This window comes from Trachypithecus francoisi, unplaced genomic scaffold, assembly GCF_009764315.1.
Source record: "Trachypithecus francoisi isolate TF-2019V2 unplaced genomic scaffold, Tfra_2.0 Contig01440, whole genome shotgun sequence".
In the NCBI taxonomy this organism is placed as follows: Eukaryota; Metazoa; Chordata; class Mammalia; order Primates; family Cercopithecidae; genus Trachypithecus; species Trachypithecus francoisi.
Genome location: NW_022681431.1, coordinates 18,275,172 through 18,392,071, shown reverse-complemented (window position 1 = coordinate 18,392,071; position 116,900 = coordinate 18,275,172). Strand labels below are relative to the sequence as shown.

The 116,900-nt window shown below is 41.3% G+C and overlaps 2 protein-coding genes and 1 non-coding gene across 7 annotated transcripts; 1 reads left to right on the top strand and 2 right to left on the bottom strand.

Moving 5' to 3' along the window:
• Positions 1–23,501: 23,501 nt before the first annotated feature.
• On the top strand, positions 23,502–111,978 carry GTF2E2 (general transcription factor IIE subunit 2). 3 transcript variants are annotated; one of them, XM_033230138.1, is made up of 8 exons: positions 23,502–23,759; positions 28,497–28,660; positions 50,464–50,555; positions 67,722–67,829; positions 69,926–70,108; positions 83,824–83,917; positions 109,796–109,911; positions 111,458–111,978. In XM_033230138.1, exons 2-8 carry the CDS (start codon positions 28,501–28,503, stop codon positions 111,572–111,574), a joined length of 870 nt encoding a protein of 289 aa, XP_033086029.1. In that variant the 5' UTR covers positions 23,502–23,759; positions 28,497–28,500; the 3' UTR covers positions 111,575–111,978. The 3 variants fall into 3 exon arrangements, with proteins under 3 accessions (XP_033086029.1, XP_033086050.1, XP_033086040.1); XM_033230149.1 differs by lacking the exon at positions 23,502–23,759 and adding an exon at positions 23,774–24,154; XM_033230159.1 differs by lacking the exons at positions 109,796–109,911; positions 111,458–111,978 and adding an exon at positions 89,334–89,447.
• Positions 36,848–47,101, bottom strand: SMIM18 (small integral membrane protein 18). 3 transcript variants are annotated; one of them, XM_033230173.1, is made up of 3 exons: positions 46,942–47,101; positions 38,248–38,337; positions 36,848–37,528 (listed from the first exon to the last, which is right to left on the bottom strand). In XM_033230173.1, the coding sequence occupies exon 3, from the start codon at positions 37,489–37,491 to the stop codon at positions 37,204–37,206; it is 288 nt and encodes a 95-aa protein (XP_033086064.1). In that variant the 5' UTR covers positions 37,492–37,528; positions 38,248–38,337; positions 46,942–47,101; the 3' UTR covers positions 36,848–37,203. The 3 variants fall into 3 exon arrangements, with proteins under 3 accessions (XP_033086064.1, XP_033086074.1, XP_033086084.1); XM_033230183.1 differs by having other exon boundaries at positions 38,248–38,318; positions 46,942–46,979; XM_033230193.1 differs by lacking the exon at positions 38,248–38,337 and having other exon boundaries at positions 46,942–46,987.
• On the bottom strand, positions 39,029–39,143 carry LOC117095971. The gene has a single exon (XR_004442270.1). It is a non-coding gene; the product is annotated as a U5 spliceosomal RNA (small nuclear RNA).
• Positions 111,979–116,900: the final 4,922 nt, after the last annotated feature.

Sequence of the window (116,900 nt, the reverse complement as noted above, 5' to 3'; positions counted from 1 at the left end):
CAGTGAGCCAAGATCGTGCCACTGCACTCCATCCTGGGCAACAGGGTGAGACTCCATCAAAATAAAAGAAAAAAAAAAGAAGAAGAATTTGCCCATCTTTAATCTTTAATTGTACCTGGCAATCTCCTACTCATTTTATCAGACTGGACTAAAACATCACCTTTGTGAAGATGTAAGTAGTTTTGTGTGTTCTATTATGTGTTGCCATAATATCTTGTCACATTGTAGGTCTGCACTACATATTCACTTTGTGTATGACATTTTTCACTTAGATTACTCTATCTTCCCGATGCTGTGTTTCACAGTGTCATTCCTGGGCTGTCAGGCAGCGGCTTTGGATACAAGGCAGCAGAGTGTGTTACTATGATTTTTTGACACTGAGATCAAAAGTATTGGAAAAGTCAACATTTTAATTCTTTACCTTTTTGAAAAATGAGTAAGCAGGCATATTTGGATTCTTCAGAATAATAGGATATGTGAGCATGCAGAAACAGAGTTGTTATAAGAAATTCACTCATGCTATTACGGAGTTTGGGAAGTCCAAAATGTGCTGTGGAGGCCGGCAGGCTGGAGACCAGGAGAGCCAGTGGTTCAGACACAGTCTGAAGGTTGAGAGAGAGGCCCCCTTGCTTAGAGACGCTTTTTGTTCTGTTCAGGCATTCAACTTACCGGTTAAGCACCCCCCCCCACACACACACACACATAACGGAGGACAATCTGCTTTACACAAAGTTCACCAATGTATTGTGAGATTAATATCCAAAAACACCCACCAAGTTGATACCATTGCAACCAACCATTCCAAGTTCACCCCAGTCACCTTGGCACCTATATACATTGTATATATAATATAAATATATAATATATGATATCTGTATATATAATTATATAATATAAATATATATAAATATATATATATAAATATATAAAATATAACATATAATATATATTATATATAACAATATACATTATATAAAAATATATATGTAATATATGCATTCCTATGCCTGTAATAATGGCATAGGAATACTAAGAGACATCCGTGTGTGTGTGTGTATAATTTTCTTTCTTTTTTTGAGACAGCGTCTTGCTCTGTGACCCAGGTTGGAGTGCAGTGGTGTGATCACGGCTCATTAAATCCTTGGCTTCCTAGGCTCAAGCAATTCTCCCACCTCAGCTACCCAAGCAGCTGGGACTACAGGTGTACGCCACCAGGCCTGCCTAGCTACATTTTTTTTTTTTTTGGTAGAGATGGGGTCTTGCTGTGTTGCCCAGAGTGGTCTCGACTCCTGAGCTCAAGTAGTCCTCCTGACTTGGCCTCCCAAAGTGCTGGGATTACAGGCACAGGTAAGCCACTGAGCCCAGTCCCTATATACATTTTAAACCATACTTAGTATCTGAGTAAGACATAACAAGGTCATACTTTCACCTAACAGAATACAACTATCTTGGGTACAACCACAACACAAACCCTTTCCCCAGAAGAGGATACAAAGTCTTTGTTTGATGTTTGCTCTTCTTTTTGATATCCCATAATTCAAATTCTGTAATGTAAAGTTAACACTTAAATACTATAACATAAAATTAATACATCTTATGTCACATAGATGGATAAGGGAAAAAACATCTGATACATATGTGTGTGTGTGTGTGTGCACGCGTGCCTGTGCACAAACATTCATAATAAAATGAGGAAATATGACAGTTATAGTCCTTGTTTCTGTAACGGGACACATGGTCATGGCTGGTATCTGTAACACCTTTCTTCACTACCAATTCCATTTTCCCTTTGCCTTCAGCAAGTGCCTTAGCTGCTTTACTGGTTGTGGTTCTTTGTTTTTTTTTGTTGTTGTTTGTTTGTTTGTTTGTTTTGAGATGGAGTTTCGCTCTTGCTGTCCAGGCTGGACTGCAATGGCATGACTTTGGCTCACCATAACCTCCACCTCCTGAGTTCAAGCGATTCTCCTGCCTCAGCCTCCCAAGTAGCTGAGATTATAGGCATACACCACTATGCCTGGCTAATTTTGTATTTTTTGTAGAGATGGGGTTTCTCCATGTTGGTCAGGCTGGTCTCGAACTTCCAGCCTCAGGTGATCCGCCCACCTTGGCCTCCTGAAGTGCTGGGATTACAGGTGTGAGCCACCGCGCCCAGTCAGTTGTGGTGCTTTACCTGTTGGGGTGACCCAAATCTTTGCTCTGGAGAGTCTGTGCGTTAGTGGTGCTGCCTGAATTGGGCTGTTGCAGTTTTCCATGGACTTTAGTAATGGCATAGGAATGCTAAGCAACAATCTAGCGGATCTCCTACAGGATCTCTAGGTTGTCTACTTTAGCTCCTTGGTGGACTAGCAGTCCAATTTCACCTTGGTGGTCATTATCAGTTACCCTCGCCAGCCACACGTGGTGGCACATGCCTGCAGTCCCAGCTACTCAAGAGGCTGAGGCGGGAGGATCACTTGAATCCAGGAGTTCCAGGCTGCGGAGAGCCAAGATCATGCTACCGAACTCCAGCCTTGGCAGCAGAGCAAGACCGTCTTTGGAAAAAAAAAAAAAAAAAAAGATCACCCCAGCTGATACAGTTTGGCTGTGTTCCCACCCAAATCTCATCTTGAATTGTAATTCCCATGTATAGAGGAAGGGACCTATAATCTCCACCTGTGGAGGGAGGGAAGTGATTGGATTCTGGAGGCGGTTCCCCCATGTGGTTCTTGTGATAGTGAGTTCATTCTCACAAGATCTGATGATTTTGTAAATGATAGCTTTTCCTGCACTCTCACGTCCTCTGTGTCTCTCCTGCCGCCTGGTGATAAGGTGTCCACTTCCCCTTCTGCCATTATTGTAATGATAAGGTGTCCACTTCCCCTTCTGCCATTATTGTAAGTTTCCTGAGGCCCCCCAGCTGTGTGGAACTGTGAGTCAATTAAACCTCTTTTCCTTTTTTTTTGAAATGGAGTCTTACTCTGTGGCCTAGGCTGGAGTGCAGTGGCGCAATCTCGGCTCACTGCAACCTCCATCTCCTGGGTTCAAGCGATTCTCCTGTCTCAGCCTCCTGAGTAGCTGGGATTATAGGCACTCACCACCATGCCCAGATAATTTTTGTATTTTTAGTAGAGACGGGGTTTCACCATGTTGGTCAGGTTGGTCTCCAACTCCTGACTTTGTGATCCGCCTGCCTCAGCCTCTCAAAGTGCTAGGATTACAGACGTGAGCCACCGTGCCCAGCCTAGACCTCTTTTCTTTATAAAATTACCCAGTCTCAGGTAGTATCTTTATAGCAGCAGATGGCCTGAGGCCAGGAGTTTGAGAACAGCCCGGCCAACATGGTGAAACACCGTCTCTACTAAAAATACAAAAATTAGCTGGGTGTGGTGGCACACACCTGTAATCCCAGCTACTTGGGAGGCTGAGACAGGAGAATCGCTTGAACTCAGGAGCAGAGGTTGCAGTGAGCCAAGATTGCACCACTTCACTCCAGCCTGGATGGCAGCAAGACCCTGCCTCCAAAAAATAAATAAATAAAGACCAGGCATGGTGACTCAAGCCTGTAATTCCAGTGCTTTGGGAGGCCAATGTGGGTGGATCACCAGAGGTCAGGAGTTCAAGAGACCAGCCGGGCCAACATGGTGCAACCCTGTCTCTATTAAAAATACAAAAATTAGCTGGGCCTGGTGGCACATACCTGTAATCTCAGCCACTTGGGAGACCGAGGCAGGAGAATAGCTTGAGCCTGAGAGGCGGAGGTTGCAGTGAGCTGAGATTGTGCCGCCACACTCCAGCCTGGGTGACAGAGTAAGACTCCCTCTCAAAAAATAATAATAAATTAATAAAATGTATATATATAGTGGAAAGGCTAAATCAAGCTAATTAACATAGGCATTATCTTGCATAGTTGTCATTCTTTTGTGGTGAGAAAATGCCTTTTTTTTTTTTTTCTTTTTTGAGACAGGGTCTGACTTTGTCTTCCAGGCTGGTGTGCAGTAGTGCAGTCTTGGCTCACTGCAACCTCTGCTTCTTGTGCTTAAGTGGATCCTCCAGCCTCAGCCTCCCCAGTAGCTGGGACCACAGGCAACCTGCCACTATACCTGGCTAATTTTAATATTTTTTGTAGAGATAGGGTCTCTCTATCTTGCCAGACTGGTCTCAAATTCCTGGGCCCTAGGGACACACCCGCCTCATCCTCCCAAAGTGCTGGGATTACAGGCTTGAGCCACCATGTAGGGCCATTTTAAACAGTGAAATCGGCCGGGTGCGGTGACTCACACCTGTAATCCCAGCACTTTGAGAGGCCGAGGCTGGCAGATCATGAGGTCAGGAGTTAGAGACCAGCCTGGCCAATATGGTGAAACCCTATCTCTACTACAAATACAAAAATTAGCCAGGCGTGCTGGTGTGCGCCTGTAGTCCCAGCTCCTTGGGAGGTTGAGGCAGAGGAATTGCTTGAACCTGGGAGGCAGAGGTTGCAGTGAGCCAAGATCGTGCCACTGCATTCCAACCTGGGCCACAAAGGGAGACTCTGTCTCAAAAAAAGCAAAAATAAATAAAAATAAAAATAAAAAACTACAAAAAACAAGTGAAATCAACAAAAGGCACAAAAATGGGAAAAATGCAGTGCTAAATAAACTTGGAAAAGGACTTTTGTTTACAGTGTGTCAAAATAGAAAGGCAGAGAGCTGCCTTATTCTACGTGCATGTTGGGCAACTCCAATTTTTTCCCACTCTGCACATGTCTGCAAGTGACTATGAAGGTGCTGCAAGTATTTATTTCAGGCTTACAAATACATTTTAATGGGTAGGCAAATTGGCAAATATGGAATCCACAAATAATAAAGATTAAGTCTATTTAAATATACTGAAACTAAGTTTTTGGTTATGTTTAGTTTATCTTGATATGGCCCAAAATGTAATTCTTTTGTTTTGATTACTCTTAATTTTATTTATCTTGTTTTTTTCTTTTTTTTCCTTTTTTTTTTTTTTGAGACAGAGTCTCACTCTGTCACCCAGGCTGGAGTGCAGTAGCGTGATCTCGGCTCACTGCAAGCTCCGCCTCCCAGGTTCACGCCATTCTCCTGCCCCAGCCTCCCGAGTAGCTGGGACTATAGGCGTCTGCCACCAAGCCCGGCTAATTTTTTGTATTTTTAGTAGAGACGGGGTTTCACCGTGTTCACCAGGATGGTCTGGATCTCCTGACCTCGTGATCTGCCTGCCTTGGCCTCCCAAAGTGCTGGGATTACAGGCATGAGCCGCCGCACCCGGTCTATTTATCTTGATTAAATAACACTGGTATCTAGCAGTACACTAGGCACTGTGGAGATACAAACAGGAATCTCCAAAGAGTTTGCCTTTCAATTAATTGCAATAGTTTACAATTGTTAGCTCAGGCTTTAGAGACAGGCAGAAGTGGGTTTGGATCTTGACTCCTCCACTTAGAGTTGTATGTCCTTGGAAAAGTTATATAACACTTCTATGCCTCAGCTTCTCCATCTGTAAAGTCAGAGCATTTTTATCTATCTCATACCATTTTGGGAGGATTCAATGAGAAACCCTTCAAAAAGCTGTTAGTATTAATATTAAATATTAGTATATTATTATTTTCTTTTAGAGACAGGGCCTTGCTCTGTTGCACAGGCTGTAGTGCAATGGTGTGATCATGGCTCACTGCAGCCTCGACCTCCTGGGCTCAAGCAATCCTCCCATTGAAGCCTCCTGAATAACTGGGACTATAGGTGTGCAACATCATGCTCAGCTAATTTTTATATTTTTTGTAGAGACAGGATCTTACTTTGTTGCCAGGGCTGGTCTCCAATTCCTGGGCTCAAGAAATCCTCCCCCCTCAGCCTCCCAACATGCTGGGATTACAGGCATGAACCACTGTATCTGGCCCCAAGCTTCCTTTATCTTTCCATTTCACTATCCTTACAAGGTAGCTTTCATGCTTGAGTTTGTCACTTCATGATTGTAAAATAGGTCCTTTATCTCTAGTCTCATGTCTGTGTTCCAAAAAGGGTGAAAAAGGAAAAAGAAGTGGTATCTGAATCAGGAAACAAAAATTTACCCCAAAATTGCCAGGAGATTTCTCCTTATGTGGAAGCCATGTGTGTGTCACACAGACAAGCTAGCTGCAAGGAACTGGCAAGGTAAGCATTTAAGCTGAATCCACTGCTATCTTGAACAAAGCCTTTAGCAAGAAAGTAGGAGAATGGTTGAGAAGGTAACCAGCAAAGTCTGACACTTGTTTTAAAAATATAGGTTTTATTATTATTTAGTATGGCAGGGTCATTAGATGAGGAGCCAAGTGCCATTGAAAATATAGTTGTGGCTGGGCATGGGGGCTCACACCTGTAATCCCAGCACTTTGGGAGGCCAAGGTTGCAGGATCACTTGAGTCCAGGAGTTCAAGACCAGCCTGGGCAACATGGTGAGCTCGCGTCTCTCCTCAAAAAATACATAACTTAGCCGGCTGTAGTGGCAAGTGCCTGTAGTCCCAGCTACTCCTAAGGCTGCGGTGGGAGGATCCCTTGAGGCCAGGAGGCGGAGGCTGCAGTAAGCTGGATCGTGCCACTACACCCTAGCCTAGGTGAAGAGCCAGACCCTATCTCAAAAAAGAAAGAATAGAAAATATAGTTGTTATGCTCACAGATCCTATGAAGGGGTATATCACCCCAAGGAGGATGAGGAAAGACACCTAGGAAGCACAGGGGTTGGTCAGGAGGCAAAGAGAGTGGAAGGAAAATGTGGGCAAGATAATTTACTGTGGTTTCCATAGAAAGAAAGAGGCAAGGCTGGGTAAGCAAGTTTAGCATTGGCTTATTTGAATAATTTCTGTGGGCTCTGGGGGATAAGGGCTGGCCCTGGAGTGATTAGGGCAGGCAGATGGATAGTATGGACCCAATAAAGAAGGTGGTTGAGGTTGTAGGCCCTGGATTGGTTGGCATATAAAGGGCATAGTCCCCTAATCATTTACTGTCTCTAGAAATTTGCTAGCACTGGGACTGGGACAGGCAGCCCTCCAGGATTAGCAAGGCTCTCAAATGTCAAAGTATCGGAATACAGAAAACAAAAGGCATAGCTAATACAACATGATAGGTCTTATTCCCTAGAGCAGGAGCACAAAATCATGAGCCTCAATTTAAAGCAGGGATCTTTCACACTAAAACAATATTTGGCGTTGATTCTGAATTGTCCCTCGATAACAAGAGAGGAGACTCCTTGTTTGAGTGCACATTTTATTGGTTTTTTATTCTTTATTTTCTTTTTTTGAGACAGTCTTGCTGTGTCACTCAGGCTGGAGTGCAATGGTGCGATCTTGCTTCACTGCAACCTCTGCCTCCCAGGTTCAAGCAACTCTCCTGACGCAGCCTCCTGACTAGCTGGGATTACAGGCATGCGCCACTGTGCCTGGCAAATTTTTTGTATTTTTAGTAGAGACAGGGTTTCACCATGTTGGCCAGGCTGGTCTCAAACTCCTGGCCTCAGATGATCTGCCTGCCTCGGCCTCCCAAACTGCTGGGATTACAGGCGTGAGCCACTGTGCTCACATTTTAGCCACTACGCTCACACTGAGTGCACATTTTAATCAAGCACTTTTTTTAATGTGCCAAATTTCTTTTAAAAATATATCAGGCTTTAAAATGTATTAACTTTAAGATATTACATTGAAAGGTATTCCTTTTTGTATATATGGCAATTACTTAACCTTTATGCTTAATTTTGGGCTTTAATGGTTGGTAAGCAGATCCTTGTAGTCACCTAGCGCCCTCTTGTGGTCACCCGTTGGAAATAAAACTGTATCACCATCGTGTATATGTATCCCTCTTCAAGAAAGTCCACAATATACGGCTAAAATCACATCGGTTGATCAGAATAGAGTCCAGAAATATATAATTATAATATATGATATGCTTAAGGCAGCATTTAAAATCTTTGTAGCTTCAGAGCTGAGATTGCTGGAAAGGACACCCAGAGTCTTATCCAGCAAGTGGCTGAATTACTATGCAAATCAAATTCCCAACCTCTCAGGGCATCTGCTGTCAAAGTGAGGGCATTGATTGGGAAGGAAAAGAATGAGATCCTGAAAATTGGAATGGGGATATATGGGAAGATCCTGATGAGGGTGTGGACACTGAACCCCTAAATTCTGCTGAGTCTTCTGCCAGTAGAAGCAGCTATTCCATCTCTGCTTTGCCTGAAGATATTATAATGTCCTCTACTGAGGTAATTAACTTGCAAGGCTCTGCTGATTCTATTCAGGACACACCCTCATCACCTGTCTTTGCTTCTAAACCTATGACTAGACTCAAGTTCCAGCCAGCCACAAAAGGTGAAGTACAAAGCATGACCTGTGAAGGGGTAAGCTGTACTCCAAAAGGAGTACATCATTTTTCCAATTTACACATACAGAAATCCAGGGCGAAATGTGTGGGAATGGATATTAAGACTATGGGATAATGGTGAAAGAAAAATAAAGTTGGATCAAGTCAAATTTACTGACACAGGCCCACTAAACAGAGACTGTCGATTTAATGGTTTGTTTTTTGTTTGAGATAGAGTCTTGCTCTGTTGCCCAGGTTAGAGTGCAGTGGTGCAGTCTTGGCTCACTGCAACCTACACCTCCCAGGTTCAAGGAATTCTCCTGCCTCAGCCTCCCATGTAGCTGGGATTATAGGTGCCTGCCACCATGCCCAGCTAATTTTTGTATTTTTAGTAGAGAAGGGGTTTCACTATGTTGCCTACTCTGGTCTCAAACTCCTGACCTCAAGTGATCCGCCAATTTAATGTTACAGCTTAGGAGGTTAGAAAGGGCTCTAAAAGTTAGTTTGTTTGGCTGAAACATGGAACAAGGCCAGGGATGGTGGCTCATGCCTGTAATCCTAGCACTTTGGGAGGCTGAGGTTGGGGGTGGGGGGAATCACCTGAGGTCAGGAGTTCGAGACCAGCCTGGCCAACATGGCAAAACCCTGTCTCTACTAAAAATACAAAAATTAGCTGGGCATGGTGGCATACACCTATAATCCCTGCTATTGGGAGGCCAAGGAGGGTGGATCATGAGGTCAGAAGATCGAGACCATCCTGGCCAACATGGTGAAACCATGTCTCTACTAAAATAGAAAAAATTAGCTGGGCATGGTGGCGTGAACCTGTAGGCCCAGCTACTCAGGAGGCTGAGGCAGGAGAATTGCTTGAACCCAGTAGGTGGAGGTTGCGGTGAACCGAGATCACACCACTACACTCTAGCCTGGCAACAGAGCAAGATTCTGTCTTGGAAAAAAAAAAGAAATGCCAGTATTGCCTTGGTATACTCTAGAGAAAAAGATCTAAAGCCTTAAAGAGTATTATACTCAACAGTAAAAAGATGGACTCTATCTGATTGTCCTTCAACAGATGAATGGATAAAGAAAATGTGACATATACACACAATGGAATACTATGCAGCCATAAAAAAGAATGAAATTCTGTCATTTGCAGTAACATAGATATAACTGGTGTTCATGATTATAAGTGAAATAAACCAGGGACAAAAAGACAAGTACCATATATTCCCACTTATATAAGAGAGCCATGTGACCAGTTATAGAAATGAGGACTGTAATTGCCATGATTACGTGTGTGTATGTGTGTGTATAAATTATCTTTGTTTTCTTCCATCTCTTTTTCCTGCATCATATAACCTAAGATGTATTGACTCGATATCGTAGTATTTAAGAATTGTTTAAAAAGTTATGAGATTTCCCAAAAGAAAAAGAAAGCATTACATCGAAAAGATATTTACACTCGTTATGTTTATCACAGCACTATCCACAAAAACAAGGATATGGAATCAACCTAAGTATCTATCAGTGGATGACTGGATAAAGAAAATGTGGTAGGCCAGGTGCAGTGGCTCATGCCTATAATCCCAGCACTTTGGGAGGCCAAGGCAGGCAGATCACGAGGTCAGGAGATCCAGGCCATCTTGGCCAATATGGTGAAACCCTATCTCTACTAAAATACAAAACATTAGCTGGGCATGGTGGTGCACACTTGTAGTCCCAGCTATTGGGGAGGCTGAGGCAGGGGAACCACTTGAACCTGAGAGGCGGAGATTGCAGTGAGCTGAGATCGGGCCACTGCACTCCAGCCTGGTGATGGAGCAAGACTCCGTATCAAAAAAAAAAAAAGAAAAGAAAGAAAATGTGGTGTGTGTGTGTGTGTGTGTGTGTGTGTGTGCGTGTGTATAAATAAAATAGAATACTATTCAGCTATAAAAAAGAATAAAATAATGTCTTTTGCAGCAACATGGATGGAACTGAAGGCTATTATCTTAAGTGAAACAACCCAGAAAGTCAAATGCCATGTGTTCTTATCTATAAATGGGATCTAAATAATGTGTTCACATGGACATAGAGTGTGTAGAGTATGAAAGAATAGGCATTGAAACTTGAAAGAGTGGGAGGGTGGGAGGGCAATGAGGGATGAGAGATTACCTAATAGGTGCAATATACACTGTTTGGGTGATGCTTACCCAAAAGCCCAGACTTCCCCACTATGCAAAATACCCATGTGACAAAACTGTACTTGTACCCTTTACATTTATACAAGTAAAAAAAAGTTATGGGATATCAAAGAGAAAACATGACCCAAGGACTTTACCTTCTCTTCTAGGAAAGGGGTTAAATGTGTTTTTGTTTGTATGCAGGATAGTGGTATCATGGTAGGTGGAATTATGACCTTGTTATTGTCTTTATTTGGTTATTCAGTATGGTTTAAGGAGATGTGTCTGGGTGCCAAGTTGCCATGGTTACGTTTACTTGTCAACTTGACTGAGCCACAGGGTTCCCAGACATTTGGTCAAGCAGTATTCCTGGTGTGTCTGTGAGACTGTTTCTGGGTGAGATGAACATTGATTTATTTAATTTATTTTTTGAGACTCAGTTTCACACTGTCACCCAGGCTGGAGTGCAGTGGCATAATCTCGGTTCACTGCAACCTCTGCCTCCTGGGTTCAGGTGATTCTCCTGCCTCAGTCACCCAAGTAGCTGGTAGTATAGGTACCTGCCACCACAGCCAGCTAATTTTTGCATTATTAGTAGAGACGGGGGATTTCACCATGTTGACCAGGCTGGTCTTGAACTCCTGACCTCAGGTGATCCACCCGCCTCAGCCTCCCAAAGTGCTGGGATTACAGGTGTGAGCCACTGCACCTGACCAAAATGAACATTTAAACTGGCAGAGGTATCAAGCAGATTCCCCTCCCTAATGTGGCAAGGCCCCATCCAATCAATTGAATGCCTGAATGGGACAGAAAAACTGACTCTCCCGTGAGTAAGAGGAATGCTCCTCCTGCCTGACTGTCTAGAGTTAGGATAGCAGTTTATTTTCTGCCTTTGAACTAGCACTGAAACATTGGCTCTTCCTGTTTTGAGCCTGCATGACTTTAAACTGGAAGGACATCCTCAGTCACCTGTGCCTCCAGATTGGCTGCACATTTTGGGACTTGTTAGCCTCTATAATTATGTGAAAAATTCCTTATAATAAATCCCTCTCTGCCTGGGCGCATTGGCTCACACCTGTAATTGCAGCACTTTGGGAGACCAAGGCGGACAGATCACTTGAGTTCAGGAGTTTAAGACCAGCCTGACCAACATGGTGAAACCCGATCTCTACTAAAAATGCAAAAATTAGCCAGGTGTGGTGGTGCGCACCTGTAATGCCAGCTACTTAGGAGGCTGAGGCAGGAGAATTGCTTGAACCTGTGAGGTGGAGGTTGCAGAGAGCTGAGAACATGCTACAGCACTCCAATCTGGGTGACAGAGAGACTGTGTCTTAAATAATAAATAAATACATCTTTCTCTAACTCTGTCTCTATTTCTTTTCTTCCCCCTCTCTCGGTCTCTCTCTCCTCCTGTCTACACACAAACACACGCACACACACATATCCTATTTGCTATTTCTCTGGAGAACTCTAATACACTGATGTAGCAAAAATCATGAATTATGTAAATGTTATGGGATATTTTCTTTATTATGGTAATTATTATCGAAGTTGATCATAAACACTTAGTATTGCATGTGAAGATATGATGGTTAGCAAAGAGAAAACTTGAAAGAAAGTTTGAATTATGGAACGACTTTTAATTGTTTTTGCAAGGTAAGAAGCTAGTTTGGTCCTGACTTTTTGAAGATGTGAGTTCAGTCTTTGCTCCCTCATGTGTTCAAGGAAGGCTACTCCCTCCCCATCTCCAGAAAGGTGAACCAAAATTTCTTTCAGATTGTCACGGTAGTTTCTTTCCCTTTCATGGGGATGATTAATTTAGACAAGGTATGTGACTCCATCCTGGTCAATAACTACCTGGGGAAAGTCTACGTGTGTGTGGGTATGTGTGTGTGTGTGAGAGGAGTGTGTGTGTGTGTGTGTGTGTGTGTGCGCGTGCGCAGCAATGGGGTTTGGCTCTCTGGTAGAGGTTTTTTGCTTTTTTTTTGAGACAGAGTCTCGCTGTGTAACCCAGGCTGCAGTGTAGTGGCACGATCTCGGCTCACTACAACCTCTGCCTCCCGAGTTGAAGCAATTCTCCTGCCTCAGCCTCCCAAGTAGCTGGGATTACAAGTGCCCGCCACCATGCCTGGTTAATTTTTTTTTGTATTTTTAGGAGAGACAGGGTTTCACCATCTTGGCAGGCTGGTCTTGAACTCTGGACCCCATGATCCATCCATCTCGGCCTCCCAAAGTGCTGGGATTACAGGCGTGAGGCACCCCACCCGGCCTAGCCTCAAAGCTTCTATCTCATGCCAGTATGTGTCATTGTGGATGGGCCACAGCAACACTCCAGGTTATCTTTGCTCCAGGATCAAGTGCCCCAGCCTGGAATACTGCAGAGTCTTATGGGAGAGGGACAGGCAAGACAGTGAATCTCAAACGAGTTCTTTATTTTCTTTATTTTATTTCATTTTATTTTTGACATATAAAGTCTCACTCTGTTGCCCAGGCTGGAGTGCAGTGGTGTAATCTCAGCTCACTGCAACCTCCACTTCCTGGGTTCAAGTGATTCTCCTGCCTCAGTCTCCAGAGTAGGTGGGAGTACAGGCGCATGCCACCACACCCAGCTAATTTTTATATTTTTAGTAGAAACAGCGTTTCATCATGTTGGCCAGGCTGGTCTTGAACTCCTGACCTCAGGTGATCCGCCCACCTCAGCCTCCTGAAGAGCTGGGAATACAGGTGTGAGCCAGTGTGCCTGGCCTGGCTAGTTCTTACATCAAAGCTTCTCCTTGGATGCCATATGTGTCCTGTTCATATTTTGTTAGCCAAAGCAAGTCACATGCCACTCTTGTGTTCCACAGGGTGGGAGGCATACTCCTGCTTCAGGAAGAGGAAATGAATAATTATGAGCAATTACACAACCTGCCACAGAGGCCACTGGATTTGGCAATTGGGAAATCACTGGTGACCCTTGAAAAAGAGTTTAACCTGGGCTGGGTGAGGTGGCTTATGCCTGTAATCTCAGCACTTTGGGAGGCCAAGGTAAGAGGAACACTTCAGGCTAGAGTTTGAGACCAGCCTGGGTAACCTAGTGAGACCCCTGTCTCTACAGAAATTGAAAAAAATTAGCCAGTTGTGGTGGCAGGTGCCTATAGTCCCAGCTACTTGAGAGGCTGCGGTGGGAGGATAGCTTGAGCCCAGGAGTTTGGGGTTATAGTGAGCTATGAGTGCACCCTGTCTCTAAAAAAAGAAAAACAAAAGTTTAACTGGAGAGTTGGGTTCTAATAATAATAACACAGGTTCTGCATGCCTAATCTGAGAATTCAAAATTTGAAATTCTCCAAAATCCGAAACATTTTGAGCACCAACATGATATCACAAGAAAAAAAAAAAATTCTACACATAGGCCAGGTGCGATGGCTTACCCCTGTAATTCCAGCACTTTGGGAGGCCGAGGCGGGCGGATCACCTGAGGTCGGGAGTTCGAGACCAGCCTGACCAACAAAGAGAAACCCCGTCTCTACTTTAAAAAATACAAAATTATCCTAGCATGGTGGCGCATGTCTATAATCCCAGTTACTCTGGAGGCTGAGGCTGGAGAACTGCTTGAACCCGGGAGGCGGAGGTTGCAATGAGCCGAGATTGTGCCATTGCACTCCAGTCCGGGCAACAAGAATGAAACTCCATCTCTAAAAAATAAAAATAAAAATAAATTGGCTGGGCACAGTGGCTCACGCCTATAATTCCAGCACTTTGGGAGGCCGAGGCGGGCGAATCACCTGAGGTCAGGAGATTGAGACCATCCTGGCTAACACAGTGAAACCCCGTCTCTACTAAAAATACAAAAATTTAGCCAGGCATGCTGGTGGGCGCCTGTGGTTCCAGCTACTGGGGAGGCTGAGGCAGGAGAATAGTGTGAACCCAGGAGGCGGAGGTTGCAGTGAGCCGAGATTGTGCCACTGCACTCCAGCCTGGGTGACAGAGCGAGACTCCGTCTCAGAAAAAAAAATAATAATAAAGAAAAAGAAAATGGCTGGGCATGGTGGCTTATGCCTATAATCCCAACACTTTGGGAGCCTGAGGCAGGTGGATTATGACCAGCCTGGCCAACACGGTGAAACCCCGTCTCTACCAAAATATACAAAAATTAGCTGGGTGTGGTGGAATGCACCTGTAATCTCAGCTACTCAGGAGGCTGAGGCACAAGAATCACCTGAACCTGGGAGGTAGAGGTTGCAGTGAGCTGAGATTGCGCCACTGCACTACAGCCCAGGTGACTGAGTCAGACCCTGTCTCCAAAAAAGAAAAGAAAAAAGAAAATTATTTCTAAACAGAAGCATATAAATTCAGAGTCAGGAATGTTGATGATGCCAAACAACCAACCACAGATTGTCCACATGGGTAGCTGAGTAACACCTTTGCTTTCTGATGGTTCAATGTACACGAACTTTGTTCCATGCACAGAATTATGAAAAATACTGTATAGGTCTGGCACAGTGGCTCGTGCCTATAATCTCAGCACTCTGGGAGGCCAAGGCGGGTAGATCACTTGAGCTCAGGAGTTCAAGACCAGCCTGGCCAACATGGTTAAACCTCGACTCCACTAAAAACACAAAAAGTAGCTGGGTATGGTAACGCGCATCTGGAATCTCAGCTACTCAGGATGCTGAGGCAGGAGAATTGCTTGAACCAGGGAGGTGGAGGTTGCAGTGAGCTGAGATTGCACCACTGCACTCCAGCCTGGGAGACAGAGTGAGACTTTGTCTCAAAAAAAAAAAAAAAGAAAGAAAAGAAAATTGTATAAAGTTACCTTTAGGCTATGTGTATATAGGGCATATGAAACAACCTTCTGGCTGTGTATATAAGGCGTATATGAAACATAATGAACTCATGTTTAGACCTGGGTCCTATCCCCAAGGCATCTCATTATGTAAATATTCCTAAATCCAAAAATTTCTGAAATCTGAAACACTTCTGGTCCCAGACATTTCGGTTAAAGGATATTCAACCTGTAATTATAATTTACTGACTACTTTAGTCCACACTGTGTTGAGTACTTTCCATTTTTTATCTCATTTTTAAGCCTAAGGTAGAGGTTGTGGTGAGCCAAGATCGTGCCATTGCACTCCAGCCTGGGCAACAAGAGCGAAACTCCGTCTAAACAAAAAAAGAAAAAAAGACAAAAGAAAATGTTGGACCTTTAGAGAAAGTTTGATAGAGGATGAATGCTTGAGAAGGAATCAGGGTCTTGGGAAGATATTTTCAGGATCGGGCAAGTTGAATTAGAAGGTGGGGAAAAGGTTCTGAGGGGACAAAAACTGTTTTTTTTGTGTGTTCTTTTGTGTTTTCTTGAGATGAGGTCTTGCTATGTTGCCCAGGCTGGCTAGAACGCCTGGGCTCAAGTAATCTGCCTGCCTCGGCCTGTAGGGGGTGCACAGCAACATACTCAAGCTTAGGTACATGGCATTTGAGATCGGGGCATGGAAAAATGCTGAGGCACTGTGTGTATGTTATTTGTGCATAAGGATGTAACTCCTTGACCCTGAAAACAGGACAAGCAGTGGAGTGTGTGATAAAGAACACTGAAAACAGCCTCCTGAGAATGCGGTTTGAGGACTTTTACGAGGTCATACGTGCCTGACCTCAAATGGCCATCTGGTGGATGTGTGCAGTTTAACAAACCCTTCAATAAATACTTGGTGGACGGATTCCGGGGCGACACTCTTTCAGAAGAGTTGCTTCCTGCCCCGCTCAGCTGGAATTGTCTTAGAACTAATTCTTGGCATTCACTGCAAGCTATAAGCTTTGCACGGCCTCCCAAGGTGCTAGGATTATAGGCATGAGCCACTGGGCCTGGCAGACAGACTGTTAATGCTAGAGAAACCCAGAACAGGTGAAGGGTAATATATGCACACACTTTAACTCTTGGTTCGTGTGGGTGTGGACTAATTTGCTTTGTTGGGTATTTTGAGAATTTAGGTATCTATTTAGTTGGTTGAGATGATTAACAGGTGAGGGGAGTCAAAGGCAGTTATCACTTGATGACAGAATGAAGTAAATTTGTTACTGGTGGTGAAGTCTTACAGGTCTGCAGTAATCTCAATTCTTGCCTCCTCAGAAGAAATAATTCGACTGAGGTGCATAAGGCAGAAAGAGACTTAGGCAACACTTAGAGCAGCAGTGAAAGTTTATTTAAATGTTTAGAGCAGGGATGAAAGGAAGGGAAGTACACTGGCAAGAGGGTCAAGCGGGTGACTTGAGAGATCAAGCGTGCCATTTGACCTTTGACTTAGGGTGTAATATGTTGACATACTTCTGGGGTCTTGTGCCCCTTCTCCCCTGATTCCTCCCTCTGGGCGGTCTGTCTGCATGCACAGCGGCCTACCAGCACTTGGGAGGTGAGCATGTTCAGTGTGTTTACTGAACTGTACCCCTGCTCCCTTGAGGCATCCTTCCCTTACCAGTTGGATGTTCCTGGAAGGTCACATACCAGTTAAACTCGGCCCGTGTGCCTCTTAATGCGCATGCTGGAGCCCTCTTACCCAACTCCTGAGATCTTATCGAGAAGCTGCTGATCACCAGTTTCAGGTGTTTCTATTGGGAGACTGCCTTTCCCTGGCACCGGCTGTGACCAGTTATTATTTTAGAGATAGTCTGACAACCGATGGCCACCTGACATTCCTGGTGGGGTGAGAGGAGCCCTCTCCTGCTCTGCTCATGCCTAACTAGCTACCCGCTGTAACAACAGCTTTCCCTAAGTTTTCTTCTTCCAAACAATAATATAAAGTAAAAATTTAAAATAGGCCACGCACAGTGGCTTATGCCTGTAATCCCAGCACTTTGAGAGGGCAAGGTGGAAGGATGGCTTGGGGCCAAGAGTTTGAGACCAGCCTGGGCAACACAGCAAGATCCCATCTATATTAGTCTATTCTCACACTGTTATAAAGAGCTACCTGAAACTGGGTAATTTATAAAGAAAAGAGGTTTAATTGGCTCATGGTTCCATAGGCTGTACAGGAAGCATGGGTGGGGAGGCCTCAGGAAACTTACAATCATGGTGGAAGGCAAAGGGAAAGCAGGCATATCTTACAAGGCCAGAGCAGGAGGAAGAGAAAAGGGAGAGGTGCTACACACTTTTATTTTATTTTTATTTTTTGAAACAGAGTTTTGCTCTGTCTCTCAGGCTGGAGTGCAGTGGCACGATTTCAACTCACTGCAACCTTTGCCTCTCAGGCTCAAGCGATTCTCGTGTCTCAGCCACCCAAGTATCTGGGATTATATAGGTGCTACACACTTTTAAACAACCAGTGAGAACTCACTATCATGAGAACAGCAAGCGAGAAATATGCCCCGTGATCCGATCACGTCTCACCAGTACCCTCCTCCAACATTGGAGATTACAACTCAACATGAGGTTTGGGTGGGGACACAAATCCAAACCATAGCACCACCTCTTCTAAAATTAAAAATAGGAAAACTAGCGAGGCATGGTGATGTACACTTGTAGTCCTGGCTACTCAGGAGGGTGAGGTGGAAGGATTGCTTGAGCCTACTTTTAGGCTGCAGTGAACTATGATCGCATTACTGTATTCCAGCCTGGGCAACACAGCAAGGCCCTGTCTCTAAAAAAAGAAAAAAAAATTAAAATGTAAAATTAAGCCACTAAATGAAAAGGAGTGAAGTTCTGATGCATGCTGCAACATGGATGAACCTTGAAAACATTATGCCAAGTGAAACGAACCAGACACCAAAGGTCAAATATTGTATTATTCCACTTATGTATGACATCTAGCAAATTTGTCTAGATGGAAAGTAGATTAGAGGTTACCAGGGTTTGGGAGGAGGAGAGAATAGGGGGTTATTGCTCAATGGGTACAGAGTTTCTGATCAGGGTGATGAAAAGTTGTGGAAATAGTGGTAATGATTGCACAATATTGTGAATGTATTAATGCCTTCAAATTGTACACTTTAAAATGGTAAACTATTTTATGATGGCAAATTTTTTATTATATATATATGTGTATATATATGTGTGTGTGTGTGTATATATATATATATATTTTTTTTTTTACCACAAGCAAATACAACAGTAAATTAATCTACCAAATTGGAATTAAACTTATGGTTATATTGAGTTACTTTTTGAAGGTGAGGGTGAGAAGGGTTAGACAGGTCTGAACAGAATAATGTTTTGTAAGATATACAAATTGTATTTCCCTAAAGGAGCCACCACGCTTTCTACCAAAGAGTATGCAGGATATTACAAGCATTCGTGAGGTAAGACATAAATTACTATTGCATTAGTTGCTTAGTTCTTCATATAATTTTGGACAGCCACACCCTTGTGGCCTGGAAATACTTAGACTGCCAACATTTAGGTGGTTATAATTATGATGGAGGTTTATTTAAACATCAGTGGTGGAGACTGTTTGCATTATAGAACATATAAACAGCTGTATTTCTCACCTCAGAGTGGGCTATTTTCCTCTCCTTAAACCTTGACTAGAGGGTGCCTTGGAAGGAACCCAGGTAATATCTAGGTTATATAATAAGAAAGAGAAGGCAGGATGCACACTTTACGTTTAACTCCTAATATTGAACTCTCTGAAATCAAGCCAATTTGGGATGCTGTTTGGACAATATTAAGTTGGTCATTACAGTCTACACTACCAGCAGACAGAAAGAATTATGTTTTAGTTCATTTGTAGTGTAGTGTCCATGTACAAGTACCCCTGACATAATTACAAGCCATACAGTCATCCCATTTTTGTCTTCACTTGAGGAGTACCTTCAGGTTACAGGATATTACCCCAAAGTGTTTAGAATTGTTATCAGTGGAGGGTGTCCAGGTTCTTGTCATCTTGAACAAAGAATTGGACAAAATGCACAAACAAAGCAAGGAAAGAATGAAGCAACAAGAGGAGAGATTTATTGAAAATGAAAGTACACTACACAAGGCGGGAGCGGGCTAAGCATAGCGGCTCAAGATCCCAGTTACAGAATTTTCTGGGGTTTAAATACCCTCTAGAAGTTTCCCATTGGTTACTTGGTGTACACCCTATGTAAACAAAGCCGTGGCCCATGATGAGTCTTATTGGTTGCAGGAGGGGACCAATCAGAGGCTGAAGTGAAGTCACAATGTTACATCCTATGCAAATATCTGATTGGTTGCAGAAAGTGACCAATCAGAGGCTAAAGTGAAGTTACAAAACTATACTCCTATGCAAATGAAGACTTGGTCTGCAACCAGAAAGGGGTCCAATCAGAGGTACTTTATTTTTTAATTTTTTGAGACAGAATTTCACTCTGTCACCCAGGCTGCAGTGCGGTGGCATGGTCTTAGTTCACTGCAACCTCTGACTCCCCAGTTCAAGCTACTCTCCTGCCTCAGCCTCCTGAGTAGCTGGCATTACAGGCACCTGCTACCACACACTAATTTTTGTATTTTTTAGTAGAGACAGACTTTCACCGTGTTGGCCAGTCTGGTCTTGAACTCCTGACCTCAAGTGATCTGCCTGCCTTGGCCTCCCAAAGTGCTGGGATTACAGGCATGAGCCACTGCGCCCGGCCAGAGGTACCTTCAATTTTTCATCTGCCAGGCAGAAAAATGGGGATGAGGGGTTGCAAAGAGAGTAGCCTCTGGTCCTTTTGTTACTTGGGTGTGGAAAGTTAGGGTTTTCCTTTTGATTTAGTTCTTTCTAGGGAGTCAGCATGAATTGGCCTTAGGTTCCCTGCCTCCAGACCCTATTCTCCTGCCTCAGAAGGTATGAAGCCATTGCTTTCATTGTTAAGACCTAGACGCATGCAACAGGCAGTATAAGCAGGAGTTTGTATTGTAATAGGGTGTGCTGGGGTTTGTATGAGAGGGTTTCAATGATATTAATAACAAGAGCTAACTTCTGGGTAAAGGGGATGCAATTGAGATTTGAGAGTCTGGATTACAGATAGTACATTCTGATATTATCAGTAGCTTAGCTGTTTCAGCTGGCTGAAATGAGTCACGATATTGACATGAAATTAATCACTGTAAGCATTTACTGAGCACCTTCTATGTGGGAGATTTAATTCTGTAAAGGGTCTCTAATTGTTAGATTTCTAAGTCTCAAGGGAAGAGATAGTGAATATGTGTTAAAGTTTTATTTAACGCAAGAAATGTAGACCTCCCAAGTGAGAACAGAGACTATTCAGAGCTTGCTATAGCAATGGAGGCAGCGACCACACTTGAGTTTGGCAGAGACTCAAAAGCAATCGGGAAGAGAGGAGGCTTTATAGTGGAGGAAAAAAGGGATGCTTCTGATGTGTTCTGATTTAGGGTTGTTGGCAGAGAAGCTGGAGGTAATCTAACTTGAAGCAGGAAACTTAACAGGATTGGTTTGGGGGAGAATATTTGGTTTGCTCTGGCTGGTACTGGTGTCTGGGGACAGAAAGATTAAAATAGAAAAGTTGGCAGCCTTCTTGAGAAAATCCTGACCATTTTGAGCTGATTGCTGTAGAGGTTGTGGTTTGGCTTATGTGAGTTAGAGTGTTATTATCATATGCAGCTTAGCCATTGTCCATATGTTTAAGTCTCTCACTTATTAATAAGGGAGCCAGCAGAATCATAAAATGGATTTCTACCAGTTCTGAAAAATGAAATTTATGCAATCGTTGGGGAAAGGAATGCTGAAATAAAACCGCTCAGTTGATACAAAACTGGTTAATTTTTCTCAGAACAATGCAACCTTAACCTTTGGAATTATATATTATATATATTTATATACATATATTTATATATTATTTTGTATCTTACACATAATATATTTATATATAATATTAATATTATATAAAAATATATATTTATATATTATATATATTTATATATATATATATTTATATATATTATATATTATATATAATATTAATATTATATAAAAATATATTTATATATTATATATAATATTAATATATTATATAAAAATATATTTATATATTATATATAATATTAATATATTATATAAAAATATATATTATATATATAATATTAATATATTATATAAAAATATATTTATATATTATATATAATATTAATATTATATAAAAATATATTTATATATTATATATAATATTAATATATTATATAAAAATATATATTTATATATTATATATATATTAATATATTATATAAAATATATTTATATATTATATATACTATTAATATATTATATAAAAATATATTATATATATATTATATATACTATTAATATATTATATAAAAATATATATATTATATATAATATTTATATATTATATAAAAATATATTTATATATTATATATAATATTTATATATTATATAAAAATATATTTATATATATATATAATATTTATATATTATATAAAAATATATAATTATAATTCAGCTTGGCACTGAATTCCCTGCCTCTTTCTCTCCTTACACCTCATCAGTTTCCTACCAATTAATCTTTGATTTCATCCTTTTGTAAATCTTCTGGGCCCTAATCAATTGTTATTCAACGTTACATTTCCTATGGGTGTCAGATGATCAAGTAGGCTTATTACAAAATTCTCTAGAATGAAACGAATCAAAAAGGTCACAAAATATTATCTTTTGACTTTTTTCAAAGTTTTTTTTTTTTTTTGAGACGGAGTCTTGCTCTGCCACCCAGGCTGGAGTGCAGTGGCCTGATCTCAGCTCACTGCAAGCTCCGCCTCCCGGGTTTACGCCATTCTCCTGCCTCAGCCTCCCGAGTAGCTGGGACTACAGGCGCCCGCCTCGTCGCCCGGCTAGTTTTTTGTATTTTTAAGTAGAGACAGGGTTTCACCGTATTAGCCAGGATGGTCTCGATCTCCTGACCTCGTGATCCGCCCGTCTCGGCCTCCCAAAGTGCTGGGATTACAGGCTTGAGCCACCGCGCCCGGCCTTTTCCAAGTTTTGAATAAAATTTTAGGTATTTCTCATTTTCACCACAGTCCAATGCAAGTAACTCATTGTAGTAGTACAATGATTATCCCGATTTTCCAGATGAGAAAACTGAGCCACAGTTTTAGTAACTTGAAGAGTAACCAGTAGTTAAGTAATCCAACGACAGCCACAGAATGGCTGAGCACTGGCTGTACTGGCGCTTTAGGTTATAAGAGTGAGGGAAGGCCTGCCACGCTGCACGGTTCGAGCAACGACAATTATTTTTTCCATTGCTTTATTTCCACCCATTTTTCTGGCTTCTAAATCCAAAATCCTTTTCTAAGACAGTTCACAGGGGTGGAGGGAAGAGCCTGGGCTGAGCTCCACATCAGGCTGCCTTTGCTAGCTGTGCTGTCTTGAGCAAGTCATTTATTAATTAGCTTCCTGGCCCTCTGTTCTTCGCTTGTAAAATAGCTGGAACCGCGTTCTCGGAGTGCAGGTGCCGGTGGGTGGCACTGGGGTATACTCACAAAATAACCGTTGAGGCCGGACGCGGTGGCTCACGCCTGTAATCCCAGCACTCTGGGAGACGAGGCAGGCGGATCGCTTGAACTCAGGAGTTCAAGACCAGTCTGGGCAACACTGTGAGACCCTATTAATACGAACAATAACAATAATAACAAAAATCAGCCCGTCGTGGTGGCACTCGCCTGTGATCCCAGCTACTCCGGAGGCTGAGGTGGGAGAATGGCTTGAGCCCAGGAGGCGGAGGTTGCAGTGAGCCGAGATCGCGCCACTGCAGTCCAGCCTGGGCGACCGAGTGAGATCCCGTCTCTAATAAGAAAAAGACAAAAAACACAAAGTAACCATTGAAAGATAGCGTCGCCGGTTGGGTTCACCACATCTCAGCGCAGGCGGGAGCAGGCTGTAGCAGCTTTAATTAAGTGTGCGTAAAGAAAGCTGTTTTCCATCTTCCTTGGCACCGCCTCCCACTTCAGTCCCCTCCTCGGCCCCGCCCCGGCCCTTCCCTCGTTGTCATGGAGGCTCCAGGACGCCACAGCGGGATAGTTCTGCTCCCGCGGCACCAGAGGCGGGGCACGCTATGACGCATGCGCTCGCTTCGCTGCCCTGGCGCCGCGGTGGCTGCCGGGACTGAGTTCCTAGCACCAGATCGGGAAGTGGCGGGCGGAGTCCCGGGTCGAGTCGTTGCCTCAGCCGCCGCTGCCGCCGCCGCCGCCGCCGCCAGTGGCGAGACCCCGACCTGGCGGGTCATCGCTGGGCGTGCGTGCGGGCAGGCGGGGGCGCTGACGAGGAGCAGGAAGAGGCTGCAGTGCCGGCGTGGGCGGCTGGCCGAGGCGGAGGCGCAGGAACTGGGCGGCGAGTGGTGAGAGGCTGCAGTCCTCACTCAGGTAGGGGCTGCGGCCGCCGGGTGAGGGGCGCGAAGCCCCGGCCTGTTCCCCAGGACCCAGGCGCGCCGCCGCCTCCCGGGAGGCTGAGCGTGACCTCCACCCCACGGGAAGCTGGGGCCGCCGTTCTGGAAGCGAAACACCGAGCACGCGAACCGTTCCCCGGAGCATTGTCTTTAGGCCGGAGGTTCATTGAGCAAACTTTTGGGTTGGAAAGAGGGAAAATTCGCTGTTTGCTGCCTGATTGTGCCTCTTCCAAGCCTCCAAGTTCACGGGCGCGGTAGCCGAGCGAACCACGTGTGGAGTTTGAGGAGCCACGGGGTCCAGCCAGCTCAAGGCTGTGATTTAAAATGATGCTCGTATGCGGACTGCTTTCTGGGCTACCTTTTGGAGACTTGGTTTGTGATGATCCCTAAACTTTAACGATAGTAGTTGATTTCTGCAGTCTAAACACGTTTTCCATAACAATGCTGCGGCCCGCTTTCCGCCCACCTCCTCACTTCCGTCATTTAAGGGCGAAGCAGCCCGCTTTTCATGGCCGGATCCTGAGGTGCCAGGGACACTAACGAGGCTGGAAAAAAAAAAAAGTAAAACAGAGGGGAGGTAGGAAGGTTGAAAGAGGTCGAATGATGGCAAGAATCGTGGGCTTGGAGGCAGATTTCAGTTTAGTTTTTGGGTTTTCCATATCTGCCCGCGGAGGAAGCAGCCAACTCCTTGAGTTGTGGTAGTTTTGTTTAATTGTAAAATGAACATGGTGATGTAAGCTGTTTACTACATAGGTGGGTCCAGAGATCTAAAACGTAGTACACATATTGAGTAGTCTTTGAAAAAGGAGGAAAAGTTAGGCGGAGCACGTGATGGTGGAAGACATTGCGAAGCCTTCTGCTCTAGATGCCTTTGAACGTTCCCGAACCTCATAGGTGGCCTTTGTTTTAAAGGCCTTTACCAGCATTCCAGGTCTGTTGTAAGGAGCACTTGAGTTAGGAGTCAGGAGGTTTGGGTCCTGGCCCTGGCTCTTCCATCTGTGCGACCTTAACCAGACAGCTTCACTTCAGATTTCACGTATTAAAATAGGAATGACACTAATATCTGTTTGTTCCTAGAGTTGCGAGGGTCAAATATTGTAAGCATTTAGTTTGTTGTAAACTGTACAGCTTTATTTACATCTTTTTTGTTTGTTTGTTTTTTTGGAGACGAAGTCTCGCACTGTCGTCCGGGCTGGAGTGCAGTGGCTGGATCTTGGCTCACTGCAACCTCCAACTACCTGGTTCAAGCGATTCTCCTGCCTCAGCCTCCCGAGTAGCTGGGATTACAGGCCCCCGCCACCACGCCCTGCAATTTTAAAAAATTTTTTAGCGGAAACGGAGTTTCACCATGTTGGTCAGACTGGTCTAGAACTCCTGACCTCCTGATCCGCCCGTCTCGGCCTCCCAAAGTGCTGGAATTACAGGCGTGAACCACTGCGGCCGGCCTATTTAAATCTTTTAGAGTCGTTTTTTAAAAGTCCAGATTAAGGTCCTGCCTTTGCAACGTGAAATAATAAGACACAAATGTTTCTTGTTCTAGGAATTCACAATCTGCTTGTTGCCCCCACCTTCTCACTTAACAATTCTCCTTTCTTGTTCTTGGCCCCACGCTTTCCCTCCTCCCAAGGCTGTCTCCTACCTCCCTCAGCCCAGTAAATCATTCTCTTCTTTCAGATCCAACTCGAAATAGTAATACTTAAATGACATATGTTTTTATGACTCTACTATTTAAAAAATAACATACGTTTTCTCATTCTTACAATTGGGCTGGATGTGGATAGCTTTCGCAGCGTCCTCATTTTATTTATGAAATTGAATGTAGAGGCCTTGTGGGTTGCCTAGCCAGGTGGCTCTTAGGAATTGAAACTGAGGCCGGGTGTGGTGGCTCACGCCTGTTATCTCAGCACTTTGGGATGCTGAGGTGGGTGAATCACTTGAGGTCAGGAGTTCAAGACCAGCTTGGCCAACATGGTGAATGAACCCCGTCTCTACTAAAAGTACAAAAATTAGCGGCGCGTGGTGCTTCCCGCCTGTAGTCCCAGCTGCTCGGGAGGCTGAGGCAGGAGAGTCGCTTGAACCCAGGAGGCGGAGGTTGCATTGAGCCGATTTTGCACCACTGCACTCCAGCGTGGGCGGCAGAGCGAGACTCTGTCTCAAAAAAAAAAAAAAAAAAAATTGCCGGGCGCGGTGGTTCAAGCCTGTAATCCCAGCACTTTGGGAGGCCGAGACGGGCGGATCACGAGGTCAGGAGATCCAGACCATCCTGGCTAACACGGTGAAACCCCGTCTCTACTAAAAAAATACAAAAATCTAGCCGGGCGAGGTGGCGGGCGCCTGTAGTCCCAGCTACTCCGGAGGCTGAGGCAGGAGAATGGCGTAAACCCGGGAGGCGGAGCTTGCAGTGAGCTGAGATCCGGCCACTGCACTCCAGCCCAGGCTACAGAGTGAGACTCCGTCTCAAAAAAAAAAAAAATTGAAACCCAGAGAAGGCAGGTTTTTGATTCACCGTACAGTGATTGTTCACGCCTTAATTGGAATTCACTCTGATTATTTCTTATTAATGCTTATATTTAAAATTTTTAGCTGAATGCTTCCATTTCCTCAAATCTAAGCAGCACGCAGACAAGGATTTATCCTCCATAGCCTTTCAAAGCTTAGAGCACAGTGCCTCACAAACAGAAGACATTTAATAAAGGCTTGTGAAACCAGTAATAATGGGACCAGAGCATTTTAAGGATGTTGTTCCTTATGTTGTTCGTTTAACATTTATTGAGCTATCTGTGCTTAGAAGCTTTCAAAGTATGAGTCTTTTTCCTCCCAGCTGACACTAGTCTTAACGGTGTCAAATTCATTTATATAGTCAGCTTGAGGTCTTCATAGACCCTCTGCAGGGTTCTAGCAGATTTCAGAAGAGAGGAGTGTTTAGAATTCTTGGTTGACCTGTAGCTTCCCTGGTTGTACTGAAGTTGCTTAGAGTTGTAATTTTAGAACTGGACAAACAACCACCACAACATAGAAGTTGCCTCAAACCACCTCCCTCCAAATTGGAAATTTTCTGTGGACATTTTTTTTTCAATTTTTTAATTTTTGAGACAGTCTTGCTGTGTCACCCAGGCTGGAGTGCAGTGGCGAGATCTCAGCTTACTGCAACCTCCGCTGGACTCACATGATTCTCGTGCCTGAACCTTCTGCGTAGCCAGGAGTACATGTGTGTGTCACCACGACTGGCTAATTTTTGTATTTTTTGTAGAGGCAATTTTTTGTTGCCCTGGCTGGTCTCAAACTCTTGACCTCAAGTGATCAACCCACCTCAGCCTCCCAAAGTGCTGGGATTACATATGTAAGCCACTGTGCCTGGCTCCCTGTAGACATTTCTAACAAATAGTATAATAATTCAGCCTCTTCATCACTTAATTATTAAGAGTTCACCAGTTTAAAAAATATGCTGTTTTATTTATAAGCAGTTCTGATGGTTCTCTTTTTTTGCAGTGAGCCTACATCCACCTCCTTCGAATTTCTCCCCTGTAGTCCTCATGTTGTTTCTACAGCAGTGTTGTCCAATAGAAATATAATGGGAGTGGGAAGTATGAGCCACACATGTAATTGAAAATATTCTAGGTTGGGTGCGGTGGCTCATGTTTGTAATCCTAGTGCTTTGGGAGACTGAGAAGGATTGCTTGAAGCAGGGAGTTCAGGACTAGCCTGGGCAACATAGCAAGACCTTATCTCTAAAAAGTTTTTAAAAATTAACTGTGTGTGGTGGCATGTACTTGTAGTCCTAGCTAGTCAGGAGGCTGAGGTGGGAGGATTGCTTGAGCCCAGGAGTTCAAGGCTACATTGAGCTATGATCACACCGCTGTACTCCGGCCTGGGCAACACAGTGAGACACTGTCCCTTAGTTTTTTTTTTAATGGCCATATTTTAAAAGAAAAATTGGTGAAATTAATGTTAACATTTTGTTTAACCCAGTATATTCAAAATAGTATCACTTCAACATGTAATTAATGTAAAATATCTCATTAGTAATTAAAGTTTTTTTCTTTATACTAAATCTTTGAAATCTTGTGTGTTTTTACACTTGAAAGTCCATCTTAATTCTAACTAGCCACATTTCATGTGTTTAATAGGCACATGTGGCTAGTGGCTACCATATTGGACAGCACAGTTCTGGAGCTTTAGAGAATAATTCTGTTTCTTTTCCTCCTTCTTCTTCTTTTTTTTTTTTTTGAGAAGGGTCTTGGTCTGTCACCCAGGCTAGAGTGCAGTGGTGTCATCACGACTCACTGCAGCCTTGACCTCCTAGGCTCAAGCGATCCTCCCGCTTATGCCTCCCAAGTAGCTGGGACTGTAGGCACACATCACCATGCCTGCCTAATTTTTTGTATTTTTTGTAGACATTAGGTATTACCATGTTGTCCAGGCTAGTCTCCAACTCCTGGGCTCAGGCAGTCTACCCACCTCGGCCTCCCAAAGTGCTTGAGCCACTATGCCTGGCCTCTTTTTTTCCTATAATGGCTAGTACAGTGCTTGGCATGTAATAAGCACTATTGAAATATTTATTTGAGTGTATGAATAAGTGAATAAATACAAGTGCTAGAGAACTAATAATAAAAGGTAATTTTGTTTGGGAAGTAACTTGTTGAGATCTATGGATTTAGAGTGCGGGTTTGAGTGACTTGAATTTGTATTAAAGACACTTATTTTTTCTTTGTAGCATTATGGATCCAAGCCTGTTGAGAGAAAGGGAGCTGTTCAAAAAACGAGCTCTTTCCACTCCTGTAGTAGAAAAACGTTCAGCATCTTCTGAGTCATCATCTTCGAAAAAGAAGAAAACAAAGGTAGAACACGGAGGATCGTCAGGCTCTAAACAAAATTCTGGTTAGTAAAATTGGTTAGGACTGTTTGGTTTTTCTTCAAATTATTCAGGAGGAAACCATTTAGTTATGGCTAGTTCATTTTTCAGTTCAGCACTCCTGTTGATAGGCACTTTGTTGAATATAAAGGGTGAGACAATAAGAGAATTTAAGCTCTTAGGATGTTAATAGTCTTGTGCTGTAGTTGAAATTTAGGTTATTACCTCTTTTAAAAAAACTTTATTCAGGTTAAATTTACATACCATACAGTTCATTCATTTTAAGTGTACTGTTCAAAGATGCTTCATAAATTTACAGAATTTTGCAGCTGTTATTACAGTCCAATTTTAGAACATTCCCATCACCCCCGAAAGATCTGATGTGCCCATTTGCAGTGACTTTTCCCACCCCTGCCCCAGAAAACCAATAATCTGCTTTCTGTCTCTATATGTTTGCCTTTTCTGGATATTTCCTATAAATGAAATTGTATAATGAGTGGTCTTTTGTGTGTTGTTTTTTTTCACTTAGCATATTTTTGAGTTCCATCCATGTAGTATGTGTCAGTACTTCATTCCATTTCTATTGCTAAAGACTATTCCAGCCGGGCGCAGTGGCTCAAGCCTGTAATCCCAGCACTTTGGGAGGCCGAGACGGGCGGATCACGAGGTCACGAGATCGAGACCATCCTGGCTAACACGGTGAAACTCCGTCTCTACTAAAAAATACAAATAAACTAGCCGGGCGAGGTGGCAGGCGCCTGTAGTCCCAGCTACTTGGGAGGCTGAGGCAGGAGAATGGCGTAAACCCGGGAGGCGGACCTTGCAGCGAGCTGAGATCCGGCCACCGCACTCCAGCCTGGGTGACAGAGCGAGACTCCATCTCAAAAAAAAAAAAGAAAAAAAAAGACTATTCCATAGTATGGATATATGTACAACAGTTTGTTTATCCGTTCACCAGTTAACAGTTATTTGGATTATTTTCACTTTTTGGCTGTTTTGAATAGTGTTGCCATGAATATTCATGTACAAGTCTTTGTGTAGACTTATCTTTTTATCTATCCATAAGAGACTTAGTAGATTTCTGGGTCATCTGTCAAATTTATATTTGACCTGTTAAGAAACTGCTAAAATAGCTGTACCATTTTACATTTTCTCCAGCAATGTATCAGGGTTCCAGTTTTTTCTCATCCTTGCTATTGCTTGATATTCTTTGTCTTTTTTATCTTAGCCATTTCTATAGGTGTGAAGTGCTATCATTGTGGCTTTATTTTTTTTTTTTTTTTTTTTTTTTTGAGACGGAGTCTCGCTCTGTCCCCCAGGCTGGAGTGCAGTGGCCGGATCTCAGCTCACTGCAAGCTCCGCCTCCCGGGTTTACGCCATTCTCCCGCCTCAGCCTCCCGAGTAGCTGGGACTACAGGCGCCGGCCACCACGCCCGGCTAGTTTTTTGTATTTTTTTTTTAGTAGAGACGGGGTTTCACTGTGTTAGCCAGGATGGTCTCGATCTCCTGACCTCGTGATCCGCCCGTCTCAGCCTCCCAAAGTGCTGGGATTACAGGTTTGAGCCACCGCGCCCGGCCCATTGTGGCTTTAATATGCATTTTCTTTTTTTTTTTTTTTTGAGACGGAGTCTCTCTCTGTCGCCTGGGCTGGAGTGCAGTGGCCGGATCTCAGCTCACTGCAAGCCCCGCCTCCTGGGTTTACGCCATTCTGCTGCCTCAGCCTCCCAAGTAGCTGGGACTACAGGCGCCTGCCACGTCGCCCGGCTAGTTTTCTGTATTTTTTAGTAGAGACGGGGTTTCACCGTGTTAGCCAGGATGGTCTCGATCTCCTGACCTCGTGATCTGCCCGTCTCGGCCTCCCAAAGTGCTGGGATTACAGGCTTGAGCCACCACGCCCGGCTAATATGCATTTTCTTAATGAGTAATGATGTTGAACATTGTTTCATGTGCTTATTGACTATTCATATATATTCCTTGGTGAAATGTCTATTCAAATTTTTTTGCCCATAAAAATAACTGAGGTATATTTCCTCTTCCTATTGATTTAATAATTCTTTATATATTCTGGCTATCATTCTTTGATCTGATATACATTTGCAAATATTTTCTCCAAGCAAGTGCTTGTCATTTTATCTTCTTAATCGTGTCTTTGTATGTACAAAAGTTTTTAATTTTGATGAAGTCCAGCTTACCAGTTTTTTTCTTTTATCATTTGTATTCTTGGTGTCTTATCTAAGAAATCTTTGCCTGACACAGGTCATGAAAATTTATTTCTGTGTTTTCCTCTTAAGAGTTTTGTAGTTTTAGCTCCTACATTTAGGTCTATAGTGTGTTTGAGTTGATTTTTGCCTATGGGTTAGCATAAGGGTCAAAATTTATCTTTTTGAGTGTTCTTATAGATCCGCCTCCCGGGTTCACGCCATTCTCCTGCCTCAGCCTCCCGAGTAGCTGGGACTACAGGCACCCGCCACCTCGCCCAGCTAGTTTTTTGTATTTTTTAGTAGAGACGGGGTTTCACCGTGTTAGCCAGGATGGTCTCGATCTCCTGACCTCGTGATCCCGCCGTCTCGGCCTCCCAAAGTGCTGGGATTATAGGCTTGAGCCACCGCGCCCGGCCTCCCTAGGATTTTCTTTTTTTTTTTTTTTTTTTTTGTGACGGAGTCTTGCTCTGTCGCCCAGGCTGGAGTGCAGTGGCGCGATCCCCGCTCACTGCAAGCTCCACCTCCCGGGTTCACACCATTCTCCTGTCTCAGCCTCCCGAGTAGCTGGGACTACAGGCGCCCGCCACCTTGCCCGGCTAGTTTTTTGTATTTTTTAGTAGAGACGGGGTTTCACTGTGTTAGCCAGGATGGTCTCGATCTCCTGACCTCGTGATCCACCCGTCTCGGCCTCCCAAAGTGCTGGGATTACAGGCTTGAGCCACCGCGCCCGGCCATCCCTAGGATTTTCTACGTCAAGATTATGTCATCTGTGAATAAGAACAGTTGTCTTTCTTTCCAGTGTGAACTTTTTAATTTTTATTTATTTCGCCTGTCTGGACTGGCTGTATGTTGGATATTTCTGCAGGCTTTTGTACATGCCCTTTCCAGTTGAAGAAGTTCCCCTCTATTTCTAGTTTGTTGAGAGGTGGGTTTTTTTTGTTTTTTGTTTGTTTTCTTTTTATTTTATTTTATTTTTTTTGAGATGGAGTCTTGCTCTGTCGTCCAGGCTGGAGTGCAGTGACGCAATCTTGGCTCACTGCAAGCTCTGCCTCCCAGATTCACACCATTCTCCTGCCTCAGCCTCCCGAGTAGCTGGGACTACAGGCACCCACCACCACGCCTGGCTAATTTTTTTTTTTTGTATTTTTAGTAGAGATGGGGTTACACCGTGTTAACCAGGATGGTCTCGATCTTCTGACCTTGTGATCCACCTGCCTCGGCCTCCCGGAGTGCTGGAATTACAGGCGTGAGCCACTGCGCCCGGCCTTTTGTTTGTTTTGAGACAGGGTCTTACTCCGTTGCCCAGGCTGAAGTACGCGGCATGATCATGACTCACTGCAGCCTTGAAACTCCCTGACTCGAGTGAGCCTCAACCTCCCGAGTAGCTGAGACTACAAGCACATGCCCACCACATTTGGCTAATTAAAACTTTTTTTTTTTTTTGGTAGAGGGTTTTTTTTGGTAGGGGGTTTTACTTTGGTAGAGGGTTTTACTTTGTTGCCCAGGTGGGTCTCAAACTCCTTGGTTCAAGGGACACATCCGCCTTAGCCTCCCAAAGTGCTGGGATTATAGGCATAAGCTACCGCATCTGACTGTCGAGAGTTTTAGTCATAAGTGGGTACAGGATGTTGTCTGATGCTTTTTCTGTATCTAATGAGATGATCATGTTCTCACCCTTTAGTCTATTAATATGGTATATTAACGTTAATTGATGTTTAGATGTTCAAACAACCTTGCATTTATTCCTGGAATAAAATCCTACTTGGTTATGGTGTATAATCGTTTTTATTTGTTGTGGTATTCAATTTGCTGGTATTTCGTTCAGGATTTTTGCATCTCTATTCCCGAGGAACTTGATCTGTAGTTTTGTTTTTCTCTGGTGCCTCTCAGGGTAATTCTGGCCTCCTTAAACGATTTGTGAAGCGCTCCCTTTTCCCTATTTTCTGAAAGAGTTTGTGAAACTTTGTTATTTTTTTAAATGTTTGGTAGAATTCACTGGTGAAGCCATTTGGGCTTCAGCTTTCCTTTGTGGAAAATTCTTTGTAAGAATTTTTTCTTTTCAGTTTACTCAGATTTTCTATTTCTTTTTGAGTTAATTTTGGTACTTTGTGGCTTTTTAGGAATTTATTCATTTTATCATTTACATTGTCTAATGGTTTTCAAAGTATTCCCTTTTAATCCTTTTGATTTCTATAAAGTCATTAGTGATATCCCCTCTTTCTTTTTTTTTTTTTTTTTTGAGACGGAGTTTTGCTCTGTCGCCCAGGCTGGAGTGCGGTGGTGCGATTTCGGCTCCCTGCAACCTCTGCCTCGCAGGTTCAAGTGATTCTCCTGTCTCAGCCCCCAGAGTAGCTGGAATTACAGGCGTGTGCCACCATGCCCGGCTAATTTTTGTATTTTTAGTAGAGACGGAGTTTTACCATGTTGGCCAGGCTAGTCTTGAGCTCCTGACCTCAGATGATCCCCCGCCACTGCTTCCTAAAGTGCTGAGATTACAGACTTGAGCCACCACACCTGGTGCCCTCTTTCATTTCTGATTTCAGGAATTTATGTTTTCTCCCTTTTTTCTTGATCAGTTTGGCTAAAGGTTCATCAATTTTGTTGATTTTTTCTGAGAACCAACCTTTGGTTTCCTTGGCTTTTCTGTTTTTTTTTTTAAATTTTTTTTTATTTCCACATCAGTATTTATTATTTCCTTCCTTCTGCTTGCTTTGGGTTTAGTTTACTCTTACATTATTATCTTTTAAACAATGTCAGTCACTTAATTCACAGCTGAAATTATTTAGTTACTTCAAATTGTAGTAATAATAATTTCTATTGATGTTAATTTTTTACATATCCTACAAGCTGTTTTAATAACTGATTTTAAAGCAAAGCTTTTTTAAAAATCAAAATAGGCCTGTCATTCTTATAATATATGTTAGGTTTGTCATTCCATTGAATTTTACTTAGAATTAACTTATCGTAAACAGAAATGTAAAAAACTGTTTTAAACGTTAACATAGCCACTCTTAGGCTTAAGCTGCTTGAGCCTTTGACCTGCTCAAGAATGTCTTTGCATTTTGTAGTTTAGGCTACAGGTATCGGGTAGCGAATTTGATCTTCCACACAAACAGGTCCCGTTCAACAGCAGGAAGAGCCTTTCTAGGGCTTTACTTCTCTTTGGTTGGCCAGGGTTTTCCCTAACAGTCAGGATAGGATAAACTGTGTTGTGGTAAGAGTCCCAAAAATCTCAGTTTCTTAAAACAACAAAAGCTTGTTTCTCCGTCATACTACGTGTTTATCATGGTTTGGCAGGAGTCTTAGCTAGTTACAGTCACTCAAGGACCCAGGCTGATGGAGCAGCTGGTAGCTCAAATGTTTGTGAGCTCTGTGCTAGCAGGAAAACGAACTCTGGAAGAGTTTGCACTAACAGTTAAGTGCTGTGGCCTGGAGGTGACACACGTCACATCCTGTCACAGCTCATTGGCCAGAGTTAGTCACAAGTCATTCATTGGCCCAAGTTATGTTCCCAGCCATAGGGGGCTCTGAAGTGAATGCTTTCCTTAATGAAGAGAGCTGGAAATATTAGGTGTGAACACTGAAGGCTACCATGCCACTCCAGTTCAGGCCACGATCATTGGATTGCTAGATTAGCTGTTGACCAGGTCTCCTGGTTTAGCTGCTTTCGTGTTCATTCTTCATACAGCAGATTTTTCTCATTAGATTATGTTGCTTTCTGCTCAAGCTAATCGTTATTGTTTTTCAGATATAGTCCATGTTTTACTGCAGCCCGCATGTCTACCTGATCTGGCCTCTAATTATCTCTTAGGCATGGTATCATACTGTTCTCCTTGTACTCTGTCCTAGTGATATTGACTTGTAGCTCCTCCAACATGCTTTATTTTCTCTTGCCTCTTGGCTTCGTGTTCATATTCATATTATATCATAATATTCATATTATTTCCTCTTCCTGGAATATTCTTTCTTACCTCCTACCCTCTTTTGGTTGTGTCCTGTTAAAGTTTCAGCTTAAAAGTCGTATTATTCTCATTCTTCAGTGTGAATTCAGTGTATAACCTTTGAGTTCCCATAGCACTCTTTCTGACAGAGCTCCCAGTGTGCTCCATTGTAATGACGTGGTTCCTTGTTTGCCATTCTGCCCTCAGTATCTGGCCGAATTGCTGACATGTAGTAAGCACTCAATAAATATTTGTTGGATGACTAAATAAATTACAGCATAGGGTGGGGGAGAAAGTTGATAATGTACACTATTAAAAAATCTGGTTATTAAAGGACTTGCATACTTCCCATCTATTGCCAAGAATCCAACGTTCATGAAAATGTATGTGGTTTTAACAGTGCTCAGTTCCTGGTTACCAAAGTATTTTATATACCCAAGCCTCACAAGTCCTTTTAAAGTTGGTTACGTTATTTTTGTTTCTAATGTGAGAATAAATATAAAAAAAACTTTGTGGAAGAGTTATTTCAGACTGGCAGTTAAGATTCTTTTTTTTGTTTGTTTCACTCTTGTTGAGGCTGGAGTGCGATGGCATGATCTCGGCTCACTGCAACTTCTGCCTCCCAGGTTCAAGTGATTCTCCTGCCTCAGCCTCCCAAGTAGCTGGGATTACAGGGGCCCCACCCCCATGTCTGGCTAATTTTTTTTTTTTTTTGTATTTTTAGTAGAGATGGGGTTTCACCATGTCAACCAGGCTGGTCTCGAACTCCTGACCTCAGGTGATCCACCTGCCTCAGCCTCCCCAAGTGCAGATGTGAGCCATTGCACGCAGCCAAGATTCTTTAAATTGGAAATAACATTTCCTCTCTTTACCACACAGTTATTTATTACACACAAAAAATTCCATCAGTAATGGAGATTAAACCAAAAAAAGTCTTCTACAATACCTAGTGCTTTGTTTTGTCCCCAGAGTCCTCTTAATATACCAGCTATTCTAATTCTCCATATTTGTTTTTAAACCTTACTCATATGTATATTAATTTATAATATCAATAATTGTACTAAAACTTTTATATGCTGAATTTATTTTTTACTTTTACTTTTCAATCTTGCCAGAATTTTCAGTTGCCCTTTTTTTGTTGTTGTTCCTGAGATGGAGTCTTGCTCTGTCACCCAGGCTGGAGTGCAGTGGTGTAATCTTGGCTCACTGCAACCTCTGCCTCCTGGGTTCAAGCAGTTCTCCTGCCTCAGCCTCCCAAGTAGCTGGGATTATAGGTGCTCCCCACCATGCCCGGCTAATTTCTGTATTTTTAGTATAGACAGAGTTTCACCATCTTGGCCAGGCTGGTCTCGAACTCCTGACCTTGTGATCGATCCGCCTTGGCCTTCGAAAGTACTGGGATTACAGGCATGAGCCACTGTGCCCAGCCTTCAGTTACTTTTTAATAATTCATTAAGTCGATGCGCCACATTTAGTTAAAGGCTTAGTTAACTATTTTCCATTTTTTGTTATTTTGAGTAATGCTGTTGTAAAAATCTTTGTACTTTGAGCTTTTTACATTTGAACTAAGTGCTCAGGATACATTTCCAGGAGTGGCATTTCTGACTTAGGGGTAGTATAGTGGTTAAGAGCATGCTTTGGTTTGCTCATGGGGGATAGCAAAATAGTGTTAGGGTCACAAAATATATAGCCCTTGGAATTCAAAGAAATAAAACTACCATATTTCTCAACAGGTGTTGAGTGGCCCTATCTTTTGACCTTTTTTTTTTTTTTTTTTTTTTTCGTATTTTGACCTTTTTTTTTTTTGGTAGTCTTTCTGCCTTGGTTATCTTAGCCTTTGAGGTATAAATAAGAGAGATAAAATGAAAGAACAAACTCAGGAAATGAAGGGGTGTAGTAGTAAGTTTTAGTTTGAAAATAGACTAGGCCTTTCCTGTATCATACATTTCTTTAAGCAGTAAGTCAGTTTTGTGAGAATTTTATGCAAATATATATATAAGTGGAAGTATTTTACTTTGGGCTTAGAAACACATTTTAAATAGCATTTTTGTTACCAACACACTATTTTTTGGTCTATGTGAATTGGTTAGGTATAAAATTATCTTAACATCATTAGCCTTGCTTGTGTTTTCCAGCTTACCTTTCTTTTGCTGTTTAATATTGAACTCTAGGAATCTTTTATCCAGTTTTCGAAGTGTCAGTATTAAACAGATTGATAAATTCACATTTTTGAAGTTTTACTGTATGTTTAATGAAATGGCTACACACAGAAACAGTGCATATTTAACTTGTTTTTCCCCTTCTACTAGAAATCTTTTAACCTTTCAGTCAGAATTTGTTTTGTAGCAACAGTTGGCTTCAGAAGATTTTTTTTTCTCGGAAGAGGTTGAGCTGCTTTCAGAGATTTTGTTCATCTTCTGTAGAGTGTTAGACCACTTCAGATTCACGTTTTCTGATGTTGTCCATCATGCTTCTAAGAGGGTTGGGTTCACTTTTCAAGTCTTTCACGGTTTTGTTTTTTACACAGCAGCAGCAGTCAAGCACTTCATAAAGGAAAGCCAGCACCACTAAAGCTACCACTGTAAATATAAATAAAAGCAGGATGACAAAGCAGGCAGTGTTCCAGTTGTCATGGAAAGGGTAAATTTTTTGAACTTGAAAACCAAGGTACTGATAAACAGAGGTAGTGGTTTCATTCCAGAGGCTGGAAGCCATTCTTAGAGATTCCACTTCTTATATTCCTCTTTTGAATCTATAAAAAAGGTAGAAAATGAATTTATGTAAGCAAACTACAGATCTGTTAATTCAAATCTCAGTAGTAAGATTTCTTAGTAAATTTGTATAGGCAAGATGACTCTTCCTTAATTAATGCCTAAATGGTCGTTTTGAATTTTTTTGTATATCTGGGCCAATGTACTTAGTAAGCCATACCCTGTTTTTTAATGTATATTTTTTGCTAGATGAATATATATATATATATATATAAGATTCAGGCCAGACATGGTGGCTCACGCTTGTAATCCCAGCACTTTGGGAGAGCGAGGTAGGCAGATCACTTGAGCCCAGGAGTTCAAGACCAGCCTGGTCAACATGGCGAAACCCATCTCTACAAAACATACAAAAATTAGCCAGGCATGGTGGTGCGTGCCTGTAGTCCCAGCTGCTTGGGAGGCTAAGCCAGGAAGATTGCTTGAGCCAGGGAGGCACAGGTTGTGGTGAGCCAAGATCGTGCTGCTGCACTCTAGCCTGGACAATGGGAATGAAACCTTGTCTCAAAAAAAAAAAAAAAATTATTCTTGTATAGAAATTAACTGCTAATGGAAGGGGAAAAGGCAGCCGAACTGGTTTAAAACTTGATTAAAGCAGTGGTCAGTGAGCTATTATCTACAACAAATCTTGGCGTTTTAAGGTTATGTTCTTCAAACTGCCCCTAGAAAAGCTTTTATCATTAGCCTTGTGGATTCTTCTTACCTTTTTGGTTCAGTGTATTTCTCTCTCCTGTTTCCCCTCTTTTAAACTTTGATGACAGTTGATCTGTTGATCTGAATCAGGAAATAGTGGCTGAGTGAAAAATAGTAGAGAAAGAAAAGCCAAATAATGCCAGTTTTCAGAATGAGGATAATAAAATTTTAGGTTAGAGTTGTCTGTGAAGAGACCCTAATCTTGGGGTTGCAGATGTTAGTCTTAAGTGTTTCGTATACCTAAGTGACCCATAGACATAAATATTTTGAAAAACAGACAAATTCAGCCCTCCCAATCAGTTATTAAATTATTGTTCCATTTCACAAAATAAGCTAGTGAGTTCAAGTTTCAGTATTCTTGAATTAAGTTTAGCTCTTGTTGACCTGGTACTTGTTAGCTCTTTAATGGGGACTGTTAGAATCAAAGGTTTGTTAGTATGGAACTACAGTAATGAGGAACTAAATTAGTTTTTACTATCTTGATCTCTAACAAATATTTTAACACTTAGGTTTTAAAAATTATAAAATAACCTGTGCACTAAGAACATTTTGGAAATAAGAGAAAAAATGTAGTTCCACTTCAGTAATTTATCGATTGTCATTCTGTATGCTTTTTCTTTACTACATAGTTGTAAACAGGATTTTATTTTTATAACAAATGCTTATAGATTACCTAATGTGTACCAAATATTTTTGTAAATTCTGGAGATACCTTGTGTGTGAGAGTGTTTCATTTAACGAAAACTACAAAGTAGTATGAACCCCATGTACTTTATTTTTTTTTTCTTACTAGGCTTGTAGATGCAGGGCCTCAAAAATTGGGTTAAGACTTAAAATTGTTCCTCTCCAAAGAAATCTTTAGTAAAAGGTGAGAGATTTGTATGATCTGAAGAGAAACCAGAGTATCCCATGTACTTTTTTTGTTTTTTTGTTTTTTTTTGAGACGGAGTCTTGCTCTGTCGCCCAGGCTGGAGTGCAGTGGCCGGATCTCAGCTCACTGCAAGCTCCGCCTCCCGGGTTCACGCCATTCTCCTGCCTCAGCCTCCCGAGTAACTAGGGCTACAGGCGCCCGCCACCTCGCCCGGCTAGTTTTTTTTTTTTTTTTTTTGTATTTTTTAGTAGAGACGGGGTTTCACCGTGTTAGCCAGGATGGTCTCGATCTCCTGATCTCGTGATCCACCCGCCTCAGCCTCCCAAAGTGCTGGGATTACAGGATTGAGCCACCGCGCCCGGCCACTTTTTTTGTTTTTTTTGAGACGGAGTCTCGGCCTGTCCCCCAGGCTGGAGTGCAATGATGTGATCTCAGCACACTACAACCTCTACCTCCTGGGTTCAAGTGATTCTCCTGCCTCAGCCTCCTGAGTAGCTGGGATTACAGGCGCACACCACCATGCCCGGCTAATTTTTGTATTTTTAGTAGAGATGGGGTTTCACCATGTTGGTCAGGCTGGTCTCGAACTCCTGACCTTGTGATCCACTTTCCTTGGCCTCCTAAAGTGCTGGGATTACAAGGCAGGAGCCACTGTGTCCCCGGCCTCCCATGTACTTATAATTCAACTTCATTCATCAACTTTTGGCCCATCTCTATCTCTACCCGTTTGCTTCCACCCCATTGGCTTTTTTAAAGCAAATTCAAGACATTATTCACCTAGAAATATTTCAGTATATATCTCCCAATGGTGAGGACTCTATTTTTAAACATAACCACAGTATTATTGTCACACCCCAAACTCAAAGCCATAACAATATAATTCCTTAAATTTGTTTTCTTAATAAATAAAAAATTTTGGGTTGATAAAATAATGTTTTCTGAGGTTTTTGTTTTCTTAGGTTTGCTTTGTGAATCACTTCACCTCTGGATGGACTTGCCTCCTTTCTTTTTTCTTGCATTTTGAAGGTTAAAGTGATGATCTGAGCCAGAAGTAAAGACTTAAATACATGTTTTCTTTTGGATTTAAGAATCCTGTTTTATCGTACTTAGTGACCCTTTGTCTTGAAGTTAGAGACAGACTGATGGACAGTAATAGAATCAATTGCTTCTTTTAGTTCAGGATCATGCAGAAATACATGGTGTGGAACAGAGATGTGTAACTTCCTATTACATTACAGTTTTTTCAGACTATACTCAGCGTTTCAAAAATTATCCTTTTATCCTTTGTATTCCCTTTTCAGAGTACTTCTTATAGAAAGTAGGGATGCTACCTTGCACAATTCCAGGGAGCACCATTTGTATTGTGTTGTGGGGTGCCATTCATGTAGAATATGATGTAAACGGTGCCCCTTGTGTAATGTGAATATCCTAATAGGCTACAGCCCCTTCAACTTCTGGCTTGTTGCTGCCTCTAATTCTCATCAGCATGCACACAAATATTCAATTAACTCATAGAAACTTATTTTTATTTTTTTGAGACAGAGTTTCACTCTTGTTGCTCAGGCTGGAGTGCCATGGCATGATTTCGGCTCACTGCAACCTCCCCCTCCCAGGTTCAAATGATTCTCCTGCCTCAGCCTCCTGAAGTAGCTGGGATTACAGGCACCTGCCACCATGCGCAGCAAATTTTTTTTTTTTTTGGTATTTTTAGTAGAAATGGGGTTTCACCATGTTGGCCAGGCTAGTCTTGAACTCCTGACGTCAGGTGATGTACCCACCTTGGCCTCCCCAAGTGCTGGGATTACAGGTGTGAGCCACCACGCCTGCCCAGAAACTTATTTAAATGGAGACAAAAGTTAGGTCCTCTTTGACCCAGCCTCCCCAATAGAGTAGTGTCATGCATACATGCCCACATTCAATGCCTTAAAAATGCTCAGCTTTTGGAGATCCTTTAAGATTTTTAGCACTGCCAAAATACAGATATTCCTGTGAGGGGTAGCACACATTTTTACTTAAGTGTAAATGAGTTTCATGTCGTTTTTGAAGAACAGAGTTAATGAGAGTGAGAGGGAGAAGAACAGACCTTTTGGGAAACCCAGGGCGCTGCACTTGTGTGGGTGGGCAAAGAGCAGAAGGAATTGCTTGGGCGTCTGTCCAATCACTTTACCTGGGCTAGTTGAGGATCACCCCAGCATTTATGGAAATATTCCTTAGACTTTCTGTTAAGGCCTTCCAGGTCGATCCCTTTTTAAAATCTGGGAATTTCTTTTGAATCCTTCTCTTCTAAACCTGGCATTAGAAGTAACTGCAAGGAGAAGGGTGATAGAGAAAAGAGAGTAGAGAGAAGCAGTTCCAACATTCTGCCTCTCAGATTAGTTTAATCTGCCTTATTGGTGAAGTTAATGTTAATTTAAAATATTTACTATTGATTTAAGTAACATTATTATAGTCATTTTTTATTTATTTATTTATTTTTTAGACGGAGTCTTACTCTGTTGCCCAGGCTGGAGTGCAATGGTGCAATCTCGGCTCACTGCAACCTCTGCCTCCTGGTTTCAAGTGATTCTCCTGCTTCAGCCTTCCTGGTAGCTGGGATTACAGGCACCTACCACCATGCCTGGCTAATTTTTGTATTTTTACTAGAGACAGGGTTTTACCATGTTGGCCAGGCTGGACTCGAACTCCTGACTTCATGTGATCTACCCACGTGAGCCACCACACCTGGCCTTATTATAGCAATTTTATTTTTATTATTTTATTTTATTTTATTTTATTTTATTTTTTTGAGACAGAGTCTCGCTCTGTCGCCCAGGCTGGAGTGCAGTGGTGTGATCTTGGCTCACTGCAAGCTCCGCCACCCAGGTTTACGCCATTCTCCTGCCTCAGCCTCCTGTGTAGCTGGGACTACAGGCGCCCGCCACCATGCCTGGCTAATTTTTTTTTGTATTTTTAGTAGAGACGGGGTTTCACCTTGTTAGCCAGGATGATCTCGATCTCCTGACCTCGTGATCCGCCTGCCTCAGCCTCCCAAAGTGCTGGGATTACAGGCGTGAGCCACCGCGCCCAGCAGCAATTTTAAATAAATAAAAGCACCTCTCAGTTGTGTCTCCTTAACATAATGTCCCTTTAGTGTTTTTTATTTTCTTCTAGAAATTGGCTATATAAATCTATAACTTGTATCTGGTTGAAATTATACTGAAGTTATTACTTTGTATTTTAATTTATTGTGAGTAGACCTTTTTTGTTTGTATTGACTTTTGGGGAGAAGTTATAAAGACCAAGTTGCCATTTCAAAATGGAATTTTAGAATGGGCCGGGCACAGTGGCTCATGCTTGTAATCCCAGCACTTTGAGGGGCTAAGGCGGGCGGATCACCTGAGGTCAGGAGTTTGAGACCAGCCTGACCAACATGGAGAAACCCCGTCTCTCCTAAAAATACAAAATTAGCTGGGCATGGTGGCGCATGCCTGTAATCCCAGCTACTTAGGAGGCTGAGGCAGGAGAGTCGCTTGAACCCGGATGGCAGAGGTTGCGGTGAGCCAAGATTGTGCCATTGCACTCCAGCGTGGATTGAAACTCCATCTCCAAAAAAAAAAAAAAAAAAAAAAGATGTCTTATCTACTTTTGAGGTACAAGTGAACTGCTTAAAATATTTTCAGGTCTCCTGGCCTCAAAAATAGAAAGAGGCAGTCAGGAAGGCAGACAGATACATAACTAAATTCAGTTATTTGAGGTTAACTTGTGTCCATTAATGAACTATTCTTCTGGTTAAATTAATATGGTATATCCACACAGTTGAATCATAGGTAACTGAGTTTTAGGAAAGATATTTAGGATATGTTCTTAAGTGAAAAAAACAAGGTGTAGGACAATGTATATAGGAAAAGGGGAAATATATACTCTTATTTGCTTGTATCTGTACAGAAATCTTGGAAAGACCTACAAGAAATTAATCACAATGATGGTGTGGATGGGGGTCCATAGGGAGGAGAGTGAGGCACAGGGATATGTTTGAGGCTTCTTAACCTGTACCTTGTATTCTTTTGTTTTTTTCAACCATTTGAATATATTATTTATCTAAATAAATTATCTACTTTTAAAAGGAGAAATAAAAAGTACTATTGCTTATTCTTGGCTCTCTTAAAAGTCTATTGTTAGCCAACAATATGGATTGGTATGGAGAAATCATTCTTTTATTCCTTTCCTTTTTTTCTTTTTGGCTTTTCTCCTTTAATTCAAAAAGATAAAATCTCTTTGTGCTTTCAAAATGTAACACATCTAGTTAAATCAGCTATCAATATTGACTTATTTGATGCACTATAATACAAAACTTTAGCCTAATAAAACTTATAAAGTACTGCTGAGTATTCCTTTGCTTTCTTAATAAACCTGCTTTCACTTAAAGCCGGTTGTTTATGTATCTATTTAATGCATTTATTGAGTATTCTGGGTTCCAAAAAATTCAAATTGGGATTAGGAAACACTGTCATTTTTATTAGACTGTATACTTTATTCACACATAAAAATGCTGATAATAATTATGCTTGACCGGATGCAGTGGCTCATGCCTGTAGCCTCCGCACTTTGGGAGGCTGAGGCAGGAGAATCACTTGAGCCCAGGAGTTTGCTTTTGGTTTGAAAAAGAGTCTTGCTCTGTCACCCAGGCTGGAGTGCAGTGGCACAATCTTAATTCGTCGCAACCTCTGCCTCCTGGTTCAAGCAATTCCTCTCCTGCCTCAGCCTCCTGAGTAGCTGGGATTACAGATGTGTACCATCACGCCCAGCTAATTTTTGTATTTTTAGTAGAGATGGGGTTTCACCGTTTTGGCCAGGGTGGTCTTGAACTCCTGACCTCAGGTAATCCACCCACCTTGGCTTCCCAAAAGTGCTGGGATTGCAGGCGTGAGCCACCGTGCCTGGCCAAGCCCAGGAGTTTGAGACCAGCCTGGGCAATGTGGGGGAGGCCCTGTCTCTACAAAAATAAAAATTAGCTGGGCATGATAACCTGCGCCTGTAGTCTCAGCTACTTGGGAGGCTCAGGTGGGAGGATAGCTTGAGCCTAGGAGGTTGAGGTTGTAGTGAGCTGTGATTTCTCCACTGCACTCCAGCCTGGGTGATAGAGTGAGTCCCTGTCTCAAACAAAACAAAACAAAACAAAACAAATTACGCTTGTGGTAATGACTATGGGTAACCCCATAGGCCACCTCCAAAGGCACTTATATGCTTTGCTGGAAGTGTATAAGCAGTTTAAGAAAGTGTATAGGTCAGGTTTATGTTGTAAATGATGATGATTTGTCTTGTGAGTGTATTGATAACTGAAGGGCTCAAAACATTCATTGTTTGTTAGCTTCTGGGCATATCTGAAAAAAGTAAACACTGTAATATGGAGTCATTTTCCACCTTAAATTTAGTGTGGCATGTCTTTCAAAGTAGGGTAGAGCTCTAGTAATTTTTGATGTTTAATTTAGGGTAAAGGCTAAATCTTACTTTCATGGATTAGGCATAATTAAGCATACAGAAAGAAATATACCATTAGGCCTGTAGTCCTAGCAGTCTGGGAGCCTGAGGTGGGCAGATCACCTGAGGTCATAAGTTCAAGACTGGCCTGACCAACATGGCGAAGCTCCATCTCTACTAAAAACACAAAAATTAGCCAGTTGTGATGGCAGGCGTGTGTAATCGCAGCTTCTCAGGTGGCCAAGGCAGGAGAATCTCATGAACCTGGGTGGCAGAGGTTGCAGTGAGCCATGATTGTGCCACTGCAGTGTAGCACTCTAGCCTGGGCAATAGAGTGAGACTCCGTCCCCCCAGCCAAAAAAGAGAAATATATCATTAGGATTTTCTCCTGTCCTGAGACTTAGTTTTGAAATTAAAACGTAAGTTTATATTAAGCAAATGCTATAAACATTCTTTATGAAAAACAAGAGAAAATCGTGTTTTTTTAAAAAAAAGTAAAACAGCCTTTTTCTGGACTTCCCTACCCATGCTTTAAAATTTGATTACAGGAATGGGGAGCTTTAAAGTAAATCACATAATTTTTTTTAGTGTATGTGTTTTAGTTTTGTTTTATGTTAATTTTGATATGTTTTCTCCCATTTCCAAAGGCCCCAGTGGAGTGTTGATGGAGATGGGACTTGGAACTGTTCTGGAACCTTTGGGTTGCCAGATGAGAATAAAATTATGCTTTTGCTATATTTATGGTAAAAGCCTTTGAATTGAATTCTCAAGTGCTTTTAAGCATATCACTTTGAAATGTGATCAATTAATTGTAATAGCCTGTAAATATAGAGCAACTCACTTAATTTAAGCTCTGGAACTTAGGCCATGTCTCTAGGCAGTTTGGTGAAACAACAATGAGTCTCCATCTGTGCTAACAATAGACATATTCCTAGCAAAATGTAGGCTGATGATAAGAGTGTTAAAACAATGTGGGTGGTAGGGGTTTCTGTTTACAGTTTACCTGAAATTTGAGTTGTAAGTTAACTGTTTTATTTGACAAAGTTATTTTTATTTTATCTGAGACTTTTCTTTGGTGCTTCTGTACTTTCTGTAGCAAGCACAAATGGTTTCTAGGTAATTAACCCCACTGTGCTGAACGTGGACAGATCTAATATCTTGTGACAGCAACCTCTGGATTTTGCAGGGGATACTTTGCTCAGGCTAACTGAATGCCGACTAAGAAAAGTAATAGAAATTATGAAGGAAAAAAAAAACCCTTTAAAGATTAAATAAACTTCCTGGCAAGATAAAAGGGCAGAAGTTGGCTCTTTAGGTCAGATATAGTTTGTGTCCTGGAGTTCTAACATCTAGTAAATAACTAAATTTTCATGCTTGAATAGTATAAAATTAGAAATTTGGTCAGCAGTTGATACTAATTTTTAATAGACATGAACGATTGCTCTGAGCCACGAAGATAATCTTGTTACCTAGAAAGATACTTACTCTCCTTTCTGAACCGGTTCTTCTTAGGACATATTTTTATTTTAAAATGCAGCTTATCAAAAGGACTTACTTTGTATTTATTTTGAAGATCAGTTTAAGAATGACTGCAACATTATATTTAAATGGTGTGATAAATTGATATCAAAAATGAAAGGCTATTTAAGAAGGTTTTTGTTTAATAGCATGACTTGTATATTATGAGAGATAAATTTCACAGTGAAGAATTATTTTAATTAAAATGTTAAGGAAGTCTGAAGCTGTATAAATTATCTGTTTGGTTGTAGTATAATGCAGCCCGTTTTACGATACCTTTTATGGTCTTTTATATAAAAATTGTGATAATTTCTTAGCATTCTCTGCATCTACGTTCAAAGTAAAATAAAAATAATTTTGGAGTATATTCTTATATTCTAAAAAATGTAACAAAGTTTCTTATAAGTAACTGTTTTTTAGCAGCCAGTATCATTTGCACATAGAATCAGAAAGCTTTAGTCTGGGATTCGCTTTTGGTCTAGGTTTTTCTTTAAGAAAAATCCTTTGTTAAGACAGACCAAACTGCAGAAATGAAATCTCTCAGAGAAAATGAAATTAGCAAGTAACCAGTTAAAATAAAAAGCTGTGGTTTACTGTAAGATCTGGATATAGATCAGGTTCATGTAAAATGTAATGAATTTTCCATTAAGGCACAGATGGTAAGGGTGCTTATCAAATAGCACAAGGCAGTCTTCATATTTTCATAATAAAATCCTACCAAGCAGTGAAACGAATACATTGCTTTTTCTTGATATTTAGTAGTAGCAAAGCTTTCTGGTTGATTTTTCAGGGTAAAATATTTTCCTATTGCATCATAAGGACATGTACCACTAAATAAAAAAGATCATATAAACCTACCTCTTGTCTGAGAGGATGCTGTTGAAGCGATGGTATCGTCTGTTTGTAATGCAGTCTAGTGCACAGCCAAGATGGAGCTGTGCTTCTATTGGTCGAACCACAATGGAGCTGACAGTTTCCTCTATGTTCATTTGCATTAAGTCTTGCCACCCTTAAGAGTAAATCATTCATAAACTTGAATAGAACTGTCTGGGATATCAACTGTCATCCCTTCTCCTTTATTTTTTTGTCCTTAATCTAAATTCCTATATAGGAATTTGTGAGTTACTAACAAATTGATGATTCTTTAGTGTTTCATTGTAAAATTTCAGATCCTTCAGTGAATACTTCAGTGCTGGGGCTGGAAGGTAATGTCGGGAGAGGTAGTAACCTAGGAAACAAACAGTCCAGGTTTGCCAGCCTGATATTTCCTTCAGAAAGTGTGCATAAAATCTCATATATTTTTCTTTTCTTGTTCTTCCTTTTCTTTCATTACTTGTTCCATATGTAATTTTTGCCCTCTGGAAGTAGTTATTTCCATGTGGTGGTTTGATTTAGGAGGAATTATGAAGGGAAAGAATTGAGTTTTAGCCCTGCAAGTTGGAAAAGGGCTCGTTTAGGTAAATACACTACCTGCCTTCAAAAAATAGTCTCTAAAATGTAGATGGCAAAGTGATTTCCAGGTTGGCTCTTTAGAGACAAGAGTATTTTTAGTTACTGTGTATTATTTAGAGTTGTGGTCTAAGCACAACCGAATGAAGGTTTTTAATTATGGAAGTGGCTATTACAACAGCAGCAGACCAGGTATATGCTATGTAGACTTGCTTTTTAAAATTACAGATGAAGGCTGGGCGCAGTGGCCCATGCCTGTAATTCCAGCACTTTGAAAGGCTGAGTTGGGTGAATCACAGGGTCAGGAGTTCAAGACCAGCGTGGCCAAGATGGTGAAACCCCGTCTCTACCAAAACTACAAAAATTAGCCAGGCATGGCAGCAGGCGCCTGTTATCCCAGCTACTCAGGAGGCTGAGGCAGGAGAATTGCTTGAACTCAGATGGCAGAGATTGCAGTGAGTTGAGATTGTGCCACTGCACTCCAGCCTGGGCCACAGAGACTCCATCTCAAATAAAGTAAAGTAAAATAAAATAAAACAAAATAAAATAAATAAAATAAAATAATCTGGCACATTAGTTTCTGGGGCCATAAAGGAAGGCATGAAAATATTTGTATTATAGTCATTCATTCAACAAATATTTATTGAGTGTTTACTAAGCCTGACATTAAGTTAGTAGTAGATACTAGAGACATAAGCATCATGTCTCATAAGCACAACTGTATGTGATTCATAATTGGCCGTTTGTGTGGCGTTTGTCCTTAATATATTGTCATCTCTTTTTTCATAGTCTTCCCAGTTGTGTACAGTATGGGGTAAGCTTAATATTATTTTACTAAATTTAAACAAGGAAACATTAAATGTGCAGTCACAGATTTCTGTACTTGGACAAATGGCCAGTTTCAGATAGAATAATCTGTGTGTAAAGGCTGTTTATCACAGGGTTTACACTGGATTTGAATCTGCTCTGCTGCTTACTACCCTCAATTTTACTATGTTTAAAAGGGGACAGTAATACTTTTTAAGTTGGATTTTTGGGAGGGATTACATATGAGTATTTACCATGGTGTTTAGCAGATAATAAATATTAGTTACTTTTATTATTGCAGATATGCTGAACACTTTTGGAAAATGAACTACGTAGGTATTATTTCATAATTGAAATAGTTTATGGAAAAGTACCTGTAAGACATTTTTTTTTTTGAGACAGAGTCTCGCTCTGTCACCAGGCTGGAATGCAGTGGCGCTGTCTTGGCTCACTGCAACCTCCAACTCTCCGGTTCAAGTGATTCTCCCGAGTAGCTGAGACTACAGGTGTGTACCATTATGCCCAGCTAATTTTTGTATTTTTAGTAGAGACGAGGTTTCACCGTGTTGGCCAGGATGGTCTTGATTTCCTGACCTCATGATCTGCCTACCTCCGCCTCCCAACTTTAAGGCATTCTTAATGTTATTGTTACTTTTGGAAACACGGTAGACTTCAGTATGCCAATTAGTTAAGATTGTAACAAAGTTAGTTTTAAAGGAAAATAGTATATGAATTTTCATTTTAGTCTCAAAAAAGCATACTCAACAAAGACTTCACTAATTTCAAAGGATTATATATAATATATATTATATTATATTGCCTAGAAACTGTTCTTTTGGATCTCTGACAATTGTTACATTTGACTTATGGTTGTTCTAATGCAATCTTTTGTTTAAATTATTATTACCAATCTGGTGCCAGAGATTGGTTCTCCCCTCCCCTTTTACTTAACCTCTCTCTTTGTGGATCAGCCACATGGGAACTTTATAATATCTGATCTCATGCTTTGCTAATAGAATGTGTACTTCTAAAATGTTTTTCTAGTATTTATGATGGATTTTTTACTGTTCCTGCTTATGACTAATGGAATGCGTTTGTGATGCAATGGTGACATTAGGGTTTCTGCCTATAAGAATACAACAAAGTGATAGATGTTCTGAAACAAATGATTTTTTTGTACAGGTTTTTCCACACCAGATAGAGAAGGAGAGGGGGATGTTTCTCAAAGTGGGTGGGCAGTGCTGTGATGCTTTTTAAAGTAAGCATCCCTGTTTATGCAGTGGCGGTGCCTATGGCTTTTTATTCCTAATTTATCTGTAAAGTTTACTTTAATTGCGGTATCTTTTTTTCTGTTTGTTTCCATTAATTCCTTTTTTTTGGTCTTAAATTGGTAAGCAGAAATTGATGTAATAATTGCACTTTTCATCCCTCAGAAGTAATCTCCTAGCGTTAGCTTTATGGATGGGATTGAGGTTTGTATTGTTTGCTTGTTTAATAAACTGTACTTCCGATTATGGGGCGAATCTAATCAGAATTAAGATAAGAATGAGATAAAGGGGAAAAGGGCCCGGTGCGGTGGCTCACTCCTGTAACCCCAGCACTTTGGGAGGCTGAAGTGGGTGAATCTCTTGAGCCCAGGAGTTTGAGACCAGCCTGGGCAACATGGCGAAACCCCATCTCTACATAAAAATACAAAAATTAGCCAGGCATGATGGTGTGCACCTGTAATCCCAGCCTCTCAGAAGGCTGAGGTGGGAGAATCACCTGAGCCTGGGAAATCGAGGGTGCATTGAGCTGTGATTGTGCCGTTGGACTCCAGCCTGGGCAATGGGAATGCGACCCTGTCTCAAAAAATATAATAAAAAAGAATATGATAAAGATACTTATAAAATAATTGTGTTTTGGTGCTTTTAAGTTATTTATACTTTGTTTCTACCCTTAGTGAGAAAATTGTAGTTTAATGTATGTACTCAAAGATTTTGTATTTTTCACCAAAATTTTATGGGGTAGAATATACTAGATGAAAAACTCAAGAAATATGTTATCAGCATTAAAATTATCTTAGCTGCTCAAGAGTCATAATCACATATAATATGACGATGTTATTTTGAACTTCATTTCCAGATCATAGCAATGGATCATTTAACTTGAAAGCTCTGTCAGGAAGCTCTGGATATAAGTTTGGCGTTCTTGCTAAGATTGTGAATTACATGAAGGTAAGTACTTTTCTCAAATAAAAATCCTGTTTAACTTTTTGGCAAAAGAAGGGGATTAGGGTTTTCAGAAGGTAAATTTCTGTATACACCAAAATTTATCAAAATTGTGCATTTTCAATATGTGCGGTTTATTGTATGCCAATTATACCTTATATTAATTTAGCATTGCAGCAAGTTACCAAAGTATATTTAATCTGCATTAACTCCAGGGTACAATTTAAGCTCACCATTTCACTTAATAAGAGTGTGCCTAGGCGGTAGATATATCACCTCTTAATGAATACCGGCTGGCAAAACCAATGGGAGAATGTGATTGATTTTTCAGGATATTGCTTCCATTGATGTGAGAAGTAAAAAGTACATAGTTCGGGCAGATGGTGTGATGGCTTCTCTGTATCTTGGAGGAGAAAATTAAGTCTTAGAAAAACATTGACCCACAAAAGAATTAGAATTTAATGTTTTGGTAGAAGATTTAGTATTTTTTGAATGCTAAGTTTTGATCATGTAAGATTTTGGCTTTACTTTCAATCTTTCTTTCTTTTTTTTTTTTTTTTGAGACAGTCTTGCTCCATTACCCAGGCTGGAGTGCAGTGGTGCGATTGTCGCTCACTGCAACCTTGAACTCCTGTCGTCAAGTGATCCTCCTGCCTCAGCCTCCCGAGTAACTGGGACTACAGGCATGCACCACCATGCCTGGCTAATTTTCTTATTTTTAGAAGAGACGAAGTCTCACTGTGTTGCCCAGGCTGGTGTCGAACTCCTAAGCTCATGTGATTTTCCCACCTCAGCCTCCCAAAGTGTTTGGCTTACAGGCATAAGCCACTATGCCTAACCAAAACTTTGAATCTTAACTAAATTTATTAAAGCGGGATTTCATTTTTAGCTAAGATGTAATTTCAAATTTGCTCCCTTCTTCTGCCAAACTCTTAGTCACAATTAGTTACTAGTTGCATCTCTTGAAAAAGTCAGACAGTACTATATTTGTTATTTTAATTTCGTCCATCTGTTGGATAAAATATATATCAGATTTTTAACTGTGCTAAGGCTCTTCTTTTGTAATTTAATAGACTTGGTGTCTAGCTGAGTCTAAATTCTGTGGCTTGTATTTGAGTTATAGTATAAATATGTTAGTTTGTAACTCCCCATTATTAAATAACATATTTTGACACTTAAGTATTCACCATTCATTCATTTCATCCATTTATTCCCCCACATGGTAAGCAGTTATGAAAATCTGTTTGCTATTTAGGGCACTAATGGTGAGAATACCCAGAAAAAATGCACACCCTCAGGGCTGTCACTCTGTTGAGGGAGACTGACATTTAAGTGCCATGTTTTTGCTACTCTGTTAATACGGTCTTCACTTCTCTATGTGGCTTACTTATAACTTCGTCTTAGAAAGTGAACTTCAGAATTTTTGCTCGTGTTCCCTACAATTTGAAAAACTGTGTACCCCTTTGTACATATTTTGAGTTGATAACTACACTATATTAGCAAAGTTTAAATAGTGGCACTATTCAAGCAAAAATTTAAATGATGACCAGAAATATGGAATTTCTGGCATATGGTAGTATTCCAATAAAATGCATCACTTTTAAGTTTATCTAATAGAATCTAAATGTCATTATTTAAAAGTATAAAAACAAACTCCCTTAATGATTGGGAATTTTAATTATTTTTTCTTTGAATATTTATGTCCCATCTGTTATCCCTTTGAATTTTATCCAAATGTTATGTATTTTTATCTTTAAAATCATTTATTGATCATCTATCAAACTTTTCTGCCACAATAATATGTAAATAAATTGGAATTTAAAATGTTTTTCCTATGACCACAAAGCTCTAAGTGTTAAAAATAACTTACGGTTTGAGTTACTTTTCCAATTATTATTGGTGCACAGTTGATTAGAATAACATACATAGATTAAAATTTTGATTAAATTCACTTTATATCAGAAATTTATTCTTGAATGAAATGAATGCAACTGTCTCCTCTCTTCCTCCATTAGTTCTTATGTTTGGCAAATCTCTTCCTGTTTTGAGATTTTTGTAGATTTTAAGTGCTTAGACATAAATGTTCAAATATATAAGTTAGTTCTAATGGAAATTTTGTGGTATCAAAATCTTCCAAGTTATATGTCAAAAATCACTAGTGATTTTATCATCAAGCATCCATTAGTTAATACTTCTGTTAGGTTCTTCTTCAGTTTTATTGAAAGCAAAAGAATGGAAACTACCCAACTTGCCAAAGGATTTGTTACCTAGTGCTTAACCATTTATTTTCTTAGCTTCTAGGAAGCATATCAAAAAGGCTTTCACAAGGCTTACCAAATGTCTTATATCAGTTCCCCTCCCTCCCTTCATAGGTACTTTCTTTAAAAATCTGATATATTCAGAAGCAGTTGAGAAAATAGAAATACTATTAATTTTAATATAACTTTGCTAATTTTTTATTACAATTATGTGTTTTAAATGTATTTTTGTGAAAACCTTTAGGATGAAGGTTTAGCTTGTTCAATTTTAGAAAATATTTCCTTGTTAACAAAGCCAGTCTCCATTGTCAAACCAACTAACCGTAACAAACTTGCTTTGAATCGTAAAATTTTCCTCTATTTTAAATTTCAAATAAATAGATTACCAGATATTTTGGATAATATGAAAACCACTGAGGAATAAATTATAGAATGTATACTAAAATATACTACTAAAGTATTTGAGATGAAAATTATGTGGCTCAAAAGAATTACAGTAATTTGTCAATTTTTATAATTAAACATTTCTGTGCTGCTTGTCACATTAGATTAAAAATTAAATAAGGTTAAATATGAAGCAAGGGATATGATAAAAGTTGTGTTATTTATTTATTTATTTTTGAGACAGGGTCTTACTCCGTCACCTAGGCTAGAGTGCATTGGCACCATCCTGGCTCACTGCAGCCTCGATCTCCTAGCCTCAAGTGATCCTCCCACCTTAACCTCCCAAGTAACTGGGACTACAGGCACATGCCACCATGCCTGGCTAGTTTTTGTATTTTTTTCTTTTGTAGAGACCCTGTCTCACAGTGTTGCCCACGTTGGTCTTGAACTCCTGGGCTCAGGGGATCCCTTAAGTGATCCGCCTGTCTCAGCCTCCTAAAGTGCTGGGATTACAGGTGTGAGCCACTAGACCTGGCCTGTTACTCCTTTTTAAATGTGTGTTCCTGCATCTTCTGATCTCTGATTTCAGCTAAAATAAAAGGGAATGAATCAGAAATAACTTTACATTTTTATTTGGGTAATTAATGAAAGAGATACCTACTGTTAAAACTACTCAGTTTGACAGCCTATCTTTTTGTCAGTAGGAGGTAGAAATATTAAACTGTTGAAAAACTATAGAATTGACTAATTAGAATAAAACTTTAATGATATGATTTGACAACATAGATTTTTAACTACCGTATTGAGTAATGCACACTCAATCTAAAGTAATTTCTATATAGTTTTTATCTGTGACTTTTATATAGCACAATTTGAATGACTTGGCAGTCCCAGAAAGTATTTCTGTTGTATTTAAAGGAATCAGCCTCCCTAATTGATACTGTTCCAGCTCTCTAAATATGCTTTTTCTTCAAGCTCATAAATATTCAAGGAATAAGTTTTAAGAATTACTTATATTTAAACTCTCGGCCCAGCACAGTGGCTCACACCTGTATTGTCAGCACTTTGGGAGGCTGAGGCAGGTGGATCACTTGAGGCCAGGAGTTTGAGACCAGCCTGGCCAACGTGATAAAACCCCATCTCTACTAAAAATACAAAAAAAAAAAAAAATTAGCCAGGTGTGTTGGTACATGCCTGTGATCCCAGCTACTTGAGAGGCTGAGAATCACATGAGTCTGGGAGGTGGAAATTGCAGTGAGCCGAGGTTGCACCACTGTACTCCAGCCTGGGTGACACATCAAGACCTTGTCACTCATAAAAAATAAGAATTCTTGAAAAAATATTTCTTTTTATCTATTTTTTTTTTTAACCAGTGTTCTCTTTGTGTTGCTTTTATCGTACTCTCCCCCTAATAGCAGTGTGTTCTTGGACAATACTGAGTGGAGGTGGGACTGTCAGGGGAATGGTTGTTAAAAGAAACTTTAAACAACTGCTCACAGATTATGATATATTAGAATGTTCCAGCAGGGGCCAAAATATTTTAAACTCTCTGAAAAATATGTGACTGGAAAAGACAAGAAGCCCAGTAATGGATAGTTTATGGCACCTCAGTTATTCTTGAATGCTTCCCTGAAATGGTTTTTTTGGCTTATCTGTTTGTTTGGGTCCCTGGAGTTTATTATTCCTTGAGGCTGTGTATCATAAATTCTGAATGGAGGTGAGATTGTACCTTTTTGTGGTGGGGGGAGCTGGAAGGTAAAGAGGAGAAGGGCTTATTTTGAAAGGGAAGACGTACATGTGGAAGGTATCTGTAAACAGATTCTTGGAAAGTCTCCCACTGTCTCTTGTGTACCTTTAGAAAGAAAGCCAAAAGAAAGACAACAGAAATGCTCCTTATAGTTTATTTATTTAATAGGGAAACTGTTTAATTGCTTAATGAGAATGATTTAGAAGCTATGTGGAAAAAGTTCCATGGGAGGCATTAGATAGGTACAATGAGATTTACAGCAGATAGTGATAACTTTGGACAAAGTGCTAAATAGAAAGATGAAAGGCGGATACAGAAACTTCAGGGTCATAATACTAAGAACATGCAGCGGGGGAACAAACTGCCCCCCTCATCTCACCATCTCCTGAGATGGTTACTGTGATACCATAGCTCAGTAATTTACGTTGGAACAGTGACTGAGACATCAGAAAAGATTAAATTATGTTCAGTGACCTGGTTAAGATGAAAGAGGAACTTTATGGTTTATTTTCAGAGGATTTTTTACAGCAATAGTTGATGTAAAACAAATTTTATTGCTTAAAGGTGTAAGTTTTAAAAGCACTCCAAGTTATCTCGAAAATCCCCTTAGGATGCCTCTTCGTATGAGACAGCACTTTAATTCTCAGATGACAAATTAAGGGTGTACTTTATTTTTGATAAAATGGTTTTTCTCTTGATTTCAGCATTATTCCTTATGTCTGTTATGTAAAACACTATGTTGAAAAATCTGGGTTAATTTGGCTTATTCTAGCTTATTGTTTCTCCAGTGTCATTCTCCAACCAGTATCACCATCACCTGGGAACTTTTTGGAAATGCAAATTCTTGGGCCCCTTTCAGACCATTGAATTTGAAACTCTGCGAGTATAGCTCAACAGTCTTTTCTTTTCTTTTCTTTTCTTTTTTGACACGGAAACTCGCTCTGTTGCCCAGGCTGGAGTTGCAGTGGTGCAGTCTTGGCTCACTGCAAGCTCCACCTCCTGGGTTCACACCATTCTCCTGCCTCAGCCTCCCGAGGAGCTGGGACTACAGGCACCTGCCACCATACATGGCTAATTTTTTTGTATTTTGTTAGTAGAGACTGGGTTTCACTGTGTTAGCCAGGATGGTCTTGATCTGACCTCGTGATCCACCGCCTTCGGCCTCCCAAATGAGCAACAGTCTTTTTTTTTTAAAAAGCCCTTCAAGTGCTTGTGAGACATGCTGAAGTTTGAGAACCACTGGCCTAACTTCTGTCTGAATTACTTCTGACAGTTATTTTTGAATTTAGAAACTCTGGAGTCCATAGACATTAAATGAAGTAGGGTTGGGTCAAGAATATGGATCTATTTCCAGTTTTAAATAAAGTATTTAAATTACATGACAGTATCTCTACTAAATACAGGTGTAAAAATTTTTAAAAAGATATGAACAAATTTAATCTGTTCAAATATAAGATATGAATATATATGTCAATAGATCTGATAATACGTTGCGATGGAGTAAAGTTTAGGAATGTATGAGTGGTTAATATTTGAAAATTAATTAGTATAGTTTATATTAACAGAATAAAGAAAAATCATGATCTCTTAGTGGTTGTAGAAAAAGTTGCTGGTAAAGTTTTTTTGGTTTTTTTTTTTTTTGAGTTTTCTTTTTTGAGTTGGAGTCTCACTCTGTCGCCCAGGCTGGAGTGCAGTGGTGCTACCTTGGCTCACCACAACCTCTGCCTCCCAGGTTCAAGCGATTCTCCTGCCTCAGCCTCCCAAGTAACAGGGATTACAGGCATGTGCCACCACACCCGGCTAATTTTTTGTACTTTCAGTACAGATGGTGTTTCACTGTGTTGGCCAGGATGGTCTTGATCTCCTGACCTCATGATCTGCCCGCCTCAGCCTCCCAAAGTGCTGGGATTACAGGCGTGAGCCACCGTGTCCGGCCTTTGGTAAAATTTAATACCAATTTATGATAAAAACTTGTAGCAAATTAGTAGAGGCAAAGTTCCTCAATGCAGCAGAGCAGCCTTTCTCAATCTTCTTACTCTGGAGGAACCCTTAAGATAATTTTCAGGTCTCAGAGAACCCATGCAAAGAATTGCTATACCTCCAGTTCACATATATTAAGCTAATCATTAAGTTGTGGATATGATAAGTTAATAATAATTGTCAGTGCTCTTTTGACAGGAGAGTATTTTTGTCTTTGCATTTATTTTGCCCAACTTATTAGCCTGCTCTTTGTGTATGTGGTTGCTCCCTACTCCTCAGACAGGATCTCCACTCTTGTGCAAGTCAGTACTTTAGGCAGAGGAAACCTCGGTTTTTTTCTTTTTTAAAATTTTCTACTTGATTTCTTTTTTCACCTGATCAAAGTAGACAACTTATTTGTTCTCAGTTGGGCAGAAGCTTGAGATAAGAAAGGAACCTTTCTTATACCCAGGTTCACGTTTGTGTTGAAAGAGGGGGAAAGTATTGTTTAATTTTGTGTTTTAGTTCTTCCAGGTGGTTTTCGAGAATGCTTCAGAGTTGCTGGTATCCTTCCTCACTTTCAAGCCCAAACAGCATTACAAGGTTTCCTTTGCCACATGGTTTTTCCAGAGATTCAGTTTTCCTTTGAAATCTAAATGTCTTGTCACTTGAAGTCAAAACATTTTTTTAAAACTTGTTCAACTGGTTCGTATTATTTTAAAAAGTCTGCTAAGAGGCTAGCTCCTGCAGTCACTCTTCATCTTCAGAGCACTCAGTAAAGCATGGCCTACTATTTTCTTGAAAGTGCTTCTGTAATTCAACTTTCAGCTTCAGCATTCTGTTGAGAATACCTCCTATGCTGAGCCACTGGATTTCTGTATGTAGCAGGAGATTTAGGTGCTCAAGTATACTGGTCTATGTTTAATAAAGCAAATCGTTGTTAAACATCATTCAAGACTTTTTTTTAATAGTGATGGGGTCTTACTATGTTGCCAGGCTGGTCTTAAACTCCTGGCCTCAAGCAGTCCTCCTGTGTTGGTCTCCCAAAGTGCTGGGATTATGGGTGTGCGCCACTGCACCTTACCCATCAAGACATCTTAAATTTCATTTCCAAGGATTTTTGATGCTAGTACTGCTCTGAAAAAAGCAATGTCATGTTTTTTTTTTTTTTTAACAAGAGAGGTAAAACCTTGCCGTGAGCCAGCCATTAATGGGGAACATCACTGTAGATGCCAACGCAGTTTCTCTAAGATGGACTTCTTGTTTCTAGATATGAAGACACCACATTGAATATGTCATGCCCTTTGTTTATGGTAGTTTTTTTTGCAGCACAAAAGTTATTCTTGAAATTCAGCATTGTTTAAAATAATTTACAAGACATATATCGTGAAATCTGTTGGTTTGTCAGCCCGGATAAACAAGCTGTTTCTCAGTTTATTAAACAAACCTCTTAGCATCATGTGACATATCATCAATTTGTCAACTTATCATACTGTTTGAGAGTGGAACCTTTTCAGTTTCTCATGCCGTGCATTTTACTAACTGTCATTTAACATGTTGACATGATTAGGTTCCCATCAGTGGTGTGATTGTACCCCCTATACCCCTTTTTTGGACAATAAATTCTGCTACTAATAACATGCTTTATGAGCCTTTTCACTGAATGTGATTTAAAAACAAAAACAAAAATGAAGAGCTTTACTCTGAGATTCCAGTAAGTACCTGACTTGTCCAGTAGCTATGATTTCTGTTTGAGTGATTTTTCAGTTTTGTTGGAGTCATAAATTGTTTGCCACAGATGCTGCACATTGGAATAGGACACTTTGGATTAATAACCTAGTGAAGTTCATTGATAAGTAGTTTTCACTGTAGTGGTGGGCTGTTCTCTATTTCTTGCTGTGCTGGTGCAGTAAAATGGCCCAGAAGATTATAGTTCTTTATTGCTTGCCTTATTAGAATTATTCCTGGGCCTAGGTTTGGAATTCTCTTCTCTCATAAATTGTATCTTCAGAAATCATCACACTGGACTGTCAGACATGTGTATAAGACATAGATGCTAATATGTTATAAAACTAAAGGGAATAGTAACTGAGAAAGTTGCGAAAAATATGAAAACTTCACAATACATTTTACTTTTTATTTTTTTCTTTTTTGAGACGGAGTCTTACTCTGTCGTCAGGATGGAGTGCAGTGGTGCGATCTTGGCTCACTGCAACCTCTGCCTCTCAGGTTCACGTGATTCTCCTGCTTCAGCCTCCCGAGTAGCTGGGACTACAGATGTGTGCCACCACGCATGGCTAAATTTTGTATTTTTAGTAGAGTTGGGGTTTCATCATGTTGGCCAGGATGGTCTCCATCTCTTGACCTTGTGATCTGCCCACCTTGGCCTCCCAAAGTGATGGGATTACAGGCGTGAGCCACCATGCCCGGCTACATTTTACTTTTATTGCTACATAATCCATGTTTTGCAACATTTCAGAGTGGTAAGAGGCAGTTGGATCTTGGTGTGTAAACATTCCTTGTTTAGAATGAATGTTTTCCTTTGATTTTCTGTTATACCAGTAGAGCTTGTTTGGTCCTGTAAGTCAGTGGCACTGTGTGAAGGAAGGTTGGAGGATGTAATTTGGGAAGGGAGCTGCTGACATTGTCAGCCTACTGTGCTTTTGTTTGTGCCATATAGAGCTTACCAATTATCAGTGGCCTAACTGCCCCTGTTGCATCAAAAACGGATAGTGGCAGGCTGGGCACGGTGACACACGCCTGTAATCCCAGCACTTTGGGAGGCCGAGGCGGGTGGATGACTTGAGGTCAGGAGTTTGAGACCAGTCTGGCCAACATGGTGAAACGCCGTCTCTACTAAAAATACAAAAATTACTTGGGTGTGTTGGTGCATGCCTGTAGTCCCAGCTACTTGGGAGGCTGAGGCACAGGAATCGTTTGAACCCTGGGGGTGGAGGTTGCAGTGAGCCAAGATCATGCCACTATACTCCTGCCTGGGCAACAGAGTGAGACCCTGTCCCTTAAGAAACAAACAAACAAACAAAAACAGATAGTGCCCTCAGCAAAGTGAACATAGCCCTCATTGCACACTACCACATGGTGCTAAAAGATTCCTTATGAAACCATTAGTTTGGCTGTTCAGTAGTTGCCTGTTACTGTGAGCACTAGCATCACATGGTGTAAGAAGTTAAAAAAAGTTTATTTTTTAAAATCACGATTTCTTGTGAAAGCCTGGGGTTTTGTGGAATGCTGGTTGAGAAACCCAGTGGTAAGAGGGTAACTACGAAAACCTAGATTTATCATCATACTTAACGATGAAATAGCAAATGTGTTTTCTTTAGGTCAAAAAAGACAAGGATACCAAATTGTCACAACTTTTGTTCTGTATTGTACTGGAAGTTCTTCCTGGTGCAGTAAGGCATGAAGGAAGTAGTAACATAAAAATTGGAAAGGAAGAAGTAAAACCATAGATGACGTGATTAAGTATGTAGAAAAGCTAGAAGAATCTGGGAACTATTGGAATTAATAGGTAAATTCAATAAGGTTACCCAAATAAAGATCAATCTACAAAAATCAATTTCTGCAAGTTTACAATAAAAAATAAGAAAGTGAAATAAAATACGAAAGGCAGCACACCAAAACTCATCCACTAATTAGGAAGAAATTGAACAAAGATATTTTCTTTGCTGAAAACAAAATCAAGTCTTTAGTTGTAGGGTATTATTTATGCACTCTCTATAAGCACTGTTTCATTTTTCTTTTTAATTCCTGATCTGTGAGGAAGGGATTTGCAGTTTCTCTTGATCTTTTGTTGCTCATCACTCATTTTGATCCAGTAGCTTCCCCTTGGCAACTGGATAGCTGCATTTTTGGCTTTTCTGTTTACAAAGCTCAGTGAAGATGGTTAGGCTTTCATACATTGGTTATTACTTCTGTCATTGATTTTGTTCTGATTCCAATAATTCCAGTTATTTTTAATTTAAAAACAGTAATACAAGGCTAGTAAATTTTATTATTTTTCTTGAGCTGTGGTTTTGTTTGCTTATATTTTCAGGTTTAGGTTGGCCTTTTGGTACTTTTGTGTTTGTAATGGGGGGAAAAAACTTTTAATGTAAAGGAAACAAAGGAACATAGATCAAATTTAGTAATGATAATAGAGAATATGAAATAATATTTTGAAAGGCTCATACTGTCTGTCCTTAGACAAGTAAAACTACACTAACCTCCATTATTCCTTCTAGTTTAGGCTATGTGCTTCCAGCTCCATATATCCAAAAGTCTACTGCACTGCTCTCCTCTGTCTTTTCTTAGCTACCTCTTTTTTTTTTTTTTTTTTTTTTTGAGACGTAATATCACTCTTTCCCAGGCTGGAGTGCAGTAGTGCAATCTCGGCTCACTGGAACCTCTGCCTGTGGAGCTCAAGTGATTCTCCTGCCTCAGCCTCTTGAGTAGCTGGGTTTACAGGCGTGTGCCACCACGCCTGGCTAATTTTTGTGTTCTTAGTGGAGTTGAAGTTTCATCATGTTGGCCAGGCTGGTCTTGAACTACTGATCTCAAGTAATCCACCCGCCTCAGCCTCCCCAAGTGTTGGGATTACAGACGTGAGCCACTGTGCCCAGCTTGGCTAATTCTATTAAAATTTTCTTAGCTTACTCTTTGTACATGTACTAGTGTATTACCATACCAATACATTGTATATGTTATAAGCTTACACAGAAATAAGAAATGAAAGAGAGATAAAAAGTAAAATATACTATTTTAAAATAATTTTTTTTAACAGTATAAGAAGCTCTTTTCCTGACTGAAAGCAGTATGATTGAATGAGTGCTGTGTCAAGCATCTTCATCTAGCCTTTTCTTACAAAGTGATGAAGGTCCCATTTTAAGTTTAATTTGTTTGGAACCTTGGTTTTAATTGATGTCTTAACAATAAAGACCCTTACAAAGATTTATAGATCTCAAAGGAATGAATGTGTGTATGTATATGTTTGTGAATATATGTATATGTGTGTGTGTATATATATATAAGTTTCCTATTGCTGCTTTAAATTACCACAAATTTAGTGGCTTAAAACAACACAAATTGGTTCTCTTCCAGTTTTGGAAGTCAGAGGTCCAAAAGGCAGACTGGCTGGGCTAAAGTCAGAGTATAGGCAGGTTTGGTTCCTTCTGGAGGCTTCAAGGGGAGCATGCCTTCCCTATGTCAGTTTCTAGAGGCCACCTGCATTCCCTGACTCATAGTCCTTCCTCCAACCTCTCCTGTTGTCACATCTCTTGCTGTTCACTTGGACTCTCCTGCCTCCCTCTTTCCCTTTTAAGGGACACCTGGAAATCTGCAATAATGTCTCCTATTTAAGGATCCTTGGTTTAATCATGTGTCAATGAAGTCCCTTTTGTCATGCAAGGTAACACAACCACAGGTTGATTTGGATGTGTGTGTTTTTGGAGGGAGGGTATGCATTATTCATTCGGGGGTTATAAATCATTGTTAGAAAATTATGACACTGATTTTTTTAATCCCGACAATTTGGCTAGTAAACTCCCATTTAAAAAAATATGTCAGTTTGGCCGGGCGCAGCGGCTCATGCCTGTTATCCCAGCACTATGGGAGGCTGAGGCGGGCAGATCACAAGGTCAGGAGTTTGAGACCAGCCTTACCAACATGGTGAAACCCCGTCTCTACTAAAAATACAAAAATTAGCCAGGCGTGGTGGTGCGCGCCTATAGTCCCAGCTACTCAGGAGACTGAGGCAGGAGAATCGCTTGAACCAGGGAGACGGAGGTTGCCATGAGCCAAGATCGTGCCGTCGTACTCCAGCCTGGGCAACGAGAGCAAAACTCCGTCTCAAAAAAACAGTCAGTTTATGCAAAATATATCAAAATGGATTATGATTTTTAAATTACCAACAATTTTGATTTTAAACTCATAGAAGGGTTTTGTCTGGAAGACTTTTTAAAAAATTATAAAACAGCACTCAAAGTACTATAAAACTATCGAAGTAGACTGGCACAGTGGCTCACGCTTGTAATCCCAGCACTTTGGGAGGCTGAGGCAGGTGGATCATGAGGTCAGGAGATTGAGACCATCCTGGACAACATGGTGAAACCTCGTCTCTACTAAAAATGCAAGAATTAGCCTGGTGTGGTGGCATGCGCCGTAGTCTCTGCTACTCAGAGGCTGAGGCAGGAGGATCACTTGAACCCGGGAGGTGGAGGTTGCAGTGACCCAAGATCGCGCCACTGCACTCCAGCCTGGCAACAGGGCGAGACTCCATCTCAAAGAAAATAATAAGTTTAGAAAATAGTTTATCAAATTTTTAAGATGTGCAGATATGGCAGTTTTTATTCTTAAACTCAGAAATCACATAATGATGGAAATATTTCCCGGTCTTTTTCAAAATGCTCTTTCCATGGCATGAATTTATTCCAAAAAGCAGTTACTTTTACACATCATTAAATGCCGGCTTTACTTTGAAGGAACAGATGGCTTATTTTAATTATTTTTAAAATAATTGTTAGCAAACTATAAATAGCTGCTATAATCGTAGAATATTGAGCAGATTTGAAACATTTTGCCTTTTTGTAAGGAGAAATTTGTAATTCATTTCTTACAGCTTTGTGAAACCATTGTATAATGTCTACCTTTGAAAGGTCTTTAAAAAAAAAAATTTGCCACAATCCATCTGATAGCAGGCCAGTCTCACTGTGTTGCAGAATCCTGAAAGGGAAGGAATGAGGGAGGCCATGCCTGCTGGGCCCTTTGTCATGTCCCAGGCCCGCCTCAGGATTCCTTCATGCACGTCACAATTGGAAATGTGGATGCCCTGACATGAAGTGAAGGAGCCACTCTTGTCAGTCCATATATTCACTATTAGTAAAGCATAACTTTTTTTTTTTCCCCCCACGACAAGAGTGTTGCTCTGTCGCCCAGGCTGGAGTGCAGTAGCGCAGTCTCGGCTCACGGCAACCTCTGCCTCCTTGGTTTAAGTGATTCTCCTGCCTCAGCCTCCCGAGTAGCTGGGATTACAGGTGTGTGCCACCTTGTGTGGCTAATTTTTTGTATTTTTAGTAGAGATGGGTTTCACTATGTTGGTCAGGCTGGTCTTGAATTCCTGACCTCATGATCCACCCACCTTGGCCTCCCAAAGTGCTGGGATTACAGGCCTGAGCCACTGCGCCCAGCCTAAGTAAAGCATAACTTTTAAATGGAAATTAAAAACAATTTTAATAAGCGTTCTAAAGAATCATCCTGAGGTACCCACTTTTGTGCCCCTGGGGTGTGTACACCCCATGTAGGAGACCACTGTGCTGTGCTGTAGCTGCCCGGCGTTTCCCTGTATTCTAGTTATCATGTCATCATTCAAGGTCTGTCCAGTTTTCTCTTTCATTTCTTCTGATTGAGGATGTCTTCCTGACAGATAGTTGTATACCTAGCTTTTTTTTTTTTTGAGACAAGATCTGGCTCTGTCACCCAGGCTGGAGTGCAGTGGTATGACCACAGCTCACTTGCAGCGTCTGCCTCCTGGGCTCAAGCAGTCATTCCACCTCAGCCTCCCAAGTAACTGGGATACAGGCGCATGTCACCACACCTGATTAATTTTTGTATATATGCATATGTTTTGGTAGAGTCAGAGTTTCGCCATGTTGTCCAGGCTGGTCTCAATTTCCTGGGTTCAAGCAACATGCCAACTTGAACCTTCTAATTTGCTGGGATTCAGGTGTGAGCCACTATGCCTGGCCATATCTAACTTTGTAGCTTGTATGTTTAGCTTCTCCCCTCTATTGGGAGCTCTTAAAGGCAGAAGTAGTTTGCATTTTATTGTATGTCTCATTGCAGTACTCCCAGCACATAATAGTTACCACTAAATATTTGAATGAATAAGTGAATTAATTAACAGCAAATGCTCAATGAATGGTTCTTTTGTGTGGTGTGTTAGGCTTATGTCTCTATCTGCTGTCTGTACCTTCTAGTTTGGAGAAGTGGTTATTTAGTTTTCCAGGGCCTGCCTGAAGCCCAGTGAGGTTCAGTAACTTGCTCAATGTGAGGAAACTTGGAGCCTGGGTTTTGTTTTGTTTTTTTTTTCTTTTGAAGAGTTATTTTTGTTTTGGATAAATGACTTATCTTTTTGTACAAGAAGTATAATAAGGTATAATGAAGGAGCCTTGTTCTCACCTGTCTTGCTACTCATTTTCTCCCCTCTTGTGCTTCCTACAGGCAACCTCTTTTATTTGTTTCTTGTGACCTTTTCAGTGGTTCTTTATGCAGAAACAAAGTTCAAATGTATACTTATTTCTGCCCTTCCCTATATACAAGGTTTCATAGTGTGTATGTTTTTTAACATACATTTTTTTTCTTATTTAAAAATACTTTATTTTTTAGAGGAGTTTTAGGTTCACAGCAAAATTGAGTGGAAAATACAGAATTCTCATCCATTCCCCTCCCATCCCCTCGCCTCCCACGGCTTCCTCCACTATCAGCATCCTGCACCAGAAGAGTACATTTGTGACAGTTGATGAACCTACGTTGACAAATGACCACTCTAAGTCCATAGTTTGCATGAGTTCACTCTTAGTGGTGTTCTTTCTGTGGGTTTGGACAAATGTGTAATGGCCTATGTCCACCACTATAGTATCCTACTGAGTATTTTCACTGCCCTAAAAATTCTCGGGGCTCTGCTTGTTCATCCTTCTCTCCCCCCAACCCTTGGCAGCCACTGAACTTTTTTTAATTTTTAAATTTTTATTTGTTTATTTGTTTATTTTGAGACAGAGTCTTGCTCTGTTGCTAGGCTGGAATGCAGTGGCTTGATCTCGGCTCACTGCAACCTCCGTCTCCCGGGTTCAAGTGATTCCCCTGCCTCAGTCTCCTGAGTAGCTGAGACTACAGGTGCGTGCCACCACGCCCAGCTAATTTTTTGTATTTTAGTAGAGATGAGGTTTCACCGTGTTGGCCAGGATGGTCTCGATCTCCTGACCTTGTGATCCTCCCGCCTTGGCCTCCCAAAGTGCTGGATTACAGGTGTGAGCCACTGCATCTGGCCTGCAGCCACTAAACTTTTTATTGTCTCCATGGTTTTTGTCTTTTCCAGAATGTCAGTAGTTGGAGTCATATAGTATGTAGCCTTTTCAGATTGGCTTCTTTCCCTTAGTAATACGTATTTAAGGTTTCTTCATGTTTTTTTCATAGCTTGATAGCTCATTTTGTTTTAGCTCTGGATAGTATTCCATTGTCTGGATATATCACAGTTTATTTACCCACTCAGCTACTGAAGGACATCTCGGTTGCTTCCAGCTTTTGGCAATTATGGATAAAGCTGTAATAAGCATTCTTAGTGGATTTTTGTATGTACATAATTTTTTGGCTCATTTGGGTAAATACCAAGGATCATGATTGCTAGATTCATCAAATGGTAAGAGTGTATTTAGTGTTGTAAGAAACTGCTGAACTGTCTTCCACAGTGGCTGTGCCATTTTGCACACTCTTCCTGTTCCTTTGTATCTGCTCTAGCTTTTGGTATCTACATTGTGTGTGTGTGTGTGTGTGTGTGTGTTCATTGGATAGGCATGATACATATGTTTTTTAACTTATTACTTTGTCCTGGACATCTTTTCAAATTAGCACATAGAGAAATTTTATATTTACTTTGTGAACATCAGTATAGTGGAATGGATGTGCTGTGGTTAATCTGTCTTCTGATTATGGACACTTGGGTTGTTTGGGTTGTTTCTAGTATTTTCTTTTTATAAACAATGCTACAGTGACCATAAGTCACTTTTCTTTTCTTTTCTTTTTTTTTTTTTTTTATTTGAGTTGGAGTCTCGCTCTGTCGCCCAGGCTGGAGTGCAGTGGCATGATCTCAGCTTACTGCAAGCTCCGCCTCCCGAGTTCACGCCATTCTCCTGCCTCAGCTTCCTGAGTAGCTGGGACTACAGGCACCCACCACCATGCCCGGCTAATTTTTTATATTTTTAGTAGAGATGGGGTTTCACCGTGTTAGCCAGGATGGTCTCGATCTCGTGACATCATGATCCGCCTGCCTTGCCCTCCCAAAGTGCTGGGATTACAGGCGTGAGCCACTGCGCCCAGCCCATAAGTCACTTTTCTATGTGGTACTGGTATTTCTGTAGGATAAGTTTCTAGAAATAGGATTGTTTGGTGAAAGTTGAGTGTCTTTTCCTATGTTTAAGGTCATTTTTGTAATCTGTGTGTTTCTGTCTTTGGGTCATTTTCTGTTAGTTTTTTTGTTTTGTTTTGTTTTGTTTTGAGATAGAGTCTTGCTCTGTCTCCCAGTCTAGAGTGCAGTGGCATGATCTCAGCTCTCTGCAGCCTCCTCCTCCCAGGTTCAAGCGATTCTCCTGTCTCAGCCTCCCAAGTAGCTGGGATTACAAGCATGCACCACCATGCATGGCTGATTTTTATATTTTTAGTAGACATGGGATTTCACCATGTTGGTAAGGCTAGTCTCAAATGCCTGACGTGAAGTGATCCCACCTGCCTTAACCCCACAAAGTGCTGGGGTTACAGCCATGAGCCACTGTGTCTGGCCTATTTTGTTAGGTTTTTGAAGCTCTTGAAATGTTAGGAAGAATTAGCTCTTGGTGATATGAGTTGCATATATTTTTTGTCAGTTTATCTTTTTATTTTATAGAGCAATGAGTTTCAACCCCGTTCTGATTTCATAGTCTATGGCTCTTCATCACTATAATTATACTACCTGGAATAATACATGTTTTTCATTCCTGAAGATTTATTTATATGTAACTATGATTTAATGCATCTAGCATTTTAAAACTATCTTCTAATAACAGTTTCTTCACTTGATAGACACGGCATCAGCGAGGAGATACGCATCCTCTAACTTTAGATGAAATTTTGGATGAAACACAACATTTAGATATTGGACTCAAGCAGAAACAATGGCTAATGACTGAGGTAAGAATTTAGTTGATTATCAAGAGAGATTTCCTGTAACTAGAATTTTTTTTTTTTTAGGCAGAGTCTTGCCTAAAAAAAGAGTCTTGCTTAGGCTGGAGTGCAGTGGCGTGATCTCAGCTCACTAATGACTCGGCCTACCAAGTAGTTGGGACTGCAGGCATGCGCCACAATGCCAGGCTAATTTTTGTGTTTTTAGTAGAGATGGGGTTTCACCATGACCTCAAGTGATCGGCCCACCTTGGCTTCCCAGAGTGCTGGGGTTACAGGCGTGAGCTACCGCGCCTTGCCTAGAATGTTTTAATATGGTGAAATCTGATAATGCTTTTTACTTTTTCTTAAAAGAAATGTTGTAGGGTCTTTGTTTTTTGAATGTACACATTTGTAAGATTGATTTGTTGGTTTTCACTTAATTTTATGTATCTATTTCAAAGTGTTAAAGGTAAGACTTCTGTGTGAAAGTTGTAAAGAAGTCATTGTACCAATTCCACTTATGTTTTTACAGATTAATTAATGCTTATTTTGTATTGCCAGATTTATAATTTGTATACTTGTAAATTGAATTGTTTTGTTTTAGAAAATTTAAATCATAAGGTACTGCAGGGATAGGAAGATATTTTGTTGCACAATTACTGCTATTATGGCTTGATGTGGAAAAAAGTCGTGAATGCTGTGTATGAACACATACCATTTGAAGAAACCCCAGCACAGTGACCATGCTAATTTGGAAATAAGTAGCATTTAAAAATTCAGATGTTCACTGCTTTTGAATTTAAATATGAGGTGAAAACTGAGAAGACTACTTTCTAGGACCAGAGAGAGAGTCTAGAAACCAAATGTAAAATTCCTAACATATAATTCGTTTATTTTTTTACCACGCAAAATATAGGTCTTGACTTTTATAATGTAGCATGACTATTAATTAGCATAATTGTAGCTCATTGTATTAATGATATATAAACAATGGTAATCCACATTTAAATTTGCTGGTTTAGCTAACCTTGAGAGTTCATAGACTACCAACATACAGTTAACAATGACTCTGATCATTTTACTATTCTATTCCCCCTTTTTTCTTCTTCCTGTGTTTCTTCTCTCTCTCCTTTCAGAGTCAGGCTGGCAGCTGCAGAAGAAAATATATAGGGTTGCTCTTTTTGAAGAGCTTTCCTTCTGATACTAGCTGTACAACAGAACTGACTAGAAACATAATTATATTCAGTAATTCCTGCATTCCTACTCAGTTTCATTCTCAAGCTGACATAGGTAAAGTTCTTGTATGCACTAGTCTGGTCCTTTTCAGTTCGTTACACAGCTGCCAGTGCCAGTTGATAGCAGATGGGGAAGACCATTGACTAGTACGGGTAATGTCTCTCACTTTATAATGCCAATATGTGATAAACTATACTTGGCAGGCGGAATGGGCACTACTCAGTTCACTAGGTGTTTTATTGATTCCTACCCATTTTGACTTCTAGAAGAATATAGATTCAGCTTTTTTCAAAGTAGTTGTGATAAAATAGTTTTTTTCTCTTCAAAGAATTTATGTAAATAAAACACAGTTTCTTTTATAAAACGTGAGCACCATGCTGATCTACTCTTCTGGAATCCTGGATGTCCAGGATTTTAGGCCTGCCAGTTTGTATTCATAAGGTACTTTTAATTTGCCACTGTATTGGCTAGTGTTGTATTTTAAAATAATTAGTAGAATTAAGAATGTATATATGGGCTGGGCGCAGTGGCTCATGCCTATAATCCCAGAACTTTGGGAGGCCGAGGCAGGTGGATCACCTGAGGTCAGAAATTCAAGACCAGCCTGGCCAACATGTTGAAACCCTGTCTCTACTAAAAATACAAAAATTAGCTGGGTGTGGTGGTATGCGCCTGTAGTCCCAGATGCTGAGAGGGAGGGAGGCAGGAGAGAGAGGCGAAGGCAAGAGAATCGCTTGAACCCAGAAGGTGGAGGTTGCAGTGAGCTGAGATCACGCCACTGCATTCCAGCCTGGGCAACAGAGCAAGACTCATTAAAAAAAAAAAAAAAAAAGGAACGTATTTATGTTTTCATTTGTTAATATACTCCAATTGTATCACTGTTACAGGCTTTAGTCAACAATCCCAAAATTGAAGTAATAGATGGGAAGTATGCTTTCAAGCCCAAGTACAACGTGAGAGATAAGAAGGCCCTACTTAGGCTCTTAGATCAGCATGACCAGCGAGGATTAGGAGGGATTCTTTTAGAAGACATAGAAGAAGCACTGCCCAATTCCCAGAAAGCTGTCAAGGTAATCTCTCTCTTCTTTTTGTGTCTTAATATAATTTGAATGAATAATGACTTCTTGGTTTTAAAAATATCAAACATTTTACAATTGTTTTTAAAGCTCCCATTATATACACATGGGATTACAGTGAGCCACTTGAAGGTTTGAAATTTGTCTTGTGCCACCAAGCAGGAAAGGGAGCAGCCATCTCTGTGTAACTTTGACGGGTTCCTGTTGCTGTTGCTATATGATTGTTTGATTGTTCAGGATATTTCTGGAAAATTTTCCTCAAAGGCAGTAGAGTTTCTCTTGTAAGCTGTGTTTGTAAATAAGAGTGTCTTCTATAATAGTAGTAGATGTTCCTTACCTGAGGAACTAGAGGCATTAAAACACGAAAGTATTGGTTAATAACCTGGCTATTTTGAAGTCCTAAAGGGGCTACCTATGAAAGTCCTACTGGTACAGATTACATTTCCAGTTTAAATTTGAAACTCACTGGGGAAAGCTGCTTGTTTTCATTTGTCACAATTGCTAAGGATTAATGTTAACTTATTAAGCAGGTTCATTCATTTTGCTACCTGTAGAAGAAAACTTGGCCTTTTCTCTCCTCTGCTTCTTGGTAATGGAATTATACATGTCACATCTTCTGGTATTGTACCACAAGTCCTTGAGGCTCTCTTTATTTATTTCAGTTTTTTTCCTGTTCTATTAATCCATTGTCAAGTTCACTCACTTTTCTTCTTCACTTCCAACTTGTTAAGCCCAGTTGGTGAATTTTTTAGTTGTATTTTTCAGTTCTAGCCTTTCTTTTTAAATTTTTCTTCTAGTTTCTGTTTCTTTACTGAATTTTCTTTTTTTTTTTCCATTCGTGACGGGTATCTTTTGTTACACCCTTGAGTATGATTTCTTATAGCTGTTTTAAAATTCTTATTCTAACAGCTGAGTCATCTTAGAGCTGGTCTGCACTGACTGTCTCTTTTATGGGTCATATTTTCCTGTTTCTTCATAGATCTAATACATTTCTGTGGGTCTTAGACCTTGTGAATTATATTAATATGTGTAAAGACTCAGGATTCTGTTACATTCCTCCAAAGAGTGTTTTTATTTGTTTTGTTTTGTGGTTAAGTGGGCAATTACTCCAAACTTTGTCTACCCTACAGCAGGTAGCATACGATATGTCTCTTCTGTTCTTTTAGCCTTAGCCCTTTTGCTTGGAATCTTTTTCCATTCATGCATAGCCCAGGGTAGCTAGACTAACTTTTTCCAAGGTTTCCTTTTTCACTTTCCAGTTGCTGTGGTTGCCCCACACTCTTGTTTCCTGGTTCTTCAATGCAGAAACACTGAGGATTAGCTAAAACACTGAGTTTTAGCTTCATAGGGCACTGACTGTGGCCTGCCCTCTGTGCTCTTTCTAAGTATAGACCCCCCCTCCTCCCCCTTTTGCCTGTTTTCTTTTGGTTGCTTTTTAGTTCCTTTAGGTAGTTGGATTTTTTTTTTTGTAGATGGAATTTCACTCTTGTTGCCCAGGCTGGAGTGCAATGGCACGATCTCAGCTCACCACAACCTCCGTCTCCTGGGTTCTAGTGATTCTCCTGCCTCAGCCTCCCGAATAGCTGGGATTACAGGCATGCATCACCACACCCAGCTAATTTTGTTGTCAGGCTGGTCTCCAACTCCCAACCTCAGGTGATCTGCCTGCCTGAGCCTCCCAAAGTTCTGGGATTACAGGTGTGAGCTACCACGCCCGGCCTAGGTAGTTGATTTTTAAAATGTCTTGTCCAGAGTTGATAGTGTTTTCTGTGGGAGGGTGGGTCCTTTAGGAGCTACTTGGTCATTATCAGAAGCAGAGCCCTCCTAAGATTTTTAACTTAAAAGTGCCTCAACTTAACCTGGACAAATGTTGTCAATAAAGACGTGTCACCAAAGTTGGTACTTTGTATGCTTTATAGTGTGTTGAATTCAGTGGGACTACTGAATCCTAGACTAACAGTTGAGTGGTAGGTGTGTTTTCTGCATGGCTGTTTTCTCCCATTTTGATAGGGGCTTTCCTGTTACTATATGTGGTAGGCTTTTCATTACATTTTAAACTACAACAGTGCCATAATCTCATAATGGCTTAGTCCATCTTAAATAATTTTGTGATGTAAATTTAGTTTGACACCTGTCTTTACTGGCTCTGTTCCCTTATTTAGAATTAGAGTAGAAGGGATTATGAAAAGCACAGTCTGTTTTCATTTTCAGGCAATTTGGAAATGTTTTCATTTTCCAAATTGTTTGAAACCCAAAATTTTTATTCTGCTTTAAAAAATGTGAAGATATGTTGTAGCCTAAAAAATTCCTCTAGTAGTTCTTTGGCATATCTACATTAAATCTCATCTGTGTTGCTTCCTCTTCAGTTCTTGGTGGAGATACAAATATTATTGTAATTTTGTTGATCATACAATGCTTTGAAGAAGTGTACAATACAGCGCTAGCAGGGAACAAAAAGGACTGTGCAAAAGCAGGAAAACAAGAGAATGGAGAAAGCCAGTGACTGTTTCAGATTGCTTGTCCCTCATTAATTGTTATGTGGGGGTTTTCTAACAAAGTAACTGCCAGTATAGTCCTGCTAGGCCAGTCTGCATTTGCGATGTAATACATTAATTATAAGGTGATGTATTGAATTAGCTACTTTTTAGGGTTCTGTTTTTTTTTTTGAGACAGAGTCTTGCTCTGTCACCCAGCCTGGAGTGCAGTGGTGCGATCTTGGCTCACTGCAAGCTCCACCTCCTGGGTTCATGCCGTTCTCCTGCCTCAGCCTCCCAAGTAGCTGGGACTACAGACACCTGCCGCCACTCCTGGCTTATTTTTTTGTATTATCAGTAGAGATGGGGTTTCACCATGTTAGCCAGGATGGTCTCGATCTCCTGATCTCGTGATCCACCCACCTTGGCCTCCCAAAGTGCTGGGATTACAGGCGTGAGCCACTGTGCCCTGCCTTAGGGTTCCTTTTTAAAATTGAAGTTTAGTTGTAAAAATATGCAACAAGAATTTTTTTTTTTTTTTGAGATGGAGTTTCACTCTTGTTGCCCAGGTTGGAGTGCAATGGCACTATCTCGGCTCGCTGCAACCTCTGCCTCCCAGGTTCAAGCGATTCTCCTGCCTCAGCCTCCTGAGTAGCTGGGATTACAGGCATGCACTACCACTCCCGGCTAATTTTGTGTTTTTAGTAGAGATGGGGTTTCTCCATGTTGGTCAGGCTGGTCTTGAACTCACGACCCCATGGGATCTGCCTGCCTCGGCCTCCCAAAGTGCTGGGATTACAGATGTGAGCTACCGCGCCTGGCCACAGCCTGAAATTTAACATCTCAACCATTTTTGAGTGTTCAGTTCAGTAGTGTTAAGTATATTCACATTGTAGTGCAAAAGATCTCCAGAACTTTTACCCTTTGCAAAACTGAAACTATATATATTAAACAATGACTGCCCTTTTACCCTTCTCCACAGTCTCTGGTACCCACTATTCTACTTGAGTTTGACTACTTTAGATACCTTATATAAGTGGACTCTTCTAGTATTTGTCATTTTGTAACTGGCTTATTTCACTTAGCATAATATTCTCAAGGTTCATCCATGTTGTACTTGCGACAGGATTTTCTTCCTTTTTAATGCTGAATAATATTCCATTGTATTTATATAATACATTCTCTATGCATTCCTTGATGGACATTTGGGTTGCTTTCACCTCCTGATTATTGTGAATAGTGCTGTTGTGAACATGAGTGTGCATATAACTCTGGGACTGTATTTCATTGTGTTTGGAGATACAGAAGCAGTAGTCCTGGATCATAAGGTTGTTTTATATTTTGAGGAACTGCCATACTGTTTTCCATAGTGGTGGTTGTCATGCACGTCCATGTGAAGAGACCACCAAACAGGCTTTGTATGAGCAATAAAGTTTTTTAATCACCTGGGTGCAGGCGGGCTGAGTCCGAAAAGGGAGTCAGCAAAGGGAGATGAGGGTGGGGCCATTTTATAGGATTTGGGTAGGTAAAGGAAAATTATAGTCAAAGGGGGGTTGTTCTCTGGCGGGCAGGAGTGGGGGTCATAAGGTGCTCAGTGGGGGAGCTTTTTGAGCCAGGATGAGCCAGGAAAAGGACTTTTACAAGGTAATGTCATCACTTAAGGCAAGGACCGGCCATTTTCACTTCTTTTGTGGTGAAATGTCATCATTCAAGGTGGGGCAGGGCATTTTCATCTCTTGTGATTCTTCAGTTACTTCAGGCCATCTGAGCGTATACGTGCAAGTCACAGGGGATGCGATGGCTTGGCTTGGGCTCAGAGGCCTGATATTGCTGCCTTCTTATATTAATAAGAAAAATAAAACAAAGTAGTGTTGAAGTGTTGGGGCAGCAAAAATTTTTGGGGGGTGGTATGGAGAAGAGAATGGGCAATGTTTCTCAGGGCTGCTTCAAGTGGAATTAGGGGCGGCGTAGGAACCTAGAGTGGGAGAGATTAAGCTGAAGGGAGATCTTGTAAGGGGTGATATTGTGGGGTTTTTAGAAGAAACATTTGTCTTATAGAATGATTGGTGATGGCCTGGATATGGTTTTGGATGAATTGAGAAACTAAACGGAAGATACAAGGTCCAAATAAAACAAGGAGAAAAATGGGTATTAAAGGACTAAGAATTGGGAGGACCCAGGACGTCCAATTAGAGAGAGCCCAAGGAGGTTCAGCATAATTACTTGCTTGGTTGGCAAGTTTTTGGGCACTCTCCTTGAGTTTTTTTATGTTGTCGTATACCAAGCCAGATTGATTGAGATAAAAACAACACTCTTCATTTAAGAATATACAGAGTCCTCTTTTTTCAGCAGTGAGTAAGTCAAGGCCTCGGCGGTTTTGGAGGACAACTGCAGCTAAAGAGTCAACTTGGGCTTGGAGGAACTGATAAAGTTTGTGATATGTCTGTGATGCTAGCAGAGAAGTCATTAGACAGGCTACGGAACGTTGTGACAGAGGTTGAAATGCCTGCTATTCCAGTACTGAGAGTAATAGTGGAGGCAGAAAGTCCTAAACTGACCAGCAGGGAAATTAGTGGAATAACTTTTTTGTTGTGTCGGTGTCATGAGGGGAACAGGGAGCTCTTCGGTCCTATTTGCAAATTGAATTTTGGGAGTAAGGAAAACTAGTGTGCATGTGCCTGTCTAATTAGCAGGTAGACACATGTAGGTAGAGGATCTACAGAAGAAGAAGAGACCTTGTGCGAGGTAAAACTGGAGATGCAAAGTAAAAAGGTGAGAAGGAGTGCTGAAAGGAGTGTCTTGTATCTAGACTCCTAGGGATCCAGCTAGGGCGGCAGCCATCAGAGGTTGTAATGAGGACTGATGGGGTAACTGCGTAGAGGGGGAGGTTTGATTTTCATGGTGTATGAGAAAACGTTGAGTATCTATGAGCAACCTTTCACTATTATTTTTGGGGCTGGGTATAAGTAAACAAGAAGAGGGCCTCTAACAGTATTAAAGCAGTGGCAGCTGCTGCGCGCAGACATGAGGGCTAGGCTAAAACAGTAAGGTCAAGTTGTTTGGACAGAAAGGCTACAGGACGTGGTCCTGGCTCTTGTGTAAGAATTCTGTCCACACTAACCATGCCTAGGAAGGAAAGGAATTGTTTTGTAGAAGGGATTGGGGTTTGGGAGATTAGCCGGACACGATCAGCAGGGAGAGTAAGTGTGTATTTACGAGAATTATGCTGAGATAGGTTAACAGATGAGAAAGAAATTTGGGCTTGACTGAAGTAATGGGGGCTGCCCATGAAGCCTTGCGGCAGTACAGCCCAGGTAATTTGCTGAGCCTGACGGGTGTCAGGGTCAGTCTAAGTGAAAGCGAAGAGAGGCTGGGATGAAGGGTGTAAAGGAATAGTAAAGAGAGTATGTTTGAGATCTAGAACAGAATAATGGGTTGTGGAGGGAGGTATTGAGGATAGGAGGGTATATGGCTTTGGCACCACGGGGTGGATAGGCAAAGCAATATGGTTGATAAGGCTCAGATCCTGAACTAACTTGCAAGCCTTGTCTGGTTTTAGGACAGGCAAAATGGGGGAATTGTAAGGGGAGTTTACAGGCTTTAAAAGGCCATGCTGTAGCAGGCGAGTGATAACAGGCTTTAATCCTTTTAAAGTGTGCTTCGGGATGGGATATTGGTGTTGAGCCAGGTAAGGGTGATTAGGTTTTAATGAGATGGTAAGGGGTGCATGATCAGTCAAGGAGGGAGTAGAGGTGTCCTATACTTGTGGGTTAAGGTGTGGGGGGTTACGAGGGGAGGATGTGAAGGAGGCTTTGAACCGGGGGGAAAAGGCGGCAATGAGGTGTGGCTGTAGCCTAGGAATAGTCAGGGAAGCAGATAATTTAGTTAAAATGTCTTGGCCTAGTAAGGGAACTGGGCAGGTGGGGATAACTAAAAAGGAATGCATAAAAGAATGTTGTCCAAGTTGGCACCAGAGTTGGGGAATTTTAAGAGGTTTAGAAGCCTGGCCGTCAATACCCACAACACGTATGGAGGCAAGGGAAACAGGCCCTTGAAAAGAAGGTAATGTGGAGTGGGTAGCCTCCGTATTAAGAAGGGGACAGACTTACCCTCCACCGTAAGAGTTACCTAAAGCATCTGGGATGGTCCAGGAGGCTTCCGAGGCAATGGGGCAGCTTCAGTCTTCAGCCGCTAAGCCGAGAAGGTCTGGACAGGAGTCAGCCTTGGGCCAGAGCTCCAGGGGCTCTGGGAGTGACTGCCAGGCGAGTTGGACAGTCCGATTTCCAGTGGGGCATGGCTTAGGGCACAAATGGGGCATGGCTTAGGAGGAATCCCGAGCTGCGGGCATTCCTTGGCCCAGTGGCCAGATTTCCGGTACTTGTAGCAAGCTCCTGGGTGAGGATGTTCTGGAGGATCCTCTGGCAGCTGTGGTTTAGGTGTTTGGAGTTCTGTGCTGGAGATGTGGCTGGGGTTTGTCTCACAGTGGAGGCAAGGAATTGCATCTCAGAAATAAGTTGCTACTTGGCTGCCTTTACTCTTATTATTGTACACCTTGAAGGTGACGTTCTTTAAGTCCTGTTGTGGGGTTTGAGGGCCAGAATTTAATTTTTGGAGCTTTATTTAATGTCGGGAGCAGATTGGGTAATAAAATAAAATGCATATTAAGAATAAGACAGCCTTCTGACCTTTCAGGGTCTAGGGCTGAAAAGCGTCTCAGGATTGCTGCTAAATGGGCCATGAACTGGGCTGGGTTTTTCATATTTGATGAAAAAGAACCTAAACACTAACTGATTTGGGAGTGGTTGGATAAAGAAAAAGGAGCATTAACCTTGACCACGCCTTTAGCTCTAGCCACTTTTTTAAGAGGAAATTTCTGGGCAGGTAGGGGAGGGCTAGTCTCGGAACAAAACTGTAAGCCAGACCGGGTGTGAGGAGGGGAGGTGATAAAAGGATTATAAGGTGGGGGAGCGGAGGCTGAGGAAAAATTGGGACCTAGCTCGACCTGTCGAGGAGGGGAGAGGTCAGATGGGTCTATAGAAAAGGAAGATTAGGAAGACTCAGCGACGCTTGGGATTGGGACTGAGGGGACAGGCAGGAGGGAAAGAAGGAAGATTTGGGACGAGTTGCATTGGGAACAGAGACTAGGGAGGGACCGATGTGTAAAAGAATGCCTGGATGTCAGGCACCTCAGACCGTTTGCCTATTTTACAAGAATTATTTAGATCTTGTAGGATGGAAAAATCAAAAGTGCCATTTTCTGGCTATTTGGAACTACTGTCGAGTTTGTATTGGGGTCAAGCGGCATTGTAGAAGAAAATAAGGCATTTAGGTTTTAGGTCAGGTGTGAGTTGAAGAGGTTTTAAGTCCTTGAGAACATAGGCTAAGGGAGAAGAAGGAGGAATGGAGGGTGGAAGGTTGCCCATAGTGAAGGAGGCAAGCCCAGAGAAAAGAGAGTAGAGACACAGAGAGAAGGAGTTCAGGGGTTCTTGCCCTCCAGAAAAGCGGGAAAGGGGTCGGGACACGGAAATAAGGGATTGGGGCAGAAAAATAAAGAGGTCGGGGCACAAAAATAAGAGGTTGGGGCACAAAAATAAGAGGTCAGGGTTCTTGCCTCTCCCCCAGAAAAGCAGAGAAGGGGTAGAAACAGGGACAGAAGGGGTGGGGTGCTTGCCCCTCCCCCAGAAAAGCGGGACTTGCCACTTAGGGTGAAGGACTGAGGCAGGTGTCCCTGCAGCGTGGTCAGACACCTCTCAAACGTGGGTGAGTAATCAGAGAGGCATCCCTGCAATGATTAAACACCAAGGGAAGGCTGCCTTCCCCAGTCCGTGACTGGTGCCGGCATTTTGGGTCCACGGATAAAATGTGTCTGCTTTGTCTCTACCAGAAAATGAAAGGAATTGAAATTAAGAGAAGGGAGAGATTGAAGGGTGGCACCAAGATTGAAAGGAGAAAGAGGTCGAGGGATAGTGAGAGAGGTTGGAGAAGAGAGTAAAAAGAGGCCGCTTACCCAATTCAGTATTGGTGAGATGTTCGTGAGATGTTCCTTGGGCTGGTGGGTCTGAGGACCCGAGGTTATAGGTGGATCTTTCTCACGGAGCAAAGAGCAGGAGGACAGGGGATTGATCTCCCAAGGGAGGACCCCGATCCAAGTCACGGCACCAAAATGTCACGCGCGTCCGTGTGAAGAGACCACCAAACAGGCTTTGTATGAGCAATAAAGCTTTTAAATCACCTGGGGTGCAGGCAGGCTGAGTCCGAAAAGAGAGTCAGCGAAGGGAGATGAAGGTGGGGCCATTTTATAGGATTTGGGTAGGTAAAGGAAAATTATAGTCAAAGGGGGGTTGTTCTCTGGCGGGCAGGAGTGGGGGTCATAAGGTGCTCAGTGGGGGAGCTTTTTGAGCCAGGATGAGCCAGGAAAAGGACTTTCACAAGGTAATGTCATCACTTAAGGCAAGGACCGGCCATTTTCACTTCTTTTGTGGTGAAATGTCATCATTCAAGGTGGGGCAGGGCATTTTCATCTCTTTTGTGATTCTTTAGTTACTTCAGGCCATCTGGGCATATACGTGCAAGTCACAGGGGATGCGTGCAAGTCACAGGGGATGCGATGGCTTGGCTTGGGCTTGGGTTCAGAGGCCTGACAGTTGTACCATTTTACGACCCCACCAACAGTACGTAAAGGTTCCAATATCTCCACATTCTTGCCAACACTTCTTATTTTCTTTTTTTGTTTTTGATACTAGCGATCTCAATAGGTATGAAGTGATAGGTTATTGTAGTTTTGATTTGCATTTCTCTAGTGATTTGTGATGTGAGCACCTTCATGGCTTGTTGACTATTGTATATCATCTTTGCAGAACTATATATTCAGGTCCTTTGCTTATTTTTGAATTGGGTTGTTTTTTGTTGTTGAATTGTGGGAGTTTTTAAAAATATATTCTGGATATTAATTCCTTACTGATTTGTTTTTCTAAGACCACCAGAGCAGGCACAAAAGAACCAGCGAGTAGGCAAGGCTAGGAGCAAAACTGCAAATTTATTTTTGGTCACCTAGCTTCAGGGAAGAAGGTGGGTAGGGAGAGGTCTGTCGGCCTCCGGCAAAGGAGGCCAAGAGAGTCGCTCGGTGGAGCTCTCGGGCAGAGTTCCTAATGCAGTCCCGACAGGAGTGGGGGCTGGGAAGTCGGCGCTGCGCGTCTGCCGGGAGTGGCTTTTCTAGGAGTGGGAGGGCAATAGGCGGGGCACGGGCGTGTCGGGGGGCCGTTCGGTAGGTGCGACCAGGTAAATCTTGGTCTCTTCGGATAGACGTCACCTGGCGCATGCCCGGTTGGTCTGCACCTTCCCGGGCGCTGGCTGCATTTTCGCGCACGCGGGGGAAAAGTTGGTGATGAAGAACCCGGAAGTGTGCCATCTTGCCTCCGTTCGTCCAAACACTTACCAGATACCTGATTTGCAAATATTTTCTCCCATTCTGTAAGTTGCCTTTTTACTCTGTTGATTGTGCACTTTAATTTGCCAAAGTTTTTGAGTTTGCTGCACTCCTGTTTGTCTGTTTTTGATTTTGTTGCCTGTGCCTTTAGTGTCATGTTTAAATCATTGCCAAATCTAATGTCATGAAGCTTTTCTCCTCTGTTTTCTTCTAGTAGTTTTGGGTCTTATATTTAGGTCTTTATTTAGAGTTAATTTTTGTATATGGTATAAGAGTCCAACTTTATTCCTTTTCATGTGGATATCCAGTTTTCACAGTGTCTTGATGAAGAGAACCGTTCTTTGCCCATTGAATAGTGTTAGTCTTGGTACTCATGTGGAAGATCATTTGACCATATATGTGAAAGTTTATTTCTGGACCCTCTATTCTGCCTGTATGTGTTTCTTCATGCCAGCACTACAATTTTTTTTTTTTTTTTTTGAGACAGAGTCACACTCTGTCACCCAGGCTGGAGCGCGGTGATGCAATCTTGGGTTACTGCAACCTCTGCCTCCCAGGTTCAAGCAGTACTCCTGCCTCAGCCTTCTGAGTAGCTGGGATTATAGACACACCACCACACCCAGCTAATTTTTGTATTTTTAGTGGAGATGTGGTTTCACCATGTTGGTCAGGCTGGTTTCGAACTCTTGACCTCAAGTGATCTGCCCACCTTCAGCCTCCCAAAGTGGTGGGATTACAGGTGTGAGCCACTGCGCCTGGCCAGATTAATGTAGCTTTGTAATATATTTTGAAATCAGTAAGAGTGAGATCAACAGTTTTGTTCTTTTTCAAGATTGTTTTGGCTATGTATTAGTCTGTTCTTGCAATGCTATAAAGGAATGCTTGAGACTGGATAATTTGTAAAGAAAAGAGATTCAGTTGGTTCACAGTTCTGTAGGCTCTCCAGGAAGCGTGATGCTGGTGTCTACTCAGCTTATGGGGAGGTCTCAGGAAACTTATAATCATGGCAGAAGGTGAAGGGGAAGCAGGCTCATCTTACATGGCCGGAGCAGGAGCAAGAGAGAGAGGGGAAGGTGCCACACACTTTTACATGACCAGATCTCATGAGAACTCACTATCAGGAGAACAGCACCAAGAGGGAAATCCACCTTCATACCAGTCACCTCCCACCAAGCCCCACCTCCAACATTGGGGATTACAGTTTGACACGAGATTTGATGGGGACACAGATCTAAACCATTTCAGGCTTTTTGAGGTCCCTTGAGATTCGATATAAATTTTTGGATGGATTTTTCCATTTCTGCAAAAAATGCCATTGGGATTTTGATAGGGATTACATTGAATATGTAGGTAACTTTGGGTAGTATTACCGTCGTAACTGTATTAAGGTTTTTAATACATGAGCACAGAATTCTTTTCATTTGTTCATGTCTTTAATTTTTTTTAGCAATGCCTTCAGGTTCTTTCATTTATTTTACATATGTACAATTTGACTATCCTTCTTCTGAAGTGCTTGGGACCAGAACTGTTTTGGATTTTGGATTTTTTCAGATTTTGGGATATTTTCATTATACCAGTTAAACATTCCAAAGCTGAAAATCTGAAACCCAAAATGCTCCAGTGAGTGTTTCTTTTTTCTTTTCTTTCTCTTTTTTTTTTCTTTTTTTTTTGAGGCGGAGTCTCTCTCTTGCCTTGGCTGGTGTGCAGTGGCGTGATCTCAGCTCACTGCAACCTCTATCTCCTGGGTTTAAGAGAGTCTTCTGTCTCAGCCTCCCAAGTAGCTGGGATTCCAGGCACCTGCCACCACGTCCAGCTAATTTTTCTATTTTTAGTAGAGATAGGGTTTCACCATGTTGGCCAGGCTGGTCTCAAAACTCCTGACTTTGGCCAGGCACGGTGGCTCATGCCTATAATCCTAGCACTTTGGGAGGCCAAGGCAGGCGGATCACGAGGTCAGGAGATCAAGACCATCCTGGCTAACATGGTGAAACCTAGTCTCTACTAAAAAGTACAAACAATTAGCTGGGGGTGGTGGCAGGTGCCTATAGTCCCAGCTACTTAGGAGGCTGAGACAGGAGAATAGCATGAACCCGGGAGGCGGAGCTTGCAGTGAGCCGAGAGCCACTGCACTCCAGCCTGGGCGACAGAGCGAGACTCTGTCTCAAAAAAAAAAAAAAAATTCTGACCTCAAGTGATCCTCCTGCCTCGGCCTTCCAAAGTGCTGGGATTATAGGTGTGAGCCACTGCACCCGGCCCCCAATAAGTATTTCTTTGGCATGTCATGTCAGCACTAAAGAAGTTTTGGATTTTGGATTTGAGATTTTGGAATTTGGGTTGCTCATCCTGTAGTTATCACCTTCTATCACCTGGGTCTAGTGGACTATTATTTTTAAACTACTTTAAGTCATTTTATGGACAATTTGTATAAGTAAGAATAATGGGATGATGAAAACAGCTTTATTAGAGATTTTAGTAAGAATTTAACACAGCAAACTTCTGTATCAAGTAATTTTTGGAAAACACATCAAAAAGAAGAATACTGTCACATATCCTTTTAACAAAGTGAGATGATAAAAATTCTTGTCACAAAATACTATGTGATGATCTTCCTGTTGAATAATGGGATGGGAATATCATTTCCATTTTGTATTGAGAAGCATTTTTGTTCACTTGTTGATTCTTAAGCTTGAGATTATTCACTTGAGTTATTGTCATCAAAAGACTCCATAGCTTGAGACTTTATTCCTGTGATGAATTTTTGCCAGATAGTCCAGAGTGCTGCTATTTGGCTTTTTGCGTTCATATTTTGATTCATCTAATAATTGTGAAATGTCTTTGGTCAGTTTCCTTGTCTTTGCTCTCAAGGGTAGAAAATACAAAGTTTTTTTGTCAAGTGTACTCAGTGAAAGTTAAAAGACAAGAAGAAGACTCTTCCAATCTTTTATATCTTCTTGAAAAGTTGTAATGTAATCCTTTGGGTGATGCAGCAGGAAAACTGAAGGATGCCCATCCCATGTCTTTCACTCTTGCATCACATTCTTAGGTAATTTAATCATTCTTCTATTTTCTTATTATTTTAGCATTTTAAAAGCACAATTGGAAATAATTGATGGGTAATGATGAGTAAGTAGCAACATATCTCAAGATAGAGGAAAAGTAAGAACACCAAGATTCTATTATGTGTCTTAGGTTAGTGAAAGAGTCCCATGGACCCAAATAGTAATTGCAACAAAGATTGAATTTTCTGTTTTAAGCGAAACACATTTTATTTTTGTTCTGTGGAAGACCTCTAAGAATACAAGTCTGGAAATATCAATTTTTTAAAAATTGAACTGCTCAAGAAAGAAACTCAGAAACTAAAATTGGGGCTGGGTGCAGTGACTCACACCTGTATTCCCTGCACTTTTGGAGGCTGAGGTAGGAAGATCGCTTGAACCCAGGAGTTCAAGACCAGCCCTGGCGACATAGTGAGACCCTTTCTCTACAAAAAATTAAAAACATTAGCCAGACTTGGTGGCAACGCACCAGTGGTCTCAGTTACTCCGGAGGCTGAGGTGGGAGGATTGCTTGAGCCTGAGGGGGTTGAGGCTGCCGTGAGCTGTGGTTGTGCCGCTGCACTCTAGTGTGGGTTGAGTCTCTTAAACTTTTGGTCTCGTTTCAAAACTAAAACTAAAGTTGGATCCAGTGGACCCTATGGTGGTACACTGAGTGTGTTAAGGAAATGAAAGTCCTTTATTGTTTAAATTTTTTTTTTTTTAGTGAGTTAATTTGGAGTTAACTGAAAAATCTTTATTTTATCTTTCTTTAAGGCTTTGGGGGACCAGATACTATTTGTAAGTCGTCCCGATAAGAAGAAAATACTTTTCTTCAATGATAAGAGCTGTCAGTTTTCTGTGGATGAAGGTGAGCTTTTCAGTATTATACTTTAGTTTGCAAATATATTACAATTTTAGGGTGATTAAATTTATGTTTATAATATAATTCTAATTTAAATCTTATAATATTGCTTTTTTAGCATTATCATGTCTTAGAACACAGCCAGTAGCCCCTGTGTCTAACATATTTTTTCTTAGAATGCAATTTGAAATACACGATTTAAAAGATTTTAGGTTAATTATACTTACAATTGCAGTTCAGGATTTCTTAATGTTTATAGCTCAGCTGTACCAAATGGGTTTATTTCTTTATCTTTAGCCTTTTACAAATGTAAGTTCATATCCTGATACAAAAGCTTGATACAGGATGGGAAAAAGAATAAACTTTTATTGGTGAATAGTATTCTCTTACCTTATGAATCTTTCAGTTATCAAATTGAATAAGGAAGGAGATGATGTTTTTCTTTCTGGAAATTGTGGAGTTGGATGCTAAGCTGTATATTGAATCTCTTACTAAGTATATGATACGTATGTTTGGACTTTAGTTTTAATTTTTTGTCAATTTGTCATTAGTTAAACAAGGGTTTAGTGATGAAAATTTATTATTGAAGTGCTAATTGCCATTTTAGCAAATGTGGTATTTTACTGTAAATTTGTATTACTTTTGAAGTTATATAAAATGGCAGGAAAATAATTGAACATCAATTTAATTGATTTTGTGATTTGTGCAGTGACCTTAAATTTTCCTTTTGTTATCTGGCTATAGATATCCAGGCTTGTGGTTCTGATAGATAGGGCATTAGTTTCCCTGAACTTGTTTTAGGAAATTGTATTTTTGTGAAAATCCCAATTGAGTACCTTACATGTAATTGGTTCACAATAAATGTTAAATGTGCAGAATGTTCCAGTTCTTTGATGTTGCTGTTTCTAATAAGCTCTTTTATATAACAAAGCAAGTATTTAGTGAACTTATGCTATCCATTGTAGTGATAGGTGCCTGTTGAACAAAGACTTCAGTACTGCCTGGCAATTTTTATATTGCTTTTAGTCTTCATTACTTGCAATGTTGCCTTTAAGCTAATTTTTATATTTCTTGCTTTTAAAAACATTTAAGGCTGGGCATGGTGGCTCATGCCTCTAATTCTAGCACTTTCAGAGGCCAAGGCGGGAGGACTGCTTGAGGCCAGGAGTTCAAGACCAGCTTGGGCAAAAAAGGGAGACCCTATCTCTATAAAAAACTTAAAAATTAGCCAGGCTTGGTGGCATATGCCTGTGGTCTCAGCTACTCGCAAGACTGAGACAAGAGTATAGCTTGAACTCAGGAGTTAGAGGTGACGGTGAGCTGATTGTGCCATTGCACTCCAGCCTCGGTGACAGAGTGAGACTCTGCCTTTAAAAAGAAAGTTAAGAACCATTTAAGGTATTTCTGAGGTCAAAAAAAAAAAAAAAAAAAATCTAAGAAATAACCAATTCCTTTATTCTTAGGCATAATTAACTCATTTTGAAAAATATTTGGCCGGGCGCGGTGGCTCAAGCCTGTAATCCCAGCACTTTGGGAGGCCGAGATGGGCGGATCACGAGGTCAGGCGATCGAGACCATCCTGGCTAACACGGTGAAACCCCGTCTCTACTAAAAATACAAAAAACTAGCCGGGCGAGGTGGCGGGCGCCTGTAGTCCCAGCTACTCCGGAGGCTGAGGCAGGAGAATGGCGTAAACCCGGGAGGCGGAGCTTGCAGTGAGCTGAGATCCGGCCACTGCACTCCAGCCTGGGTGGCAGAGCAAGACTCCGTCTCAAAAAAAAAAAGAAGAAAAATATTTGCAGTACTTAAAAAACCTATCACAAGTATTATAAGTTCAAATAGAGAGTAAGATCCTGTACTAAAAGGCACATGTGCCTTTCCCTTCTCTAGCTGCAGTCCCTTTCGTTTGTGGCAACTACTTAACTAGTTTTATTTTGGGTTCTTCAGTTTTTTTGCATTTGCTAATAATATGCTTATGCTATTGTTTCTTGATTTTTTTTTTCAACTTTAAACATTGTTTGACTTACTGTCATTTCTCTGTCTTATAGCTATCTCTCTTCTCCCAATATAGTTGTATCACTAGTTACGTTTTAGTTTCTCCGTCATTTACTTTGATGCCTTCAACAAACATATTTAAATGTTCTCAGTGGGAATTTTAGTGTTAAGTCTGCTCTGCAGATGGCAGCATAGCATAGCATGTCTGTTGTGTAAGCAGATGTTTAACTTGAAGGCGGGTGGTTGATAGGAAAGAGATTACAGTAGCTCTGTAAGAGTGTACATGAAGCTCTAGAATTTCTTAGTAGTATTTCTTCGGGGTTATTTTAGGACTACATCGTGTGTTTAGCAGTGGGAGGCCCAGGTGTTCTTGTAATCTGAACGCTGAGCTGTCACTTTCTGTCCCTTGTGTGCTCTTTCTGTGGATACCGTTGTTTTAACTTTGCTTTTTCCTGTTTGTGTATCTTTTATCTATACTTCCTTAATATTACCCTGTTTTCATTTGTCATTTTATATGGCCTTTGTTGGCCTAAACTCTTTTCTATTTCCTTATTGCATAGCTCATAGGGACAAAATGAGAATTTTCACTTTTTCCCCCTAGAAAACAATAACAATATAGAAATATGTAGAGTAAAATAGTAATATTAAACTCCAGCATATGTGATACAGAAATTAAACATGCATCACAGATATGTGATGCGTGTCCTGTGATAACATATGCTTGGTAGTTAAATCTTACATAATCAGGAACGAGTTCTGTAAATAATTTGATGTTTGTTCTTTTAGTTTGCTTTCTCAGCATTACAGATATTCCATAATGATGTATGGCTGGTTAGTATTCCACTGTGTGTACCTGATTAATGGATTTTAAAATCGTTAACAATGCTGAAGCAAATATCTTTATATATCTTACACATTGGCTATGTATTTTTTTATTTTAATGAAGTAGCCATAGAAAGCAGGAAGATAAAGCAGAAGTAAATTGAGAAAATATTTTTGCATCTTTTCAGATCTTTGTTGTTGCTAACTTATTTACTATATGGTGAAATGTACTGCTAAGTTTCTTAATATTTAACCATCCTTACACTCCTAGGATAACCTTTCTTTGGCTTTATGTATTTAGGACAGTTGTTTCAGTATGTTCACTTTGTGTGTGTGTGTGTGCTTTGTCAGATTTTGATTATGGTTATTATGCTGGGTTCATAAAAAGAAAAGTAGTTTTTCTTCCTTTCCTCCCCATTCCTTATGAGAATAGTAGTTTCCTTAAAAAGGTGCTAGTTGCTTTCTTGGCAACATTCTTAATGTTTTATTTGCTTATGTCCTTAAGTTTTCTATCTTTTGAGTCAATTTTGATAATTTGTGTTTTCTTACAAAATCATTCATTTTAAAATTTCAAATTTAATAGTGTGCAGTTTTTCAAAGTGTGGCCCTCGGACTTAATTTTCTCACTATTATTTTCTCTCTTTATGGCGTACTTTTGTATTTGTTCTTTCCTTATTCCTTTGTGAACTACTTATTTTATCTCTGTTATTTGTTGTGTTTTCATTTTAACAAAATATAATCTATCGTCACCATCTACCTACATACTTATTTTTTGACTACTTGATCTAAGCAGTGACGGAGGAAACATCAGAATCTCTCACAACTTTTATGTTTTTGTTTATTTTTCCTGTAGTTACTGCTTTTTACATTTTCATGCAGAGTTTTTAGTTTATAAATGTTCTTGACAGTCATAGTTTATTTAAGAATTGTGTTCAAAATCATTATAAAATAAAGTGTCCCCCTTGGTTGTATTTAATGTTCTTTTCCTTGATGTCTGGCTTTATCTCATCTGACTCTCATAACCTCTGGCTTTTTAAAAATTTGATATATTTTTGCCCATCTTTTACTTTCTATCTGTATTTTTTTGTTGTTAAGTATTTCCTTTCTAGATGGCGAATGACTGGCCTTAACTTTTGAATCAGCTGTCATTTTTCATTTACTGTCTTTGTTATATTTTGTAATCTCCCCATCATTTACTTGGAAATGATATAATTTACTTTCATTCTCTTATTCTCTGTTGTCTTTTTATTCCCTTGTTGGCAATTTCTGGGATTTTTGTTACAGTTTATTAATGTTTATTCGTGAGCCTGTTTATTCGAGAAATATTTAATGATCTCCTGCTAAGTGCCCTAGTCATTTTGCTAAATATAGGGGTAAGATAGACCAGTCCCTATCTTTTTAAAGCTTCCATTCTGAAGGGGGACAATAATACAAAATTTGAAAATCCATTCGGAAAGGGGACAGTATACAAAATTTGAAAATATTGCAGATTGTATGAAATGCTAGGAAGAAAATAAATGAACTCTGTGGTAAGGTGAGGGTGGTGAAGTTCAGATACAACCTCTGAAAAAAGGTGAAGTGAGCCAAAACAGGAAAAATGAGGTGGAGCTAGCTTTGCCAGGGGTCAGAATAGTGTCCCCATGTGGGACTGTAAGGCGAGTATCCAGGCAGAGGGAATAGAATAGCAAAGACAAAGACTGTAGGAAGGACTTTAGTTTTTTTCCTACTGTGGTTTTTGTTTCACCCAGATTCAGTGACCACCTTTTTTTTTTTTTTTTTTTTTTTTTTTTTTTTTGAGACAGAGTTTCGCTCTTGTTGCCCAGGCTGGAGTGCAGTGGTGCAATCACGGCTCACAACAACTTCCGCCTCCTGGGTACCAGCGATTCTCCCGCCTCAGCCTCCCGAGTAGCTGGGATTACAGGCATGCCACCATGCCAGGCTAATTTTGTATTTTTAGTAGAGACGGGGTTTCTCCATGTTGGTCAGGCTGGACTCAAACTCCCAACGTCAGGTAATCTGCTCTCCTTGGCCTCTCAAAGTCAGTGAACACTTTTTATAACAAATGATTTGTAACATCATCTTTGCTCTTGTGAAATTAAGTTCATAGATAATATAACCTACTGATACATATACTTTTTTAAAAAGTCAGTGTAATAACCCTAAGTGTAATGTAAAGAATAAATTAAATTTTTTTAATGCTTTAAAGTATATTTTTTATGGTTTAAAAATTTATTTCAGCCAGGTGCCGTGTCCCATGACTGTAATCACAGCACTTTGTGGGGCCTGCCTTAGGCGATCACTTGAGATCAAGAGTTCGAGACCAGCCTGGTCAACATGGTAAAACCCTGTCTCTACTAAAAGTACAGACATTAACCAGACATGCTGGCGTGTGTCTGTAATCCCAGCTGCTCGGGAGGCTGAGACACAAGAATCACTTGAACCTGGGAGGTGGAGGTTGTAGTGAGCCTAGATTGTGCCGTCTAGCCTGGACAACAGAGCAAGGCTCTGTCTAAAAAAAAAATTCAAAAATGTATAAATGCTCAGGTAGTTATCCTAGAATGTAAATGGAATAGAAGTGAAACAGCTGTATACCTTTCTATTGTAGAGTCACCATGAAGATGATAGCCACCGATGGGCTAATATAGTTATGATGTATTGGCAACTTAGATTTCATAACTGGTCTCTTCCTTAAGTGGTAAAGAATTCTTCATAAAGTGCTGAAAATACAAAGTACATTTCTTCTATGATTTATCAAGGTAAATAATGCTGTATTCTCTGTACATTGTGTATTCTTAGAAAAGCGTATTGAAAGACTGCCAAAAATACTTTGTATGTATATGTTAAACAGAATTGGGTTTGTAGGCTCAGCTTACTTTTATAAACTGGTATTTTTCACTGATCTGTGTCCCTCTTAAGAAGGATGGTGGGGTTTAAGTAGGGCTTTCGACCTTGGCAGTGTTAACATTTGGGGTTGAGTAATTTTTTTTTTGGTGTGAGGAGTGGTCCTGTGCCTTATAGTACATTGATCAGCATTCTTGGCTTGTTTAGATACCAGTAGCTTAGCTTCCCTGCCGTGTGACAACCAAAACTATCTTTAGACATTATCAAGTGTCACCTGGAGAACAAACTTCCCCTTGTTGGGAACTTGGTTAAAGGTCCAGTTTACGTTGATAGAATAGAAGAAGATTGAGACCCACTGTCTTCAGATTCCTTTTCCCAGCTCCTGTCATTCCACACACTCGGTGGTGGAAGGAAGATCACAGTGAATGAGGTTGCTGTCCTTGGCCTTCCAGGCTGAGTGGGTAGAATGGCATAGGAAGTGTAGTTCAGCTGTTTGCATTTTGTCATTTTGGTGTTCACACAGTGCTATAGAGACACCAGAGGGGACAGCCACTTACAGGAACCTCAGGTAAGGTACCACCAGTCTTTTAGTTGAAAGTGCCAGTATTACGTAAATCAGTAATAAAAAACAAAACAAAACAAGTTTTTGTTAATGATATAAGGAATGTGTGTTTCCAGGGAAGATCCATTGAAAATGGACACGTTTTAACATTAGTCTCTCCCTCCTCCTCTTGTTATGCCTCAGAATGCTTTATGCTTTGTGTGAAGATTTTCGTTTTGTTCCACTAGGTGGCAGCCTTAGCCATAGAGAGGAACTCTGAATGCGCACACTGCCAGGCACACAGAGGGTTCTGTCTGTAATAGAAGCACTTGTCCTAAAATGAGATTTAGCTCAAGGAGAGAGTTGATTGTGTAGTAATTTTTTAATCTAGTGTAGAAGTGAACACAGAGTAGTTGGACCTAGGCATGCATCTTATTTTTCAAAGGCGTTTCTTTCCTTAAGTCAAGGGCTTGTTTATTTAAAGGTGGTATAAATGTGGTGGGGAAGAGGCCGGTGCTGAGGAGTTAGATTGTAGGTTTTATCTTCTTTTAATTTATTTTAATTTTTTTTTTTTTTTTACTCTAAAAAAGATTTATTCACTCCATGTAGGTTTTATCTTAGCTCGGTCCCTTACTAGCCAAAGCAAGATACTTAACCTCTGTCTGAGATTCCTCATCTGTGAATTAGAAATAATAGTATTGTTACCTCATTGTCTTTGAGGATTAAATGAGTGAATATAAGTAAAAGTGCTTGGAACTTGGAACCGAATCTGGTAGAAAGTAAGAACATGGTAATGTTAACTATTATTAGTATCGGAAAAATAAAATAGTGCCCACGGTGCTAGTCGTTTCAGTCTTACTTACCTGGTTATTTACTTATCTATCTGGTCACTGACTTAGTGGTTTTATAGTTTTGTATGTGGTTAAACAGATAGCAAGGAAAGCCAGTTGAGAGTCTCAGGCCACATTTTTCTGATTTTTTGCAGTTACATTATGATTTTTGGTGTTTCTGTTGAGAATTCTAATGGACAATCTTTTTCCTCATTGCTGGTAACTTTTTTTCTTACTGGAAGCTTAAACCGTTTCACCTTTATCTTAAGAATTCAGGATTCTTACAGTAGCTACCACTTTTGAGTCTGTGCTCTGGGGTTTTCATGCTGTTTTAGATCATTATTTATTTATTTATTTATTGAGACAGAGTTTTGCTTTGTCACCAAGCTGGAGTGCGGTGGCGTGATCTCAGCTCACTGCAAGCTCTGACCCCTGGGTTCAAGCGATTCTCCTACCTCAGCCTCCCTAGTAGCTGGGACTGTGGGTGCTGTGCCATCATGCCCAGCTAATTGTTGTATTTTAGTAGAGACGCGGTTTCACTGTGTTGGCCAGGATGGTCTCGATCTCTTGACCTCGTAATCTGCCCACCACGACCTCCCGAAGTACTGGGATTACAGGCGTGAGCCACTGTGCCCTGCCTGATAGTTATTTTTTAAATGGCTATATGGTATTCTATTTTGTTGATATACTCTAAAACAGTTTTTTCTGGCCCATTTCCAGGCATCCAGACTCCACAGATGAAAAGTGTTTTTTTTTTTTTGGTGAGACAAAGTCTCACTCTGTTGCTCAGGCTGTAGTGCAATGGCACAATCTCGGCTTACTGCAGCCTCTGCCTCCCAGGTTCAAGCGATTCTCCTGTCTCAGACTGCCGAGTAGCTGTGATTAAAAGTATGCACCACCACGCCTGGCTAATTTTTTGTACTTTTAGTAGAGACGGGGTTTCACCATGTTGGCCAGGCTAGTCTTGAACTCCTGACCTCAAGTGATCCACCTGCCTCGGCCGCCCAAAATGCTGGGATAACAGGTGTGAGCCATTGTGCCCAGCCAGTTATTTATTTATTTTTTTTGGTTTTATTTTTTGCTGTATGCTGTTATAAATGCTGTGTGTACATTTTCTTGAGGTTGAATTGCTGGATCAAAAGATAGACATATTTTTAAAAATACTAATGCCTTACCAAATGTCTATTGTAAAATTGGGCCAATTTATACCTCCACAATAGTGAATAAGAAGGAATCTATTTCTTCATGTCCTCACAAATACTGATTGGGTGTTTTTAGCTGACTTTGCCAACCTCATAGAACATGAAGAGTATCTTGTTTTTTATTTTATTAATTTTTATAAATAGAGATAGGGTCTCGCTATGTTGCCCAGACTGGTCTTGAACTCCTGGGCCAAATGATCCTCCTACCCTGGCCTCCCAAAGTCCAGGGATTACCGGTGTGAGCCACCATGCCCAGCCAAAGACTGTCTTGTTTTAAAAATTCATTTTATTTCAGTCGTTTTATAAAATTAAAGAAAGCCAGGTTATTTCTCTTTGTCAGCTGAACATTTTGTCCCCACATGTGTTAAAAAGTAATTAAATTTGAAATTCTGTGAGATTGTACCTCTAAGATACCCCTGTGTTCCAGTATTCATCTTAAGTATTTATGCAGCTGTAATACATTTACATAGATGTCATATTTAAATGATTTACATAGTAGATGTCATATATTTACATTTACATAGTAGATGTCATATTTAAATATTGCAACAGCATCGAGCTAAGGAAAGGCTGGGATTAAGTATAAATGTTTTATTGAAAAAAATTGAAGAGTTTTTATTCAGGGTTTTTCTCTGAAAATAGTTCAAGTGACTTTAAACAGAAGGAGATAGTTAAATCAAAAAATTTGAAGTGTACTTTCAATTCCATTCTGCCATGAAAATTTATAGTGTTGTGTATTCTTTTTGTATATTAATATACAGATCAGCTTTCTAGGCCATTGCTGCTACTATTTAAGTAGGTAATACTACCTCTGCGATTGTGTCATAAGAGGCCTGCAATATGTAAGCTTCTGTGCATATCAGGTAGAAAGGCAAAGTAATTTCAGTCTTCAAGGAACTGAAATTTTGCAGTGGTAGAAAGTGTATTGAATGAAATTAACCGAGTAAAAGGTATGTTTTTCATATGTACTTTTTTTCCCGTTTTGCCTTTATTGTTATACAGAGAGAAGTACACAGTTGACTTGTTAGATATGTCATACCTATTCTAAAGAAATGAATACAGTTTTCACATGTTGATAAATTAGAATTTAACAAATTGATGATCAAAATACCAGAACTGTTCTTTGGTATGATATAGTTTCTTCAACAGCTATAATAATAAATTTGACATGTAAAATTCTGGCTATTGCATACATTTTAAAACAGTAATTTTGCATGCTTTCTTGGGATTACAGAGGTATTTTTATTGCTGAGTTGGAAGTTTGACCTGAAATTATTTTCTTTCATATATGCCTGTAGGGGGCAAAGCTGGCCATATTCATTACATAGCCTTTAAAGTTTGGCTAAAAAGCAGATAGTTGGGGACTTCTAGCTTTTACTTAGAATGGAGAAAGCTAGAGAGCATCGTTTCTACCCTTACAGCAACAGCAAACCCCAGAAGTTTGCATGTTGATATCTTCTTGAATTCATCAGTGAACTGAGGTTGCAGGTTAACCACCCAACCCAAACTGTAAGGAGAGACAGGCACCCCCATGGAAAGGTAAGACATGAGCACTTGTTTACCTGAGACAGACAAAGTGAACAGCCTGTAGGATAATTCAGTTAAAATTTAATGAACTTAGTGTGGACCAGCAAGAAAACAGAGATCGCCTGGGGGGCTGCAGACACAGGGGCAATTTGTATCCACTCACAGGCTCTTCTCCACACATTTCATTGGATGCTTACAAAAAAGATTGAGGCTAGGGTGTGGGTACTGAGAAAGTGTCCATTACTCTTCCCCCTGGAGGAGGGGGACAGTAGATCCTTTTGGAAAGACATGAAGTTCTGTCTCAGTCCTCCTTCCCTTCTTTGCTCTTAAGAGATAAGAGCCTTAAGCCACCGTGGAAAGAGAACAGAAAAAAAGTCTTTCGTCCTTGGCGAGGGACAGGATTATGTGCTAGCCCCAGAACTTTAGTGGAGGAGAAAAGGCAGGAGCACTGAGAAGGCCACATCGTGGCCACCAAGGAAAACAGTGTTTGCCCAAGACCAAGGCTTAATCCTAACGTCAGAGAATCTTCCCACCCACACGAGGCTAACAGCTGTGGACTGACAGGTGACACTGGAGATCTGTGAGAGGCGCAAGAACATGGGGGCAGGCCAGCTCAGATGCAGTGTAAAATGAAGACCAAAAAAGCTGAAGGTCGAACAGACACTGAGGAAAATATCCTCTGGCAAACCAGCCACCACCCTACACAGTTCGAAGCTGGTGGTATGTTGTGGGTAACCATGGCAGCAACAAATTCCAAACCACGTTCCTGTCCTGACAATAGATTGACTCAACCTCCACACACTAAAGATCTGGCAGAAGGAAAGGCGGGCCCATTTCCCAGGCATAAAAACTATTTACCTCAGTCTCAGCTGTCTTACAGAGGATATCCTGCTTTCAAAAAAGTTTTTGAGGCATAAAAAGAAGGAAGGAAGAACAACAGACTATTGAGACAGGACATTTTTAAGACCAAATTCTTTGGAACTACCAGACGTGGAATCGAAAATAACTGTTTAGTATGTTAAGATCTCTAGTAGAAAAGGCAGGCAACTTGTGTGGTCAGGTAGGATATTTCAGCAGAGAGATAGACACTGTAAGAAAATAAAATAAATGCTAAAAATGAAAATGACAGTAACATAGGCGAAAAATGTCTTCAACAAGCTCATTATTAAACTTGGTGTAGCCAAAGGAGTCTGTGAACTTGAATACAACTGAAGTGTGAAAAAAAATAGGGCAGATCGCCCATGAGCTCTGAGATAATGTCAAGTGGTCTGAATTTGTAGTTAAAGTCTGAGAAGGAAAATAAAGAAAACGGGGCAGAAGAAATATTTGAAGATGTGATGACCAAGAATTTTCTAAAATTAATGATGGATACCAAAGATCTGTGAAGCTCGGAGAACACAAACAGGATCATCCCCCAAACCAGGCAAATGACAGAAAAACACCAAGGCATGTCATATTCAGACTGCAGAATATGAAAGATAGAAAATACTGAAGGCAGTCAGAGGAAAGAGACTAATTCTAGAGGAAAAAAAGAATGCAGGATTCTTATTAGAACCCATGCAGACCAAAGGATAATGCAGCACATCTTTAGAGGGCCAAAAGGGAGAAAATCCTTTGAACCCAGAGTTCCGTACACAGCAAAAATCATCTCTCCTCTCCCTCCTCTCCTCTCCCCTCCCCTCCTCTCTCTCCTCTCCTCTCCCCTCCCCTCTCCTCTTTTCTCTTCCTTTTTCTTTCTTTCTTTTTTTTTTTTTTTTTTGACACAGTCTCACTCTGTGGCCCAGGCTGGAGTGCAGTGGTGCAGTCTTGGCTCTCTACAACCTCTGCCTCCAGGGCTCAATTGATCCCCCCATCTCGGCCTCCTGAGTAGTTGGGACTGCAGATACATGCCACTACATACAGCTAATTTTTTGTATTTTTAATAGAGATTGGGTTTCACCATGTTGCCAAGTCTGGTTTTGAGCTCTTGGGCTCAAGCGATCTGCCCTCCTCAGCCTCCCAAAGTGTTAGGATTACAGGTGTGAGCAACTACATCTGGCAAAAATAATCTTTCAAAAATGAAGAAGAAATAGTCTCTCAGAGAAAGAGAAATGGAGAGAATTCATTGCCATCAGACCTGCGCTACTAGAAATATTAAAGGAAGTTGTTCAGGAAGAAGGGGTATGACATTAGACATTTGGATCTATACAAATAAGTTTCTTGGAGATAGAGTTTTTATTATTTAAAAATATTTTTCTAATTTCTCTGAAAGATGACCATAAATCAAAAATATTAACAATTTATTTTGTGTTTAGGGCATGTTATGTGAAATAAAATTTATGACAAATTAGCTCAAAGGTAATGAGCCACCATGCCTGGACACTTTTTTTTTTTTTTTTAAGATCAATTCCTGCAGCTGTCTGGTATATACTGTCTATAAGAAACCCACTTTAGGCCGGGCATGGTGGCTCATGCCTGTAATCCCAGCACTTTGGGAGACCGAGGCAGGCGGATCACCAGGTCAGGAGTTCGAGACCAGCCTGACCAACATGGTGAAACCCCGTCTCTACTAAAAATACCAGAATTAGCCGGGTCTGGTGGCACGTGCCTGTAATCCCAGCTACTGAGGAGGCTGAGGCAGTAGAATCACTTGAACCGGGGAGGCAGAGTTTGCAGTGAGCTGAGATTGCGCCATTGCACTCCAGCCTGGGCAACAGAGGGAGACTCTGTCAAAAAAGAAAAGAAAAGAGAAGAAACTCACTTTAAATATAGACAGGTTAGGGGCCGGGCATGGTGGCTCATGCCTGTAATCCCAGCATTTTGGGAGGCCGAGGTGGGCAGATCACCTTAGGTCAGGAATTTGAGACCAGCCTCGCCAACGTGGTGAAACCCTCATCTCTACTAAAAATACAAAAATTAGCTGAGTGTGGTGGCATGCATCTGTAATCCCAGCTACTTGGAGGACTGAGGCAGGAGAATCTCTTGATCCCAAGAGGCAGAGGCTGCAGTGAGCTAAGATTGCGCCTCTGCACTCCAGCCTGGGTGGCAGAGCAAGACTCCATCTCAAAAGAAAAGTAAATAAATAAATAAATATAGATAGGTTAAAAGTAAAAGCATGTAAAATGATATACTTTGTAAACACTATCGGGAAAGCTAGGGTGGCTATATTAATATCAGACAGAGTAGACTTCAGAGCCAGGAAAATAACCAAGGATAAAGAAGGACATGGGCCGGGCATGGTGGCTCACGCCTGTAATCCCAGCACTTTGGGAAACTGAGGCAGGAGGATCGCTTGAGGCCAGCCTAGGCAACATGACGAAACCTCATCTCTACAAAAAATACAAAACAGCCTGGTGTGGTGGTGTGTACCTGTAGTCTCTGCTACTCAGGAAGCTGAGCTGGGAGGATCACCTGAACCGAGGAGTTGGAGGTTGCAGTGAGCCATGATTGTGCCACTGCACCAGTTTGGGTGTCGGAGCCACACCCTGTCTCAAAAGAAAAAGATTTAAAAAAAAAAAAAAAGGACATTTCGTAATGGTAAAGGTATCAATTCTCCAAGAGTACGTAATAGTCCTAAATACCTATGTATCTAACAACAGGCCTTCTAAATACATGAATTAAAAATTGATAAAACTAAAAGGAGAAATAGATACATCCACAGTTAGACACTACAGCATTCCTGTCTCAGTAGTTGATTGAACAGATAGTTGGAAAATTAGGATATAGAAGTACGGAGGAGCACCATCAACTAATTTGACCTAATTGGGATTTCTAGAACAGTGTGTCCCACAGCAGCAGAATACCGTGCATGTATTTTCCTTTTGTTCTTTTTTTGAGACAGCGTTTCGCTTTCGTTGCCCAGGCTGGAGTGCAATGGCGTGATCTCAGCTCGTTGCAACCTCCACCTCCCAGGTTCAAGTGATTCTCCTGCCTCAGCCTCCTGAGTAGCTGGGATTATAGGCATGCACCACCACACCTGGCTAATTTTTGTATTTTTAGTATAGATGGGGTTTTACCATGTTGGTCAGGCTGGTCTTGAACTCCTGGCCTCACATTATCCACCTGCCTCAGCCTCCCAAAGTACTGGGATTACGTGCATGAGCCACTGTGCCTGGCCCTGTGCTTATATTTTCAAGTGCACCTGGAATATTCACCAAGATAGCTGGTATTCTAGCCCACAAAACAAACTTTAATTGTATTTGAAAGAATTGAAAGTACCATTGGCTCTCCTTGTCTTTTGGTTCTACATCTGTAAATTCAACCAACTATAGACTGAACATATTTGGTAAAAAATTGTGTCTGTACTAAACACATACAGACATTTTCCTTGTCATTACTCCCTAAACAATACAGTATAACTATTTACATGGTGTTTAAATTGTATCAGGCATTATAAGTAATCTAGAGATGATTTAAAGTACATGGGAGGATAGGCATAGGTTATATGTAGATACCGTACCATTTGATATCAGAGACTTGAGCATCTGTAGATTTTGGTATCTGTTAGGTGTCCTGGAACCAATCCCCCATGGATACCAAAGGCTAACTATACATGAATGATTTATGTGGGCCATAATGGAATTAGGCTAGAAATCAATAACAGAGCTAGTTATATTTGGAAACTGTCCATTTGGAAATTAAATAATTTTATTTATGTATTTTTTGAGACAGGAGTCTCACTGTATAGCCTGGAGTGCAGTGGCATGATCACAGCTCACTGCAGCCTTGTCCTCCCTGGGCACAGGCGATCCTCCTACCTCAGCCTCCCAAGTAGCTGGGACTACAGGTGTGTGTCACCATGCCTGGCTAATGTTTGTATTTTTTTGTACAGATGGAGTTTTGCAATGTTGCCCAATCTCGTCTCGAACTCGTAGGCTCAAGTGATCTGCCTACCTTGGCTTCCCAGAGCACTAGGATTACAGATGTGAGCCACCACACCCAGCCTGAAATTAAATACCTTTAAGAAACATATGGTTCAAGGAGGAAATCACAGGGAAGTAAAAACGTTGTTGCATTAAATGAAAGTGAAAGCACAGTGTATCAAAATTAATGGGATGCAGCTATAGCAGTGCTTATAGGGAAATAAAGAGCATTAAGTGCTTTTAGTTAAAAAAAAAAAAAAAAAAAAAAGGTGTATGGCCATACACATTTCATGTATCAGTTGATGGATATTTGGATTTTTCCACTTTTTGGCTGTTACGAATAATACTGCTATGAACATACCTATACAAGATTTTGTGTGGACATGTGTTTTCATTTCTCTTAGGTATATACCTAGGAGTGGAATTGCTACATCATATGGTAATTCTATGGTTAACTTTTTGAGAGATTGTCATACTATTTTGCAAAGCAGCTACATTAATTTACATTCTCACCAGCAATGTAGGAAGGTTCTGCTTTCCTCTCACCCTTGCCAACACTGATTTTAGCCATCCTAGTGGATGTGAAATGTTACTGTGATTTTGATTTGCATTTCCCTAATGACTAATGATGTCAAACATCTTTTTGTGTGCTGATTGGCCATTTATATATTTTATTTTTATTTTTGTTTATCTGTCTGTCTATCTATCTATCTATCTATCTATCTATCTATCTATCTATCTTTGCTGTAGAAACAGGGTCTCACTCTGTTTCCTGGGCTTGAGTGCAGTGATGCGATCATAACTCATTGCAGCCTCAAACTCTTAGGCTCATGCAGTCCTCCCTTCTCAGCCTCCTGAGTAGCTAGGGCAACAGGTGTGTGCCACGGTACCTGACTATAATTTTTTTTTCTGTAGAGACAGGGTCTTACTATGTTCCCCAGGCTGACCTTGAACTCCTGGCCGTAAGTAATCCTGCCGTGGCCTCTCAAAGTGCTGGAATTATAGGTGTGAACCACCACACCTGGTCCATCTGTATATTTCCTTTGGCAAAATGTTTGTTGAAATCCTTTGTCCACTTAAAAAATTGTTGTGTGCTTTTATTACAGAGCTATAAGAATTCTTTATTCTGGATACAAGGCCATTGTGAGATACATGCTTTACAGATATTTTCTTCCATTCTGTGGGTTGTCTTTTCACTTTCTTGATGGTGTCTTATGAGGTATAAAAGTTTTTAATTTTGGGCCAGGCACAGTGGCTCACACCTGTAATCCCAACACTTCGAGAGGCCGAGGCAGGCGGATCATCCGATGTTAGAAGTTCAAGACCAGCCTGGCCAACATGGCAAAACCCTGTCTCTACTAAAAATACAAAAATTAGCTGGGCATGGTGGTCCCCATCTGTAATCCCAGCTACTCAGGAGGCTGAGGCAGGAGGATCACTTGAACCTGGGAGGGTGAGGTTGTGAGCTGAGATTGTGCCACTGCACTCCAGCCTGAGATTGCGCCACCGCACTCCCACTTTTTACTTGGGATAAACAACAGACACCAAAACAAGAAGGGGAGAAGCCATGGGGTAACTCTTTACCTTGAAAACAGCTTTACAATGGGAGAAACACCATATTCTTTTAAACAACTACTTTAAACTGTCCTTTTATTTTACTAATGTATAATTTATGAAAATTAAAATCCTGCACATTTTAGTGTACAATTCCGGAAGTTTTGACAAGCATATGGTCATGCTAACACCACAATAATGATACAGACAGTCCAACAACCGCAAACCACCCTATTCTCCTCTGCAGTCACTCTCTCTCTCCACGGGCAGCCGCTGATCTGTTTCTATGGTTCTGTTTCCCAGGAATATTATAAACGTATAAATAAAATCACACAGCATGTCCTTTTGGAATCTGGCTTCCCTCACTAGGCATGATGCCTCTGAGATTCATCCACGTTGTTGGAGTGTCAGTCCTTTGTTCCTTTTCATTGCTGAGTTGTATTCCATTGTAAGTATGTGCCACAGTTAAGGGGAAATTAAGGGACAGTTAAAGACGTGAGTTGTTTCCAATTGTTGGTGGTTATGAAGAAAGCCAGTATAAATGCCCATGAATTTTACGTGAATTTGGGTTAACACCCAAGAGTGGGATGGCTGGCTCCTACAGTAGTATATAGTACAGTGTAGAGATCTATACCTACTATTTAGCTTTCTAAAGGAGGACACTGGACCCATGTCTCACATCATAAACAAAAACTCCCAGAGGAAAAAACAGAAGTAAATCTTCATGACCTTGGATTAGGCAATGGTTTAGACATGACACCAAAAGCACAAGCAGCAAAAGATAAAAAGATAAAGGATTTGATCAAAATTAAAAACTTTTTTTTTTTTTTTTGAGAAAGAGTTGCAGATTTTTTTTTTTTTGAGACAGAGTTGCACGTATTTGGGCAGATGATGCCTGTTCTTTACATATGTCCAGATAGCAGGTCATACTGTGGTAGTGACAGAATTCTCAAGAAATACTTGTTGAAATGTTGAGGATGAAGTGGCACTTGTCTTATGTAATCCTGCCTGCTTAAGTTATACTTAAAATTTATTTTTTATTTTTAAGACAGGATCTTGCTCTGTTGCTCAGGCTGGAGTGCAGTGGCACAGTCATAGCTCACTGCAGCCTTGAACTCCCCTGGACTCAAGCCATCCTTCCACCTCAGTCTCTTGATTAGCTGGGACTACAGGCATATGCCTCCATGTCTGGCCAATTTATTATTTAAATTTTTTTTTTGTAGAGATGGAGGTCTCGCTTTTGCCCAGACTGGTCTTGAGCTCCTGGCTTCAAGTGATCCTCCCACCTTGGCCTCCCAAACTACTGGGATTACAGGTGTGAGTCATTGCACCGGGCCAATAGTTTTGTTTTTTTGAGGTGGAGTCTCGCCCTGTCACCCAGGCTGGAGTGCAGTGGTGTGATCTGGGCTCACTGCAACCTCTGCCTCCTGGATTCAAGCAATTCTCCTGCCTCAGCCTCCTAAGTAGCTGTGATTACAGGTGCGCACCACCACGCCTGGCTAATTTTTTTTGCATTTTTAGTGGAAACAGGGTTTCATCATGTTGGTCAGGCTGGTCTCAAACTCCTGACCTCGTGATCTGCCTGCCTCAGCCTCCAAAAGTTCTGGGATTACAGGCATGAGCCACTGTGCCTGGCCAGGCCAGTACTTTTTTAAAAAGAAAAATTTCAAGCAGTGTGTATTAGTTTCCTGTTGTTGCTGTAAGATGTTACCACAAACTTTGCAGCTTAAAACAACACAAATGTAGTATCTTACTGTTCTGGAGGTCAGAAGTCTTAAATGGATAAAGAGGGCTGCACTCTTGCTGGACACTCATGGGGAAATTCATTTCCTTGCCTTTTCAGCTTCCAGAGGCTGCCCAAATTTCTTGGCTCATGTCCCAGCATCACTCTGATCTGTGCTTCTGCCTTAACTCAGGCTCTCCTGCCTGCCTCTTTCCTTTATAAGGAGCCTTGTGATTACATTGGGTCTGCTCAAATAATCCAGAATAACCTGCCTCTCAAGATTCTTTTTTCTTTGGACCAACACCTTCTCATTCCCCTTCTCCTAGCCTCTAGTAGTCATCATTCTACTCTCTGCTTCTGTTGAGTTCTGACTATTTTAGATTCCATGTAGAGGTGAAAACATGCGGTTTTTGTCATTTGGTGCCTGGCTTATTTCATTTAACAATGTTCTCCAGGTTTATTCATGTTGTTGCAAATGACAGAATTTCTTTCTTTTTTAAAGCTAATAGTATTCCATTGTGTATGTATGTATCATATTTTTGATATCTGTTCATCTGTTGATAGACACTTAGATTAAGTCTTTATCTTGACTGTTGTAAATAATGGTACAGTGAACATGGGAGTGCATGCATCTCCTCAACATACTAAGTTTAAGTCCTTAGAATAAATACCCAGAAGTGGGATTGCTGGATCAAATGAGAATCTAGTTTTTAGTTTTTTGGGGGGACTCCATACAGTTTTCCATAATGGCTACACCAATTTACATTTCCACCAACAGTGTACAGGTGTCCCCTTTGCCACATCCTCATCAGTGCATTTTATCTCTTGTCTTGTTGATGATAACCATTCTCACAGGTGCGAAGTGATGGCTCATTGTACTTCTCTTTCTCCTTTTTCCTTTAAGTCTCTGCCCCAATTGGAAATCATTGTGGTTTTGATTGTATTTCCCTAATGATTAGTGATGATGAGCCATATATCTGTTGGTCATTTGTATGTGTTTTTTTTTGAGATGGAGTCTTGCTCTGTTGCCCAGGCTGGAGTGCAGTGGCGCAATCTCGGCTGACTGCAACCTCCATATCTTGGATTCAAGTGATTCTCCTGCCTCAGCCTCCCGAGTAGCTGGAATTACAGGTGCCTGCCACCATGCCCGGCTGTATCTTTAGTAGAGATGGGGTTTCGTCATGTTGGCCAGACTGCTCTCGAACTCCTGACCTCGGATGATCCTAACGCCTTGGCCTCCCAAAGTGCTGGGATTATAGGCATGAGTCACCGTGCCTGGCCTCATTTGTGTATCTTCTTTTGAGAAATGTCTGAATATTTCTGACATTTCAGGATTTCTGAATATTTCTGAATTTTCAGACAATATTCAGGTCTGTTGCCAATTTTTTAAATCAGGTTTTTTTTTGCTATTATTTTGAGTTCCATATATATGGAAAAATATATATATATATATTTCTTTTTTGGTGGCAGTGTCTCATTTTGTCACCCAGATTGTAATTCAGTGGCACAATTGCGGATAGCTGCAGCCTCCGCCTCCCAGGCTCAAGTGATCCTCTCAGCCTCCTGAGTAGCTGGGACTACAGATGTGCACCACCAAAGTTGGCTAATCTTAAAACATTTTTTGCAGAGACGAGGTCTCACTATATTGCCCAGGCTGGTCTCGAACTCCTAGACTCAAGCAATCTTCCTGTCTCAGCCTCCCAAAGTGCTGGGATTATAGGCATTAGCCGTGGCGCCTGCCCTATATTTTGTAGATTAACCCCATATTAGATGTATTGCTTGCAAATATATTCTTCCAATCTGTAGGTTGTCTCTTCACTCCGTTTACTTTGGCATGCTGAAGCTTTTTGGTTTGTTGTAATCCCAGTTGTTCATGTTTGCTTTTGTTGCCTGAACTTTTGGGGTCAAATCCAAAAAATGATTGCCCTAACCAGTGTTGTGTTGTATTCCCTCTCTTTTCTTGTAATATTTTCACAGGTTCAGGTCTTATGTTTAAGTCTTTAATCCATTTTGAGTTGATTTTTCTATATGGTGTGAGACAGTGGTCTCATTTCATTCTCCTGACTCCCTTTATTGAAGAGACTGTCCTTTTCCCATTGTATGTTCTTGGCACCTTTGTCAAAGATCAACTGATTGTAAATGCATGAGTTCATTTCTGGGCTTTTGTTTGTGCCAGTCCCATGATGTTTTGATTACTGTAGCACTGTAATATGGTTTGAAGTAGTGTGGTACCTCTAATTTTATTTGTTTTGCTCAAGATTGCCTTGGCTAATCAGTTTTTTTGTGTGTGTTTCCATTAGACTTTTAGAATTATTTTTTCTATTTATGTGAAAAATGACATTGGAATTTTTAAAGGGATTGAATTGAATCTGTGGATCACTTTGGATAGTATGGACATTTTAACAGTATTATTAATTCATCCAATTCAGAATCCAAATCTTGAGATCTCCTCATCTCAAGATTCTTAGTCACCAAAGTCTCTTTTACCATATATGGTAATGTATTCACAAGTTCTGGGGATTAAGATGTGGACATCTTGGGTGGGGGTGCATTTTTCTTTGTAGCACACAAGAGAAATTATTTTGATAGTTTCTCAAATGTAAGATCACTAGAAGGTGAGGTAAATCAAGAAATGTCCTATTTTCTGGAACTGCAAAGTGGATATAATGACACTTTTGAGGATAAAAAGTCGCGTTAATAACACTTGTTGTTAAAGGAAAAGGGAGGAAGGCATGGCGTGTTGCTGGTTGAGATTCTGCATTTGGTTTTGCTGTTTTGGAGACAGGGTCTCTCTTTGTCTCCCAGGCTGAGTGCAGTGGCACAATTGTAGCTCACAATGTGGAACTTCTGGGTTCAAGCTCTCTTCCCACCTCGTTCTCCTGAGTAGCTGGGACTACAGGCGAGCACCACCATGCCTGGCTGATTTTTTTAATTTTTGAGATGAGGTCTCAATATATTGCCCAGGCTGGCCTTAAGCTCCTGGGCTCAAGCAATCTTCCCACCTCCATCTCCCTAAGCTCTGGAATTACAGGCATGAGCCACAGGGCCTGGCCTACCTTGTTTTTTAAATGGCAAAGATGTACCTTAATGCTGACACTAGAACACCACAGCCTAATGTGGGGCTGAGAAAAAGTGGCAAGTGCGTGAATTATTATTAATATGATCCTCCTTATTTTTAGGTTATTTGAAATATTATACTAGCAATACACAAATATTTCTGCATATTGTTAATAAAACCTTTGTCAAGTCTGTAGAGCAAAAAATTGAAAATTCTGTAAGTAAACTATATTCTTTTCTCTGAGGATACCTATTGGTGTGTATTTGTCACATCTTCACGATGTATTTAATATGTATGTGTTTTTGCTTTTTAAGAAATTTGTAGAATTTTTGTTTCTTCTACTTTACATAAATGAGATCACTTTGTGTCTAGTAGCCGATCCTCTTTTTCAATGTTTTATATTGCCTTTATTAAAAACACCAGCACCCAGAAAATGAGGATGGGTGTTAGATGTTGATGGTAACAGTAATAGGTGTAGATAATGTTGTTTCATTTGCAGGCATTATTCTGAATGCTTTATTAACTCCTCTAATCCTCACTATTCTATGAGGCAGGTATTATTATTACTATTAATATTACTATTTTTGAGACAGAGTTTCGCTCTTGTTGCCCAGGCTGGAGTGCAGTGGTGCGATCTCAGCTCACCACAACCTCTGCCTCCCGGACTCAAGCGATTCTCCTTCCTCAGCCTCCTGAGTAGCTGGGACTATAGGCATGCGCCACCACGCCCGGCTGATTTTGTATTTTTAGTAGAGATGGGGTTTCTCCGTGTTGGTCAGGCTGGTCTTGACCTCCCGACCTCAGGTGATCCACCTGTCTTGGCCTCCCAAAGTGCTTGGATTACAGAGTCACCGTGCTCAGCGAGGCAGGTATTACTCTTATCTTCACTTTATAGATGAAGAAATGGAGGGAGAAAAATTAAGTTACTTGTGCCACTTTGTGCAGGAAATGGGGTAACTGAGGTCACAGCCAGGCCGTCTGGCCCTGAGGCCTGGACCACACTGTTGTGCTACTTTTGCATTTACAGGAAAGGGCTAAGCACAGACAGAATGTGAGTGTGTTATTTGGGAATTTTAAGCAAAGCCTCATTGGTAAGTTGGCTCATTTTCTTCCCTTCTATGGCAGTTACACGGTTTTTTATTCTTAACTCATGTGGGACAAGGGTCTTTTGAAATGAAAGGATCAAATCTGAACTTTTAAATTCTAGTCTGTTTTCTCCTCTTTTCTGCTGAGAGTAGATTTCTAAATCAGTTCTGATTTTATTTACCCTTACAGTTTAGAGGGTGCCTGACTTTCATGATACTTGGCTGTCTTCTGCCATCATGAAGTGTCTGCCTTTAAATTTGATGTCCCTTGATCATTTTGTTTTCAAAAAAGAGATTACTATTTTTTTAAAACCAAAATACGTAGATCTTGGTTTTTAAATACCATTCTATAATAAAATGAGTCAGGAATCCTTGAAGAAATGATTGATTCCAAATGAGGGGAAATACAAGATGAGCCTGGAACATCTTTTAGTACCAGAAAGTGAGAGAAAGAAGAAAAACTGAAAAAAAAAAAAAAAAAAAGGAAACAAGTCAGGGTCATAGGAACCAACATGAAGGAGATCTTAGTGATGAGAGCTGGGGCGCTTGAACCACGAAATAATACTGGTCGCCATGGATTGTCATCTGTGTAATAAATATGTAGATAGAAATCTATACAGTAATATCCACGAGTCTCTGCTAAATTAAATAATTGAAAAACAAGTTGGAGGTTGGGCACAGTGGCTCAGGCTTATAATCCCAGCACTTTGGGAGGCTAAGGCAGGTGGATCTCTTGAGTCTAGATGTTTGAGACCAACCTGGGCAGCATGATGAAACCCTGTCTCTATTAAAAATACGAAAGATAGCCAGGCGTGGTGGCACACGCCTGTAGTCCCAGCCACTTGGGAGGCTGAGGGACAAGGATTGCTTGAGCCCAGGAAGTTGAGGCTTCAGTGAGCCGAGATTGTGCCACTGCACTCCGGCCTAGGTGACAAAGTGAGACCCTGTCTCAACAAACAAACAAAAAGTGAACTGAAGAAAGAGCAGCTCTTTGGTTTTTGTTTGTTTGTTTGTGTGTTTGTGAGATGGAGTCTCTTGTTACCCAGGCTGGAGTACAGTGGCACGATATCAGCCCACTGCTGCCTCTGCCTTACAGATTCAAGTGACTCTCCTGCCTCAGCCTCCTGAGGAGCTGGGATTACAGGCACCCACCGCCACGTCCAGCTGATTTTTGTATTTTTAGTAGATATGCGGTTTCACCGTGTTGGCCAGGCTGGTCTTGAACTCCTGACCTTGAATGGTCCACCCTCCTTGGCCTTTCAAAGTGCACGATTACAGGCATGAGCCACCGTGCCCGATGTATTATAGTAGAATTCTGATTAGTACATATGGAAGGAATGTTGGATATAATTTGCCAGTAGGTACTTAGAAGTAATCATTTTTGTAGGTAAGCACTACCAATGGATGCTATTATAAAATTAGTGATAATATGAGAAACAGGGTATTTGTATAGTCTGAAAATCTCTCTCCAATTAATTATTAACTACAAAGGAAAAACTGATAGCTTCATGACAGAGAAACCTGAGCGATACTATGTAGCTTGCTACTGTGCCCCGAGAAGGGCACAAGCTTGTTACTGTGTTGTTCTCGCCAGAAGTGCATAACCTCAATCTAGTAATGAGGAAATACTAGACAAACCCAAATGGAAGTTTCTATAAAACAGCTGACTAGTGGGAAACAAAGACTGGCCACACTTAGAGAATGGAGGAGACCAAAGAGATGTGGCAGGTGAATGCAGGATCCTGGGCCAGGAAAAGGGCATCAGTGGTCAAACTCGTGAAGTTTCAGCAAGGTCTGTTGATGAATTAATAGTAATATGTCCATGTTAGTTTCAATAATTATACAATTATGTAAGGTGTTAACATTAGGGGAAGCTGGGTAAAGGGCATATCGGAACTCTGTGTACTCATTTTGTAACCCTTTTGTTAGTGTAAAATTATTTTTAAAAAGTTTAAAAACGTAAAAGGAAAAATATAGGCCAGACATGGTGATCCTACGCCTGTAATCCCAGCACTTTGAGGGGCCGAGGCAGGTGGATTGCCTGAGTTCAGGAGTTTGAGCCCAGCCTGGGCAAGATGGTAAAACCCCATCTCTACACAAAAGCCCCCCAAAAACAGCTGGGCATGGTGGTGTGTACCTGGGTCCCAGCCCCTCAGAAGGCTGAGGTGGAAGGATCACTTGAGCCCAGGAGGTGGAGGTTACAGTGAGCTGAGATTGCGCCACTGCTTTCCAGCCTGGGCAACAGAACTAGAGCCTATCTCAAAAATAAATAAATTTTAAAAAAAGAAAAACAGTCTGTCTCATTCTAGGGTGTAGTAGACAATGATGGTACTTTATACATTCAGTAGTCAAATCATTGATGTCTTGTCTGGGCTGTAGTAGACGGTGATGCTGTTTCATACATTCAGTAGTCAAATCACTGAGGACCTGTCATATGCTAGGTACAGTGCCAAATGTCATGGAAACCAGATGGAAATAGAGCTCCCTGCTCTCAAGGAGCTTACAGAGGCTGAGACAATCATGCACACAGTTATCAGTTAGGTCATGTCCATAATGTGTGCAGATGAACGTTCAGTGAGTGTGTAGAACCCGTAATGTAGAAAGAACCCCTAATGTGTCTATGGAAATTAAAAAATCTTATTTAGAGACATTTTGGATTTAAATAACTTTGTGCTCAGGTTGAATTATTTGTAGTAGATTTTGCCACTTTTGCCATTGGTCACCTGCAATGAAAAGCTTCAGGGTAGGTGGCAGAAAACAGATTTCCACAGTATCACCAGAGTCCTGCCTGTGTGGGCATCATTTGCTTCATGCAGCGTGTACTGAAATGAGAGAGAAGGGAGGGAGGAAGGAAAGTGGGAAAGGAAAGAAATCTGGCCCAGCACAGTGTCGGGTGCCTACTTCATTTATCGTTTGTGAACGGACCGTAGGAAGTTCATGGCTCTGGAAGAAAAGGAGGGCAGTGCCGGGTGAGGGTCTGGGTTGGGAGGAAAGGAAGGGAAGGTGTGTCCCCTCAGCGTGTGGGGCAGTTGTGAGCAGGAGGCTCTGTGAAGCCTCGGGGCTCAGAGAGCTTTTCCTTTTTTCATTCCTGAGTGCGTAAGTCTTAGGATTTTGTGTCTGAAAGTAGCTGCTGATAATTAAACCAGTGATCAGAACCTGTCTTCAGGAGCAGAATGTAAGATGTAAATTATGTTCATTTGGGATGCTTCCCAATTGTGGTCTCTCTTGGTTGCAGAAATGTGGCAGAGGGAGCACAGGTTTCTGAAGACAAGATGCAGGCAGGACTTTTTCTCCTTGTGTTACAGAGCGGGGGTAGACAGTGCTTCTGTTTCAGCCACCCCCCCTTTCTCTTTCATGCCTCCTTTGTCACCAGTTCCCAGGTTATTTGATTCCAGTAGTCTTTTTTGCAGATAAATTGTTGAATAACCTCATTTCTGTGAAACTTAGGTTCCCATGTCCCTCCACGTTTCTTATTTTCTATTATCAGTGAGAGAGGAATGAGTGTATCATGCTTAGGGGAGCTGAGCAGGAACTAAGCTGTTAGCCCTAAATAGAGGAATTAAAGGAGGATGTCGACGGCTTTCCTCCCCAGAAAAGCAGGGCGGCTCCATTGCAGCAGCCCTTATTTGCCGGCCTCTAGAAACAGCCCCACTGTCGGGGGCTGTGTGGGTGCAGTTCTGTCTCCAGGCCCTTCCCTGCACCGTGTCCCACACGTGGATGTTTTGCCCTGACTTGTTTCATGATGACATCTCAGATGTGCTCATTTGGATCCAGAGGAGATAACACTGAAGCCTGGATTTTGATCATCAAGATGCTGTAGCTTGTAAAAATGTGTTGTAAAATAACTAGTGTCTCTTTGGTACAGAATTTCAGAAACTGTGGAGGAGTGTCACTGTGGATTCCATGGACGAGGAGAAAATTGAAGAATATCTGAAGCGACAGGGTATTTCTTCCATGCAGGAATCTGGACCAAAGAAAGTGGTGCGTAATCTCTAGCAAAGCAGCTTAATTCCCCGCCCTGGAAACTGTTAGCCTGCTCTGCTTTCTGCCCTCTGAAGAGCCGGGAGTCGTTCCCTGCCATTGTTTTTCAGTGTGGGCAGCCCAGGTCGCATCTAAGGTATTGCAGGGCTGCAGACCTGCCTTCGGTGCTGCTCCAGGCCTGTGAGTGCCTTTCCACACCCAGCTCCTCCCAAGCAGTTCTGCTCTTGAGGTCCAGCCATGTGGAACCTTCCAGGGCCTGCGTGTTCCCCACCCTCTGACTCTAAGCTGCTACAAGCCCTTTTCATTCTTAAAGGGAGGCTGCGCCTTGATCTGCACAACCTTTCAGACTTGAACGGGGGGCCCTCCCCTGCTCTATGAGCCTCGCCGTCCTGGTGCCTGGTTCTGCCATTGTGACTTTCAGGTCCCTTAGGAACCAGATATTTTGTCTGTATAGTTTCTAAATCCTGCGCTTACGGGATGTTAGTCATTAAATGATGACTTTTACATTGTCTTATACCAGCAAATAAAATCTGTAGTCTAAGAACAAAGCCCGGGGGGATGATTTGCCAGCACCCTTGTTTGCAGCGCTGTGCCCCTCCTTGCTTTCCTTGTCCACCGTCATGCTTTGTAGCTTGTCACCTGTGTCTTTCTGGGGTGTGGGGTGGGGATATGTGCTCGGTGAATTTTTAGGACTCACCAAAAGGGAAGCTTTATTGTCAGTCTCTTTCCACAAATCAGTGTAATTGTAGCCCTTCATGATTTCCTATTATTGTCTCATTTGTTGATTTTTTTCATCATGTGATGCTAATATTTGAAATATATAGAAAAGAATAAGAGAATATTACAAACCTTCATGTGCCCCTCCTTTCTCAGGATTTTGCCATATTTTCTTCAGATCTTTTTTTTTTTTTTTTGAGACGGAGTCTGGCTCTGTTGCCCAGGCTGGAGTGCAGTGGCCGGATCTCAGCTCACTGCAAGCTCCGCCTCCTGGGTTCCAGCCATTCTCCTGCCTCAGCCTTCCAGGTAGCTGGGACTACAGGCGCCCGCCACCTCGCCCGGCTAGTTTTTTGTATTTTTTAAGTAGAGACGGGGTTTCACCGTGTTCGCCAGGAGGGTCTCGATCTCCTGACCTCGTGATCCGCCCGTCTCGGCCTCCCAAAGTGCTGGGATGACAGGCTTGAGCCCCCGCGCCCGGCCTCTTCAGATCTTTTTAAAATCGGTGATGGTGGATGCGTTTTAAACCTGATGACAGGGACAGCTGGAGGGCTCCACCGCCCCTTCTGTTTGACTTAGTGCCTAGAATCGTTTTGATAGGTTTTGTGCCTGCTCCTTCATTTCCGATGGCGTCTGCATCTCAGGGGAACAGAGGCCTGGGGTCTGGTCAGGGCGTGTGCTGTGCCCTGCGTGTGCTGCTGGGCGGCAGAGCAGGAGCAGGGTCCAGACCCGGCATCCTCAGCCGCTGGCATCTGGTCATGCTCAGAACATCCTGACCACACCACCCCTCGGAGCAGCTGTGGTCTCTAACTGTTTTTACCTTTTTCTTTAGGCCCCTATTCAGAGAAGGAAAAAGCCTGCTTCACAGAAAAAGCGACGCTTTAAGACTCATAACGAACACTTGGCTGGAGTGCTGAAGGATTACTCTGACATTACTTCCGGCAAATAGGGAACAGCTTTGCCCTGGAACAGAGTCACAGATACACAATCAAGAGCGTCCCTGCTGATGCTCGGGGTCTGAAGACAGTCTTCCCATCTGCTGCTTGCCGCTGCGGAGAGGAGCAGTTCAGTTTACAGAACAAGTGCAAATTACCAAACTCAAAGCTTATTTGAGTAGAATGGGCTCATGGGCAATGTGACGTTCCCTGTTAACCTGTTACTCCCTGGGAGAAAGGCGCTGTGTGTGGCATGCAGGTGTCTTTGCTGTATTTTTCTTCACTTCTAAATGGTTCCTGGTTCCTTTCTTCCTCGTTTGTGTTACTTTAGAGCAAGTTTGCCCATAGTCTTGAATGCAGTATTTGTTTATTCCAAAATAACATATTTATAATAAAATCATTGTAGAAGGATTTTTAAGATGTTAGTGAATTCTGTTTCATTCTTGGAAATGGCAGGAAGCAGCTCTGGTCTCTGATTTCCACAGGTCACATGCTGGGGATGTGATGAAGCCTGCAGCCTGCACTGTGTTGCTGAGTACATGGATTTCACCACTGGAACACAGGTGTGCTGCTTGTTAGCAAGCTGAGCAATAAAGATGTGCTGGATGTCACTGTTAATGTTTTCTTTTAAAAAGAAGCTTCAGTGTCAGCTGGGCAAGCTGGTTCACGCCTGTAATCCCAGCACTTTGGGAGGCTGAGGCAGGTGGATCACGAGGTTGAGAGATTGAGACCATCCTGGCCAACATGGTGAAACCCCGTCTCTACTAAAAATATAAAAATTAGCTGGGTGTGGTGGCATACGCCTGTAGTCCCAGCTACTTGGGAGGTTGAGGCAGGAGAATCACTTGAACCCGGGAGGTGGAGGATGCAGTGAGCCGAGATGGTGCCACTGCACTCCAGCCTGGGTGACAGAATGAGACTCTGTCTCAAAAAAAAAAAAAAGCATCAGTGTCCAGCTTCTTGGGTTGGTAAATTCCAGGATGGCAAGCCTGGGTAGAATCTCCTTGCCAACCTGAACATCAGCTATACCACGTCCCCACCCTCATGTGGCCTGACCCGAGGTGGTTCTGGTGGAGATGCCCTCTGTCACCCTGTCACCGGCCCAGCTCACGAGAGCCATTATCAAATATGTGAGTGTTCTTTAAAGGAGTGAGGGTGACGCACGGGAAATTCACGTGATGCCTGCTTTTCACGGTGAAGTTCGCATTTTCCTCACCTGCACTCTATGTTCTGCTGTGGTCCTTTGCGCTAGTGGTCATGGTCCTCCTGTCACAGCATGGGACAGTAGTGGATTAGGAAACGAGGTGGTGGTTCTCAGAAAAGGCATGATGGAAACCCAGAGCAGGAAGTGCTTTGTGCAGATGTCAAGGAGCCGTTTTGCTTTTTCAGTTGTTTTCTCTTTTCTACTTACCTTTCATCCCTTCACAGCGTCATCTGTTTGCTTTACCTCTTTCTTACCTCCAAGCTCGAAAATGTGGCAGGAGAGGATGTAACTGAGGTTCCCACGATCATTTAGAACACAGGAAATATAGCCTGTCTTGCTTTGTATCAGCTTTTTTTCTGGTAAGGAAGAGCTTTAATATCTTACGGCATGAAACTAGCTTTCCTGTAAAAAATCTAGAGTTAGCTCATCTCCAGGTAGGTACCAACTTTTGTGATCTCCACACTCCATCTCATTTTATGGGCCAGGTCTAGAAGTGCAGTTTGGACATCTCACCTGCTGTGCAGGGAGATGGGCCTCGGGGCCTCCCTCTCTGTGGTAAGGTGCTTACCGCCAGTTGTGTATTGGTTGTGACTTCCAGCAATGCCTGTGCTCAACTGTACTTCGTGGGCTGGACTGATAATTGATGTCAGTTATTTTGTCTAAAACTCATTTCAGAAATGAAGATCTAGCAAAATGAAGTGACTCACTGAATTGCTGTACTCACAAAATTCCGTAGCTTTATCTCATTCACTTACAGTTTCTTTTATTAAGCTTCGATCCACTTTGTCTACTAATGGAAGAGCAAATCCTCCATGTACCCCATCTCAAGGTACTTGGGTTGCATCCTCTGGGGATGTGTTGAGGAGGATACAGTGTTTGTGGGAACATTGATGGAAGTTTAGTTGTGTTGGACGGTCATACTACAGGCACACCTCATTTTATTGTGCTTTGCTTTATATGTCTTCACAGACACTATGGAGTTTCTTTTCCACATTGAAGGTTTGTAGGAATCCGCTTCAAGCAGATCTGTTGGTGCCGTTTTTCTAACAGCATGTGCTCACTTTGTTAGCATTTTTTTAAGCAATAATACATTTTAAAATTAAAGTATATAATTGAGTTCTTTAAGACATAATGCTATTGCTCACTTTCTACTATCATGTAGCAGAAACATTTTAATATGCACAGGGAAACCAACACATTTGTGTGACCCAGTTTACTGTGATGTTTGCTTTATTGCGATGGCCTGGAACCAAGTCTGCAGCATCTCCGAGGGATGCTGTACAGAGAAAGCTGTCTCTTCGCAGTTCTTCTGGGTGTCTGAAAACATATCCACCAGAAACACCAAGTTGAAGTCGTGTTCTCCCCTCTGCCTGTTTCTGCTGGCTCTGCTGTCCATTTAGAAGCACGTGGGAATGGCACGGCTGGGTGAGTTAAGAGGGTATGACAGTCGGGAGTGCATTTGATCTATAATTCATCACCATGATGTGAGGCTTTTAGGAGATAGCTAAGAGAAATGTAGTCAAGCCTGGACAGAGTGTAAAAACCGAACATTTGGCTGCTGCTGTCACAGCCTGTAAATGTGGCCGGATGATGGTGGGACCCAGCGGACAGAGCGGCACTTGACGCCTATTGAGCAGAGGCTTAGTGGGAAGGCGGCGGGGGGCATCCCGTCCTCCCAGCCCCAGTGTTCAAGGGACTGCGAGTGGACAGCCCCGGCTTCATCTGTGAGCTGTTGGAAATCTCTAGCAGCAGAATGGGATTCTGAGTGGGGATGGTTTTGTGGGACGAGGGTTTTTGGTTTATCAGTTCCCTGATTCTTAGTTAATAGTGATTTTCTGAGGCATAGAAGATGAGACCGATTTAGGCAGGACCAGCTCTAGAAGCGCCGAGAGCAGGTTTGTCTCGTAGGTAGTGACTGTGAGGTTTTGAAGTGCCTACCAAGCCCCCATGCCAAGGCTTGTGTTCTAGTTTTAAGAAAAAAGCACTGTTTTGTCCAGGTAAATCTTTTATTTACAAACTTGTGCATCATTTCTCATTGCATTTAGGCCTTCCTTTTTGCTCAGAAGTTTGGGTTGACTTTAAGCATTTGGCCCGAGTTCCTAACTTGGAATTAACGACCATGGGCAGAGTTCCACAAGAATTTCTCAGCTGGACAAGTGGAACACAAGGACCCGAACTTTCTCTTCCCCTCAGATTGTCCATAGGTGAGATGTATGTGAACAGTGGAGAATGGAAGGCCTCACTGTTTTGTTTATATTTACCAGCAAATTATGATGGTTTGTAGGAAGAGCTGCCTCCTCCCCCACCCCTCAAGTAGGAATGAATGTGGTTTGAACTGAGGGTCAGGAAGAGGAAAGTGGCAGGTTCGTTGGAGAGTTGCAGAGGGGCCTAGTTGTCACAGCGCACTGGCACCTCTCAGGACCGGGTAGCTACAGAACCAGGCCAGTTCACACAAGAGTTAATATTAGTTCCATCTGGGATGTTCTGCAGCAGGGACACATAGCTTTACAGTAGCAGTTAATTGAAATTTCCTAGTTTAGGGCTCTTGATCAAATTGCTGACAACATAGTTTTTCAGTATCATAGTTGTTAGAGTTTTAGGAGAGGCAGTTTTTGAGGATGAGTGTTTTAGATAACACCTTGCTGGTAATGAATATTCTTTGGTTTTCTATGCAGGCTGTAAAGTTGTTTTATGCCTGAGGGTGTGGAGAGAATGGTTTAAGAATTGGAGAGGAGAGCAACTGTGTGCCAGAACCTTCCAACTGGGTGGGTGAGAGTGCTTTTGGGAACCTGTCCATATTCTTAGCACACATCATGTCTTGCCCAAAGTGCTCAGAAGCAACTAGTTGAAGTTGGGCACGGTGGCATGTGCCTATAGTCCCAGCTACTCAGGAGGCTGAGGCAGGAGGATGGCTTGAGTCCAGAAGTTTGAGGCTGCAAGTGAGCTATGAATCTGCCACTGCACTCCAGTCTGGGCAACATAGTGAGACCCTGTCGCTTAAAAAAAAAAAAAAAAACTTCTTTATGTCACTTTGACAGATACCAAGAATTCTTGTCTATTGGAACACAGAATTCAGGGGAGGGATGGGGCAGTAACAATTGCAAGCTAGTCCATGAAAGTAGGGCGGACACACACGCATGCCCTGGGTCCAAGTGAGTCTGAAGCACAGGTGTGATTAATTGGCAATATAATGTTCATTTTGTGAACTGTTAAGATTCTTTTCAAATTCCTTTGTCATTTTGTTATAGACAATGGAAAGCATGGTATTTAATTTCAGATGCCACTTTTATAGTTATATCAGTTTGACATTAACAAGGAAGGGTTCATTTGGTCATCACACAAAAAGATGGGCTTAGTTACCATCTTTCTGGAGCCTACAAATTGGGACATTTTGCATGGGAGCAAGAGCCAACAGCCTGCCTTTTTCTTATTCCAAGTTCTTGATTCCAAAAGACATACTGCATTCATTCCTGTTCAATAGTGACAAAAAGGATAACTTTGCACAGACCCTAATGAAGCTGGTATTTGACTGGTGAGTGGAAATGTATCTGGAGGTCACACTAGGTTAGTAAATGCCATCCAGCCTTGTCACTTGCACATCATGAATGACTATCATCAGCATGGGGAAGATCGGAGCGCTCATCCATCCCAAGGCCTCCTGTAAAAAATCATAGGTGACTGTGTTCAGCCAGTGACTGGCTGGGATGGAGTCCGGGCAGTGCCGAGGCAGCAGAGCCCCTTAAGAGCTCACTAGCCTCTATTCCTTAGCGGTTTGGCCAATCTCTGGCGCCTGAGTTGGAGCTCATAGGTGGACCAAAGGCAGATCAGGCTGGCCTGAGAGCCATGCTGGCGTGGCCTTCTAAGCCTGGGCCCAGGAAAGCTTTTGGCCTTCTAGTTACGTGAGTTGGAAGGCAGTGGACACAGCCTGCATTTGGTGGCTGGGCCCCTCTGCAGGCAGGCTGTGAGAGCCTAACTGCGCGTCATCTCAGTGCCCAGCAAGACTCAGTAGTGGTTGTTGCCACTGCTTGGACGTAAGCACTGTTTTTTTGCTTTCTTCTTTTGGGGGAAAAAGAGGTGGTGAGAGTGTATATAAAACACGATTGTCTTGGCAATTGGTGCCTGGTTTTCCACTTACT

Coding starts and splice junctions, on each gene's coding strand:
- GTF2E2 (XM_033230138.1), top strand. CDS start 28,501: ATGGATCCAAGCCTGTTGAGAGAAAGGGAGCTGTTCAAAAAACGAGCT. Junction 50,556..67,721: donor AGATTGTGAATTACATGAAG/GTAAGTACTTTT, acceptor TTCACTTGATAG/ACACGGCATCAGCGAGGAGA. Junction 67,830..69,925: donor AACAATGGCTAATGACTGAG/GTAAGAATTTAG, acceptor TCACTGTTACAG/GCTTTAGTCAACAATCCCAA.
- SMIM18 (XM_033230173.1), bottom strand. CDS start 37,491: ATGGCTTCCAGCCTCTGGAATGAAACCACTACCTCTGTTTATCAGTAC.